Source organism: Erinaceus europaeus, chromosome 12, assembly GCF_950295315.1.
Source record: "Erinaceus europaeus chromosome 12, mEriEur2.1, whole genome shotgun sequence".
Lineage (NCBI taxonomy): Eukaryota > Metazoa > Chordata > Mammalia > Eulipotyphla > Erinaceidae > Erinaceus > Erinaceus europaeus.
The window spans coordinates 5,293,240-5,413,288 of NC_080173.1; the positions used below are offsets into that span (position 1 = coordinate 5,293,240).

Genomic DNA, 120,049 nt, shown 5'->3' on the forward strand with positions numbered 1-120,049 from the left:
GGCTGGTCTTTGGAGGCAATGGTGTCGCCCCCTCCCCCACTCCACAATTTAAAAAGACATGATTTAGGGTGCATTTTTCTGAATCTTTGAGAATGACCCAGATTTTAATCCCAGCGTGACCACCTAGGAGTTTATCATCATCATCATCATCATCATCATCATCATGGTTGATTGGATACAGACAGCCAGAAACTGAGAGGATAAGGGAGAGAGACACCCGCAGCCCTGTTCCACCACTCGCAAAACTTTCCCCCTGCAAGTGGGGACCGGGGGCTCGAACCCGGGTCTTTGTGCCCTGTGACAGGTGCGCTACCGCCCGGCCCCCCCCTCTCTGTCTCTTATCTGAACGGAGAAAATCCGGGAGCAGATACATAGTGCATGCCAAGAGGCCCAGCTCACCAAAAATAAAAGGCAGTCAAGTTAAAAAAAAAAAAAAAAAAAAAGAATGAATGAATGAATGAATGTACCTAGTATTTTCGTCATGGTAAGATATAAAAGAGAAGTTAGACCGGAAGAGGTACAGCTAACCCTGGAAGTTAAGTGGAGAGAAAGTGGATCGGGAGGACGCAGAGTGCAGAGTGCAGTTCACATTGGGGAAAGGCAGGTATTTTTTTTTGGCGGGGGGGGGGGGGGGGGATGCTTTCGTTTGTGGGAAAGGAGGGTGAAGACTGACAAGTTATCACACGAGTGAAAAACAGGTGGGGGCCGGGCGGTGGTGCACTTAGTATTAAGCGCAAGAATCCAGGTTCGAGTCCCCAGGTCCCCTCCACGTGCTGCAAGTCCGCTTGAAGCGTTGAAGCAGGTCTGCAGGTGTCTTTCTGTCTATCTCTCTCACTATCTCCCACTCCTTTCTCAATTTCTCTCTGTCCTATCGAGTAAAATGGGGGGGGGGAAAGGTCACCAGGAGCAGTGGGTTGGTAGTGCCAGCACTGAGCCCCAACGATAAACCTGGAGGCAAAAAAAAAAAAAAAAGAAAGAAAAAAGAGAGAGAGAAAAAAAAAAGAAAAGAAAAGAAAAGCAGGTCTCCTGATTTTAAATTACTGGGTTTCCTGCCAAGACAGCAACTTTCCACAGGTGCTTATTGCCTGAACTTGGTGAGCTGCGTTAGGGGTCACTGGATTATGTGGGCCTGTGTGCCCTCTTAGTCTGGAGTGATCCTAACGTGCTCAGCAGCTCCTGTTCTCTTGTGAAATGGATTTACTTTCCCCGACACTATTAGGAAGTTGCGTTTGAAGAACATTTCATACATAAAGGATGGCCAAATGGGATTTGAACCAGTCTCACAGTTAATAATAAATATTACATTGTTCCGAGAAGCCCTACAGCAGTAGAATTCTACTTTGTTGAAGTTGGTGTTTCTCCAATATCATGGCACAGAAAATCTGAATAACAAGCTATTAATATCTCTTCATTCCTCTTTTTTTTTTCCAGAGCACATTTTGGGAAATGCTGACATAAAGAAAATCATTTTTTAAAAGAAAGAAAGAAAGAAATCATTTACCCGAACACGGGACTGTTCAAAAGGTAGGCTCACTTCTCAAAAGATGTTTCAGAACCACTGTTTTTGGGAAAATCATCTGGCAGAATGTCAGTGAGGATAGTTTCAGTTCAATAAACACTCCATATGGCCCTTATTATTGAGGTGCTGTAAGTCACAGAACATTTGGAGAAGGAAGTGAACCTTCCTTGCCCTTCCTCCTACATATAATATGGGCAATAAATAGAATCTCAATACTATTTAAACAAATATCAACATAAAATTGTTTCTAAAACAATGGGGTGGGGGCCGGGCAGTGGCATACCAGGTTAAGTGCACATAGTACAAAACACAAGGACCCGTGTTTGAACCCCCAACTCCCCACCTGCAGGGGGTGGGGGGGGTCACTTCACAAGCGGTAAAGCAGGTCTGCAGGTGTCTTTCTCCCTCTCTATCTTCCCTCCCCTCTCAGTTTCTCTCTGTCATAGCCAATAAAATGGGAAAAATGACTGCCAGGAGCAGTGGATTTGTAGTGCCAGCAGCAGGCCCCAGCAATAACTCTGGAGGCAATAAATACATACATACATACACACACACATACATACATACATACATACATTCATAAATGGGGCTAATTACATGGAAAAGTATGAGTTGTTCCAAGTACTGACAGAAATTCCACAATTCAGGACCTCTTAATAAACCTAGGAAATTTATTCATGGATTCCTAGGAAGATCTCCTTTATGGCTAACTTTGCCTCCTGTAAATAGAATGTACAGTTAGCTTATGCATCTGAGTGTATTGTATAATGAACTGAGTGGCACTGACTGGAATTTTGTCTAAACATAATAGAATAAAATTTTGTATCATCAAGATTGCCTTGAGCACCATTCAAGATTGTTTCCTTACTAAAGTAACAGTAAGGGATCTTAAAGAGCTACTTTCATATGTTTGGTACAAACATCTGTCAAGGAGAGCATTAGATTGACTTGCTAGTATGTAACTTAACCTGCAGTTTTGTTTTTTTATCTTGAGTCATAAATAGCTTATTTTACTTTTATTTTTTATTGATTTATAAAATGGAAATATTGACAAGACTATAAGGATAAAAGGGGTACAGTTCCACAAAATTACCACCAGAACTCCATATCCCACCCCACCCCCCCTTGAAAGCTTTCCTGTTCTTTATCTCTCTGGGAATATGGACCCAGGGTCATTGTGGGATGCAGAAGGTGGGAGGTCTGGCTTTTGGAAATGCTTTTCCACTGACCATGGGTGTTGGCAGATGGATCCGTACTCCCAACCTGTCTCTCTCTTTCCCTAGTGGGGCTCCAGGACACATTGGTGGGGTCATCTGCCCAGGGAAGTCAGATTGGCGTCATGGTAGCATCTGGAACCTGGTGACTGAAAAAGCATTAAGATACAAAGCAGAACAAATTGTTACATAGTCGGGAACCTAAAGGAAATAATATTGCAGATGAAGATTTGGGGTCTCCATTTTGGAAAAAGCTAGTAGGTCTATTTTAGGTCTATTCCAAGGGGCCCATGACTTCACTAGTTTTTGCCTGAGTCTGACAGCTAACATGCAGGTGACTCAAGTTATTGTCTGGGGAGATGGTGTCATAGTTGGAAAAAGGACTAGAAAGCTGGATCATGGAAGAGTAGCTCCCAAATATAGGAAAAGCATATAAATAATATTAACTGTAAACCCCATCAGTTTGATCTGAGGCCCATATTCAGTGCAGGAGCCTGTGTGACCTCTGCATCCCTGTAAGTCTGGGCTCACATTCTGTGGTCACGGCTAGGAACATTCCAGGCTGCACTCATTTCAGGACCCATCATCCTCGGGTGATAGGTAAGAGTGTGTTGTCCAAGCTCCCTTAGGAGAATGAACAGTTCCTACTCTTGTTGGTCCACATTGAAGGCAAGGTCCTATAGGGGCCCACAAAGGGGTCCATTATGTTGTTCCTGATGGAGATGACCAGTGACAGTGGAGAGAGGGATCTGTTAGAGGTTTAGGCTCATCATGTCTGTGTGGAAATTGCAGGACTCCCTGACTAAGGCCCCAGGTGATGGGGTCACCTGGTAGAGTCATCATTAAAGTGTGCCGGTCTCTTGTCCTTATTCAGCTTTTGTAGTCCTTACTTTGTCTGACAAGGTTAGCTTTGGAGTGATTGAGGGACATGAAATAGGAAGTAGGTGAGGAGGGTATCTAGGTCTAAGTAGAAACTATTTCATTAGGTTTGTCACGGTTAAATCTGCAGTTTTAAGGAAGACCTGCATGAGAATGACAGTCACAATACCTTGGGTTGGTCTTTCTTCAGCGTACAAGTTTCTACTCTGTAGGACTAGAAATGATTTTTGGAACACAGAAGACAATACTATTGACCAAAGTCAAAACGGCCTAATCTATAAACCTACAATGTGAATTAACTTCTTTCTAGAGAAGGACATTATGATCAGCCAGCTGAATAAGTGTATTTGCCAGCAGGGTATACCTTTGCAAAGGAAGGGTTGTTTTCTTTTTTTTAATCTTTTTAAAAAATTTTTTTATTATTTATTTTTCCTTTTGTTGCCCTTGTTTTATTGTTGTTGTAGTTACTGTTGTTATTGATGTCGTTGTTGGATAGGACAGAGAGAAACGGAGAGAGGAGGGGAGACAGAGAGAGGAGAGAAAGACAGACACCTGCAGACCTGCTTCACCGCCTGTGAAGCGACTCCCCTGCAGGTGGGGAGCCGGGGCTCGAACCGGAATCCTTACGCCGGTTCTTGTGCTTTGCGCCACGTGCACTTAACCGGCTGCGCTATCGCCCGACTCCCTTTTTAAATCTTTTTTTTTTATTATTAGAGAGAGACAGCCAGAAATTGAGAAGGAAGGGGGAGATAGAGAAGAACAGAGATAGAGAGGCACCTTCAGCCCTGCTTCACCACTCATGAAGCTTTCCCCCTGCAGGTGGGAACCGGGGGCTCAAACCTGGGTCCTTGCACATTGTAACACGTTTACTCAACCTGGTGCACCACCACCGACCGGCACCTGCAAAGGAAGCTCTTCATTCAGTACAGTCTTATACTATGATGTATATTGGCCACACAGAGGATGAAATCACAAGATTGACAGCCCAATCCACAGAATCCCTATGCTTCAGACAGGGTCTCCCTCTCTCCCTTCCTCCAGCTAGAGTACAATGCAGTTGACTTCATTAAGCTTTTCTGTTAGTTGTGCCAAGGTCATCAATTTCTTTTTTTTTTTCCTTACAAGTTTTTCTTTATTTTTTAAATTTATTATTAGTATTTGCCTCCAGAGTTATTGCTGGGGCCCAGTGCCTGTACCACCCATGATGCACTGCTCCTGTCGACTACTTTTTCCCCCTTTTGTTGCCCTTGTTGTTTTATCATTGTGGTTATTGTTGTTGTTGTTGTTATTGATGTCGTTGTTGCCGGATAGGACGGAGAGAAATGGAGGGGAAGACAGAGAAGGGGAGAGAAAGACACCTGTAGACCTACTTCACCGCTTGTGAAGCAACCTCCCTGCAGGTGGGGAGCTGGGGGCTCGAACTGGGATCCTTATGCCGGTCCTTAAACTTCATGCCATGTGCAGTTAACCCGCTGCGCTACTGCCTGACCCCCATCAAGTTTCTATTTTTGGTTTTCTCCAATTCCCTTGGATCCTTTCCTCTGTGACACTGTACTTGAATTAAGATTCACTTGAATTGAGATTATATGTATGCCTAGTAACAGTTGGCATGTATGTACATGGATAATAATTTACCATGTTTGCAAAACAAGCAGCATGTGGGCTCAACAGAACCCTCTGTGGTAAGTAAATAACTCTGGGACCCCCAAAACCTAGAGGCTCCCCACCCATGTTCTGTTGGTATGCATGAGACCCCTTCTGTTTCATTGGTTTAATACCCCCTGCTTAACACTGTATTCTATTTACATAACCACTGTATTCTATTTACATAACCACTGTATTCTGTTTACATAACCACTACAGGGCATTGGTTCAATCCCCACTGGTTCATGATATGTTTTTGCTCCGCCCCCTCTCCTTGTCTCACACTGATTTTCACCAGTCACTTTTCTCTCCACCCTCTCTGCGTCGCATCCTGTTCCCACCCTACTGGGCCAGTATATTTATAAGGACAAGATTGTTGTTTGTAGTGGTTAGTTTAGCTTAGCTTGGTATAGATTGCGCTGCGTCCTGCATGAATAAAGAGATACTGCGTACAGCCCAGCCATGAGTCCCCGAGTCTCTGTTCACCGCTGCGAAGCTAGCCCGGCCTGCTGGAGCTCCCGAACAAAAACAACAATGTTCTACCCAGGATAGAGAAAATGGAGAAAGACGACATATCAGGAGGAGGAATAGCACCAAGAGATTAGCACCCGTCGAGAAATCTGGGCTCTAGACAATTTTCATACCAGGTAACGCCAATAGCCTGTAAGATTTTGAGTCAGCTCCAAGAGTTTGCCACGGAAGACTGCAACCCAGAGGTTTACAGCAAAGAGTAGACACTGGAGCTTCTCAAACTGCTTCAGTGCCTGCCCATTCTGCCTGAGTCTAGGACAGAGGAGCTGACATGGTGTTGGGAGGTGTAAGGAGAGGCAGGATATCGTGCATGTAGAGAGTCTGGGAGGAGAAGAGAGAGGGGAGCATCAGTGAGCTCCAACCATCACACTGAGCAAAGTCCACAGTGCTAGCCATGACCATCAAGATGCTCAGGTTGATTCTTGCCACACTAAACTGAAAGTATCGACCACTCCCGCCCAACTCCCTCCCCGCTTACCATACAGTGCAGTCCCCTTGGAAGTAAATGAAGACGGGGCTCACTTTCTGTTTCCTTCCATTCCTGGAGATACTGTATCTCCTTCTAGGGTCGTTGCTACAATTCTAGGCTGATTTCCTTTGCAAGCCCAACACCATCTGCTTTACAGACTGGTTTCTGCACAGATGAAGAAGCTGATGCTATTAGAAAAGACTCAGGTCACTGGGAGTCCAGCGGTAGCGCAGCGGATTAAGCGCACGCACGTGGCACAAAGCGCAAGGATCCCGGTTCGAGCCCCTGGCTCCCCACCTGCAGGGGAGTCGCTTCACAGGCAGTGAAGCAGGTCTGCAGGTGTCTGTCTTTCTCTCCCCCTCTCTGTCTTCCCCCTCCTCTCTCCATCTCTCTCTGTCCTATCCAACAATGACGACATCAATGGCTACAACAACAAGGGCAACAAAAGGGAATGAATAAATAAATAAATATTTATTTATTTATAAAAATAAATAATATAAAAAGAAAAGACTCAGGTCATTGACTGCATGTCCCAAGCCAGTGAACAGAAAACAGGAATTTCAGGGCTGTCCTGTTCATCTATTGGTAAACATTACAGCTAAGAAAGAAAGGAGATGAGTTTGAGAGGAGGGTTAAGGTAAAAGGCTCTCATGTATGAATACAGACAATTCCATCCCTTGGAAAAGGAAAGTTCAAAACAATGTTTTCTCTAGGTCAGGGGTTCCCAAAGGATGCCACTGTTATTCCAGTCTCCCCCCCCCCCCCAAGTTTTGTCTACATCAGGAATGGGGACTGCCCTGCCCACAGGTCCATATACAACCCATGAATCATTCGTCCTCGCCCTGTTAAGGCAGCCAAAGGCAATACTCAGCATTCAGTAACTCAACTCTTAAGAGTTTGCCTCATGGTAACAGTAAGTGCTGATTTTCAAGTCAATAATGTTATATTATAAATATGCAAATGCTCATTGGCTAGAAGAAGAAGAAGAAAGTTCCCTAACTATGGTCTGTTTCTTTCTCCTCTGAGCAAAGCCAGACACAGATTCATAGCAGGCTAGGAAATTGGCCATTCTCACCCCTTAATTTCCTAAGAGTCCAAATCGTCCATTTTGAATACAGTGGCCTTCACCTCATGGATCACCTGCCTCCACATCAGTTTTAAGTAACAGTGTCTGAAGTTTTAACTCTGAAGTCACCTTCTTCACCTCAGCTTGGATGGAGCTTAAAGGAATCATGTGACATGAGATCAGCCAGAAAGAGAAGGATGAAGGTGGGATGACCTCATTCATGGACAGAAGTTGAGAAAGAACAACAGAAGGGAAAAACACAAAGCAGGCCTGGAGTTGGTGTATTGCAGCAAAGTAAAGGACTGGGGGGGAGGGGGTGTTAGGGGGAGGGGAGTGAGTGCTCAGGTCCTGGAACATGATGGCAGAAGACCTAGAGGGGGTTGGAGTGTTATATGGAAAACTGAGAAATGTTACACATGGACCAACTACTGTATTTTACTTTCAACTGTAAACTATTAATCCCCCTAATAAGGAAAAAATAATAAAAATTCAATGTAAAAAAATAGTTTTAACTCAAGGGTGGGGGAGATAGCATAAAGGCCTGAGGTTCCAAGGGCCTGAGGTTCAGTCCTCCACACCACCATAAGCCAGAGCTGAGTAGTGCTCTGGTTTAAGAAAAGAAAGAAGGAAATGAAAGGAAAGAAAGAAAAAAGAAAAGAAAGAAAATTCACCTCAACCTTCTTTTTCTTCAGACCTAAGACTGATTCTCATCATCACCACCTCCTTTTCCTCGACCTCAGATTGGCTGAGTTCAGTGCGCCACGGCCCTGTCTCGCCACAAGCATCACCACTGCATGCACCTGACTGGGTATTTGATTTATCTGTTTACTAGGAATACGCATGAGTCAGTATTACCAGTGACATGACACGTGGGCGCACACACACACACACACTCACAGCCATGCTACTGACCAGACCACAGCTTTTGGCCACTCCAGACTCTCAGCTTCTCCACCAGTATTTCCTGACACCACAAACAAATGCTACAACAAAGAGGTTATTGTACCTGACCCCACTACAGTCCTAGCACTTCACTTCTTGGATATCGGAGGATTAAGACATGACAACAATCTAGACAGTCACTAAACGCAACAGAAAGCAGTGACTTTGTAGGAGACGGCACAACAGTGATGCAAAAAGACGTTCCTGTGTGAGGCTCCAAAACCCCAGGTTCAGTCCTGTGCAACACCATAAGCCAGAGACAGTCAGTGCTGCTGGGGAGGAGGGTTCTTCTCCTATTGTTACTCATCTTAAGATCTCAAGTAGTTTTCCTCTAAACCAAGGCCCAGGGTGGTCTCCCAGGATCAGGGGCAATACTGATCATATCCAAAATGATGTGCATTTCAATTCAAATCTACCACATTTCCTTCCTTACCATCGGCTAAGTCCCAACCACACTGCTGCTGACAGCCCCAAAGCCCCAATACCACATACCATGTGGGCTGTGTCCAACCTCCAAAAGATCTTTGATTGGAGTCAGGCAGTGGCACATATTACAGTGCCCAAGAACCCGCATTCACGACCCTGGGCCCCCACCTGCAGGGAAGGAAGCTTCACAAGCAGTGAAGCATTGTTATAATAAGTCCCTCTCCCGCTTCCCTCTCAATTTCTCTCTGTCTCTATCCAAAGGTAAATAGACCCTTGATGTATTGCTTTCTCAATAAGCATCAAGTTCACTCTAAGGTCTTCCAGAACCTCCCTTCTGATAGAGAATTGCCTGTTAATCCCGGTTTTGAACATCAGTGAGCAGGCAAAAAAAAAAAAAAAAAAAAGGGTATAATAACCTATCTCAGAATACTGGAAGAAGGGTGTGTTCCTATAAGTGCCAAGAAGCGATTGAGGAAGTGAGTCAGAATAACAAAGGAGGGGCCGGTCGGTAGCGAAGCGGGTTAAGCGCCCATGGTGCAAAGCATAAGGACCAGCAAGGATCCCGGTTTGAGCCCCCAGCTCCCCACCTGCAAGGGGGTCGCTTCACAAACGATGAAGCAGGTCTGCAGGTGTCTTTCTTCCTCTCTCCCTCCCCCTCCTCTCTTGATTTCTCTCTGACCTAGCTAGTAAAAATGGGGGAGAGGGGGAGATGGCTGCCAGGAGCAGTGGATCCATAGTGCTGGTCCCAAGCCCAGCAATAAACCTGGAGAGGGAAAAAAAAAGAGGGGGGGGGTCCAGGTTGTAGTGCACTGAGTTAAACTCACATAGTACAAGCACAAGGACCAGAGCAAAGATCCTGGTTGGAGCCCCCGGCTCCCCAACCTGCACGGAGGTCGCTTTGCAAGACGTGAAGCAGGTCTGCAGGTGTCTGTCTTTCTCCCTCTCTGTCTGCCCCTCCTCTCCATTTCTCTTGTCCTAGCCAACAACAACAAATGGAAAAAATGGCTGCCAAGACCAGTGGATTCTTAGTGCAGGCACTGAACCCCAGCGATAACCCTGGGGGCAAAAAAGCAAAACAAAACAGTGTATTTATGGAACAGCAGGGCACTGAAGTTCTACCCTACAGGGAACCTCTGGGGAAAAACAGAACATACCCCCTCAGAACACATCACCCAAGAGAAAAGAAAACTCCCTATTTATCTATATAATAATGCCCCTCTGTTGTCAACAGCAGACTGGTCATAGGAGTGGCCACTTCCTGGTCCTCTGGTCACACTCGTGCTGGAGAAAAGTCCCTGGGCAGAGAGATTCAGAAGCCGGAGGCAGAAATCCCTGAAATTGGGCAGCAGGCTGCGGGCATCCAGTATGTCTCCCTCCCTCCAACTTTGCCCCCGGCTGGCCAAGGCATTGGCAGGAGTCAGTGTGTTTAACTAGGTGCACCCTAAGGTACCTTGCAGCAGCCTGGGTCCTCAGCTTACATGCCCCATGCCTGGGCTGTCCTTGTTGGGTCACTTAGCTTTGAGAGCAGATCAATACCTATTGAGTCCAGTACTGCACTCTGGCCCAAAGAGAACTCACTGCTCAGCACACAGTGGCTGCTTAATGTCCACAGGCTGAGTGAGGGGACAGGGTGTAGAATTAGCTGGAGAGAGAAATCTGACACTTGGGCCTGCCCAGTGCCGCAGGCGATGGAAGGCAGGGAGCACTGCCTTTTGAACTACCTGTAGTTGGTGGTCACTGTGCAGAAAGACAGATAAGCTTTAACTCTCAAACACATCATTTCTGCTCCAGAGAGAGCAGCCTGTAAGAGCTGTGACGTTCAGATGTAGGTGTCTTGGTACTTTTTTTTTTTTTTTTTTTTTTGCATTAGGAGGACACAGTTATTTCTTTCTCCCATTCGCTCAGTAGGCCTCGTGGTGTCTTGGTACTTTTTGTGGCTCAGACTGGAGTGAGCCTAGAGGACCGGCTGCACTACAGCTCTTCGCTCTTGACTCTCCAAATCCGCCGCCATTTGGCAGAGTTGGAGCCTGCGCGCCCTCCTGGCCCAGGACCCAGGGCCCAGGGGCTGGGACCAGGCTCACCTTCTGCAGAAACGCCATCCTCGGCCTGTACTGCTGGCCTTGGTGTCGGATGGTCATCTCGGAGCCCGGCTGAACGCAGAGGCAGGACTCCCGCGGGAGACGACAGGCAGCCGGCCCGGCCCGGCCCGCACACGCCCAGGCGCCCGCAGCAGGAGGCGCCGGGTCGGGGCGCAGCAGCCGGGGCGCCCCTGCACTCGGGGCTCGGACACGCCCCCTGGGAGGCCCCGCCGGCCAATCAGCGGGCTGTGCTCGGGCTCATTAGCATCCGCTGCGCTTGCGCCCACGTGCCGCCGGGGGGCGGTGTGCGGCTGGGCGGGGCCCGCGGAGCCCCAGGTGAGACCCGCCTCTGCTGGAGGCCAGGTGGGCTGCGTGGGGGCGGAGACTCTGCAGTAGAGAGCGAGGCTTGGACCTAAACACTGGAGCCCGAGGAAGTGAAAACATACACTGGAAGCCAGGCGTTGGCACACCTGGTTTAGCGCACACACTACAGAGCACAAGGACCCAGGTTCAAGACCGTGGTCCCAGGGTGTCTCTCTCCCTACCTACCTCCCCTTCCCCTCTCAATTTCTCTCCGCCTCTATCCGATAATAAATAAAATAAAATAAAATAAAATAAAATAAAATAAAATAAAAGCCAGGCGGTGGCACGCCTGGTTGAGCACACACATTACAGTGCACAAGGACTCAGGCCTCTGGTCCCCACCTGCAGGAGGGAAAGCTTCAAAGTGGTGAAGCAGGGCTGCAGGTGTCTCTCTGTCTCATTCCCTCTCTGTCTCCCCCTCCCTTCTTAAATTCTCTTTGTCTCTATGCAATAATAAATTTAAAAATATATAAAAGTACAGTTGCCATGTTAAAAAATTCTTACACACACACACATACACACACACACACACACACACACACACACACACACACGAACAGGTTAGGGATACCTGACTAATCCATCCCTGTATCACTCGGTGGCCATTAGCTACTTATTGAAACTTTCTTTTTTGTTGTTTTTGTTTGTTTGTTTTTTGCCTCCAGGGTTATCGCTGGGGTGAGCTCAGTGCCTGCACTATGAATCCACTGCCCCTGGAGACCATCCTTTGTTCCATTATTGCTGTTGTTGCTATTATTGTTGCTGCTGGTGGTGGTGCATGTTGTTGAATAGGACAGAGAGAAATTGAGAGGGAGGAACAGAGAGGAGAAGAGAAAGATAGACACCTGAAGACCTGCTTCACTGATTGTGAAGTAACCCACCCCCCCCCTCGCAGGTGGGGAGCAGGGGGCTGAAACCAAGATCCTTACATTGGTCTTTGTGCTTTGTGGTGTGTGTGCCTAACCCCGTGCATCACTGCCCAGCCCCCTATTGAAACTTTCTTTAAAAAAAAAATATCTTTATTTATTTATTGGATAGAGACAGTCAGAAATCAAGAGGGAAGGAAGCGATAGAGATAGAGAGGGTGAGAGACAGAGAGACTCCTGAAGCCCTGCTTCACCACTTGTGAAGCTTTCCCCCTGCAGGTGGGGACTCGGGGCTTTGTAACACGTGCACTCAACCGGGTGCACCACCACCCAGCCAGTTGAAACTTCCTTAATGTCAGATCTCATCTAACTCTAGGAAAGTGAACAGATAAGAAATGGCACCCACCTGGTAGGAACTCTGAGGACGGAGTACATCACCAAGTCAGTTAACAGTGCAGTGTGGCTGGTGGTGAGAACTGCTTGTCTGTCAGGCAGGCTGGCTCTCAACACTGGAACTGGCATTTACTCAAGCTAGTTGTGGAACCCCCTAGGGCTTCATATCCCCAGCTGATCAGTGAGGATACTGCATCCCCGACGTGGTTGGAGAGATCTGTGTTTTGGTTTTTAAATTGCTGCATGTAGAAATCACTCAGTAATTGGCACATGCTGAGGGTCTGGTAAACCATAATTTCTTGGAACTGTTTCGAGCTATTAGTTGAGGGGTCTGAGAGCTCTGTAGAGCACAGACGATGATAGGCTCAGGTTACAAGATTGTCACCAGGAGCCGGGCGGTAGCGCAGCGGGTTAAGTGCAGGTGGCACAAAGCATAAGGACCAGCGTAAAGATCCCAGTTCGAGCCCCCGGCTCCCCACCTCTTTCTCTCCCTCTCTCTGTCTTCCCCTCCTCTCTCCATTTCTCTCTGTCCTATCCAACAACGGCATCAATAACAACAATAACTACAACAATAAAAAGGGCAACAAAAGGGAATAAATAAATAAATATTAAAAAAGAGAAGATTGGCACTGTACTGGAGCATCACAGTTCACGGAATAACACTGTGTTGTCGAGAGAGAACAACACAGTGTTTTTATTCTTGTATTCCTCTCAAAGGAATACAAGAATAAAAAAAAGCTACCGGGAGTCGGGCGGTAGCACAGTGGATTAAGCACACGTGGCACAAAGCGCAAGGACCAGAGTTAGGATCCCAGTTCGAGCCCCCTGGCTCGCCACCTGCAGAGGAGTCGCTTCACAGGCACTGAAGCAGGTCTGCAGGTGTCTATCTTTCTCTCCCCCTCTGTCTTCCCCTCCTCTCTCCATTTCTCTCTGTGCTATCCAACAACGATGACATCAACAATAATAATCACAACAATAAAAACAAGGGCAACAAAAGGGAATAAATAAATAATTTTTTTTTAAAAAAAAGCTGCCATGACAAAACATCATACACCAGTGTACATGTTATTTCCTCAGAATTATGAAGGCTAAAAGTCCAAGAACAAGGTATAGCAAAGTCTGGGTGGGGGGAGGTTGGCTTGGTTTGGTTTGGTTTGGTTTGGCTTGGTTTTTCAAAAGATGTTCCTCCCTGACTTTTACATAGTCACCTCCTCATTATACTTCCACAGGGTACGCACCCTGCTAACTCTGATAAGAACACTGGTCCTCCAAGCCCCTGAGGTAGATGTATAAAAGTATAAAAGGCCTACCCTTCTAACCTCAGTTCATCTTAATTACTCGTTAAAGGACTCTACTTCCATATAAGTCTCAATGGGATTAAGGCGTCAACATTTAAATTTAAGTGGGTACAATTCAGCCCATATCAGACACATTTATGAAGGACAATGAGAAACAGACTTTTGAGAGATTTTATTTTACAATGTTGATGGACGTAATTTTCTTGAGTCGCCCGCAAAAGCAACTTACTTGGAATAGTTTACATAAAACACACTTCATTATCTGTATGGAATTGTCTTTATGAAGAGTCTAATAAAATAAAGGAATTTTTTTTTTAAAGAATAAAAAAATGAAGCAGGTGGCAAGCCATGCACTGGTGGTCTGACAAATGGATAAGACCCTGGTTTGGTTATTTCATGCTACTTTAAAAACATAGTAAATAAATAAAACTATCTGTCTAGTACTTGGGCATATATATAGACTCACCTCAGAAAAATATAAGAACTACTGAAACAGTAAATGAAAGTGAGAATGGACTCTGAAAGCAGATTATTTGGGGTCATATCTCAATCCTGATACCACTTACCTAGCTGGATGACTTTGGGCAAGTGTCTTCATAACCCCTTTGTACTGTTTCTGTAGAATACGGATGGTGCTAGGGGTGCCCACCTCCTCTGGACTGATGGGAGTCATTATTGCTATCATTAGAATTGATATTGATCAGGAGGCCATCAACATAGCCTAGTCTGCTGGTTCAAGCTCACCCCCCACCCTACTGGGGAAAGCTTTGGTGTTGTAGTGTCTTTCTGAGAATTGAAGCACCAATAGTGACAAAAAAAAAAAAAGTCAGTGACTAGAAAGAGCATAACATTTGGAATGCAGTAACTAGGAGCTGAGGTGGCAGGTTAAACCTTCTCAGGATTCTCAGAACTAGGACCAGACTCATTCAAGGCAGCCAGAATGTGTCAGAACATAGTCAGAATCAGAAGAGTGAGCACTTGCCATCCAAGCTCTGTCACTCAGCAAATCACTCTCCCACTAATCTGGTTCCCAGCCCCATGGAAAGAGCCCAGTTCCAGCCAAACTGCCCAAACAGTTTAAAAGCAGTCTGTTTAAAAGCACTGGAATAACAGTTTCAGAAACCAAACTCAGAGGCTGGGTGACTCATAGGGAAATGACTTGGCAGAAAGCCCTGAGATGTAGTTTCCAAGCTCTGCTAGGTCACTGCCGTCTGACACAGGACAGCAGGGTAGTGGCACCTCTCATGCAGGTCTTCAAATGCCCTGTGTGTACGGGGCGGGGAGGGGGAATTTCAAAGTCACTATGTATATGTATATTAAAATATTTTACTGATTTTATTTCAATGAGAGAGAAATATACACAGAGAGAGCAGCTAGAGCACTGCTCAGCTCTGGCTTATGGTGGTGCTGGGGATTGAACCTGGGGCCTCAGAGCCTCAGGCATGAGAGTCTTTTGTATAATCACTATGCTATCTCCCCAACCCCATTTTATATTTTCACTACTATTTTGTTGCTGGGGCTTTATCACATAGAAAGAGAGAGACAAGAGACAGAAATAAGATAGGGACAGACACTACAACACCAAACCTTCTTTCTTTTTTTTTTAATTTTTTAAAAATATTTTTTATTTATTCCCTTTTTGTTGCCCTTGTTGTTTTTATTATTATAGTTATTATTGTTGCTGTTATTGATGTTGTTGTTGGATAGGACAGAGAGAAATGGAGAGAGGAGGGGAAGACAGAGAGGGGGAGAGAAAGACGGACACCTGCAGACCTGCTTCACTGCTTGTGAAGCGACTCCCCTGCAGGTGGGGAGCCAGGGGCTCGAACCGGGATCCTTATGCTGGTCCTTGCGCTTTGTGCCACATGTGCTTAACCCGCTGGGCTACCGCGGGACAAAGCTTCTTTCAGTGCAGTGGGAGCCAGGCTCGAACCCGGATGGTGTGCATGGCGAAACAGGCAGATACATTGCATTTTTTAAAGAATTTATTTAAATCTGTGAGGCTGGCAAAATAGCTCTCTTGAATAGTGCACTGCTTTGCTATTTTTCTTTTTTTAATTTATTTTAATTTTCTTTATTGGGGGAATTAATGTTTTACAGTCGACAGTAAATACAGTAGTTTGTAAGTGCATCACATTTCTCAGTTGCTTTGCCATTTTTCAACCCAAGTTCAAACCCAGCCCCCACAGGGCTAAAAGAAGCTTCCATACTGTGGTATCTTTCACACATACACATACTCTATCTAAATTTTTTTTTTTAATTGTTAAATTGGGCAGGGGTAGATAGCATAATGGTTATACAAAAAGACTCTTGTGCCTGAGGCTCCAAAGTCCCAGGTTCAATCTCCCGCACCACCATAAGCCAGAGCTGAGTAGTGCTCTGGTAAAAAAAAAAAAAAAAAAATTGTTAAATCTGTTATTGTTTTCTCCTTTTATTTTTCTTGATTTATCTGGCATGATGAGACGTATGTACATGTAATTATTTTAGAATTAGATCTTACCTGAAAGGTAGAAATACAGGATCATATAGCTATTGGATATTTGTGTTGCTGAATTAGCTAACAGATGTAAGACATTCAGTAAAGTAGAAAAACTTTAGACACAACAACAATAACTCATGAACTCTGAAAAATACAGCAATTATCAGAGGACAAGGAGAAGCGTGAGTAGAAGGGTCCTTTTGATAATATGATGACACTTGGACTTGAGTGGTGGGTGTGCTTAGGCTTATAAACTTATAGAGTATGAATCTGGACTCCCCGAACTGCGTAGTATTTTAAGCCAATGATAAGACAATAAAATCTGACAGAAAACAATGGGGAAAAAGGGAAGGGAAAACCCTTCGGTGTAAAGAAAGCACCAGTGTCACTTTGCAGCTGTTGTCTGCTTTTGAGAAGTCATGTAGATGCATATTAATCAAACGCTCCAAAAATAACATAATCAGACCTCCTCACTCTCTGGATGAAAGAGACATTGTGAGGTGGTGGAAAGACACTAAAACTAGGATTTAGGATGTAGATTCTGATTCCAAGACTGTAAGGGATGCGCCACGGGTCTTGTGGGGAAGGCGTGCCCACAACTCTAGCAGCCTCTGTCCCCACTGACAGTGCTGCAGACTCTGCTCTCCGCTCATATTTTTCACTTTAGTGAGCAGACTGGCTTATTTCCTGGGGATCTTGATCAAAAGCAGATTCTGACTCAGCATATCTTGGAAGGGCTGATAGACCGTATTTCTGTCAGTTTCCTGGTAGCTGCCCCTACTGATTTCAGTCTATGCAGTGAAGGTCTAGAAAGATCTGTTTCATCCTTTTCTGGAAAAAGATGACAGAGGACCTAGTGGGGATTGTACTGTTATGTGGAAAAATGAGAAATGTTATGCATGTACAAACTCTTGTATTTACTACCAACTGTAAAACATGAATCCTCCAACAAAGAAATTTAAAAAATAGATCCATAAAAAAATGAAAATATCTGTTTCACAGACTATCAATGAATGTAGCTTTTTAAAAAATGGGTAAAACAAACAAACAAACAAGCAAGCCTGTAATTCCTTTTATTTAAAATATTTAAAAAGGACTGTTCACTACAAGGTTTCCAAAAAGCCTAGAAACTTCCTAAAAGAATGATTTAGACAATTCAGAAGAAGAAATTTTACTAAAGACAAAGCTCTTTATTTTAGTAACTGATGCCACAGGAGCAGAAGGGCAGCCAGCTTTCCCCCTGCCCCTCTCCCAGATGAACAGATACAGTCTTTGACTGCTTGCCACACTTAACACCTCACTGAAAGAGAAAAAGAAAAAAAAAAAAAAGACCTTCACCCACAGTTTGCCTCCCAGTCCCACTCCAACCCAAGTCTCCTACTTAGGACCATGTGATTTGGCCCATGACTCCTTGGACCAGCCCCTCAGTCTAGAGATGGGCCAACAGCTCAGAACATCGGCAGATGTAAGTGAGGGAACAATCAGATGAGTGCTCTCAGAAAAAAGGCACTTCAAGCCAGCTGGTAGAGATGGCTGACTCTGAAAAGCACAGTGGAAGCCCAGCATGGACTCAAGACGGGTCAGCAGTGCCTCGCATTACAGACGCCCTGAGGGCTCTTTAAAATGCAAGCGGAGGCCACTGAGCACCACTGCTGGGCCTCTGAATCATCTTCAGGGAGTTCTCCAGGGAGGCGGGTTGCAGATTAGGCAGAAGGATTGAAACACAGGGTAAATTGTGTTTCAACAAAACATTTGCGAACCAGAGGGAAAGAAGTCAACTCTGCTTCCTCCCTTCCAAGCCCAAAGCAAAAAAAAAAAAAATGTGTTTCCTCTCGTTTGTTTTCTCCTTCAGTTCTCTTTTTCATAACCAGAGAACTCCTCAGCTCTGGCCTGTGGTGGTCCTGGGGAATGAACCGGAGACCCTAGAGCCCCAGGCATGAAAGACTTTTGTATAGCCATTATGCTGTCTCCCCAGCCCAAGCCCAAAGCAAGTTTATAGCCAGTTTCCTCTCTTGTTTCCTTTCTTTCTCTCTTCCTTCCCTTCCTTCTATCTTTCATTCTATTTTTTCTTTTTTCAAGTAATAGTAAGACTTTATTGCCACCATATCTTCATTCTTCCCAGTCTCCCCTTCTAACCACCCTGGTCGTGTGTGTGTGTGTGTGTGTGTGTGTGTGTGTGTGTGTGTGTGTGTGATTAATAATAGGTTACAAGAGGGAGTCGGGCAGTAGCGCAGGGGATTAAACACACGTGGTGCAAAGTGCCAAGGACCAGCATAAGGATCCTGGTTCGAGCCCCCAGCTCCCCACCTGCAGGGGAGTCGCTTCACAGGCGGTGAAGCAGGTCTGCAGGTGTCTGTCTTTCTCTCCCCCTCTCTGTCTTCCTCTCCTCTCTCCATTTCTCTCTGTCCTATCTAACAAGAACATCAATAACAACAATAATAACTGCAACAACAATAAAAAATAAAAAAACAACAAGGGCAACAGAAGGGAAACCAAATTAAAAAATTAAAAAAAAAAATAATAGGTTACAAGATTGTAAGAATTACACTGTATGGTTCCACATCACACCCACCACAGAAGTTCTAGATCCCCACCCCCCAGAGATCACCACTAGAGTTCTCACAAGTCTTAGAAACAGTTTGCATGCTTCTGGTTTTGTTTGTTTGTTTGTTTGTTTGTTTTCTGCAAGTCCATGTGTATCAGAGCTCTAGATTCCACATATGAGTGAAACAACAGTCCTATAGCTAGCTACCTTTCATCTCTTTGTTTATTTTGCTAAGCATCGTCACCCCACCCATTTTGTCCCGAAGGACACAACATCATCTCTTTTTATTTCAGACTAGTTTTCTATGGAATATATATCCCATAACTTCTTTATCCAGTCACCTGATGACGGGCATGGGGATGTTTCTACTCTGTGGCTATTGTGAAGAATGCAGCTATGAACACAGGGTGCATATGTCCCTTCTACTTAATGGAGTTTCTTTGTGGGGGGTTGTTTTGATTTTGTTTGTTTGTTCTTTATTGCCTTGGTGGTTATCGCTAGGACTCAGTGCTGGCACTATGAATCCATTGTTCCTGGTGACCAATCTTTTTTTTCCATTTTTTTGTCTTTCTTTCTTTTTTTTTTTTTTTTCTACTTGATCAGACAAGGAGAAATTGAGAGAGGAGAAAGATAGAGAGGGCAAGAGAAAGGTAGACACCTGCAGATCTGTTTGACTACTCTCAAAGCTTCCCTCCTGCAAGTCAGGAATAGGGGCTTGAACCCAGGTTCTTGTGCACAGTACTATTATGTGTGCTTAGGGAGGAGGGTAGACATAATGCTTACACAAAGAAGCTCTCATGCCTGAGGCTCCAAAGTCCCAGCTTCAATACCCTGCACCACCATCAGCCAGAGTTGAGCAGTGCTCTGGTAAAAACAATATTTTTTAAAATATGTGTTCTTGACTGGGTATACCACCTCCCAGCACCTTTTGAATAAGTGAGTGTCCTTTGGGTAAATGCTTAAGAGTGGAATTGCTAAATCATAAGGCGCTTCCATTTTTATTTGTTTAAGGACTCTCCAAACAGTCATCCAAAGGGGCTGTACCAGTCTGCATCCCCACCAGCAGTGTCGCACAGTTCCTTTTCTCCACAGCCTCTCCAGCACCTGGCATTTTCTGATTTGTTGATGTGAGTTATTGTATCAGGTGTGAGATGGGCTCTCAGTGGAGTCTGAATTTGCATTTCTCTGATAAGTGAGGTGAAGTGGAGCATCTCCTGGGAGCCATGTGCATCTCTTCTTTAGAAAGCTGTCTGTTGAGTTCTTCGGCCCACTTTTTAATTGGGTTATTTTTGCTTCTTTTGTAGATCTGTACCAATTGTATGTAGATGTTTGATATCAGTTGCTTGTCTGATGTGTGCTGTGAAAAACATCTTCTCCCACTTACTGGGTTGCCTGGTTATCCCTGTGTGTTTTGCTTTTGGTGTGTAGAAGCTTTGGGGTTTCGTGTAATCCCTTTCATTTACTCTTGTTTTCCTTCCCCATGCCCGGGGAAGGGGAGGAGGGGGGTTGAGTCTCCAAACACATTTCTGATGCGAAGATCCTGCAAAGTGTCACCGACATATTCTTCTAGAGGTATTTACAGCTTCTGGTCTAATATCCAGGCTTTTTCCTTTTTTTTTTTTTTTTTTATCCATTCTGATTTAATGTTGGTGTATGGTGTTAAGTGATGATATGGTGTCACTTCTTACATGTGGCTGTCCAGTTTTCCTAGCACTTCACCCTGTTCTTGACTCCATATTTCACCTGTTTCTCCTTGTCCTGATTTTTTAAGTCATAGCTCGCCATTTTATAGTATGAGTCTTCCAAATGCCTCTCTGACTCAACTGTGAGAGAGATGTAGAAACAAATAAACAGATCACATGAGAACCACCGTCATTCACTTCACATCTGGGTGATTATATTCACCCTTAAGCATCAGTGCAGGTGGGCACAGAAATGTTGCACATCACAGAATCTACGCCTGCGGCTCCAGACAGACTATGACCCACATAGTCAACGACTGCCACCTCTCCAGATTCAAAGGAGGTCTCGAAACTTTACATCAGGCTCAACCTGATGCTGTTGACTGGCTACGGAAGAAGGGCAAACGCTAGAAGAAGAACAGAATCTGCCCCGAGTAGCAGTCTATTATAAGCCATGTCAATTTGGATGACAACATTGATGGCACGTGGATTATATCTGCAAGCAAAGATTCGGAATAAAGGTATGACTAAGGCATCAGAAAATAGCTTCTGCATCCAAAAGCTCTTGCCTGCCTGAACTCACTCAAGTGTGCTTTCAAGAACTGATCTAATCCCTGCACTGAGTCAGCAACTCCGGGCTAAACATCAGTGTCTGACTTCTAGCTACTGCCAGAAGTCATTGTCAGAAGAGTCAAATAACAATTTTTCGAAGGAAGTTCGGTTTGATCCTGGACTGTTGTCAAGATACTGTCCAGTGGGTCTCTTTACTGCTGTGCCAGAGGAGAAGCATCAGAGTTGAGTTCTGAGAAGTCTTTGTTTTTTTTTTTCTTCTCTGACAACAAGGTTTCCCTTGCTGTGTATCAAATTTCCATCTTCACCCAGACTAGCAGGCCACTTGAAACCTGCTCCATTAGAACCACAGAGGTGAAAATGTAGGAGGCAGGTGGTAGGTATTTCAAACAGTAGAACATACATGTCACCACGCACCAGGACCTGGGTTCACTCTCTCCCTCTCTATACCTCTCACCTTTTTTTTTTTATTTGTTTTCATCATCTTTATTTGTTTATTGGATAGAGATGGTCAGAAATGTAGGGGGGAGGTAGAGAGACAGAGAGGCACCTGCAACGCTGTGTCACCACTTGCAAAGCAGGTAGGGACGGCTTAACCCTCGTCTTTGTGCTCTGCGACATGTGCACTCACCCTGGTGGGCCACCAGCCAGCCCATCAAATGGATTTTTTTCATAAATAATTGCAGCTCTACAACCCTACAGGATTGGTTTATGGAACAGTAAAACATACAGCAATGTATTCTCTCCTACCACAACCCTTTTATGCCCCAGGAGTCTGATTTGATCCCCCTGCCTGATGCTTTTTTGTTTCTGAGATCTCTCACCTTTTATCAAAACAACAGAAAAAAGGAAAAATGCCCCACCCCCAAATGGAGAACCAGGTAGTCAATGAGTTCCAAGATAAACCTTGTAACAAAAAAAAAAAAAAAGGAAAGGAAAGGAAAGGAAGATTTAATATCTAATCACCACCCTCACTCCCCCAAACTCTGCAACTCTATTTTCCTATTTGAGTTAATATATCATTGGTTTTATTGTCTGGATTTTTTCTTTTGGTAAGCCACAGCTCCTTGCTTTGGAATGACTTGGGATATAAGCCAATTTTATTTAAGTGATGAGTGGGAGATGCACAAGTTGTGATTTGCACAAGTTGGGAAAGAAAGGATAAAATGACCAATCCCAACCCTTTGCAAGGTTAGTGAGATGGTTAGTCAGATGGTTTCCGAAACATTCTTTTATTTTTTTTTAATTTCTTTATTGGGGAATTAATGTTTTATATTCAACAGTAAATATACTAGTTTGTACATAACATTTCTCAGTTTTCCACATAACAATACAACCCCCACTAGGTCCTCTGTCATCCTTTTTGGGCCTGTATTCTCCCCCTGCCCCCCCCCCCCAGAGTCTTTTACTTTGGTGCAATACACCAACTCCAGTTCAGGTTCTACTTGTGTTTTCTTTTCTGATCTTGTTTTTCAACTTCTACCTGAGAGTGAGATCAGCCCATATTCATCCTTCTGTTTCTGATTTATTTCACTTAACATGATTTCTTCAAGCTCCATCCAAAATGGGTTGAAAACAGTAAAGTTTTTTAATAGCTGAGTAGTATTCTATTGTGTATATAGACCGCAACTTGCTCAGCCACTCATCTGTTGTTGGACACCTGGGTTGCTTCCAGGTTTTGGCTATTACAAATTATGCTGCCAAGAACATATGTGTACACAAATCGTTCTGGATGGGTGTGTTGGGTTCCTTAGGATATATCCCCAGGAGAGGAATTGCAGGATCATAGGGTAGGTCCCTTTCTAACCTTCTGAGAGTTCTCCAGACTGTTCTCCACAGAGGTTGGACCAATTTACATTCCCACCAGCAGTGCAGGGGGGTTCCTTTGACCCCACACCCTCTCCAGCATTTGCTGCTGTTACCTTTTCTGATGTATGACATTCTCACAGGAGTGAAGTGGTATCTCATTGTTGTCTTGATTTGCATTTCTCTGACAATCAGAGACTTGGAGCATTTTTTCATGTGTTTCTCGGCCTTTTGGATCTCTTCTGTGGTGAATATTCTGTCCATGTCCTCCCCCCATTTTTGGATGGGGTTATTTGTTTTCTTGTTGTTGAGTTTGGCAAGCCCTTTATGTATTTTGGTTATTAGCCTCTTGTCTGATATATGACATGTAAAGATCTTCTCCCATTCTGTGAGGGGTCTCTTGGTTTGGATAGTGGTTTCTTTTGCTGTGAAGAAGCTTTTTAATTTGATGTAGTCTCATAGGTTTATGCTTGCTTTAGTCTTCTTTGTAATTGGATTCATTTCATTGAAGATGTCTTTAAAATTTATGCGTAAAAGAGTTCTGACAATATTTTCCTCTAAGTATCTGATAGTTTCTAGTCTAACATCCAAGTCCTTGATCCACTTGTAACTTACTTTTGTGTTTGGTGAAATATAGTGGTTCAGTTTCATTCTTCTGCATGTTTCAACCCATTTTTTTTCCAACACCATTTGTTGAAGAGACTCTGCTTTCCCATTTAATAGTCTGGGCACCTTTGTCAAAGATTGGATGTCCATAGGTGTGGGGGCTCACTTCTGGGCTCTCAATTCTATTCCACTGGTCAGTATGTCTATTCATGTTCCAGTACCAAGCACTTTTGATGACAATGGCCCTATAATACAGTTTGAGATCTGGGATTGTGATGCCTCTGGTTCTCTTCTTTTTTCTCAAGATTATTTTGGCAATTCTAGGTCTTTTCTGGTTCCAGATAAACATTCGTAGCATTTGTTCTATTCTCCTAAAAAAATGTGGTTGGGATCTTGATGGGGATAGCACTAAATTTGTAGATGGCTCTGGGTAGTATATTCATTTTAAGGATGTTAATTCTTCCAACCCATGAACATGGAATATCTTTCCACTTTTTGTGTCTTTTTCAATTTCCTTCATAATTTTCAGTATACAAGTCTTTAACTTCTTTGATTAGGTTTATTCCTAGATATTTTATTCTTTCTGTTGCTATAGTAAAAGGAATTGATTTCTGGATTTCATCTTCTTCTTCTCTTTTTTTAAAGATTTTATTTATTTATGAGAAAGATAGGAGGAGAGAAAAAGAACCAGACATCACTCTGGCACCTGTGCTGCCGGGGATAGAACTCAGGACAGAGTCTAAAGCTTTACCACTGTGTCATGTCCTGGACCACATATCTCATCTTCTTCTAACTTAGTGTTTGCATAGAGGGATGCCACTGACTTTTGAATGCTAATTTTGTAGCCTGACACCTTACTGTATTGCCTGATGATTTCCAAAAGCTTCTTGTGGGATTCTTTAGGTTCTTCTATGTATACCATCATGTAACCTACAAATAGGGAGAGTTTGACTTCTTCTCTTCCAATCTGTATCCCTTTAGTTCCTTGCTCCTGCCTGATTGCTCTGGCAAGAACTTCCAACACCATGTTGAATAGTAATGGTGATAGTGGGCAGCCCTGTCTAGCGCCTGATCTGAGGGGAAATGCTTCCAGTTTTTCACCATTGAGTATGATGTTGGCTGTAGGTTTGCTATATATAGACTCCACTATATCTTCAGAAATTTTCCATCTATTCCCATTTTTTGTAGTGTTTTGATCATAAAGGGATGTTGTATTTTGTCAAAGGCTTTCTCTGCATCTATTGATATGACCATGTGGTTTTTGGTCTTGCTTTTGTTGATGTGGTGGATCACGTTGATTGATTTACATATATTAAACCAACCTTGCATGCCGGGGATGAACCCCACTTGGTCATGATGAACAATCTTTTTAGTATACTGCTATATCCAGTTGGCTAGAATTTTGTTCAATATTTTAGCATCTATGTTCATCAGAGATATTGGTCTGTAGTTTTCTTTTTTGGTTGTATCCCTGTCTGCTTTTGGTATCAGAGTGATGTTGGCTTCATAGAAGCTGGCAGGGAGTATTCCAATGTCTTCAATCATCTGGAAGACTTTTAAAAGTAGAGGTACTAACTCTTCCTTGAAGGTTTTGTGGAATTCATTTGTAAAACCATCTGGTCCAGGACTTTTATTCTTGGGAAGGTTTTTGATAACTCTTTCAATGTCATTAGCTGTCACGGGCCTGTTCATGTTATCCACTTCCTCTTGACTTAATATTGGAAGCTCATGGGTATCTAGGATTCCCCCAGCATCGGTTTCCTGAGTCTTGGAGGAGGTGTAGTGATTTGTTTGTCTGGTAACTTTGGGAAGAACTACAGCCTTGGATCTTCTTGGGCACTGACATTCCTTCGGGTAGCATGTGCTCTGTTTACCCCACCCTAAGAAGTCCTGCCCTAGGTCAGGAGATAGTTTACCCAGTAGAGAACATACTTAATGTTCAAGGACCCAGGTTCGAACCCCTGGCCACCATATGGGAGTACCATGAATGACACCATGTAATGAATGTTACGTGAAGACTGGGGCAGTGCTCTGCTGTCTCTCCTTCTCTCTCCCTTTCCATCTTTATCTGAAGTTTTTAGAGGAATCCTCTGGGGTGGGACAGGATGTGGAGAACACATGAGGTTCTGAGTTTGATCCCTGGCATCACATAGCCAGAGTGATATCCCAGTAGTTCTCTCTCTCTTCCTCTCTCTCTCTCTCTCTCTCATGATATTAAATAAATTTTTAAAGAGTCCTCTGGAAGCAGTGGAATCCTACAGAACAAAACCCCAGTACAAAAATAAAAGAAGGGGTAGAGGGAAGGCAGATAACATAATGGCTATGCAAAGAGAGTCTGAAGCTCACTTCATCTTCACAATAGCCGGTGGGGACGCTACCAACAGGATGCTCGTTTTACAGATGGAGAAACTGAATCAAAGTGACTAAACAACTTGCCACGTGGCCAAGGCGGTGGCTCAGCAGATAGAGCACAGGACTAACACAGATGAGATCCCTGGCTCTGTCCTCAACACTGTAGAATTTTTTTAAATGATGTTTTATTATCTTTATTTTATTTATTGGCTAGAGACAACCAGAAATCAGGAGGGAAAGGGGAGATAGGGAGAGAGCCAGAGAGATACCTGCAGCCCTGCTTCACCACTCACAAACCTCCTCCCCCTGCAGGTGGGGACCAGGGCCTCAAACCCAGGTCTTGGGGTATTGTAACATGCGCTCAACCAGGTGCACCACCATCCGGGCCCCCACCCCCACCCCCCCAGCACGGTATGCATGAGAACAATGCTCTGCTTTTGTTTTTATGAAATAGATCAGACTCTTCAAGATAAGGAGTTTGCCCAGGTCAGGTAGCCTGAGTGGGTAAAAGGCAGAGCTAGGACTTCTTGAGTCCAGAGTGCAAACTCCAAGGGGCCCCAGGCTGCTGCTTCCACTGGTGACTCTGGAATCCTCTAGACCCTCTAGACTGTGGGGTCTCCAGGTAGCTCAAGCTCAGCCTTCCTGAAACCTTAGTCCCTGCTTCCAGCAGGCCCCATCTTTCCTGAGAAACAGATGCCAAAGTGAGGGTGTTGGTCCCGGTGAGACTTTCCCTGCAGTCCCCACCCTGCTGCTCTCTGTCCTTGGTTTACCTGGGAATGCGACTTCCGGATGTGCCCAAGGAAGGTGACTGGCTGAGCTGGGGGGGGGGGTGGAAGAGGAGGAGGGGGGTACAGAGGAAATGGAAACAGGAGCATCTGCAGAGACTTCATGTCACGTCTAGTAGTTTCACTTTCAGTATTCAGAGGAGTTGCAAATCTCTCCTCCTTCACGCTTGCTTCCTTTGCTCCTGTGCAAGCTGGTCTCATGACTGCTTCTGTCTCCTGGCTCCCTTCCCCCACTCTCCCTCCCAGAGATCATCTAGAACTCCCTAACCACCTCCCAGACGAAGTCCTTGACCTTCAGCCTGCTTTTCAAGGCTGATCTGGGCCTGATCTCTGGCCTCTAACAATTTCTACAAAACGATTTATTTTATTTATTTATTATTGGATAGAAATTGAGAAGGGAGGGGAAGATAGAGAGGGAAAGAGACAGAGAAACACCTGCAGCCCTACTTCACCACTCATGAAGCTTCCTAGGTGGGGACCAGGGGCTTGGACCCAGGTCCTTGTGCACCGTAGCCTGTGTGCTTAACCAGGTGCACCACCGCCTGGCCCCTACACCCTTTTCTTCAATCCACAAGCGCAATTTACTGGGTGCTCATGGAACCTACCAACGGTCTCTCCTCTGAATCACGTCCTCATCTGTGACAGTTGGTGCAGCCCCGAAGCCCCCCTCCCAGAACTTCTCCCTGTGCCCCATTCAGAGCTCCACTCCCTTCCTCTTCTGAGGTCCTGTTCTGTGCCTGCCTGTGGCTCACTGCTCCTGGGCTCCAGCTCCCACCCACAGGGGCACAGCCAGGAGCTGGGAAGACTTCCCCATACCCCAAGCAGAGCCTATACTGTACACTCTCTACCCCGTCATGTGTCCAGGACTTCCCTTCCTCCCAAACGTCCCTCTGCCCACCCAGAAGGTCCCCTGCAGACTCTTCCCTGGGCTGCCATCTCTTTAGCTGCCTTCCCCATTTCCACCTCTGCTTGGGTCCTCAGGTGGTTTCTCCAGCTTCCTCTTGTCACCCCCCCCCCCCGCCAGTTAGGCTGCAGATCCCACTCCTCTGAGAATCACACCACCCAACTTTGCCTCCTTCCACAGTGCCAGGCACAGGCCTCCAGGCTCCTCTGCTCCACTCAGTGTCTTTTTTTTTTTTTTAATCTTTATTTAATGGATAGAAACAGCCAGAAATCAAGAAGGAAGGGGATGATGGAAACAGAGAGAGACAGAGAAGACACCTATAATACGGTTTCACCACTCGCAAAGCTTTCTCCCTGCAGGTGGGGATCAGGGACTCGAACCCTGGCCCTTATGCACTATAACGTGTGCTCAGCCAGGTATGCCACCACCCAGCCTCTCAGTGTCTTGTCACGATTAGACTCCCCAAGTTTATGGGTCCCCATGTTCCCTGGTTTCTGCAGCTACTTCAGCCACTTGCACTCCCAAATCATACCCTGAACCAAGGTTCTTATGCAAGACACAGGTGTTACCCCAAGTCCTTCTAGTGTCACAGTTTAAGCTGTCATCACTAACTTGGGCTTCTGTGGGACACTGCCAATAATGGACTTGTGAGGCCATTGATGTGGACTGAATTATCCACCCCCCCCCCACCCAGAACACTATGTCCAAGTTGACAGCTGGTACTTTAAGAGGTGGCCTGACTTCACTGGTTTTGAGAGATAAACCGGTTAAACTGAGTCAAGGTGAACCCTAGTCCTGCTGATCAGGAGGTGATTCAGAGGAGAGTTGATGTCCTCACGAAAGGAGGAGAAGACAGGAAGAAAGCGAGGCTTTTATAAGCCAACGGGCAGGTGGTGCCCCAAACTAGGAGAAGCCCTGCCAACTCCTTGACTTAGGACTTCAAGTCTCCAGATCTAAGCCTGTACACTGCTCCTCTCTTCAGTTACCCAGTTTTGGTGCTCTGTTTTGGCAGGCCCAGAAAATTCCAGCAGCCAAAGTGGAGGGCCAAGCCCAAGAACTTGGACAGCTCCTTGCTGTGTCCCAGGGCCTGGGCCCCTGTTGGGAAGACTGAGTGAAGCCTGGTCATCCGTCACTGCTTGCAAGCTGTGCTTCCAACAGGCTCTGGTGACCCTGGAGTTCAGCACCATGTGGTCTGAGGCATCCCAGAGATGTGCCCTCACTACATGCAAATCCCCAGCAACCAGGATGGATAGGGGACTAAGCCCCAGGGGCTTCCAGCTGTGGGCTGAGTGTTCATCCTCAATCATCTGAGGCAGCTGGAATCCACAGAGAGTGTGGGGTCCAAAGGATAACAAATCCAGCATGGTTTTTCTGCACTTTACAAGATCACATACGTGGTCTCATGCCGTGGTCAAGATGACCGAGAGAAGCTTCTAGATGTTCTAGATGTGGGTTCTGTTGATCATTTCCCAAGGGTGACTCACAGCTCTGCCTGTGGGGAGAAGCAGGCTGGGACCCAAGAGCCTGTGCTTTCATTCCCTTTCTTCTGTCTTTCCAGGAAGCTACTGGAACAGGATGTAAAGGCGGCTCTTTCCAGCCAGCCTGCCATCCTGTTTCCAGATGCAAGAGGCTGAACAGGCCACCAGAACAACACTTGAGTGGCTGTGAACTCAGTGTTCCTTCTTGGAAACAGGAGCCCAGCAACTTCCATGGGAGTGCACATGCTTTGGGTTTGCTGTTGCCGTTGCTGTTTCTGTTTGTTTCTATATTCATTTCACCAGAGCACCGTTCAGATCTGGTTGATGGTGGTGAGGGAGATTGAACCTGGGGCCTCTGGGGCCTCTAGCATGAGAACCAGTTATAAAAACCATCCTGCTACCTTCTTGGACACCAGCAGCTACCACGCTGATCCTTATTAAGTCCTCCCTGTCCTGGTCTTTCAAGTTCTTTGGTTTCTGGTGATCCTGGGAATTGAACTTGGGATTTCGGAGCCTCAGAAGTGTTTTTCATAACAACTATGCTATTTCCCCAGCCCAGGGTGAGCATCTTAAGCAAGGAGTCACCACTCCTCAGAGTCCACACTCTTCCCCCCCGCCAGGATTTCACAATATACACTCCCAGCAGGCAGAACCTGAAATGGGCTGATGTTTACATGAAACTTGAGTCAGTCAGTGTCCTTTTAAAGGGAAGCAGATGCCAGAGGCTCTCTGGACATCTGACTGATGAATGGAAAGTTCTTTTAAAGTCCCCAGAGCCTACTGTGGGAGCTAAGACTCAGAAATGGGCAAGGTAAGAATATGGAAGATCGGGGTCCAGCGGTAGCACAGCGGGTTAAGCACACATGGCGGAAAGTACAAGGAACAGCATAAGGATCCCGGTTCGAGCCCCCGGCTCCCCACCTGCAGGGGAGTCACTTCACAGGCGGTGAAGCAGGTCTGCAGGTGTCTGTCTTTCTCTCCCCCTCTCTGTCTCCCCCTCCTCTCTCCATTGCTCTCTGTCCTATCCAACAACAACATCAATAATGACAATAATAATAACAATAACAACAAAAACAACAAGGGCAACAAAAGGGAAAATAAATAATGAAAAAAAATTAGAATATGGAAGATCAAAGACAAGTCCAAAGCACAATCCTAGCTCACATTTCTAGCAGCTTGACTGGGTAAAGGAGTCAGAGCAACACTCTTCATGGCTCTAGCTTAAAAAAAAGCAGGGGGGGGGGATTCGGCGGTTGTACACCAGGTTAAGCATAGAGAGTATAAAACACAGGGACCAGAGCAAGGATCCCAGTTCAAGCCCCCGGCTCCCCACCTGCAGGGGAGACACTTCACAGGCGGTGAAGCAGGTCTGCAGGTGTCTTTCTCTCTGCCTCTCTGTCTTCCTCTCCCCTCTCCATTTCTCTCTGTCCTATCCAACAACAATGACAACAATAATAGTAACAACAACACCAATAAACAACAAGGGCAACAAAAGGTTAAAAAAATGGACTTCAGGAGCAGTGGATTCGTGGTGCAGGCACCGAGCCTCAGCGATAACACTGGAGGAAAAAAAAGAAAAGAAAAGAAAAAAATATATATATATAATAATGTGAAAGCAACCTGGGAGGGAGCACAGAAGACAGGACACAGGACTCATAAGTGGGAGGGCTTGAGCCTGATCTGTGGTGTTGCATATGCATCCAAGTGGCGCTCTGCTATTGCTCTCTCACAAACAGTGTTAGACGCATTTATTTCTTCATGCAGTGCCATTTGGCCGAGCAGCTCTGCTCCTGTCTTTGCCACGTTGATACATGAAAAGTGCTGGCGACCCCACCAATGTGTCCTGGAGCCCTGCTTCCCCAAAGCCCCGCCCCACTAGGGAAAGAGAGAGGCAGGCTGGGAGTATGGATCCACCTGTCAGCACTCATGTTCAGCGGGGAAGCAATGACAGAAGCCAGACCTTCCACCTTCTGCATCCCATAATGACCTTGGGTCCATGCTCCCAGAGGAATTAAAAAATAGGGAAAGCTTCCAGAGGAGGGGAGGAGGACAGGGTACTCTGGTGGTGGGAATTGTATGGAATTGTACTCCTCTTATACTACAATCTCATTCATCATTATTAACCAATTTAAAAAAGTGCTGAATGGGGCCGGGTGGTGGCACACCTGGTTGAGTGCACATGTTACAATGCGCAAGGAGTTCCGGTCCCTACCTGCAGAAGGAAAGCTTTGCTAGTGGTGAAGCAGGGCTGCAGGTGTCTCTCTCCCTCTCTATAACCCCCTTCTCTCTTGACTTCTGGCTGTCTCTCTCCAATAAATAAATAAAAATAATGAAAAAAATTTAAGTGCTGAATGATTAAGAGTGACCCTAAAAAGTGTAACAGACCCCCTGATTTTTTTTCCTCTAGGGTTATCATTGTGGCTCAGTGCCTGCACTACAAACCCACTGCTTCTGGAGGCCACCCCCCCTTTTTTTTTTGCCCGTGTTATTGTTATTGTTGCTGGATAGGATAGAAAGAAATAGAGAGAGGAAGGAAAGACAGAGAGGGAGAGAGAAAGACATCTGAAGACTTGCTTCACCACTTGAGAAGGGACCCCTCTTCAGGTGGGGAGCCAGGGGCTCAAACAGTGGGTCCTTGTGCTTTGCACCATGTGCACTTAACCTGCTGCACTACTGCCCAGACCCCCCAGACCCTTATTATGCACAGATTCAGTCATGGAATCAAAGGCAAAAGACACAGTCACTAGAAGAAGAGTTTGATTGCACTGAAGAGCCAAAATTCCCACAAAACAGTACAGGGAGAAGTGGCTGGAGATCACAGACTTCAGATCCAGGCTGGGTTCTCATCCCAGCCATGCCACATCCAAGCTGTGTTCCCTGGATATATTACACATCTTTTTTTTTTCTTCTGTCACAATTCCCTTAAATGTAAAATGGGAATGATACTAATCAAAATCATGGCCCTTACTTTGTAGAGGCATTTCAGAGGAACGAATGGCACAGGAATCACTCACAACGGTCTTTGGGGCATTCGAGTGCTCATTGTCCTTGCTGCAGTTATTATTGTTGACTGTACAGATCAAGGAAGCGTTCCATAGAAAACAGCAAATGACCACAACAATGATAAAACAAGGGCAATAAAAGGGGGGAAAAAGGCCTCTAGGATCAGTGGGTTCGTGGTGCAGGCACTGAGCCCCAGCTATAACCCTGGAGGCAAAAAAAAAAAAGGGAGTCAGGCGGTAGCACAGCAGGTCTCGAAACTTTACATCAGGCTCAACCTGACACTGTTGACTGGCTACGGAAGAAGGGCAAACGCTAGAAGAAGCACAGCAGGTTGAGCGCACATGGTGCAAAGCACAAGGACCGGCATAAGGATTCCGGTTCAAGGCCCCCGGCTCCCCACCTGCAGGGGAGTCACTTCTCAGGTAGTGAAGCAGGTCTGTCTTTCTTTCCCCCTCTGTCTTCCCCTCCTCTCTCCATTTCTCTCTGTCCTGTCCAACACCATAACAGTGATAACTGTAACAATAAAGCAAAGGCAACAAAAGGGAATAACTAAATAAATAAATATTAAAAAAAGAAAAAGAAAAGAAAACAGCACACGAGCACTTCTCAGCAATGCTAGCTGACACTGTGAGCAGCAGAAGTAGCATCTCTCTTTATTTATAAGTTTACACTAGTCGTCCATGGCTGGGCAACACATTTTCCCCTAAGAGTGTGCAGCTTCATACAACAAGAAATATTTCTTGAGTCATGAGATTGCTTACCTGAGAGACTTCACACCTTACCATACTTGAAGTCCACACAGCAGCCAGCCTGGCACCACATGAGAGTACCACAGCCGTGGGCATGCCCCGTTGCTTTCTGTCTCTATTTCTCTATGTGAAATAAAAAGAATGAAAAACAAACAAACAAAAAAGACCCAAGAACAGTCTGACTGCACATGTGTGAACCCTTCCTCTTGTGGCAACAAAAAAGCAACTATTATGATCTCCACATAGTTCCTGTGGGTCAGGAATTTGGCTGCAATTTATTGATGCAAGGGTCTATGTCTGGAGAGGGTGCAGAGAAGCTGTTTCGGGGGCCAGGCGGTGGCGCACCAGATTAAGTGCACCGTAGTCTTAAAACGCAAAGACCAGCAGCACAAGGATCCTGGTTCAAGCTCCCGGTCCCCACCTGCGGGGGTTGGGGGGCTGGGGAAGTCAATTCACAAGTGGTGAAGCAGGTCTGCAGATGTCTTTCTCTCTCCCTCTCTATCTTCCCCTCCCCTCTCAATTTATCTCTGTGCTATCCAAAAAAAAAAATAATAATAATAATTTAAAAAATGGCCACAGGAGCAGTGGATTTGGAGTGCAGGCGCTGAGCCCCAGTGATAACCCTGGAAGGGGGCAGGCAGAGAGAGAGGAGCTATTGCTGGGGTCTTGACTAGGTTCTGCTTCCAAGATGGTTCACTCCTGTGGCTCTTAAGTGGATATTTCTTCCATGGGGCACCTGCTTAAGGCTGCTTAAACATGCTCACAGTATGGCAGCTCGCTATATCATTGCCGAGTAGTCCAAGAGAGTGAGGCAAAAGCTGCAAGGCCTGTCTGTCTGTCTGTCTATCTACCTATCTATCATCTATCTTTGTTGCCAGGGCTTCCCTTTTTCAAACAGAAAGAGAGAAACAAAAGCGGGGAGAGAGGCACCACAATTTCAAAACTCCCAATGTGCTGGGAACCATGCTCAAACCTAGGTTGCTAGCCAAGAACACACCCTCCCAGGTGAGTTACCTTGCCGGCCCACAATCTCTTTTACCGTGACACCCTCTGCTGTGATTAAGCTCTTGGTTATACAGCTCAACCCTGATCATCTAGGGAGAGGTTACACAGGGAGTGAATGCCTACCGAGAGTGGAGACAGACTCACAGAAGGCTGGCTGCCACAAACTCCAAATGGTGTGGTAGACTGAGTGCTGTCGGAGCTCAGATGAGGGGGAGAGAAAGGTTAGAGTGCTCAGGAAATGTCTGGGTTTTATTTTTAGCTACTCCTTGAGAGCTGCCCTTTGCCACTGCTAGTTGTTCACATTCTTTACTTCCATAACACAGAGGGAGAGAGGTCGATGATCTGATCACCAGAAGGGCAAAAGGAAAGCAGGAGAAAGGGTAAGGAAGAACTTAAGGGGAGTGGACAGAATGTGTCTGAGGAGTAATAAAGAGGAGGTTGCCTTCGGGAGGGACATGTTTAGGGACAGGTAAAAGAGGCAACTCAGGCCTGCAAAAATAATAATAATAATAATAAAATAAAATAGAAGAAAAGAAAAGGGAAAAGAAAAGGGGGGAAAAAATCTCTCCTCTAAGGAACATGTGCTTCAATACAAGTATGTCCTGCTGAGGTCAAGGCCACACCAGGAAGCAGACTTTAATAGCTTCCTTCTATCAGGGTAGGAAGCTCAAGTCGATAAGAAAGTTGGAACTAAGTATGCCCGTTGGAGGAGGGGCCTTCCAAAGGAAGCACTGGAGTGGGAGATAGTCCGTGTTTACACAGCAAGCCCGTCTGCAGTCTCTACAAGCTGCATCCTCAGACGTGCCCGCCCGAGGAAAGCCCAGGCCTGGTGGCCAGCCAGCACCCAGAGGAAGTGCCTGCCTGGACCCACCCCACCCAGGGGCTCCATGTGATCGTGATGTGAGAGCTGGGCAGGGCCACAACAGATAACCTCTTGACACACACACACACACAGAACTACCTGTTGCATTCCCCTGGCTATTCTAGTCAGCAGCAGGGACTGCCTCGTGGTGCTCCTATGACCTGACGTAGAGTACATCATTAACTTTCCTGCTCAACTAAACCAGTTGTGAATCATCTGAGGGTGCTCCTAACAAACCCCAAATGGTTGGCCGAGCCTAGAAATCTGTGCTACTCAGCGAGCTGGCGTGAGTCAGACTTCTCTGGCTATAGATCAGCACAGTGCCTTGGCCTTGGCCTTGGCACACGCACTATGCTGTTCACAGCTTCAGGTTCCCCATCTAGGAAATGGCCAGAAAGTAACAAGAGAGAAACCCCAGGGCACTGTGTAGTGTATAACGGGGACTAGCGGACCGTGACTGCTAACATTATTATTATTGTTAATTTAACTGATGTTTTTGTGTTGTTTTGTTTTGCCTCCAGGGTTATCACTGGGGCTCAGTGCCTGCCCTATGAGTCCACTATTTCTCTGGCCATTTTATTTATTTATTTATTGGATAGAACAGAGAGAAATTGAGAGGGGAGGGCAAGATAGAGAGGCAGAGAGAAAGACAGACACCAGCAGACCTGTTTATCACCGCTTGTGAAGTGACCCCCCCCAGACCACAGGTGAAGAGCAGGGGGCTAGAACCGGGACCCTTGCATGGGTCCTTGTGCTTGGTGCTATGTGCACCTCCGCCCAGCCCCCTAATTGAATTGTATCTATTATTTTACCAGAGCCCTGCTCAACTCGGGCTTATGGTGGTGCTACAGATTGAACCTGAGACCTCAGAGCCTCAAGCATGAAAGTCTTCTACAGAACCATTATGCTATCTCCCTGGCCTGGCATTTCTTATTTAATGCTCCTTACAAGTCATTTAAACATCATGCCCTAGCCTTGAATGCTTTCTTTTTCATTCTCCCTGTTCATCCTTCTTTCAAAACTCACCTGCTTTCAGGGAGGCCCCACACAGAGCTCCCCGGGGCAGGCTAAGGTACTCGTAACTCACAAGGCCCTGGGCACCCGTCCCTGCTGTTTATCAAGCACATGACTCTTAGCACAGGAACAGCCTTGCCCCCTTAAGCGCCCAGTAAGCTCGTTCCCCTTTGTTCATCCCAACATAACTCACAGTGTCCGCCCAAGCAGGCTCTCCCCACACGTCCAGACAGTGTAGCTTATTTTTTTTTATTTGTCCTATTAGTGACTTAATAATGATTGACAAGGTTGTGGTATAAGAAGGGTACAATTCCACACAGTTCCCACCACCAGAGTTCTGTGTCTCCATCCCCTCCGTTGGAAGCTTCCCTATTCTTTATCCCTCTAGGAATAAGGACCAAAGATCTTTATTGGGTGCAGAAGGTGGGAGTTCTGGCTTCTGTAATTGCTTCTACTCTGGACATGGGCATTGACAGGTCGATCCATACCCCCAACCCAGACTATGTAGTTTTAATCCATAGGTCAGTCCCTAACTGAGTGTCAAAAAGCCCAATGGAGGCTTGCATTTCATGGAGACCATCTGCACAGGGAGGCTGGAAATGACAGCAACTCGGGTCACCAGAGGACTGACTGGCGGCACCCAGGGGAGGGCAAAGCAGACCCTCCCCACTGTTGGCACAGCCAAACCTGAACTCATGGTGGAATTATTGCTTTTCCCAAGGGGGACGTTGGGGGTTTGAAAAGGCTGTCAGGAGCAGAGCCAAGACCTTTCCTCTGACTTCTGAAAAGTCTTGAACTCAGCACCTCGGGGGAATTCCCTGGAAGTAAGTGTCTTTCACAATCCTAAAGGCTGAGCAAAGTTCAGAGTTGCTGTGTGATTCAGAGGGTGGAGTGGGTATTATGAATTATACATTTTTAAACACACGTGGGTGTTATGAATTATACATTTTTAACACACACACACACACACACACACACACACACACACACACACACACACACACACACCTGCTCCCTTCAATGGTCTTAAGGAAGTTACATTCTGAGTAAATGTCTTGAAACTTTCAGGGTCAATTCAACCCAGTCTTTAAGCTGTAGAGACCCCAAGCCTGTCCTCTACACCACCACCCCCAATTCCTCCCCTCTCTGCCCCTTTTCCTTTTTTGTTTATTTATTCCCTTTTGTTGCCCTTTTTGTTTTTTTATTGTTGTTGCTGTTATTATTGTTGTTATTGATGTTGTTGTTGTTAGATAGGACAGAAAGAAATGGAGAGAGGAGGGGAAGACAGAGATGGGGAGAGAAAGACAGACACCTGCAGACCTGCTTCATCGCTTGTGGAGAGACGCCCCTGCAGGTGGGGAGCCAGCCGGGGCTCAAACTTTCAAACTGGGATCCTTACACCGGTCCTTGCGCTTCACGTCACCTGCGCTTAACCTGCTGCGCTACCACCTGACTCCCTCCTCTTTTTTTTTTTTTTTTTTTTTACAAGAGCACTGCTCAGCAATAGTTCATGGTAGTGCTGGGAATTGAACCTCAGTTGACCTCAGAGGCTCAGGCACGAAAGTCTTTTTGGCTGGTCTGGACAGTGGCACACCTGGTTATGTACACACATTTCTTTTCTTTTTTTACTAGAGCACTGTTCAGCTCTGGCTTATGGTGGTGTGGGGGATTGAACCTGGGACTTTGGAGCCTCAGGCATGAGAGTCTGTTTGCATAACCATTATGCTATCTACCCCCACCCATGCACACACATTTCTAAGCACAAGAACCCAGGTTCAAGCCCCTGGTCCCCCACCTGCAGTGAGGAAGCTTCCCGACTAGTGAAGCAGTGCTACAGGTGTCTCTCTGTATCTCCCCACCCTCCCTCTCAATTTTTCTGTGTCCTATCAAATTAAATAAATAAATGAAAGCATTTTTTTTAAAAGGGAAGGAGAGATAACATAATGATTATGCAAAGAAACTCAGGCCTGAGGCAGCAAAGGTAACGGACTCCGTCCACACACCACCATCACCACCACCATCACCACCACTACCGTCATAAACTAGAGCCGAGCAGTGTTCTTTTTGCATAACTATTATTCTATCTCCCCAGCCCTCTTCCCCTCTCCCCTGCCCTTTTTTTTTTTTTTTTGCCTTCACCCTAAAGGGCTTTTCTTAAAAACAAACAAAAAGATAGGAGTCAGGGGTCAGAAAGATAGCTCCCCAGGGAAAGTCCCTGCTTTGCCATGCTGAGATCCAGCTTGGAGCTCCTAGCATCCCACACGGAGGTGCAGCGGGCCAGAGAAAGCTTCAGTGCTGTGGTGTCTCTAACCTCTTTGCCTCTCCCTTTCTATCTGAGAAAGTTACTCTGCCCACGACTCTATATAATGTGTATATACATACACATATTTGGTTAACGAAAGGTTGCACGCTGTACTCTGGCATCTGCAGCATGGGGTGGGGGGAGGCGGCTGCAGGCGGTGCCCCTGTACTTGCAGTCCCACCAGTCCTGCATTCTCCCCACCACCCTCAGCGCTTTCTAAGTCCTGTGAAGCCCGACTTCGACATGTCTTGTCCACTCCCACACCAGTCAGGGGCTCTCCCCACACCTCTGAGTCACCACGGCCCCCTCCAAGCCGTTCTCCTGGGTTACTTTTTTCTCCTCTCTCCTTCCCCTCACGTGCACCAGATGGATTGAAAGCTGCACACGGGGAGTCCGGCGGTAGCACAGTGGGTTAAGCACACATGGCGCAAAGCTCAAGGACCGGCGTAAAGATCCTGGTTCGAGCCCCGGCTCCCCACCTGCAGGGGAGTCGCTTCACAGGCGGTGAAGCAGGTCTGCAGGTATCTATCTTTCTCTCCTCCTCTCTGTCTTCCCCTCCTCTCTCCATTTCTCTCTGTCCTATCCAACAACAAAGACATTAATAACATCGATAATAACTACAACAAAAACAACAAGGGCAACAAAAGGGAAAAATTTTTTTTAAATCCTTTAAAAAAGAAAAAAGAAGAAAGAAATCTGCACACATGGTCATCTACCTCCTGGCTCCAAATCACGCCCAGAGGTCTTGTTGACTGGTGGAATAAAATCTCACTATCATCCGCAGGAGTGCAAACTTGCCCCAAGCTGACTCCCCCACCACCACCACCACCACCACCACCACCACCACCACCACCACCACCACCACCACCACCACCACCACCACCACCAGAACCCTGCTTGGCTCTGGCTTATAGCAGTGCTAAGGGACTGAACCTGGGACCTGGGAGCCTCAGGCATGAGAGTCTCTTGCAGAATCATTACACTGTCTCTTCCATCCTCCACCCCAAGGTGATTCTTTCTAGCCTCAGTTGGTTGCTGTTTGCTCTTACTGTCAGCTCCTACATTAGCCCTAGCTCACTCAGGCTAGGTAAACCCATCCTCAGGCCCTTCCACCCATCTGGACTCTCCTCCTCATTCCTTAGCTTATAAAGAGTCATTCCCTTGCCCTCAGTGTGGATCAACAAGGGTAGGGAATGTTCCATTCTCCGAAGGGAGGCTGGACAACACACTCTACCTATCACCCGAGGATGATGGGTCCTGAAATGAGTGCAGCCTGGAATGTTCCTAGCCGTGACCACAGAATGCGAGCCCAGACCTACAGGGATGCAGAGGTCACACAGGCTCCTGCACTGAATATGGACCCCAGATCAAGCACATGGGGTTTACAGTTAACAATATTTATATGCTTTCCCCATATTTGGGAGCTACTCTCTTCCCTGATCCAGCTTTCTAGTCCTTTTTCCAACTATGACACCATCTCCTCAGACAATAACTTGGGTCACCTGCATGTTAGATGTCAAGCTCAGGCAAAAACTAGTAAAGTCATGGGCCCTTTGGAATAGACCTAAGATAGACCTGTGAGATTTTTCCAAAACAGAGACCCCAAATCTTCACCTGCAATATTCTACCCTTTAGGTTCAGGATTAGTCAGCAATGTGTTCTGCTTTGTATCTTACGTCTTTTTCAGTTACCAGGTTCCAGACACTATCATAATGCCAACCTGACTTTGCTGGGCAGACAACCCCACCAATATGTCCTGGAGCCCCACCTCCCCAGATCCCTGCCTGACTAGGGAAAGAGAGAGACAGGCTGGGAGTATGGATTCACCTGTTAATGCCCATGCTCATCAGGGAAGCAATTATAGAAGCCAGACCTCTCACCTTCTGCACCTCATAATGACCCCGGGTCCATAACTCCTAGAGGGATAAAGAATAGGAAAGCTGGGGGTCGGGCAGTGGTGCAGCGGGTTAAATGCACGTGGCACAAAACGCAAGGACCGGCGTAGGGATACTGATTTGAGCCCCCAGCTCCCCACCTGCAGGGGAGTCGCTTCACAGGTGGTGAAGCAGGTCTGCAGGTGTCTGTCTTTCTCTCTTCCTCTCTGTCTTCCCCTCCTCTCTCCATTTCTGTCATATCCAACAATGAACGACATCAACAACAATGATAATAACCACAACAAGGCTACAACAACAAGGGCAACAAAAGGGGGGGAAATGGCCTCCAGGAGCAGTGGATTCATGGTGCAGGCACCGAGCCCAGCAATAACCCTGGAGGAAAAAAAAAAAAAAGAATAGGAAAGCTATCAAGGGGGAGAGGAGATGGGATACAGTGTTCTGGTGGTGGGAACTGTGTGTTTGTACGCCTCTTATCCTGCGGTCTTGTCAATACTTCCATTTTATAAATAATTAATACATAAGTAAAAAATAAAACATTTAAAAAAGAGTCATTCAAGGCCTCTGTCTACAAGAGGAGGAAAGGAGGGATAAGACCAAGGGAGGAATATAAAGACTAGAGGAAGAAAGAGGGTGCTGGGAGAGAAGGCAGAGCCAGACAGAAAGGGAAGCATGGGAGAGAGAGGAGAAGGCTGCCGGAGAACTCAGACAGGGAGAAGTTTGTTTTCTGCCACCGCCGGCCAGATCAGAACAATGGCTAGCCCTTCTGGCATGGGCAGTAGAAAGGCCAACAAGAGAAGGGATTTGTCCAAAGGAACATTTTCCTAAGACAATGTCTTCACCCACAAGATGTTTCTAGGTGGGAGGCTTTCATAAACACTCCCTAGTTCCTGGCTACTGATAAAGTGCCCGCCACCATTATTGGTTCCTCGATTGACGGAGAAGAGAATATACTTAAGAATAAGACTATGAAAGAAAAAAAAAAAAAGAATAAGACTATGGGGAACCCAGAAGGTACACAGTGTGTTAAGCACATTCCTTGCAGGTATAAGGTCCCGGGCTTGATTCTGACACTGCGTATGACAGTCTCAGAGAATAAAATAAAAGGGGCTGGGTGGTGGCACAGCTGGTTGAGCGCACATGTTAGAATGCACCAAGGACCTGGGTTCAAGCCTCTGGTCCCCACCTGAAGAGGGAAAGCTTCACAAGAGGTGAAGTTGTGCCTAGGATAAAATAAGGATAAAAATTTTAATATTTTTAACTTTTTTTAAATTATCTTTATTTATTGGATAGAGACAGCCAGAAATTGAGAGGGAAGGGGGAGATAGAGAGGGAGAGAGCCAGAGGGACACCTGCAGCCTTGCTTCACCACTCATGAAGCTTGCCCCCTGCAGGTGGGGACTGGGGACTTGAACCTGGGTCCTTGTGCACTGTAACTTGTGAATTCAACCAGGTGCGCCACCACCCGGCCCCAAAGATAAAATAAAATTAAAAAGAGAGTAAAACCTACATTTTTAAAAGAAAATAAATTGAAAGCAAATTAATATGGGAAAGTATACCTTTGAGAACCCAAGACACAAAGAAAGACATTCCGTGAGAATCCATGGTGCTCTTCTCAACTCAAATATGACTGTGCTAGGATGGGTTAGATCTTGGTTCCTTGATGGTGAAAGAAATCAATTCAAATAGATCTAAAATAGACTTCCTAGCTCTTTCCAAAAGGGAGACCCCCCCAAATCTCATCTGCTTTATTCTTACCTTTAGGGTCCTGATTATTACAGTTTGTCCTGCTTTATATCTTGATGCTTTTCAGCCACCAAGTTGCAGATGCTACCATGATGCCAACCTGACTTCCCTGGGCAGACAATCTCACCAGTGAGTCCTGGAACCTCACCTGCCCAGAGCCCTGCTCCACTAGGGAAAGATAAACACAGGCTGGGTGTATGGATCCACCTGTCAATGTCCATGTCCTGCAGAGAAGCAATTACAGAAGCCAGACGTCCCTCCTTCTGTACCCCCAAAAGATCTTTGGCCCATGCACAGAGGGATAAAGAATAGGGAGGCTTCTAGTGGAGGGGATGGAGTGTGGAACTCTGGTGGTGGGAACTGTCTGGAATTGTACCCCTCTTATCCCACAATCTTGTCAATCATTATTAAATCAATAAAAAATATATATAATAAATCAGTCCAAGAAAATCCGTAAGCTGTGCCATTGTTAGAGAGAAAATCGCCCAAGGCGACAAGTGTTAATCTTTGAAAAACCTAGGCACGTAGCCCTCTCCTGCCTTCCTGAACGCAGGGACAGTTCCTAAATCACCGGACTGCTCTAGGAGCTGGAAGCCAGGCTTGAGTTCCTCCTTCTCTTGGAGCAGTTGTTGGTTTTTCTACTCCAGGGCATCTCAATTAGCCAAACCAATACCTCAGAGACTCAGCAGACTACTAGCTCATGGACACAACCGGCCCTGAGCTCCAGGTAAGGGAATCCCAGCCTGGGGACTGGGATTACAATGTGCAAGGAACAGGGTTCAAGCCCCAGGTCCCCACCTGCAGGAGGGAAGCTTTACAAGTGGTGAAACAGTGCTGCAGGTATCTCTCTTTCTCCTTTATAATCTCCACCCCTCCCCCTCTCAATTTCTCTCTGTCCCTATCCAAAATAAATCAATCAATTAAGATTTAAATAATAATAATAAGGTAAAAAGAGACACACAGAGAGAGAGAGAGAGAGAGAAGAAATCCCAGCCTGTACTTTCCCAGGTCCTGCTCTGGTTCACTCCTGGTTTTGTCCTTACTCCTGAGCAAGGCCAAGAGAATCACCCAGAGTATAAGGAGCCGCCTAGATTCAGCACAGGTAGCTGGATCCTAAAGGTCCTCAAGCAAGTCAACCCCACTTCCCGATTATGCATTTATCCTGAGTGGGGGCTGCGCCACTGTTGGGGTGTGCACCAAACATGGGCATGAGGGCTGAAGGATTCACATATATGTCCAATGAGGCATCTTTCTTGCCTATGACCTTGATAATAGAGATCCCAGTTTCTCAAGTAAACAAGTATAAACACGTTGGTGGGAGACGTCATGACATTCACCAAAAACCAGCCCTGTCATTTTACGTACCCCCCTCCCCCACCAAGACTCTGAGACTATCATATCCACTTGATGGATTCAAAGACAAAGTCCATGCCCTGATTTCACCACGCCAACATCTACACTTGAGTTTCTGCTTTCTGGCTGAGGTTGTTCTTAATGAATGAAAGACTCTCACTCCTCCTCAGAGATCAGATGTGAGGAGCCACCTAATATGCACAGTTTTCTCCTACAGTAGTAGATTCTTCAGCCAGAAGCAAGTTCTTTTGGGAGATACATTACCTGTTGTGAGTGAATTTGCAAAAAAAAAAAAAAAAGACAAGCTATGTTTAAATCATACAAGGAAGGACTGACTCAGGAAAGACACATCGAATGTTCGGACCAGAATGATGATGTTGTTAGACCTCTTAAAGGTTTTAAAAGAAGTTTGGAGGGAGTCGGGCAGTAGCGCAGTGGGTTAAGCTCACATGGCAAGAAGTGCAGTGACCGGCGTAAGGATCCCAGTTCGAATCCTCAGTTCCCCACCTGCAGGGGCTTCACTTCACAGGCAGCGAAGCAGGTCTGCAGGTGTCTATCTATCTCTCCTCCTCTCTGTCTTCCCCTCTTCTCTCCATTTCTCTCTATCCTAACGATGATGACATCAATAACAATAATAACTATAACAAAAATAAAAAACAACAAGAGAAACAAAAGGGAAAATAAATAAATAAATAAATATATATTTTTAAAAGTTAAAAAAAAGTTTGGGGGCCAGGTGGTGGCACACCAGGCTAAGCACACATGGTACGAAGCTCAGGGACCAGCACAAGGATCCCAGTTCGAGCCATGGGGTTCCCACTTGCAGGGGGTCACTTCACAAGCAGTGCAGCAGGTCTGCAGGTATCTGTCTTAAATAAATCATAAGACTTTTGGCTTGTCTTTTTTTTTTCAAATAGTCTTAAGATGGATCCTCTCAGTTATGGACAAAGACTTTCCTTTGTTCTATCAATTAAATAATTTTTTATTAGTATTTAATAATGATTAACAAGATTGTAAGATAACAGGTGTACAATTCCATACAGTTCTCAATCACCAGAGTTCCATGTCCCAGCCTCTCCACTGGAAGCTTCCTTGTTCTTTATCTCTCTGGGAGTCTGGACCAAATTCTTTATGGGGTGCAGAAGATGGGAGTTCTGGTTACTATAATTGCTTCTTCACTGAGCATGGGCATTGACAGATTCACCCAGCCCCCCCAGCCTGTTTCTATCTTTCCCTAGTAGGGTAGGGTTCGGGGGAGGGTAAAGTACCAAGACACATTGGTGAGGTCGTCTGCCCAGGGAAGTCAGGATGGCAGCATGATAGCTAGTGTCTGCAACTTGGTGGGGTCATGACAGCGTCTGCAACTTGGTGGCTGAAAGGCGGCAAGATATAAAACATGGTAAAGTGTGCACTCTACAGGGTGAATTATCTCCTCTACCCCCCCAAAAAAAAAAAAAACCCAATCTTTTGTGAACACATTTTACTCTGGTTAATAATAAATATATATATAATCTTTTTTTTTTAACCAGCACCAATCTAATAGAATCCATGTGATTTCAGTGGAAAAGTGGCATGCCTCCCCACATTTTTCCTATCACAGCTGTTTGTTAGCAAAGAAAGAGAAAGCAATCAGATATACAAAAGAGCTTCCCTGAACCTCCTCATGTGTGGGCCCAAAGTAGCCCTCCCACAGCCAGGAGAAAGCCAAAGAGTAAATAAAGACTGAAGCCCTAGATGGACCTACAGTGCCTTGCTCATCTTTGAGATTGTAGTTCTGCGATTTCAACTCGGTACTGCTCAGAACTGGAGTTTGGAGACACTTTGCACTGATGGAAGACTGGCTTCAGAGCCACTGTGCCACAGTCTGATACAAGCCACGTGGGCCGTTCCTCAGGGACGCTCCATGAGCCCTGAGGACTCACCAGGCCCCGGCACACTGGCTTTGCAGGCTGTAAGATGTGACTCATCAGCCAGCCAGCCAGCCAGCAAATGTAGTTCCTGGGAGCTACAGGTTCAAATCAGCAGATGCAGCATTCTGGGGGGAAGTATTTGACACCGGGTTGGGAACAGGGACTTCTAAGACTGAGGAAGAAACTGAGACTCTGCAAACTTCACTGGAGAAACAAAATTCACCTTAGAGATACCTCATCTCAGGGCTCAGGCAGTGGTTCGTTGTTCACACGCTGCCATGTGCAAGGGACCCAAGTTCAAATCCCCGTTCGCCACCTGCAGGGGGAAAGCTTCTTGAGTAGTGAGGTAGGGCTGCAGGTGTCTTTCTGTCTCTCTCCCAGTCTCCCCCTCCACTCTTGGCTTTTCTCCATCTCTATCCAAGGATATATATATATATCTCCTTCATCTCTTTCTCGAAAGGGACAACCCACTTAATGGCAAACAAAAAAAATATGACCCATTTCAAAAAACTATAAAGGAGAGTAAGAGGGTAGAACTAAGGAGGATGTTAGGAATTTCCCAGAAAGAATCTCAGATTTATAAGCGAAACTTCGTGTTTAGTGTTATATAAACAGATTGCCCATGAACAAGGTCAATGTAAGTAAGCAAGCAAGGTGTAAGTGTTCTTCTGAGGTGTGTGAGTGTGTGAGTGTGTGAGTGTGTGTGTGTGTGTGTGTGTGTGTGTGTGTGTGTGTGTGTGTCTTTAAGACAGTCGAGGCATCTGACTTCCTTTGGATAAGCTGAGCAAGGTCACAGCTGGTTAACAGCAGCTCACCGATCTTTCTCAGAGGCTGAGAAAAATACAGCCAGTAATTAAAGTCATGATTTTCATTAATAACAACAACAAAGAACCCCACCAACAATGCAACTCCACATGTCTCGTTCCATACAAAACTTTCCCTGTTAAGAGACTTATTCCACTAAGGGCACCATCAAATTTCATTACAAACTTGTCTTTCCTGGGGCTTACGTGTCATGTAAATATTACTGTAAGTTTATCTGCTCTTAGTTCTACATCAGCCTGCTGGCACATTTCTGCAAACGAGAAGCTGAGCTCAAAGTAGGGACTCTTCCCCGACCTGTTCCCCCTTAAACCAGAACTAACCTCCAGTAAACTTGGAGGCATCAGTCAGCCTGAAAGAAACTGGGAAAACATCAACTAACCAACAAATCAACTACCTACCACACTTGGCAGCGCCTACTGGGTCAGTACAATTAGATCAGCTACTTGTTTATCAAGCTCAAACGCCTTGCACCTGGGCATCGGCGTCTCTACCACGTTAACACTGGCCCATCAGAAAGAGCACTGGATTCAGAGTTGAGTGGGTGGGGCGTTTCTCTGGAAACGCCAGACTGAGTGAGGCTTTTGAATGAGTCACAAATCCTCCTTTCCCTCAGCTTCCCAGTGTTCCTACTTAGACCATTATGAAGAGAGAATGGGAGCAAGCAGGTCAAAGTGCTTTGGAGAGTTTAAAACATTAATTACACAAGTGTAAAAGGTTTGTATTATGGGAGGGTTAGGGGATTCCCTTCCTTTTTCTAGCCTGGACAGGAAGGTGTATAAAGTTTATGCCTATTTCATCTTTAAGAAGAGATCGGAATGCATCTCTTTTCTGTTGACACCAAGACAAAAGAGAGTTGTGTGATGCTGGCTGCGTTGCCATCCTTAATAGAAAATTAGACAAAGCTTTGCCATCAGGGAATGTGACTGACTGGTTGTTAAATAAATGTGTCTTTATGGCTGTTGTCCTGTTCTGAGTAGTCATCCTGGCAGGTGAAACATTTATTTAAATTATATTTCCTGTCATTCAAAACTTTTCTCCTGTCTTGGAATCGCTCCTACAGTTTCTGGCACATTATTATTTTTTTTTTTTTCTATCTCCCCCTTCCCTCTCGATTTCTCTCTCTCTGTCCAATAATAAATAAATAAATAATTTAAGAAACAAATCACTGAGCAAAGTCTATTTGGGTGGCACCGTATGCTTGTCAAGACCTTATGTTATTCATCGTGGCACATTATTTTTAATGTCTGAAGGCGACAGATTTTTATGGAGACTGATTTTATAAACGGTCCAAACTTTTTTTTTTTTTGGTCAATGAACTAACTCATTAAAAAAAAAAAAAGCTGTGACTTTTTAGTCACAGTTTAAGATAGGAAGCCTGTTTTTCTTCCAGTTCTAACAGAAGACTTAGAGATATTTCCATGCAATTAGTTTCAGAAATTAGCATGATTATTGGGAATGGCTGACCCATTCTTAAGGTGACTAGTTCGAGAAGAAAAGCTGTTTTGCAATTTATCTCTGCCTTTTTGGCTTACACCGGCACAAGGCTTTTCTTGCAAGGCTGTCTGCCACAACTTTGAATTTTCAGGAAAAAGAAAAAGAGCATTACAGCTAGTCAACTGTTGATTGGTTGTTTTTTAAATTTTTTATTTATTTATTTTCCCTTTTGTTGCCCTTGTTTTGTTGTTGTTGTTGTTGCTATTGATGTCGTCATTGTTGGATAGGACAGAGAGAAATGGAGAGAGGAGGGGAAGACAGAGAGGAGGAGAGAAAGACAGACACCTGCAGACCTGCTTCACCACCTGTGAAGCGATTCCCCTGCAGGTGTGGGGAGCCGGGGGCTCAAACCGGGATCCTTACGCTGGTGCTTGCACTTGGTACCAAGTGCCCTTAACACGGTGTGCTACCGCCCGACTCCCTGTTGATTGGTTGCTGTCACAGCTCCAAGGGGCATCTGAATGCCTCATTTACATATGGCTTAAGTTGGCTCGCAACAATACGCGTGTTTCCAATGAAGAACATCTGGGTCTATCGGAAAAATGGTGCTCAGCAGATTCAACTCCGACCAACACGCTCTGTATTATTTTAGGAAGTCGATTTTTTTTTCAAATATTTTTTGAAATTTATTTTTTCCCTTTTGTGGCCCTTGTTGTTTATCATTATTGTCGTTATTATTGTTGTTGTTATTGCTGTCGTTGTTGTTGGATAGGACAGAGAGAAATGGAGAGAGAAAGGGGAAGACGGGGGGGGGGGGCGGGGGGAGAGAAAGACAGACACCTGCAGACCTGCTTCACCGCCTGTGAAGCTACTCCCCTGCAGGTGGGGAGCCGGGGGCTCGAACTGGGATCCTTATGCCGGTCCTTGCGCTTCACTCCTCCTGTGCTTAACCACTCCCTTGTTTCTAAATAGAAGCAGTGGGGAAGAGAAAGAGTGAAAGAGATCACAGTATTGTAGCTTCCCTCACTGCGATGAGACCTGGGCTAGAACCTGGTTTGTGCACACTGCAAAGCAGCAAACTATGAAAATGAGCTATTTTTTGTTCAACAATTCATTTGGCTTTATATACTAACTCTCTTTTCAGCCACCAGATTCCAGATGCTAGCAGGATGCGACCAGACTTCCCTGGACAGACAACCCCACCAATGTGCCTTGGAGCTCCGCTTCCCCAGAGCCCTTCCCTCCCCACTAGGGAAAGAGAGAGACAGGCTGGGAGTATGGATCCACCTGTCAACGCCCATGTTCAGTGGGGAAACAATTACAGAAGCCAGACCTCCCTCCTTCTGCATCCCACAATGATCTTGGGTCCATACTCCCAGAGGGATAAAGAATAGGAAAGCTATCAGTGGAGGGGATGGGATACGGAGGTCTGGTGGTAGGAACTGTGCGAAGCTGTACCCCTCTTATCCTATGGTTTTGTCAATGTTTCCTTTTTATAAATAAAAAATGAAAAGAAAATGAGCTATTTCACTGGCACTTCTTGCTCCTCTGAATAGAGCTGTCAAAAGATGAAGTGTACATTTTTTGAATATGTTTTCCACTCCTTGGGGTATATATCTAGGAATGGAACTGTTGTGTCACACAGTAAGTCTTTGTTTAACTTTCCGAGATACAACCTAATGTTGAACTCACTCACACCCTTATGATGTCAAGGTGTCTCAGTTATCAGACAGAAGCAACTGGATAACCATAGCCAATCTCCAGGCTGGGTCCAGAAAGATCTCTCTTTCAGAAACATAGATTAGAGCAGCTAGGCTCCATCTGAGTCAAGGCTGCTTTAAAAGGTGTTTACAAGCAAGCCTTGGCGCCTCTTTTCCTCTTGCTCCACAAGTTGCAGCATGAACTCGCTAGGCAGGAACACCTCTCTGCCTCCTACGCATCCTTGGTTCCCCTTTAGGTTGTATAGACTTTTGAAGAAGAGGGGAAAAAAGAAAAAAAGTGACGTGCCTAGTTAATAAACGTCCCTCCTATCTTAGCAGAACATCTGGACGTCTGGACTTGAGGTAGAAAGCGTGCATAGGAACTCGTGCTACATCCCTGCCCTGGGCAGACAGCCCACCTCCTTCATGGTTAAGACACAGGGCTTCCCTTCCTCTAGTTGAGAGGATATTGAGAGCTGCCTCTAGACATTTGCCTTCAGGCCTCACCCAGTGATTCTGACCTTATTCATCCAGTAGATAACTGGAGTCTAAACCGCTTTGTATAGTGTAGACTGTCCACCCCGTGGGGTTGGCCAGGACAACGGGAGATGATCCTACCACAGGCAATGTCTATCGTAGCCAGTTGACTGAGCCATGAGACTCTTCAGACATTAACCCAACCCCACAGTGAACTGATTAGCACTGATTTTCAGATGTTAAGCTGCTCCTAACCTTCTCTGAGTGCTACCCTCTTACCTCAACTTCGTAACACATAGGTAGTTTCTGAGCTACTCAAGTCCAAATCAAGGAGCATTGTACCAGTACTATCAGAAACAGAAACAGGCTAAAATGTTTTTTTTTTTCCCATTTTTGTCATTAAAAAAAAAATCTCAATACTGAAAATGAAGAAGTTGTCTGCCTGGGTTCCTGCTACACAGATTCTCTGCCAACTCAGCTGTCCTTTGCCTCCTTAACAGCCTTTTCAGGTTTCCTATCCTGAATCAGTTAAAAGCAAAGAAGAAAAGAAAAAGAAGGAGAAGAGAAAAAAAAAAAAACACCCTCTTGACTGGTCACATCCTCTGTGCTCTGGCAGGAAACCTAACATTTGCCTGCTCCCCTCTGTCCTCGTTCTGTTTGCTTATCTGCTTCCTTGTAGGGAAGAGTCTCAGCAAAGTGTCCGGTGTAGGGGATTTTCACCATGACTTCACTTGTTTGTATCCACTGATTTCAGAACAGCTGAAGCTGAAATGCAGCTCAGATGGGAACTCTTATTCCTGAGACAAAAACAGCCCCTCTTGTCTACCTCTCAAATTAACATCAGCTCCAAAGAGAGAGTTTTTGCAGGGGGTTGAGAATGCCAAATGCATGCACCTGGGTGGCATGTTACATGCACACGTTACAGTGCACAAGGACCTGCAGGGGGGAAGCTTTGTGAGTGGGGAAGCAGTGTTGCAGGTGTCTCTTTGTCTCTCTTCCTGTCTTTCTCCCCTTCCCTCTCGATTTCTGTCTGCATCTATCCAATAAATAAAGACTGAGGGTGGGGATGCCAAAAGTTTGGAGGGTGGGGTTTGATGACCTCTGGTTACAGAGTTAGGTTTGGGAGAGCAGAAAGTCAAGGAAGCTGCCTTAAGAAAACATCCTAAAAAAATAAAATACACACACACACATATACTGGTGAGTAATACATGATTCCTGACGTAAAGAATCTCTCACTAAAAGGTGGTTATTAGTGTGGACAATAATGCAGTAGCCGTATCATCAGTAACTTTCTAGTCACTGCTGGAGGCTTCACATTGCAGGAAAAGGGTGATCAAATGGAGAAAAGACGAGCTGTTCCCAATAGCAGTGCTTGCTAACGTAATTGTTTGCTTCTGTGATGGATCTTTTTCTGGAACCGTAATTTGTGCAACTGTTATTTTGGAGAAAAAAAAAAATCTCAAGTGATACACTGCATTAGAAATAGTAAAAAAAAAAAATTAAATAATAAAAAAAGCATACTCAGACCCTTTTACAAGTCTCAGCCCGGCTGTTCTAAATGACTTTTAATCAAAGGCTTGTCCAAACAGACAGTCGGCGGCGGGCACAAACTCCGCGCAAGAGGGGCCGAGGAGACCAAACCAAAGGCCCAACGTCCCGGCCGCCCCGCCCCGCCCCGCCCCGCCCCGCACCCCGACCTCGCGACTCTGTTTCCCGCGAAAAGGGAAACAGAAAGTCCGCAGCCCGCCCCGGGCGCGCCGGGCGGGAGAGCTGGGCCCCGCCCACCCATCCCCACCACCACGTGACTCCGCCAGCCGCCCTCCCACTCCCCGCGCGCCCCCTCCGCGCGCACGCGCACGCGCGCGCCTCACCGGTCCGGAGCGGGACGCCGTGTGCGTGCGTGCGTGCGTGCGTGCGCGCCCCCGGAGAGTCGGCGGCGCGCGCGCTCCCCCGGGGCCACCGCCCTCTCGGGCCCGCCCTCCCGCCCTCCCTCGTCGCGTCCGGCCCGCCCTGCGCCGTCAGTCCGCTCGCTCCCTCCCTCCCTCCCCGGGCGCGCTCGGGCTCGGGCGGCCGTCGCAGCGCTGCCCGCCCGCCCTCCCTGGAGCCGCCGAGCCGGGGCCGCCGGCCGCCCGAGGAGGAGGAGGCGGAGGCGGAGGCCGCCCCGGGGGCCCGCCGAGGCGGCGGCGGCAAGATGGCGGACTTCCTGCCGTCGCGCTCGGTGCTGTCCGTGTGCTTCCCGGGCTGCGTGCTGACGAGCGGCGAGGCCGAGCAGCAGCGCAAGTCCCGGGAGATCGACAAGTGCCTGTCGCGGGAGAAGACGTACGTGAAGCGGCTCGTCAAGATCCTGCTGCTGGGCGCGGGCGAGAGCGGCAAGTCCACGTTCCTCAAGCAGATGCGCATCATCCACGGGCAGGACTTCGACCAGCGCGCGCGCGAGGAGTTCCGCCCCACCATCTACAGCAACGTGATCAAAGGTGCGGCCGCGCCGGCCTCCCCACCCCCCACCCCGGGGTGCTTGCGCTCGGTGCACCCCTGCTCCGGCCTCCCCACCCCCGCCGGGGTGCTTGGGCTGGGTGCACCCCTGCTCCGGCCTCCCCACCCCATCCCGGGGTGCTTGGGCTAAGTGCACCCCTGCTCCGGCCTCCCCACCCCATCCCGGGGTGCTTGGGCTAAGTGCACCCCTGCTCCGGCCTCCCCACCCCCGCCGGGGTGCTTGCACTGGGTGCACCCCTGCTCCGGCCTCCCCACCCCCACCCCGGGGTGCTTGGGCTAAGTGCACCCCTGCTCCGGCCTCCCCACCCCCACCCCGGGCTGCTTGGGCTGGGTGCACCCCTGCTCCGGCCTCCCCACCCCCACCCCGGGGTGCTTGCGCTGGGTGCACCCCTGCTCCGGCCTCCCCACCCCAGCCGGGGTGCTTGGGCTAAGTGCACCCCTGCTCCGGCCTCCCCACCCCCACCCCGGGGTGCTTGCACTGGGTGCACCCCTGCTCCGGCCTCCCCACCCCCGCCGGGGTGCTTGGGCTGGGTGCAGCCCTGCTCCGGCCTCCCCACCCCATCCCGGGGTGCTTGGGCTAAGTGCACCCCTGCTCCGGCCTCCCCACCCCCGCCGGGGTGCTTGGGCTAAGTGCACCCCTGCTCCGGCCTCCCCACCCCCACCCCGGGGTGCTTGCACTGGGTGCACCCCTGCTCCGGCCTCCCCACCCCCGCCGGGGTGCTTGGGCTGGGTGCACCCCTGCTCCGGCCTCCCCACCCCCATCCCGGGGTGCTTGGGCTGGGTGCACCCCTGCTCCGGCCTCCCCACCCCCGCCGGGGTGCTTGGGCTAAGTGCACCCCTGCTCCGGCCTCCCCACCCCCACCCCGGGGTGCTTGCACTGGGTGCACCCCTGCTCCGGCCTCCCCACCCCCGCCGGGGTGCTTGGGCTAAGTGCACCCCTGCTCCGGCCTCCCCACCCCCATCCCGGGGTGCTTGGGCTGGGTGCACCCCTGCTCCGGCCTCCCCACCCCCGCCGGGGTGCTTGGGCTAAGTGCACCCCTGCTCCGGCCTCCCCACCCCCACCCCGGGGTGCTTGCGCTCGGTGCACCCCTGGTTCGGGCCCACCCCCCACCCCGAGGTGCTTGACTGTCCGCCTGGCGGCCGGGTCCCCCGTCTTCACCCACGAGGCTCCGGCCTCCCCACCCCACCCCGGGTGCCGGGCTCGCTGCCGGCTCTGCGCAGACCCTCCGGCCTCAGCCGCTCAGGGCCGCGAAGTCCCCTTGACCTTCCTGCGCGCGAGCCGCGAAGCCCCTGCACCGCCCGTCCCCGCCCCCGACCCCCGTCCCCGCCCGGCGACCCCCGACCCCGACCCCGACCCCGTCCGGGGCTGCACCGAGACCCCCGCGACTCCCCGCTTTGGGCTGTCAGAGGCCAGCCGTGGGCAGGGAGGCAGGAGCAGGCCCCGGGCTGCAGGGACCCAGGACTTTGGAGCGAGCCCGGAGAGAGGGTCCGTGGGTGCGCCCAGCAGTAAGGGGAGACAGGGGCGGGCGGCGGGGCCTGGGCTGCGGGGCCTGGGCTGCGGGGCCTGGGCTGCGGGAGGGAGGAGACAGCCAAGACCAGGCCCCGCGCCGGCGAAGCTTTGGCCCAAGAGACTTGGCATTTCATTTAATGTTTTTGCCCCGGGCGAGGGGTGACAGCCCCTGGACCTTTCTGAGCCGGGTGTGTGTGTGTGTGTGTGTACACACTGCGTGTGTCTTTGTGTGTGTGTGTATATACACTGCTTGTGTGTGTGTATACACTGCTTGTGTGTGTGTGTACACTGCGTGTGTCTCTGTGTGTGTGTACACTGCGTGTGTGTGTACACTGCGTGTGTCTGTGTGTGTGTGTACACTGCGTGTGTGTGTACACTGCGTGTGTCTGTGTGTGTATACTGCTTGTGTGTGTGTATACACTGCTTGTGTGTGTGTACACTGCGTGTGTGTGTGTGTACACTGCGTGTGTCTGTGTGTGTATACTGCTTGTATGTGTGTATACACTGCTTGTGTGTGTGTGTACACTGCGTGTGTCTCTGTGTGTGTACACTGCGTGTGTCTGTGTGTGTATACTGCTTGTGTGTGTGTGTACACTGCTTGTGTCTTAACTGTGTGTGTGTACACTGCTTGTGCCTGTGTGTGTGTGTATACTGCTTGTGTCTGTGTGTACACTGCTTGTGTCTTTACTGTGTGTGTGTGTGTGTGTATACATTGCTTGTGTCTTTATACTGTGTGTGTACACTGCTTGTGTGTGTGTGTACACTGCGTGTGTCTTTACTGTGTGTGTATACATTGCTTGTGTCTTTACTGTGTGTGTGTGTGTATGTATGTGTGTGTGTGTGAGTATGTATGTGTGTGTGTGTATGTATGTGTGTGTGTGTGTGTGTACACTGCTTGTGTCTTTATTGTGCTGGCAGATGCAGACACTTAGGCTAAAGCAAAGGTGAACACCAGCGGTTCCTTTTTCCCCTCTCATGTGGCCTTCAGCAGGATGTTTGCCTGTAATCTCTATATGTCGCACCCCCCCATTTGTGTAATAATCGGGGCAAGGGGATGCCACCCTTTCTTGAGCTTATAATTGAACCGAGAATCCCGGGTCTCGAAGGCATGTGCATGAGCCCATGCAGGTTGAGTCACTGAGCTAGCTGAGCGGGCTCGGGCTGTAGACTGCTCCTCATTTGATCTGTGGTTTGTAAATTAAAGTTGACCTTTGTTTTTTTAAGTGAGAAAGTTACACGAGGTTTCATTCTGGTCTGCCGAAAGCTTGGAGGAGATGGTATTTGTTTGTCATTTGAGAATAATAAATGCTTTTTTTTTTTGTAGTACCAAAGATTTTTTTTTTTTTTTTACAAAAAAGGCATTTTGGCAAATTTGAGATACAGCTGGTGCTGTAGGTGCATCAAGACGGTTCTTCCATCTGGATGATAGCTATCTAGAAGTGTTGTTTTTTAAAGAGATTGCAGACCTATTCAGACTTAAAACCTGAGATACAGGGAGCCTGGCGATAGCGCAGTGGGTTAAGCGCAGGTGGCGCAAAGCGCAAGGATCAGCGTTCAGGATCCTGATTCCAGCCCCCGGCTCCCCACCTGCAGGGGAGTCGCTTCACAGGCAGTGAAGCAGGTCTGCGGGTGTCTGTCTTTCTCTCCCCCTCTCTGTCTTCCCCTCCTCTCTCCATTTCTCTCTGTCCTATCCAACGACAGCAATACTAACTACAACAACAATAAAAAGCAAGGGCAACAAAAGGGAAAATAAATAAATATAAAAAATAAAAAATATTTAAAAAGAAAATCTGAGATACAGCTGGGACTCTAGGTGTGTCAAGATGGCTCCATCTGGGTGATAACTATCTAGAAGTTGTTTTGTTTCTTAGAGATTTCAGATCTCTTCAAACTTTTAAAATGGGATTTTGGTTCAGGAAGTGCTCATAAACAACTAGTCCTTGTCACCTTTTTCTCCCAGGGTTTGAGCAGAGGCTCACTGCCTGGGGGCAGGGACGTTGTAGCAGAACTAGGAGAAACCGCCATCTCCGAGTTCCCTTGTAAAAACAGCAAGAATTGTTGTATTTACGCAATCTTAATGTTTAATAGAAAACTTAAGTTTTCGTGGAAGGCCACACCTCTAAGTCGCCGTCCTTAATGGAAGGCTAACCTTTGTCTCCCGTGTGGCTGGAAGCAAGGGGTTGTGCCAGTAACAGTCACTCCAGTGACCTGACTCCCTGAGTGTGGCCTGCCTGGTGGAGTGGCCAGGAGACGAACTCACTCACTCAACGGCTGATTCTTTTTTTTTGAGTTGGCATGATCAGAAAACTTCCAGCAAAAAAACCATTTGGTTTCTCAGTTACCCAAACCAGTGACTGTAATAGTCCTGTGACTAGTAAGATGGGACAAAGGTGACAGTTCTGTTGTAGCAGCACTGGCTTTCAGCTGGTCTCTGAGAGCTAAAAATCTGGCTTTACATTCTTTTCTTTTTTTGCAGTTGGTCCTCTCCCACTTAAGAAAGTCTAAGGTTATCCTGTGACGTAGACCGATTTGAAGTGTGACATAGAAGAAGTCCCCCAGGTTGAATGTGCTCCCAGGAGACCCGTCCCCGGGCTGAGCACAGGGCCACGGCGTCTAGGCCTTGGGCTTGTCCTGTAGCGCCTGGCATCTTGATGGCAGCTGTGGCGCAGCCTCGACCTCGAGCTCCGCAGCGTCATTTCTCATCCTTTCACTAGTTTGGGCTCTCTTGTGACTGACCACCTCCTACCTCAGATTGTTTTCTGACTTATTTATTTATTACTTATTGAGAGAAAAAACAAAAACCAAGTGGGCGGTAGGGAGGGAGACAGTGTGGTTAAACTTCCTACCCTGGGGCTTGAACCGTGGCCCTTGTGCATTGTAGCCTTTGTGTTCAACCAGGTGCGCCACTACCTGACCCCGTTAGATTTTTTTTTTTTTAAGACCTGAGAAGTTACGGGTGTTTTACAGTGTTTGCTGCCGCCTCCCCCCCCCCCCCTTTTTTTATTGAGGTGATGGGTCTGGAGTAGTTAAGTCAGAACACTGGGGCACACCCATGAGGCTGTCTAATGACCACTGTCACATTATTCTTTTTCTTTTTCATCAAAGGTATGAGAGTGCTGGTAGACGCTAGAGAGAAGCTTCATATTCCTTGGGGAGATCACTCAAACCAAGTCAACGGAGACAAGATGATGGCGTTTGACACCCGAGCGCCCATGGCAGCCCAGGGAATGGTGGAAACCCAAGTGTTCTTACAATATCTTCCCGCTATCAGAGCGCTGTGGGCAGACAGTGGGATACAGAATGCCTATGACCGGCGTCGAGAATTTCAACTGGTAAGAAATTATCTCTCTTAAAAATATTTAAAATTTTCATTTAGTGATGTTTATTAACATTTGGCGTTAAAAAAAAATCAACCTAGAATTTTAGTCTCAGAAATTTGAGTTTTGTTATATATCTAATAGGTGAACTTTTTACTACACAAGATAGAAGTGACATGAACTCCATAGATTTGGGGAAGTCATTATATTTCATAGGTCATTTTTCTTTTTGAAAGTAAGATTGTATGATTTTCTTAAGTATTTCTAATTTTGTTCTCTCTTGAAAATAATTTCCTTCCAGTAACTGCAGCAGTATTCAGTTCATGCTTCTAAAGAGTTGATTTTTTTTTTTACCCTTGGAAAAGTTCTGTAACTGAATGTAATTATTCAAATGTGCTTTTTTGGAAGGTCTCATTACATGATACAGATTATTTTTAAATATGTAGTAATCAGCAGTTATTGAGTTCTCTATATTTTTATTTTCTGTGTTTTTTAAAGACTTGTAAGCACAATTTATGCTCCTCCCCCCAACCCCCAAATCAGAGCACTGCTCAGCCCTGGCTTTGGATAGTGATGGAAATTGAGCCTGTAACCTCAGAGCCTTGGGCATGCAAGTCTTTGGCATAACTGTTATGCTGTCTCCCCAGCCCAAAATATTCTTTCTTAAAAACAGAATAGTTTTTTTTTTCCCCACATGGGAAGCACTTAGAACTTATTTTTCTATTTGTCTTCTACCACACACAACTTTGTAGTTACCATACAGCTCTGAAGACAAGGAAGGGATCCCACAAAGACATAAAAGCAATCAAAATGGCTTTTTTTTTTTTTAAGTCAGGTGTTTAGTGATTTAATTGTGAGAATTTATATTATTTTCTGGGTTTTATTTGCCAAAGACCAGAACAGTTTCAGGAGTGACAGCAATCGAGACTGTTGGCAGTTTGGAAGTAGTTCAGATCTGATGTGTTTCGCTATAATACTAAAATAAAGTGACAGCTACAAGTAAGACGGGCAAGAAAGTTGTTTGATGATGTCACCGGCATTGAAATGACCCACGTTATGGGTGCGGCTACAAAGTGCAGTTCACCCTGCAGCCCTTGTGTTACAGTGTGCACTCAGAGGTGCTCTTCTCATCTGGAGAGTCTGAATATGTGCTCACAGGAACTTCTTACAGGACTGCTGATTTCATCTCTGCTTGCTTCTTTTTTAAGTCTATTTTTAAATTAATTTTGTTTTTTATAGAGACAGAGATGGAGAGGAAGGGGTGGGGGAGATGGAGAGGGAGAGCCACCTGCAGCCCTGCTTCACCAACTGTGAAGCTTCCTAAGTGCAGGTGGGGACTGGAGGCTTGAACCTGGGTCCTCGACCAGGTGTGTCACCACCTGGCCCCTAATCTTTACTTTCTCTGAATTGTGACTCTGTGTCATAGTGCATGTGAAGGTGCACTGTGATATATGTATTGCCTTTGTCTGTGTATCCTGTCCTGTGGAGTAGTGAAAGGTAGACGCTTTGCCATATTAATACTGATGCTGAGTAGTTGACAGCACTGTGCGTCGACAACCATTAATGCGGAGTTGGGTGGTGGCGCAGTGGGTTAAGCACACATGGAGCGCAAGGACCAGCGTAAGGATCCTGATTCCAGCCCCCAGCTCCCCACCTGCAGGGAAGTCGCTTCACAGGCGGTGAAGCAGGTCTGCAGGTGTCTGTCTTTCTCTCCCCCTCTCTTGTCTTCCACCTCCTCTCTCCATTTCTCTGTGTCCTAACAACGATGACATCAATAACAACGACAATAACTATAACCAAAAAAAAAGGGCAACAAAAGGGAAAATAATAAATTAAAAGAAAATCATTAATGCCACTTGACAAGTAACCTCATGCAATTCCCAAGACTTAATGGTTAGTTTTTGTTCTTTGGTCAGTGTTTGGTATCTTATTTTCTGTATCTTGTTTGCATGTATACACACCCCTTCTCATTTCTCTCCCATTTTTAAGTGTTGCTTATTCTTCTTAATTCATTTTCTCAACTCACAGAAGTTTCTGCTGTATATTTTCTTTGTGCGTGTGTGCGCATATTGAATAGAGAGAGAAATTGAGAGGGAGCGGGGAGAGAGCTACCTCTAGCCCTGCTTCACCACTTGTGAAGCCTCTTCCCTGCAGATGGGATGGTGGCTTGAACCTGGGTCCTTGAGCACTGTGACGCATTTGCTGCACCAGGTGTGCAACCACCTGGCCCCTCTAAGTTTTCGTAGACTCAGTCACCATTCCAAATGAGGAGAGAAGCGTTCATCTGTAAGAGCACACAGCACATACTGAGCAAATGGTTAGTACGAGACGAACGTGGGGGTTTTCTGTGGGCTAGTTCCTAAGTCCGTTTAATGGAAGTTGTGCGTCACTGTTAGAGCTTGAATTTGGGTATTCTCATTTAACAGTCTCATCTCAAGCCTGTCGCTTTATTTATTATTATTGTTGTTGTTGTTATTATTATTTAGGATTGAATAAGATGATTCATGCTTATGTGTATCTGGATATGGTGTGGTAGAAGATTCTGTGTGCCAACAGACATTTCAATTTCTGCTCAGGGATTGGCTAAGCTGCATTTCCCAGACTCCTTTGCAGTCAGACCAATGTTGTTGATAAGATAGGATTCCTAGGTATCTCTTTGCCATTAAGAAAAAAAATAAATAAAAGACTGGGGGTGTAGCTCAGGGCTATAGTGCATGTTTTCTGTGTATGAGACTGTATTCCATCCCTACCATTAAAAAACCCCAATAGATTTTAAAAAAAAAAAAAAAACAAAACACTTCAGGATGAGGACCTGCATACTCTAGATTGGCGTCAGCTAATTCTTTAGGAACAAGGGTGAAGAGAGACAAGGTCCAGGAATCTTTTTTTCCCCCCTTGGTTAAAAAGTAGGGTACTGGGGAGTCGGGCTGTAGCGCAGCGGGTTAAGCGCAGGTGGCGCAAAGCACAAGGACCGGCATAAGGATCCCGGTTCGAACCCTGGCTCCCCACCTGCAGGGGAGTCGCTTCACAAATGGTGAAGCAGGTCTGCAGGTGTCTGTCTTTCTCTCCCCCTCTCTGTCTTCCCCCTCCTTTCTCGATTTCTCTCTATCCTATCCAACAACAATGACATCAATAATAACTACAATAATAAAACAAGGGCAACAAAAGGGAATGAATAAATTAATTAATTAAAAATAAATAAAGTAGGGTACTTGGTCTGGGGAGACGGCGTAACGGTTATGAAAGACTCTCTTCCGTGAGGCTCTGAGACTCCAGGTTCAAATGCCGACACCATTATAAGCCACAGCTGAGCAGTGCTCCCCTCTCTGTATCTCATTAAAATAAAATGAAATAAGATGTTTAAAAAAGAACGTATGTTACCAAGAAAAGAGAAGCCAGGAAAGATCTACTGTTAAACTCCTGGAGTACGGGAAGTTTTTCTTAATGTGTATATCCTCAGTGTTGTCAATAGTATATGATTCTATATATATATATATTCTACTGAAAGAGCACTAAAGAATATCGCTTAATCTTGGCTAGAAAAAGTAAATACCAGGGGAAATGGGTGGTGTTAACCAATACAACTAGCCTGACATCTTTCAGCCAACAGCTACCATGCTTAATGCAGACTGAAACAAAAAAGGGGCTGCGGGACAGTTTCAGCTGCTGGTGGTTTGATTTGGTTTTGCTTTGTGCTTCAAGTGCGTAATTGTCTTTTAACCAGTCTGCGGCACCTACGGGAGCGGGGTAGTGACAGCACAAGTTGCGTTTTTACTTGCTCATTTATTTGTTGGTGATGAATTTGGGTGCAGACATGAGCGTTTCTTTCCCAGGTTCCCAAAGGCAAACATTCCCTTTTCTGGTTAGTTTCATTCTGGGTAAACTCAAGGGGGGGAAAAATTGCAAGGTTCCTTTGATAGCTCAAGGTGACTTTTTAGTTCTTTTAAGGTAGCACATATGCAAGATAATATATCCTAAATAGTTGTCTTTTAAAAATTCTGTATTTCTGAACAGGCTCAATCCCCAGCAGCACCACCAGTCAGCCAGAGCTGAGGAGGGTTCTGGCAAGCAAAATAATAATAATAATAATAATAAATGAGTGTAATGTTGCCTTGGCTGTGCATTAGCTAGGCCACTGCACTAATAGGATACTGTCCTCGGGAAAATGTCTTACATGACCGAAGGTAGGGGATTTGGTAACTCAGATTACTTCGGCACATGGGAGTCTCTACAGATTGAGAGGGAGAAAGCAACTTCATAGAATTGGGTCTATAGGACAGGAAAGTGTGTGGGTCTGGGAGGAGCACTGGAGAGCTTCCGAGTCTCAGCACACACCTGAGCATGGTCAGCATTAATACTGACTTCCTTTAATAACCAGCCCTCTTTCCGAGTCTCAGCACACACCTGAGCATGGTCAGCGTTAATACTGACTTCCTTTAATAACCAGTCCTTTTTTTTTTTCCAATTCCTGGAAACAGAACTTACTTTCTTTGTTATCTGAGTACATTCCTTCAGACTTCATTTTTCTCAAGGAGATAGTTTATGCTGGCTGCTAGTTTGACTTTTACAAGCTGTGGGGTGGTTCATTCATTAAAAGAAGCTTCCCCCAGTCTGCTCCACGCCCTCGTCCGCCTGTGAGATAGAGCTGGGTGCTGAGTGAAGTAAGGATTTGAGTTTGGACTGAAGTCGGACTTGCTCTGCAGTTTTTAAAGTTGTTCACTTAGTCTAAAGATAATAAGGTAAAAACTTCAGCCTACATGGCATAAGGATGATATAAAATATTGCAAATGTTGGAATAGATATTGCAGATGTTAAAGAGATTTACAAGCTCAGAGGTTTGTGTGAACCTCTGCACTCGGGCTACTGGTGGGTGGGGTGGGCACTGGGCTTGGCGCTTCTTGTATGCAGGTGCTTGCTGTGTGCCACTGTTCAGCTATCTTCCAGGCCCAAGCAGATAAATGCAATTCATTTTATATTGAAAATGAAGAGGTTGCATGAGGCCCTGGGTCCCATTCCTGGCACACCATCACCACCACCCCCCAAAAAAAAAAACCCCAAAACCACAAATACGTCTTTGGCAGTTGCTTATGGCTTTACTACAGTGTCTCTGTATATATGGATGCATGCATCTGTAGCACATCTGTAGATGTATGCTGTTCACATCACTTTATGAATAGAAGTTTGAGTAGCCTGCCAGTGTCTGCGCTGTAGGAGCTGAAAGAGGGCGGCCAGGTACTGTGCTGCCTTCCTTATTGCCTCGCTGGGGAACAAAGCAAGTGGCGCAGTGATTTATGTGGCTCAAAAAATATTCACGAAACGACTAAGGGATGGGGGTCAGGCAGTGACACACCTGGTAAGTGCTCACATTACAGCGCTCAGGGACTCAGGCTCAAGCCCCCGGCCCCCATCTGCAGGGCAAAAGTTTCACAAGCGGTGAAGCAGGGCTGCAGGTGTCTCTGTCTCTCTCCCTCTCCATCTCCTCCTCCCACTTCAATTTCTCTCTGTCTCTACCGAATAATAAATAAATAAAAACAACTAAGGGATAAAACAAGGGAGTAACTTTGTTATGAAAATTAGGTCTTAGTTTTAAAATATTTTATTAGAGTGTGGTCCTAATACAGGAGAGAGATTTGTGATTGAATGTTGTCTGTTCATCTTCTACAAATAGGCAGCGGCCTAACCAAGTTTATTGTTTAGTTATATCAGCCCTGCAAGGAGGACACTTAATGAGCATGAAACAGGTCTGCAGGTGGCTTATCTTTCTCCCTGTCTCCCCCTCTCAATTTCTGTCTTTTCCAATAAAATAGGAGAAGAAGAAGAGAACCGCCTACAGCCGTGGGTTCCTAGTGCCGGCACCCAGCCCCAGTGTCAACCCTGGTGGCGTAAAAATAGTAACAACAACAATAATAATAAAGTGAGAAAGATTGTGGAGAGGTGTTTCAATATTTCAGACCCAGAGCTAGCGAGTGGTCAGCTGGAGTCCCAGTCTGCTCAGCACTCTACTGGCCAGTGACCCATTTCGTCAGCACTTGGGTATGACCCCTGCAAAGCATTCTTTCCCAGACTTTCCTGCCAACACCCCTACAAGGAAATAATTTATATTCCCTTATTAAGCTCTAACATTTCAGTTTAGCTCTAAGATTTTATTAAGAAGAGGTAACACTGTACTGGTGTTCACATTGTTTTCATTCTAAATATTCATTATACCCTTTTGTCATTCCTCTTTTTTAAAAAAACAGGGAGCTAGTAGTTTCTGTGCAATGTACATTGAAAAATGAGGGGCTGGGTGGTGGTGCACCTGGTTGAGTGCACATGTTAGAATGCACGAGGCCCTGGGCTGAAGCCCCCGGTCCCCTCCTGCGGGGGAAAGCTTTGCGAGTGGTGAAGCAGGGCTGCAGGTGTCTCTCTGTCTCTCCCTCTCTGTCCAATACATAAATAAATATAATAAAAATATCTTTTAATGAGTAAATGGCAACTAGTGATATGAGAAGCAGGCGTATGATTTTCTGGAAAGTGTCTTGCAGATTGCACAGGTCTGGTCTGCGATTACTGAAACTTGCTCTGGATTTGGAGAGGGAGCTGTCAGAATACTTTATTCTGCCTTATGAACTCCTTTGCGCTGTTACTTATGTCGCTGTCAGTTTTTCACACTGTTAAGAGTATTTCAGATTGCAGTTTGTTGCAATTTTTTGTTCCAGTTAAAAGTATCTTTTCTAAAAAAAAAAAAAAAGACGTCTTTCTGGAAGTTAACACTGAGTTTTATTTTCATGTGTGGAAGCACTTCATTTTTTTCCTAGTTACATAGTACAGGTCACATCTGTCTATATTATGAACAGAGTTTTTACTAGATGCCTTTTTCCGTGCAGACTTGTCCTGCCCACATTAATAGAGTATTATTCGGCTGAGCTGATAGGGATCAAGGAAATTGTTTTATGGACTGAACTCTCGTGGTTTCAACTCAAATAACTAATCTGTTGCAGTGATAGTTAGTTGTTCATCGTAATCTCCTATTTTGTCGAAATGAATACAAGAGATTTCAATCAATACACTGGGGGGTGCATTTTAAAATCTGAGCTATTTATAACAGCCACACAACACAACTAGTGTAGTAAACTACTGACTTGTGTCGGAAGGCCTGTACGCTGCTTGGTTTTACTGTGTAACTTTGTTCCAAACAAGTGAAGAAATACTAGTGTCCACATTTGTGTGTTTTGCACAGGGTAAAATTGATTTACAAGTGACTGACACTTAGTGGTGTGCTGTCGTGCTGTGGAATAAAGCAGAAGTTGGTGACCGACCAGCACATTGGTACCTTAACTCTTCTGTTCACATGTGAATTTGAGCAAGCCCCTCAGCCTCTCTGAACTTCCTTTTCTGTGACTATCAGGTGGAGATGACTATGTATTGATACAAGGACTAGATGAGATGTTACATGTAAAGCCTTTGGTATAGCGCCTGCCATGAATTAACCATATTAACATCAGCCGTTACTAGCCCTACCATGCCATAACTGTAAGTAGCTGTATTTACTGGAGTAGCGCTGGAGCCTTTGCAGGTGTGACTGAAATGCTCTCAGACCACTTTCTTCCTCAGAGAAAGAGAGACACGAGAGTAATTAGCATGTCAGCTGTGGTGCTGCAGCTGAGATCTGAGCCAGAAATATGCCAGAGCAGGTGCCTTATCCAGTCTGGGTTTGGGTCTTGATTGTCATTGTCATTAATTCTAGAGGCCAGGCAAGGGCTCACCTGGCTGACCACACGTGTTATAATGTGCAAGGACCCAGATTCAAGCCCCTGGTCCCCCCCCCCCACCTGCATGGGGAAAGAAAACGGTGCTGCAGGTACCCTCCCCTTCCCTCTCAGTGTCTTTCTCTACCCAGTAAATAAATAATAGAATAAAAAAATCTCGATTCAGAATACCATTTTACATTCTTGTTAGAACATATGCTGTCTCTAATAAGTGTAGCACGTCAGAAATTTGAGATTTTCATGGCCACATCTGTCCTTGCTACCTATTAATGTCATGTTGCTTTATTTTCAGATTAAAAATCTGTGATATAGTTCTTCATTTCTTCACAGTAACTTTCACACCTGGTTCAGGTGGGAATGGGATTTTCTGAACTTTCAACATTAAAAAGGAAAGAGATGGGGGCCAGGTGGTGCTGGTGGTGCACCCACGTCTGAGCCCTTCCCCCCATTTCTTTCTCTGTCCTGTCGAAAGAAAGAAAAACACCATTAAAAAAACAGAGAGACTCAAATACTTCAGTCCAGTGTCTATTTGAAAGTTAGGTGTGAGCTTGAATTCTCATACTGACTTAGACTAATTTTACCTTTACTTTTAATTATATTTATGGTATGTTTTCCACCTCCTTAAACAATATATAAAATTTCAGTTCATATAAAAATTGTTTTACGTGTCTTCCTGACAGTCATATAGAGATGCCATTTCTGAAATCTGTTTACATACTCGGGTGAAATAAAAGCATTTTGTATATGATAGAGCCGTATCTATAACTCCTTGTATGAATCTGAAAGTGAGTTTAAAAGAGCATGGCGCCTAAGGAATCAGATGTGCTCAAAATAAAAAATCCCTCAGAAATATTAGCTCATTACATAGCTGTCCAGTGGTACAACTAACTTTCCCGGGATTATTAGTTTGTTTGGAGAATGTGTTGCTGAAAAACTTTGGAAGTATAGACCAAACGAGCTGAGTGCTTCTCGCCTGCTGGAGAACTGAACTGGGCGTGTGGTGCCTTCCTGGCGCTGTGCCCGCCCGGCCGTCCAGGGAGTGCCCCTTCTTCAGTCCTCATGCTTCTCTGGCTCTGTAGCAACTCCTCCCTGCAGAGATGGTGTGAGATCTCACGTTCAAGGAGGGTATGTGGGCTTCTTTTCCCAGGTTTCAAAAAGAAGCCGCCTTTTCCTCTTAGACAGACTAAGAGTGAGGCCGGCAGCCAGAGAAGGAAGAAGACGCGGCTTGGCTGCTCCCTTGTGAGCTGGCTCCAGGCTCCGGCTGTGTGCGCAGCAAAGTGGCACTGTCCAAGGAGCTACTTTGCCAGCCCATAAAAGAAATTCTTACGGCCGTAAAATGCAGAAGTAGTTTCTGAGATTTCATGTTACTTCGTGTGACTTTATTGAGCTTCAGCTGTTCTTTAAAATAAAATCCAAGATAGCAGCCTGACAAAATTCCTACTTTTCCTCATGGAACGTAGAGTGAAATTTAAATTTGCAGTCCTAGGAAAAACTTGTTAATTTTACAGATTTGGGCATTTAAAACAGTGATAGAATGCCAGTCTAAGCCTTATGAAAATATTGGATTTGGAGGGACATACACATCCCCACGTTCACAGCCACATTATTGATACTAGCCAAAACGTGGAAGCAAGCTAACGGCCCACCGACAGATGGCTGACTAAGGAAGTCATGGCACATACCCAGTGGATGGAGAGCTAGGTAATTTAAAAAGACAACATTGCGTCCTCTGGGACAACGGAAGTGGAAATGAAAGCAAGTTCCTGGATGCTTTCACTCATGTGGAATATAGAGAAGTAAAACACGCGAACGTGGAGAAAGTAAGTGAGCAGTCTCCCAGTGCTCACGGGAGGCGGCAAGATGGCTAAAGCACTGGGCTCTGACATGAGGCTCCGAGTCCAGGACCGGTATGGTACGCGTCTGACTGTTCTGGGATGTTTGTTTTGTTTCTTTCCCCTCTGTCCTCTCTTCTCTCATTATACTTAAATCTTTAACTTCGAAAGAGTCCAGGGGTCGGGCGGTAGCACAGCGGGTTAAGCACACATGGTGCAAAGCGCAAGGGCCGGTGTAAGGATCCCGGATCGAGCCCCCGGCTCCCCACCTGCAGGGGAGTTGCTTCACAGGTGGTGAAGCAAGTCTGCGGGTGTCTGTCTCTGTCTTCCCCTCCTCTCTCCATTTCTCTCTGTCCTATCCAACAATAGCAATGGCAACAATAACAATAAGGACAACAGCAGAGGCAACAAAATGGGAAAACTGTCCTCCAGGAGCAGTGGATTGGTAGTGCAGGCACCGAGCCCCAGTGATAATCTTGGAGGCAACCAAAAAAAAAAAGAAAGAGTCCATTGGGAGTGGAGCCCTGCAGTAACCCTGATGGAAAACAGTGTTAGCTTACAGATAAAACTGCTACTTTCTCCTTACCCCAGATACAGAAAGTGCAAGTTCTTTGGGTCAGAGCAATTAGATTAGCAAGTACTAGTCAGACTTTTCTTTTTTTTTTTTTAATTTTTTTATTGGGGGGTTAATGTTTTACATTCGACAGTAAATACAATAGTTTGTACATGCATAACATTCCCCAGTTTTCCACATAACAACACAACCCCCACTAGGTCCTCTGTCATCCTTTTTGGACCTGTATTCTCCCAGAGTCTTTTACTTTGGTGCAATACACCAACTCCAGTTCAGGTTCTACTTGTGTTTTTTCTTCTGATCTTGTTTTTCAACTTCGGCCTGAGAGTGAGATCATCCCAGATTCATCCTCCTGTCTCTGACTTACTTCACTCAACATGATTTCTTCCAGACTTTTCTTTTTTAATTTTCTCTTGCCCTAAACTTTTCTCTTTTAGCTGTTCTGAAAAGTTAAGGAATAACTGGAGTAAAAGCCCTCCTCCCCCAATATCCTAGTTACTTCCCCCCCCCCCCGATATTTCTCTCTCTCTTTTTTTTTTAAGATATATTTATTTTATGAGAGAGATCAAAGCAATGCTTCAGCGTAGGTGGTGCCAGGAATCCAAGTCTTGCATTCAAATATGCACACCCTCTACTCTACCCACTGTGCTATTTCCCTCACTGCAAACAGTCATTTTTGTGTAAGCAGGAAGTACCTTCCTACAAGAAGTCATATAATTATCACCTTTTGTCGTGTGATTTTCACTTGGGCTTCATCATGCAAAGTGTGGTTGTATTCACTTATTAAGAAAGAGAAAACCACAGAAGCTAGGTGAGTGAGCAACTACGCTAGGTTTCCTGAGCTTGTCACAGTTGTTGTGAGAGCAGGTCACACTTACTGCTTGACCAGGTCTGTCTGTTACATAATGCCTAGCAAGTGAGATTTATATGGTTATATTTTGCCGTGTGTGTACTTTATCAAAAATAAGATGGTCTATCAGTACAATTCTGTTGATTTTCAGACACTCAGATAATTAAAAACTATTCACAAAGTGACAAGCACTATTTTTCCTAGTTGAAATATTTGGTTGTCAGAAAAATCGTGATACATTTTTGTATAGAAAAACAGGAAAAAAAACATCATGACTTTTCCAACAACCCAATAATCTTGGGGGGGGCATGTGATATCAGCCTGCTTAGTTTAAATATTACCATATAAGATATTTGCAATTTTTAACTTAGCAACTAGTCAGCTTTGCAGCAGAACTGTCTTTTAGTTAATGGCTATAACTTTAAAAATTTCAAATTGTTAGCATAAGTGATAATGTGTTCAACTCTGGACCAAGTCAAGGAGAATCACTTAGACTTGCTGAGTATTTTCTTGGCTTTACAAATCATGTTATCAGTTGTTGCAAACAATTTATATATAGGTTGTTGCAACCTGCAAGGATTTGGCACATAGAGCATTTGAAGTCCAGGGATCACATTGCATATGCTGGAGTAGTGCCTTGGCATCTCTCATTAAATACATATATTTAAAGGATACTAAAAAAACTTTAATGTTAAACATGTTTTACAATTTAGTAAGAAGCCCAGTTTCCAGCTTGCTGTGTAACATTTTACACATTTGAGTTAAACAGGAAGATAACCTGTCTTTTGGGGAAGAAAATATTACATATGATTATTATATATATATTAATTTTAATGATTGTTATATTTTTGAATGTTATACCATATCAACATTATTTTTAAAGATTATCCATTTTTATTACTGTGATAATCTGAATTTTTCTCCTGCTTAAATGTGAAAAGTGACGAACAAATATTAAAAGCCCTAAGATCAGGACAGCCCTAGCTGTTCAATTTCAGGAGATGTGTTGTGTTCTTCAACGAATTTGGTAACTGTTTCCGTAGCCATTTAAAACTTTATCATTGGAGAGAGGGGAGGGGAAGGAGGAGGAGAGACACCTGCAGCACCGTTCCACCTCTTGGGAAACTTTCGCCACACAGGTGGGGACTGGGGGCTTGAACCTGAGTCCTCATGCATGGTCGCTCATGCGCTCTGCCAGGTCGGGGGGTGGGGGGTGGAGCAGCCATGTTACACCACGCCATAGGACTCCTAGGAATGAGGCAGGCTTGTTGTGTTGTGCTGTGTTTTGTAGGCTGGGCATTGGCTAGAGAACTAAATACAGTAAGCGCTGTGCTCGTTGACTGGGAGAGCCTGTGCTGAACTGGCCAATAGGGAACAGAAGGAGAGTAAGGGGACGGCCTCAGGAGTCCTGCGTGGGCTCAGACTCCTCCACCAGAGAGTGTCGGCCCGGTGACGAGAGGGGAGAGTCCGGAGACAGGGAGCCTCACTGTGCAGAGTCTAAGGTGGGAACTGGAGGAAGGGAGGGGAGCAAGCAGTCAGGATGCCAGGCGGTCCGAGTTTGCAGTGTCTGAACACCTGGAGTTCCCTGTCGGGGAGACCTCCGGGGCTCGAGTAACGGGTATGCGGCGAGAGCCGGGCAAACATTAATGGGACTCAGGTTTTTGTCTGTCTTAACAGCCTGGTGAATGGCGATGGTTTTGTTGAAATGCACAGTATTCAAGGAAGAGATCTGAGATTTGCGTTAATGACTTTGGTTTGAGTATATGAAGTTGAGATCTCTGTGAGACATACAGATGGAATCCGGTAGACTGTTTGACCCCTGAATCTGAAATCCAGAACAGAACTTTGACAGGAATTAGAGATTTAGGAGTAATTTGTGTTCAGATGGAATTTGAAATCTGTAGAATGAATGCAGAGGGAGTCGGGCTGTAGTGCAGCAGGTTAAGTGCAGGTGGCGCAAAGCGCAAGGACCGGCGTAAGGATCCTGGTTCGAACCCTGGCTCCCCACCTGCAGGGGAGTCGCTTCCCAGGCGGTGAAGCAGGTCTGCAGGTATCTGTCTTTCTCTCACCCTCTCTGTCTTCCCCTCCTCTCTCCATTTCTCCTTGTCCTATCCAACAATAATAACTACAACAACAATAAAAACAAGGGCAAGAAAAAGGAAATAAATAAATATTTAAAAAAAAAAAATGAATGAATGAATGCAATTACTCAAGGAGAAGTGTAAACAAATGCTAGGACTCAGGATCAAGTCTCAGGAGACCCCCCCCAAGCCCTCTGAAGCTGTTCAGAGGACATGCCAACAGACAGGTGCAGGGAAGTTTCGGAGCACGTCATGCTGTGGAAACCAGGATGCTTCCCAGAAGTAAATGTTCAGTGGTGTCCCGGGAAGCTCTAGTCAGGTGAAGGCCACGATTTCCTTTATGTTGGCAGTAATGCAGAGATCAGGCTGACTTCTCACTGCCCGTTTCTAGTACTTTCCCGCCTGGCTTAGCGGCCGGGGTTTATAGGGTTTGTGAGGACGTTGTGTTTGTGGTAGCCAATGTCTTTGAACATCACTCTCAGAAGAGTTAATGTCAGTTAATAATGTTAATCTGTGAGGTCAGTAAACAGAGCTTTTCACTTGCTGCTTGATTCCATACGCAATTATGTATATACATACGTATATATCTTTCTTTCCTCACACCCCCCCCCCCCATTTAGTGAGGGTAATAGCTTCATACATGACACTCATTCTCTGTCCCTTCAGCAGCCTTGTTGTGAATAACTGCCCACACTCTATTCTGGGCTTGGTAGGTAGGCCCTGCGGATTCGCTCTGCGTATCTGGCTGCTTTAGTGGGAACTCCAGATCTAGCGGGGGCTGACAGGTTGCAGATGATGATGAGTGCTGTAGTAGCCGCCGTTGGGTCCTTTGCTGTCAAGAATAAGCAGAATCATTAAGACAGTGGCATAAAAGTGGCCTGAGAGCTTGCTGTAGGTGTACTGAATTTTGCTTATAGAAGCCACGTTCATAGAGGCGAGGGTCCCAGCCGAGCCATGATGGGACCTTGAATTCCAGGGCCGTGTCTGACACTGCTGTGCTGTCCTTACTCCCCTGCATCGGGGTGAATTGGGAACAGGAACTGATACGCCACTACAAGCTTTTCAGCGACGCTCACTAGTATTTGGAAATATTTGCAGATCATCCTGCTTTGCTATCTGACGTGGTGGTGGGGAAGGGAGGGTAGTTAGTGCTTGTGTGGGAGTTGTCCAGCTTGTCTGCCAGCAAGAGTCTTGGGGATCATCTGTTGAACTCCAGACAGTGAAGGCACCTGGGTTCCCTTCTCACTGCCCTGTTGGCTTGGGAATTAGCTAATGCTGACTGTCACAATGACTGCTGATGGTTGTAAGTGCGGCGTCTGAGCTGGGGGTTCAGAATGCATCTAGCGCATATCCTAAAGCAGAGCCACACCATCTTCTTTTTCATGGTTAGCAGAAAACTGCTTGGCTCTTGCTAATGACAGTGTCAGGGATTGAACTTGGAACCTCTGGGAGCTCGGGCGTGAAAGTCTGTTGTGCTATTGAGGGGACTGTCTCCCTGGTATTTGTGTCTGAGTAGTTCCACCAGACTCTTTACTTTTTTAACTGCAGATAGAGAGACAGAAGGGGTGGGTAGAAGAAGGGGTGACACCCCAGCACATTGCTTCATTTCCCCTGTGAAAGTGGACTTGCGGCCAGTGTGTGCTGTCACTTCTTTCTGAAAGGCTCTGGTCTGGCAAAGCTAAACATTTAGTGTTGTTGAGGTTGTACACGGTTTTCTATTTTTTAAAAATGTATTTTAACTTGGGAATTTTTCTAGACTCAAAACTCACGTGACTGCAGGTCTAAGAGCCCAAGCTCAGAGCACCCAGCCCTACCTGTAGGGGAGGCTTTGCAAGTGCTGAAGCAGTGTTGCAGGTCTCTTTCTGTTTCTCTCCCTCTCTGTCTGCCCTTCTCTTCAAATTTCTGGCTCTCTCTATCCAATAAATATAGTTTCTTTAAAAAGTTAAAAAAGGAAACTCTAGAAAAAAGTGAATCTTAAAAAAAAAAAAAAAGTCCTTTTGCATAACGGTTATACTGTCTTCCCAGCCCTATCTATATTTGCTCCTTGACTTTGTTTCTCAGTGCCAGAGATCAAAACCCAGGCTTCATACGTGTGAAATGCATTTACCACTGACCTCTACCTCTGTCCCATGGCATTTGATTCTTACTAAGGACCTTCTATAAAGACATGCTAAATGGAAAAGGTTTTATTCAGTTTATTTTCAGAACGCTGTTTACCAGTTCTGGATTTAGATCTGGCTTCACTGAGACACTTGCAGGGCTGTAACAGCCACCGTCCACAAACGTCGGTGGTGAGCTTCGGGAGGAGTTTCTCGGCCGTGGGGCTCAAGACTCGGGCGCATGAGGCTTGCTGCCTGGCACTGCACGTGCCACGGTCGAGCTGTACTTTGGTGTCGCTCGTGACCTTCTTGTTTGTTAGCTTTAAAGTCAAGTTAATGAATTTCCCCTGGACTAGATTTCTCCAAGCATATTCTTCGTGCATCCTGTCTACTGAGTGGTCAGCAGACGCTCTGACCTGCCTTTGGTTGGGAACTGTAGACTGAACACTGTAGATTGAAAGGTACAGTCACAGATGCACAGGGACCTGGTGGCACTGACAGCACAGCTCACAGCTGCCGTCAGCTGAAGGGTTCTTGGCATCTTTTTGTGTGACTAATGGGAGAATTATCTGTAGGCGGAAAAGAGCCGAGGAAATCCAGTAGAATCAGAGCTGTAATTTAGCGTGCAAGCGTCCTGTTTTCTGCTACCCTGATGTATTAATCTGAAAAACCTAGACTTTAATTGCAGATGATTATGTGTATCTGTAAATCTTTCTCTGTAAAATCATTTTCTCTCATTCCTCATCTTTTTTCCTCTTGAAATATTTCAGACTTGCAAATAGGATGACTTCATATGCATCTGAAGTGTGTAAAACGACAGGGGATCGGGCGGTAGCGTAGCGGGTTAAGCGCACGTGGAGCAAAGTTCAGGGACCAGCATAAGCATAAGGATCCCGGTTCGGGCCCCTGGCTCCCCACCTACAGGGGAGTCACTTCACAGGCGGTGAAACAGGTCTGCAGGTGTCTGTCTTTCTCTCCCCATCTCTGTCTTCCCCGCCTCTCTCCATTTCTCTCTGCCCTGGCCGACAACAATGACATCAATAACAATAATAATAACCACAACAATGATAAAACAACAAGGGCAACAAAAGGGAAAAAAATAGCCTCCAGGAGCAGTGGATTCATAGTGCAGGCACTGAGCCCCAGCAATAACCCTGGAGGAAAAAAAAAAAAACCAACTACTTTATCACATTAAACGCATCCAGTATAGATATAAACATAGATGCTATAATTTACTAGTATTTTAGGAAGTGATTTGCTGTTTATAACACTCAACAAGAATTTGACTATATATAAAGAGAAACTGGATATTGGAGTCATTCTGTCATTGGCAAAATCACATTATTTCAAAAGAAAAATTCCTCACTGCTAATCATCTTGGTAGTGCATATTTTCAGTTAATCTTAATATTTTCTACACTACTGTGTTTATTTGAAAGAGAATGGGGGAGAGACCCCTAGACCAGAGCTGGTCAGCTATGGTGTAAGATGTTGCTGGGCATTGAACCTGCAGCCTCTGGGACCTCACACATACAAATTCTGTGCTGTAACAATCTTGGCTCTCTTGACCACCCCAAATGATGCCACTTTAAATTTGCTTACTACTTCTACTTTTTCTCACAGTGAAGTCTCTGCAGTTTACAGATACATATAATCACCTGCAATTAAAGGCTAGATTTTTCAGACTAGTACACCAGTTTAGTAGAAAACAGAATCCTTACACCTGAAGTTACAGTTCTGATTCTGTTGGATTTCATTGGCTCTTTTCAGCCCACAGGCAATTTTCAGCCGCAAGCCACACGAGAAGATGTGCTACGCACTCTGAATTTTAACTTGATATGCAGAGTTTAGATGTTGGGAGCAAATGAACCTGGAGGTTTTGAGTTCTGGTTGCCAGAATAGAATAGTCCTCATGCTTTTCCTCATTTGTTTCATTTAGCAGCTCACAGCCGAGGTGCTAGGTTCTTACTTTATTTATTTACTCCTCCAACAGGGCCTATGCCCTGCAGCAGCCTTCTGTTCTCAAAAGACATCTTTTTCTTTTTAACCTCAGATGGGGGTGCGATTGGGGCAAACAGGTGAGCATGACAGCACCCTCCACTGCTCATGGAGCTTCCCTGATGCTGTTTGAACCTGGGTCCTTGCGCACGACCAAGTCTGTGCTGTCAGGCAGACTATCCCCAGGGTGTGTGTGTGTGTGTGTGTGTGTGTGTGTGTGTGGTGATGTAATGCTGATTTACAAAATTAGGAGGTGACTGCTGCACTTATTTCAGGAGCAGTTTTACTTGAGTGACAGAGTAGACCGACCCAGCCTCCCTTTGGAGAGTGGGGCAGTCCCTGCCATTGGTAGTTCATAGTGAGTGTGTGGTCCGGTGAAGCCCATGAGGGGCTTATGCTGACATTTCTGTTGGAAGTAACCAGTGATGATGGAGAGAGGAGTCTGTTCGGTGTCTAGGGAATCAGGATTCCCTGCTAGGGCCCTAGGTGATAGGGTGGTAGGTTAATTCTTCAGTCACCAATCGGCAGACTTGCTGATTCCTTGACAACTGGGCAGTAAATGGCATTTTTTTTTTCACTAACAAGAACCTCTCAGATACTTAAGTACTATATTCTAAATCCTGCCTTTTTTATGCCTTAGCTGTATAGAAGACACTGAGTAATCTGGCACTTGTTTAGTGACAACAGATAGTCAGACATCTCCCTACGATTATGTATTTGTTAATGGATATGATTTTCTTTTAAAAACAGATAGTTTTTGGGAGTCAGGCAGTAGTGCAGCGAGTTAAGCAAGCGTACGTGGTGCGAAGCGCAAGGGCTGGTGTAAGGATCCCGGATCGAGCCCCCGGCTCCCCACCTGCAGGGGAGTTGCTTCACAGGTGGTGAAGCAGGTCTGCAGGTGTCTGTCTTTCTCTCCCCCTCTCTGTCTTCCCTTCCTCTCTCCATTTCTCTCTGTCCTATCCAACAATGACAACATCAATAACAATAATTACAACAATAAAACAAGGGCAACAAAGGGGAAAATAAATAAAAATTTTTTTAAATAACAGTTTTCACTTGTTTTATCCTAATTAGATACTGAGGGAAGGAAGGAATGTTGCTCCGCTCTGGTTTATGGTGGTATGGGGAACTGAACTTGGGATTTTGGAGTTTCAGGCATGAAACTCTTTTTGCATAACCGTTATGCTGTCTTCCCCAGCCTGGGAGTTATTCTCCATGTTATGTCCTCACTTTTTCTGTTATCTTCAAACTCAGAGCTGCCGATCCATTTTGTCATTGAAAGCACAAACCCTCCTTAAAATTAAAACTATTATTTTAAAATTTGTATTTAAGATCGAGAACTTCATGGGAAGAGAGAAGTTACGAGAAACCAGAGAGCAGTCCTGCACAGGCTGCTACGGATTGGTCAGGCATGCAGGTCCTCTGCCAACTGGGCTGCTTCTTCCCATCACAAGTGCTGTTTATAGCATGTGAATTTCATGCGTGAAGAGCATACAGACTCTTCCCAGGCTAGGTACAAAATGTCAGTCAATACAAAATCTACTTCCTAAAATGAATAGAATTTTATAGTCAAAGGGATACTAGAAATTACTAATTTCCTCTTCATCTTACCATCTCATGTTTTGTGCTTTAGTTCATCTAAGTTCACGGCTTTCCTTAACTTTCTCCACAGTAAAACTTCACCTTGTGCTTAGAACGTAGGTCCACTGGCTACTTTGACATTTGAAACCTCAATATCAACAGGGCAAAGACACATAGGTTTCCCCCAGTGCTGTGCTTTTTCTTACTTCCCAAGATGACTGCAGTAATGTAGAAAGTTATTCTGAACAAAGCAGACAGTGAACGAATGACATCAAAGAGCTCAAATTTTCAACGTTTCAAGTCTGAAGTATCTTTTCTCTTGAGTTTTATTTAAAATTCTCTTTGCGTACATAGATTGAGGAAGTATGTGCACTTCAAGTCATAATTAACCAAAAAGTGAGTCTTAAGCCCATAGATTTTTCCTGGTACATGAAAGTATTTACTTCTGTGTTAGTCAGGGAACACTGTGCAGTACAACCTGAATAATGAGTCAAAGCAAAAGCCAATTTCAGGCTCGTGGACACATACCAGCCAAAGAAAAGAGAACTTGAACTTAAAGCAGTTGTACTGTTTCCCAGGGCAGAACTCTTGTAAAAGCACTAAGCTGAGGACCTCTCTCACTTTACAGACACTTAAATTGAGGCCCCCAGATATCCTCTAGTGTTAAAGAAAGGACTAGAATTCACAGGCTAGTGTGAGTGTGTCGTGTGCTCTCCCCACGCTGTGGGGTGGTTGCACTTCTCTGGGTGTGCTTCATACAGATGACCTCTCCCCACTGCACCAGGGCTGTCACAGTGGGTGAGGGGATTTCAAGTCTTCTGTTGGGATGTTGGAAAACCCTTGATGCATTTTTGCATAGAAAAGTATATATCATGACTCTGCAGACAACCCAGTAGTTGATGAGGGTGAAGTAGCCACAGCTGACTTCAGGACCCATCAGATGCGCTTTCAGGAGCTGACCTGTTGTATGAATCTTAGATAACCAGAAGACTGAGCACTTCTGAAGCTGCTAGGAGGAAATTTTAAGGGAAAGAAGGAGAAGACTGCCGAATGCCAAGCACTGAGCTAAATAAAAAGTTTGCATAAGAGCATAAAGTACAAACGGAAACGATCAGAACTTCTTGGGCTTATTACTAAGATAGAGATGCTCTTTTTTTCCATGTCCTTCATGGTTCATTTACAAACAATACACATTGTTTATTTCTTAATTTAGAAAGATTGCGATTTTTTAAAAAGATAAATTCTTTAAGCTACTGTGAGAAATTTCCCCCAAAAGTACCTAATTCAGTCTTTTTTTTTAAAATGTTTTATTTATTTATTAATAAGAAACACAGAAGGAGAGAGAGAGCCAGACATTACTCTGGTACATGTGTTGCTGGGGAGTGAACTCAGGACCTCATGCTTGAGAGTCCGATGCTTTATCCACTGCGCCACCGCCCGGACCACTCCTTTTTTTTCTTTATTGGGGGGTTAATGGTTTATAGTTGACAGTAAAATCCAGTAGTTGGTCGATGTGTCACATTTCTCAGCTTTCCACGTGGAACTCTAACCCCCCACCCAGGGAGTATTCATCTTTTTAGAGCACACCTGCTCTCACATTTATATGTGTATTTGAGTATAATTTCCTGTGTGTGTGTGTGTGTGTGTGTGTGTGTGTGTGTGTGTGTGTGTGTGTGTGTGTGTCGGGAGGGGGGCATTTGAGTGTGAGTGTGTATTTAAAATCATGTTTCAGAGTAGCTTAATTTGAGGCATAGTTAACGTACATATTAAAAGGTTACTAAGCTATTTTCTTTCCCTCCCTTTTTCCCTCCTTCCATTTTTTCTATGGGAGACATCTCATGCTGAGTCCCACTCCCACATACGTGGTGCTGTGGGTCAAGCTCAGTCCTCATGCGCGCAAGTCCTGACCCGCTTGCTGAGCCACCTCCCTGACCACTGTAAAGCTGTTCTTACCTCCCTCTGTCAGGTTTTGGCTTTTCTTTTTTAACTAACGCAGACAGTAGTCTTGTGATCATATCAGTAGTATGACAGGATATGATACATTAGCACATTTTTGTTGGTTTTATTTTCAGTGATTTTTTTTTTCTTTAATAAGACCAAAGTACCTCTCAGTTACATGCAGTGATAGGGGCTGAGATCTGACTTACAAAGCATATTCTCTGCCTGTTGACCACCTCTCTGGCTGTCAAAGTGTCATCTTTCTTTCTTTATCCTTTTTTTTTTTTTTTGGCCACCAGGGTTATCACAAGGTCTTTTTATCTTTTTATTTGATAGGACAGAGAAGTTGAGCTCCAGACTTGCTTGACCATTCATGAAGCACCCCCACGCACACACTTTTCAGATGGGGATTGAGGGCTCGAACCTGGGTCCTTGTGCATAGTAATGTGTGTACTCAGCTGGGTGTGCCACCACACAGCCCCCAGAATGTATTTCCGTAGGTAGAGTGATTCAGAGTATAGGGAACCTTATTTAGGACTTAACTATTAGAGACATGTTCAAGTGTATTAACATTGTATTATCAATACATATCTTGACTTCATAAAAGTTTCAAGTACATAAGGGACTTTACAGATCGTACTGACACAACTTCCTTCACTAGATACTGGAATTTAGGATAGCACAATGGTTATGCAAAAAGCCTTTCAAGCTTAAGACTGTGAGGTTCCAGATTCAATACCCAGCACCACTTAACAGGAACTTAACAACAGGTAACAACAACTTAACAACAGGAACACATGCTTGTTTCTGTAGCTATAATGAGGTTGCAAATTCCTTGTAAAGAAAGGCATCTAGTAATTTGAATATAAAGATGTAAGGTCCCCTCTTAGGGAAGTGAGCTGAATCAGGAAGTTTCGGTGAAAAGAATTTATTTATTAGTTGATTTGTAATAGCAAGAGAAGATCAAATAGGGGTGATTTCTCCCCTTTTTGAAAAGAGACTATAATAACTTAACAGTCAGAAACATTACCTTTTTATATTTAGACAGCTAAAACCAGGACATTGATAGTGCATTTTCACAGTCTCACGTCCTTGAGTCCAGATGTGATAATGGAGTTCAGAATGTTTGGGATTCCAGAAAGGCAGTGCTATGCTACTTTTGTTATGTGATATCCAAATTTTTCATTAAGTAGGATAAAAGCTTAACACCCTCACTTTTAATCAAGATAGAATTTACAGCCACATGAATGTTGATCAGCTTATAAAAAGGTGGGTAAGGAGTTACAGCTTTTACTTTGTAATCATCTGTTCGTTTAACATTTTAGTGGGATAAATAAAATATTCTGTAGCAATTATATAAAGATTGCACTGGGGGTGGGTGGTGGCTCACCTGGTTGAGCACACACACACAGTGCTCAAGGACCTGAGTTCAAGCCCCTTGTGCTCACCTGCAGGGGGAGACTTGAGTGGTGGAGCAGTGCTGCAGGTGTCTCTCCTCCCTGTTCCTCCTCAGAGTCTCTGTCTCTGCGAGATAAATAGAAAATATTATTTACAAATAATAATTTGGCTCCTGAGGAGAACGTATTTCTTTTGTGTCATTTTGATTATGCTGAATGAATTCCTTAGAATAAGAGAGAAATTGGGGCCGGGTGGTGGCGCACCCGGTTGAGCACACATATTACAGTGCGCAAGGACCCGGCTTTGAGTCCTCGGTCCCCACTTGCAGGGGGAAAGCTCTGTGAGTGGTGAAGCAGGGCTGCAGGTGTCTCTCTGTCTCTCTCCCTCTCTATCTCCGCTCCCCTCCTGATTTCTGGCTGTCTCTATCCAATAAATAAAGATTTAAAAAAAAAGAATGAGAGAAATCATTAAACATTTTACAAATGTACGCGTAACTTTCTAAAGAGTGTGTAGCCTGTGGAGATAGTGTAGTAGAGGGCACACACCAGAGTTGGAGGCCCGAGGCCCCAGAGGTTGCAAGTTCAATCCCTGGTATCACCATGAGCCAGAGGTGACCAATTCTTTGCGCTCTCTCTCTCTCTCTCTCTCTCTCTCTCTCTCTCTCACACACACACACACACACACACACACACACACACACACACACACACACGCAAACTCTGACCCTTAAAAATAATGTTGTTTCTATCCTAAACTCAATCTGTCAAACTGTAGATGCCAATGACTGATGTGTGGCTGCCAAAATTTAGGTGATTTCTGGGACCAAACTGTTGTACCAAACTATATATATTCCTTTATATATTTGAAGATTTTTTTGAGGCTCCCAAAGAGTTTCTGTTTGTGTGATTTATAACCACCAGTATATATATTATAGTAGAAAGTAAAACTGAGAAATTCTATTTTAGTGCACAGAACAGAAGACGAGACATCCTGCGCTTCAACTACTGTTGTTATTTTGGTTCAAGTAAATGAAGAAAGCTTGTCCTGAACAGAGAGACCTACTTTATTTTTTAGATTAACGTTAGTGATGTCCAGGAATGAGTGCAGGATCTCATACATGCACGATAGCCTCGATCCACTGCCACAGCCCGGCCTTCTGCCTGCTCCTGATTCTTCAGCATTAGGCGCTGAACATCATCTGCACCATAGTGGGAAACTCACAGCAGCAGGTGGATAAAAGCTTTTCTCTACTCCGATTTTCACTGGAAAGCTCAAATTTTATCCATGGCAACAGATGCTCTCCTATTTCCCTTGACAGCGTGGACTAAGTTTATTTTCCAAAGTATATCAAATGTCCAAATTGGAGTCTCTTAAGTGAAAATGATGTTCTGGGCTGGGGAAATAACATAATAGTTATTGGAAAGACTTCTGCTTTCAGCGCTGAGGCCCCAGGTTCAACCCCAGCACCACCAGAAACCAGAGCTGAGCAGTACTTTGGTGTATCTCTCTCTCTCTCTCTCTCTCTCTCTCTCCCTCCCCCTCTCTCCTCCCCCCCTCCCACCTTGTGCACTTTCCTCTCTGGATCTCTTTTTCATTTACATACACACATACACATCCTCCCACTAAAAAAACAAAAGGTGCTGTCCAGAGGTGGCGCAGTGGATAAAGCATCAGACTCTCAAGCATGAGGTCCTAGGTTCAGTCCCCAGCAGCACATGTACCAGTGTGATGTCTGGCTCTTTCTCTCTCCTGCTATGTTTCTTATAAACAAACAAACAAATAAATAAATAAAATCTTGAAGGAAAAAAAAAAGATGTTCTATGAAAGTGACAACCACTTCTGCTCACAGAACAACCACAAGTGCTTCACCATGAGACACACAGTGAGTGTGGCCAGTGCCCATCAGGCATTGACAGCCTTCCCACTGCTGTTTGAACCATCAGTGCAGATGCCAACATAGTGAAGTGACGTGGCATTGGGGATAGTTGTTTTCAAAAAAAGCAACAGAGAAACAGACCACAGCACTAAGACTGCCTCAGGTGCCCTGGGGCCAACGGCTCCAAGCTGGGCTGCAGGATGGAGTGACTTACACACACCTTCCCCCTGAGCTATGCCACCACTCCGTTTATATATATTGTAAGAGTTCAGATTTTTAAAAAGTTTGAATCCTATTTTTTCCATTTAATTGTACATACAGTCTAATGGTCATAATGATTCTTAGTATTTATATGCTAAAAGGTTAATAAGTAAAATCACTTCACATCAGGCAGTTAAATATGTCCGTTTTTTAAATAAAGTTTTAATATTTAAAAACTAAACATTGCATTAAACAGTTTAGTAAGCATGGCTTTTGTGTACTCTAGAACTGTCCTTGGTAATGTCAGAAGAAATGCCAAAGAAAAGAGATGAAAATTTATGGGAGAGAACCAGAGCATCATTCTGAAACATGCAATGCCAAGGGCTGAACTCGGCATTTCGTGCTTCGGAGTCCAACACTTCATCCACTGTGCCACCTGCCAGGTCACCAGATCAGACATTTTAAAGAGCCCTACTACTCAGTGCTACTCTCTACCGCTGACCGTTAAAAGAGCTTATCAACACTGAAACCTAACAAGCTGAGGGCAGAGGACAGTGTTCTGCAGATGCTTCTTTAAGAAAGTGGTGTGCAAGCTCTGAGGTTCTACACTGTGGTGACCAGTGCTCGGTGTTTTTAGGGACCCCAGGGCAAGGAGGCTCTCTTTAAAAGCACACTACACATTCCGTCTAAACTGCGCCCTCAGGGACTGGTGGGAGTGGGGCACAGTGATGGGAGGAAGCCAAGCAGGACAGTGGACAGTGAGGAGCTGAGATACAGAGCCCTTCTTCCCCCCCACATTCCTCCTCTTAGCTGTCTGCCGTCTGGTCAGCCGTGGACTTTTAGGGATGTGTTCGCATGCAGTTTTGATGCTGAGAATTGCCCGCAGCTCTGAGAGGAGTAGACCTCAGTGAGAGTGAGCCAGCAGAGACCCATCGGAACCACCCAGAGTGTTTGTCCGGACACTTGCCCGCCGGTGTCTTACACAGTATTCTCACCTCATTGCTGTTTTGCTCCTGTCTTTGAAGATAATCACAATTGTATAAACTTAACAAAGAAAAATGTGACGAGAGGAATCCTCCTTCGGTTTTAATTGTAAATCTGTTTATCTGAAAAGCAGCTCCCATCTTTTAATTACTATCTTCCCTCCAGCTGCAGAGTCATGTCAGAAAACATACTGTAATCTTCTGCGAGTGTCACGTGGGGTGTCGCCTATGTCAGACCTGCAGTGCTTTGTGAATGAGGCAGGTATCTCATGTTTCCGGAGGGGTCAGCTGTTGAGTCTGGAACTGGTGACTAAACAGAATGTGTTTGGATTGATTGTCCAGCCAGACTGTTTAATGTAAACTGCTGTGATAAGATTTTCCATTTTCAGGCCCTAATAATTATATATTTCTTCTTGTTTCTAGGGTGAATCTGTAAAATATTTCCTGGATAACTTGGATAAACTTGGAGAACCAGTAAGTTTTAAACCCAGTGTTTCTGTTTGTTGCTGTTTGAAAGCAACAGTCAAGATGTCTGTGTTAGAATGGAATGTAGTGTTAAGCTACCCACATCTTTCTCTTTCCTGGGGCAACATTCTGACTCTTCCTTCTTCATTCCAGAGTAATTGGTAGCCAAGGATATCAAATGATTTCTTTAATGAATGGACATTTTTATTTTTCAACTGAGGTTTTTTGGTTGTTTTTTTTTTTTGCCTCCAGGGTTATTGCTGGGGCTCAGTGCCTGCACCATGAATCCACTGCTCCTGGAGGCTGTTCCCCGCCCCCCCTTTATTGCCCTTGTTAAGGTTGTTGTGGTTATTATTATTGTTATTGATGTCATTGTTGTTGGACAGGACAGAGAGAAATGGAGAGAGGAGGGGAAGACAGACATCTGCAGACCTGCTTCACCACTTGCGAAGCCACCCCCCTTGCAGGTGGAGAGCCAGGGGCTCAAACCGGGATCCTTCTGCCGGTCCTTGTGCTTCGTGCCATGTGCACTTAACCCACTGCTCTACCACCCAACCCCCTCAACTGAGTTTTTTCTCTCACTCTTTTCATATCTCTTCCAGTTCCCAGAGAAATGCTGTCTGCGCTATTTCATGAAAATAGCACTGTCTCAAGAATGAGGTTTATTTATGTTTGAAAATGAGATTGCAGCTTACCTGGTACTCATTGTTCTGTTTTGAAGGCCTTTTTTTTTTTTTCCTCCTATGTTGGGGATAATATTTCACAGCCAACGTAAATACAATAGTTTGTACATGCATAACTCTTTCCAGTTTTCCACATAACAGTACAGCCCCCACTAGGTCCTCTGCCATCACTTGCCCTTCCTTCCTTCCTTCCTTCCTTCCTTCCTTCCTTCCTTCCTTCCTTCCTTCCTGACATATGTATTTATTGGAAAGAAAGGGAGAGAGAACCAGTACATCTTCAGTGTCAGGGACTGGCTTCAGAGCCTTATGCTGAGTCCAAGGCTTTACCCATTATGCCACCCACGCCCCAGTGCTGCTGTTTTGCTTTTAATCAGTAGAAATAGAAAAAAAAATGCAGTGGGTTGATGGATTATGACACTTTCCGTTTTGGGAGCCCTTTGTGTTATTACCACATAGGAGGGCTGGATTCTGGAAGCCTGCTGAAGAAAGTCCGTAATGTAGCCCAAGGAGTCAGTCACCCTGGAGAAGAGGGCCGGCCCGTCAGGTCCCTGTAGCCAGCTCAGTAGGTTGCTTAAGAGCCAGCAACTCTGAGCCGCCCCGGGATGGGCTCCACTCCCTGCTCAGCGTGGACGCCAGCTGCGGCTCATTCTCCACACTGGAGCCTTGCCGGGTCCCCGGAAGGATCTTTGCTGCTTGGGAGCGCTGGCGAGCCTGGCGTCATTCGTCACCAACTAGATCTGACATGACTTCCTTCCCTCCTCTTTAAGCACACTTTACATGGAGGCGTGGGTTTAGAGCTTCATGAGGCTTACAGCTGAAAACACAGAGCGTTGGTTGAGTGCACATGTTACAGTGCGCAAGGACCCAGTTCAAGCCCCCAGCCCCCACTTGGCAGGGGCAAGCTTTAGGAGTGGTGAAGCAGGGCTGCAGATGTCGTTGGCTCTCCAGCCTCTATCTCTCCCTTCCTAAAAATGAAGAATTAAAAAAAATTTTTTTTTAAGTAGGAAAGTAGCATGCCACTGTATCTAGGACATGGGGGGAGGTGCCTTCTTTGTGCTCATTAACTTTTCACTCGCATCTTGCTCGTTTGGGTTCTGCACTTGGGCCGGTATTTGTCTTGACTCTTACCCAGTGGAACTCTGTGTTCCTGTTTCATTGTCACTTTTTTACCTAATCAATGTTTTAAACGGCAAGGACTGGAAGTCAGCTCGCCCCTCTAGAGCACGTGCCTAGCTCCACAGCTGGTGGGGGCAGTGGCGCCTGCCTCCTGGCTCTGTCTGCTGCTCTCATTTTCTCCTTCTCTGAAACGTAGACAATGGCCAAGTCCGGCCTGGGAGGAACTGAACTGGGGGGGGCGGGGGGGGATCAGCAACTCAGAGAACTGAAGCTCTCGTCAAGTCACTGTATCACCTCCTGGGCCACAACTCTTTGTTCCTTTGATTCTTGTTTTGAAGGAGCTGTTTCTAGACAGATGAAACCAACACACTTAAAATAAGCAGAGAGGACAATTAAATGTTGGTGATACTAGTTCACAGAATGGAAAGATATAGTTCGGCTGGTGGTGAGGACTGAATCTAGGACCTTGAGGCCTCACAATGAAAGTCTTTCTGCACAATATTACTGTCTCATGGCACAGAGATTTCTCTTTAAAAGTACAATTTAGTGGGGGGGCAGGGTTTGTATAATCACAAGCTGTCCAACCATCATCATACTTTTTTTCTTTTTAAGGGTTTTATTGAGGAAATGCTGGTGGAGGGGATTACTGTCATAGCGGTAGTGTCACTTCTTCCCAGGGTAGACGTCTGCACTCCTCACCCACCAATGAAATGCCGTCTCCCTCCATCATAGGGCACTGGATCCCCAAGAGCTTTGAGATCCCTCCACCCACCTTGCCACCTGCTGAATAGAGCCACTTTGTACGTGCTTCTCCTGTCCTTTCTCCCTTTTTATAGTAGCAGTGGTATGGTGGCAAAAAAAAAAAAAAAAAAAAAAACAGCGACTGGTGACTCAGACTGTGCCAGGCTTTGTTTCTAAACATATCTCCCCTTGAACTCTCTTCATCCTCAGTTCCTCTGTGAGTGGTGATCTCTCTGCTTTACAAACCTGGGACTCAAGATGCAGGAGAGGCTGAGTCACTAGCTCGAGGTTCAGTGACACAGAATGTGGACGGCTGGCCCTAGAGGTCAGCCCTGACCACAGCTCCTCAGCCAGGCACTGAGCCACGTGATCACAGTATCTTACGTTTTGTACTTCATATGAATTAACTTCTAGCTTCTGAAAAGTTTCTAAGTAAAACTGTTTCTAATTGAGGCAGTGATGAAGAGTTTTTCTTTTTAGGGGACTTGGTAAAGAAAAGCTACCCAGGGCTAGTATGCTTTGGAGGCAGCTGGCACACGTAAGCACTGTAAATTGGCACCACCTTTCCGGAAAAATCTGGGTATGAAGTGTCCAGGGTCAGTAAAGTGGGTCAGTAAAATGTTCATAACTGTTGACCTCATGATCCTATGTTTAGTTTTAGAAAAACTGGGGGGGGGGGGGCAGGCGATGGTGCACCACCAGGTGAAACACACACGGCACAAAGCACGAGGACAGGCGCCAGAACCCCTGTTCGAGTCCCCACTTCCCCTCTCTATGAGAATTTTAATTACAGCATTTCTGTTAAAGCAAAGGGGGGGGTGCTTATGTAATTTTTAGCGTAATCTATTTGTGCTTTGTACTCTTAAAAATGAAATCCATCTGCATCAGCATGTGGCATTGCTGATGATAAAATACAAAGCAAACAAGTGGGCGTGGGTTGAAAATTGTGTGGATATCTGATTAGAAAGAAAGTAAAAGGTCCAAAAACACAGCTAGATGTTGACATGCGAATTCTGGCACAGTTGAGTCCAGACTTAAGCAACATAGCAGGGCTGTGGTTACAGATGAACTGAGTGAGATCTGTGAACATTGGCACAACTGAGTCCAGACTTAAGCGACATAGCAGGGCTGTGGTTACAGATGAACTAAGATCTGCCTGCGTTTTCTGCTCTTGATCCCTTGCACCATTCGAGCAGATGAAAACTTAAGAAATTTCAAAATCATATGGCCTTTGGGAAAGGTTTTAGCTGGGACATTTGTGACAGTCAACATTGTTTTAAAATCTTGCTCTGACTTTTAAAGATGCTTCAACTCTTAACTGTAAGCATCCCGCCCTCTTATGTTCATTTCCTGTAAAACTGCACTGGTGCTCTTATGATGCCCGGCTAACCAAAAGAGCCTGTCGCTGGGCATAAGGGGCAGAACAACCCGCGCCTGGTCTGCTCAGAGCCTTCCATTGGCTCGTCAGCTCTTTGCTGAAACTCCCCCTCTGACTGTTGTAGGCCAGGCACTCCACAGGCAGAGGGTCTACCCGTTAGAATAAGTGACTGTCAGTAAAGACGAGAGGTGGAGAGAGACAGGCTGGGAGTATGGATCGATCTGCCAATGCCCATGTTCAGCAGAGAAGCAGTTGCAGAAGCCAGACCTTCCACCTCCTGCATCCCATAATGACCCTGGCTCCATACTCCCAGAGGGTTAAAGACTAGGAAAGCTTCCAACGGTGGGGATGAACTCTGGCGGTGGGAACTGTATGGAATTGTACCCCTCTTATCCTATGGGCTTGTCAGTGTTTGCATTTTATAAACAAATTTTTTAAAAATGAATATAGAAAGAAGAGAGATGAAACACAACTATCTGCCCTAGAGAAAAATCAGAAGTGACCCAAAGTAAATCCAGTAAACCCAGCAGAGGGAGTGTTGTCCATGCTCGCCAGCTGAGCAGCAGGAGTGCAGTGCAGGGCCTGGCGGGATGCTCAGTGATGGGGTTCAGCGTGGGCTGGAGGGGACACAGAGTCCTGACCTGAACTGAACTGGGAGTGGAGTGATCCCCATAAGCTTACACTTGAGACCTCTGTGCTTTTGACAGTAAGCGGTGGGTGGCGTGCAGGAGCAGTCGGTTCCTGCTGGAACTGGGGGTGGGGGGAGCTGGTTAGGAGGAATCGTACAGGTGGTCACAGCAGCGGGCAGGGAATGAGGACACTTGGTAAGTGGGACTTGAACTTTTGCATAGTGTTGCGGGAGTGAAAAAGAGCAAGTGTGCTTTCAGAACTTGGCAGCTGTCCTTGTCTATGCCTACTTTATTATGTCTTGGCATCTAGCTTCAGTGCTTTCGTAGTACTATCAGGGGATATGAAAGATCTCTTTGCATATTTAGTTACTAGACAAGTTAACAATGCAGCTAAAATTCTAATTACGGATCGCAAAATATGAGACGATTTTTTTTCCTTTTCCAGGAATATGTTCCATCACAACAAGACATTCTACTTGCTAGAAGACCTACCAAAGGCATTCATGAGTACAACTTTGAAATTAAAAATGTTCCCTTCAAAATGGTTGATGTAGGTGGTCAGAGGTCAGAAAGAAAACGTTGGTTTGAATGCTTCGACAGTGTGACATCAATCCTTTTCCTCGTTTCCTCAAGTGAATTTGACCAGGTGCTCATGGAAGATCGACTGACCAATCGCCTTACAGAGTCTCTGAACATTTTTGAAACAATTGTTAATAACCGGGTTTTCAGCAATGTCTCCATAATTCTCTTCTTAAACAAGACAGATTTGCTTGAGGAGAAAGTAGAAATTGTGAGCATCAGAGACTATTTCTTAGAATTTGAAGGAGATCCCCACTGCTTAAGAGACGTCCAAAAATTCCTGGTGGAGTGTTTCCGTAACAAACGCCGGGACCAGCAGCAGAAGCCCCTGTACCACCACTTCACCACTGCCATCAACACAGAGAACATCCGCCTCGTGTTCCGCGACGTGAAGGACACCATCCTTCACGACAACCTCAAGCAGCTCATGCTCCAGTGATGCACAGAAGACTTGCTGCTCTCATGCCTTCTGTCCTTTTGACTGTTTTCTGTTTGTTTTGTTTTGTTAAATAGCAGTTTACAGCAGGAATTCGGAAAACCATGATTCTGTGCTTAACTTCTTGGAAATCTTAGTCCTCCTTCCGCAGACTTAGGTTTGTGTCTGAAAGCTGCTGAGTGGCGCCCCGCCAGGTTCTCCTCTAGTGCAGGCTCTGGACTGGTTCACTCTGGCTTCCGTTTGAGTGGAGTTGCCATTTCCTGCCAGACCTCAGACTAGCTATCTCCCAGGCTTTAAATTCTCCTACTCTTCACACTGAATCCTCTTGTAGTGCCAAGTATCGAAGGTCTCCTTCCTATTTGTAGGTGTGAAATTTAGAATATTCCATTTTAAACAAGGTCTTCTGAGTGTCCCACACACGGCAGCAACACTTGGGCCTAGCTTTACCTGGTGACCTGTTTGAAAGGGCTATGGGGGGGGGGGGAGAAGAAAAATTAATCTCCGGAATGCTATTCTGTAGGTTCATACAAATTTTGCCTTTGTGTTTTTGCAAATTGCTTGTGTGCACAGCAGCTGTTTTGATCTTAAGTTTCTGTGGTTTCTAGGGGTGATGTTCTTAGTGTTTTAAAGTTTACATAAGGGCTTCTGGTGTGATCCTGATTCAGGTTCACAAATGGTACGGGGAAGCAAAAGACAAGCAGATGCCATACCTCGTGTTTTGGCCAAAAGTAATGAATTAAGTGTAGTTTGCTATTTTCATATTTACTGACCCTGTCGTTAAAGTGTGCCATCTGGGAAGCATCCAGTGTCCAGCAGTGCGTAAGCGCGGCAGGTAGCTCGGTGTTCTGAATAGACAAGCCCTTTCCAGAATGCTGTGTGGCCCCTGAGACTGCTAAGTCTGGTCCCGGATGACCGGGGTCCCTGCTGTAAGAAAACATTGCCTTCCTTTGCTCTCCTGCCATTCCCATCAACTCCAGACCTTGGCATTTATGAGTTGTTGTTTTGTTTTTTTTTAACTCAGAACATGCTGAGGGCAATATTTTCCTGCCAAACTATTCAAAAGAAACATTATTTGAGGTCCCTACTTACCCTTGGTTTGTCTGAAAGATACCGTGCATTCAAGTTGGTGAGATTGTGAACGGTCAGCTTTGTTGAGGTACACTTTGAATGCTCTAAGAATACCTCTTAAGGACAAGTAGTGAAATTTGGTTTTGGTTCTGTTTTAGTCCGCACCAGAACATCATTATATTTGGTCTCCTCAGCCACCTTCCAATTGAAACATACCCATGGAGTAGGTCTGTGATTTAAAAAGTGTCCAGAGTGAGTGAGTTCATCGGCATGACTGGTTAACAGTATCAGAAATACAGCCTGATGGGTCACACGTATGTAGCGTCAGACTCAGACCAAAGACGCCATGGACAAGGCTGGTGACAGTTTGGAAATTCTGGCAGCTTTTCTCCTTTTCCTGAAAATTGTGACTGAGACTGTGATATCCGCCACTTGGCTGACTGTGTTCTCAGGTATATTACCGGTTAGGAAGTCCTTGAAATGTCTGTCAAATTTTTGGATCACTCAGCAGTTCCAAGACAAGAACTGCTCTAAGCCTTGCCGTCTGGTAGTAAGAGTAGAACTCTGAGTGAGCTAACCAGGGATTGCTCTTAACTGACCTGACTTCTCTCGTATTTAAGTTCTGCCACCATCATAGTCATAGTAACATCTGTGCTTTCGTGCCATGTTAAGGACATGTAGGCCCACATCATCATGTTTGTGGTATAGTTCAGGCATGTTTGATTAATGCTACAACTAGTGCTTCTTGCCAAAAAAAAAAAAAAAAAGGTATTGTTTAAATTCACAGTTAGAATAATCCCAGTGCTGATGAATATCTGAGTACATGCACATTTATGTTTGGACTTTTGGGTGGAGTTTCCTTGTAAATTAAGCAGATAGTTTCACTGGATGACGAAAACATTCTTTAACTCCAGTGTAGAAGGCGGGAACTTAGTTTTATTGAGGTTATTTAAGATCCATATGCACCACCAAGACACACTAAAAAGTACAGACATGGTATTATTTGGGGCATTTGTGGTTTTGTTTCATGGTGTGTGTGTGTGTGTGTGTGTGTGTGTGTGTGTGTGTGTGTGTGTGATGTTTCAAAACTAATATTCTCTTAAAATTTTGAGTAAATTTTGAGATAGTGCATTACTTACATTAAACAGCAGGCTTACTTAAGACACTCATTGAAGCTGTTAGTTTCGATGTGAAGGCCTTAATCCACCTGTTCCCATACTGTATTTTTGAACCATTTGAAGGCCTTTGTCCTTAAGTCATGAAGAGCAGATCCTTTTGAAATGCCGCTCTATGAAGGGGAAGATAAAGCCAGGTGATGAGAACAGAAAGGGTGCTCATAATTTAACTTTCCTGATTTCCCCCCAGTTTCTAAAAGCTGTGATTTAAATTTAAAATTATTTGATGTGTTTTATTTTCTACACCTCTGTGGTGATTATTTGAAATTTAGAATGTGCCTAATTTTCTCTTTAAGTTTTGTTCTTGAATCTGAAATGTCACAAGTTTAATAGTTAAGAAACATCACAAGTGTCTTAATTACCTTTGAAGAAATTCATAGCACACAGAGTTGCCTTATAAATTAAAAACAACACAATTCTGGACCTTTGTTTTTACAGCAAGCTTTTTGGGTCAGGTATTTATAGATCTAAATAACAGAGTCTAAATATCATTTCTGTTAGCCTGAATTGTTTCTGTCTGCCACATACTGTATGAAGTTGAAGTCTCCGTTATCTAGAAAGGACACTCGATAGCTACAGAGCGACAACCAAAGAAGGCACAGCAGGGACTCAGACAGATCTTTCATTTTCTGAGACAAGTTACGTTGGTGCACAGTTCATAGTAACCGAACATCCTCTGGTTGACCTCTAGCAAATTTGTTCTGTTGGTGGCAGTGGTTGGCTTAAAGTAGAAGGGGATTAAAAGTACCTTAATGCTTAAATGATCGGCAATATTGATTGGATTCAGTAGAAAATCAGATGTCTTATGGTTTTTGTGTTGTGTGTTTTTTTTTTTTTTTTCAATAAGGGGCAATGCATAAATCTTAACATCCAGATCCAGATACTTGTATTCATACTTTAAAATGCAAGTTCAGCATTATCAGTGCAGCACATCTGGAATGCCTTATTTATACAAAGAATAAAGTTGCCCGTTTCTATTCTGTTCTGAAACTAAAGCCACTGAGAAAACTTCAAATTGGTGCTTTCATTTTTATGATACCATCTAGTCAAAAGTCCAAACTAAGACGGCTGAATCAAGATTCTCACCATTGCAGTTTGTAGCAATGTCGTTTCTGTAAATGCAATGAGAAGGCTAAGTGCCAGTGTTAACTCATCATTGTTTGAGTCCATGAAATCATGCCTGTTATGCGCAGTCCAGCCTTTGTAACAAAGTCCCTAATAAATCTAGAGAAAGTCACTCTGTTACCTTTTCATTTCTTTTTAGAGAAAACAGATTGGCGAGTGTCGTCTTCTTCAGTTGAAAGTCTGACCCACTGCCGGGTCACATTCCCTCTCACCTGCCATTCCCACCATTGAAGTCCAGTATTCCGAGAAGATCTGTCTGTCTTTACGTTGTGCTGCCTGACTGAATGTCCTGTCTGTCTGTTTTGTTTGATGATAGGCTACAGGCTGGCTTCTCTAGCTCATAAACATGAGGGAGGGAGGGACTCTAGGCAAGTGGATATGTGTATCTCCGCCTTCTGCATAAAGGAGGGAACGCAGAGCAGACCCATTTTTCCATGGTACGAGATGAGGGTTTAATAAGTGTAGTAGAGGTTGAAATGTAAATCTAAAGCAAACATTTTTAGAGAGTTGAACTTTATGGCTTTTTCAAGAACCATCAGTCAAATTGACAAAAGCCTTGGGCTAGTGACTAAAGTATTTGAAGTACTGTGCTGCCCGCTGGCATTCTTGTGTCTGGATTTGGATATACAGTTAGTGTTTTAAAAAATTGTTCTTGGGGCAATCCTTGCTTAATGATGTGATATTTTTCAAATGCCAGAGTTTATATATGGAACAAAAAAAAGTGTTAATGATAGAGTAGTGTTTTCTGGCTTTGATAGGTGGCTCAACTTTTACAAATTTGCAGTTGATGATAGGTGATGAAAATCTCCCACTGTACATAAAATTTTACCAGTGAATACTGTGCTAGAAACATGCTACTTACTTGCTGTGAATTAAGAAAGCTTGTTAACATGTCTCAACATAGGGAGTGGTAACATACATTCGTCTCCGTCATGCCAAAGGGGAGATGTGAGCAGGGGTTACTTAGCCTTGATTTACCTCTTACTTGAAAGCAGAATCATCAAGTGTTTTAAATGGCTTTTCTATGCTAATCTAAGGTGGTGAAGCTTTGTTATCACAAGAAGCCTTATATAAAATATATTTTGTAACAAGCTCATAGATGCTGTACCTAACAAAACATGGTCTTTAATGATTCTGTATAAAAGTATTTGTTGCTTAAGCTTTTTTTATACTTTATATGTAACTCCAGGGAACCGAGCACATTAGCTATTGCTGTAAATTTCTCTGCCAGTGCTTTAGTTCAGGATTGGCAATAAATTATTTCTAAAGGAGGTGGAAAAATGGTTTGAGTTTTAACAAATGAGTTGCTAGCCCATTAAGTCTTTACCTGTGTACATATTTTGCAAAATGTTTGCTTTCTATTAATATGTGCTTTGTAAAAAATTATTGATGTTTAATAAACATTTATAAATGATTCATTACTGTTACTTAAATTAGCAATTTGATAAATCTGACCTAAAACAGACTGTTGAGTTTGAAAACACAGTTTAAAAAAGAAAGCAGAGGTACAGATAGTGACTCAAAGCAAGGAATGTCATGTTTTTAAAGGTCTTGAGCTATTTTTTGCCTTAGTACTGCTAGTTTATAAACTTTCTTTTTGAAATAGGGAATTATGGGCCTCACCCAAGGAAGTTCAGGCGCTTCCTATGTTCTGGTGTGTTAAAGAAAACCGCTTACTATTTTCCTGCACTGCTCCTAAAGTTATTAAAAATTCATTAGAATATTTTGGGACTCGTGGTTTGTCCAGCTTACGGAATAATTCTGTTATTTTTTAATTTCTATTTATTGCTGCCAGAGTTATCAGCAGGGCTCAGTGCCAGCACTCCACATCCCAATGACAATTTTTTTCCTTTTTATTTACTTTTCTCTTTTTTTTTTCTTCCTCTCTATTTTTTTATTAACACAGAGAAGTTGAGAGGAGAGAGGAGGAGAAGAGACACTGCAGACCTGCTTCCCTGGTGGTGAAGTGCTTCCCCTGCAGATGGGCAGCAGGGACTCGAACCCAGGTCTTTGCGCACGGCAGTGTGTGCATTCAGCCAGGCCCACCACCACCCGGCCTCCCCTTCTGTCATTTCTGCTGTGACTGAAATGGTGTTTTAAAAATAAACCAGCCTGTCACCGTTTGGGTTCCAGTAAACCTCAGATTATGATTCACAGAAAAGTCGCAGCGGTGACGTTTGCTTACACTCTGCCCTCTCACATAGTTCCCCCAGTTAGTGCCTAGTCGAGATCAGTGAGCCAGTAATGGCATTCTGTTATGAACTAAAGCCCATGATTTAATCGCGTGTCCTGAGTTTCCTCGATACTCGGTTCTTTTCATTTTATTTTATTTTATTAATTAATTTATTTTTGCCTCCCAGGTTATTTCTGGGGCTTGGTGCCTGCACCATGAATTCACTGCTCCTGGAGGCCATTCCCCCCCTTTTTGTTGCCCTTGTTGTTTTATTGTTGTGGTGGTTATTGTTGTTATTGTTGGGTAGTACAGAGAAAAATGTAGAGAGGAGGGGGAAAGATAGACGCCTGCAGGCCTGCTTCACCGCCTGTGAAGAGACTCCCCTGCAGGTGGGGAGCCGGGGGCTCGAACCGGGATCCTTACGCCAGTCCTTGCACTTCATGCCACATGCGCTTAACCCGCTGCACCACCACCCAATCCCCCAACACTCCTTTCTATTCCAGAGACCATCTGGTTGTGTCTGCTTTGGCTCCTCTTGGTGTTATGTCAGTATTTTTCATGTTTTCCTTTTGTTTGGTGACCTTGGCAGTTCTGAAGAGGAGGAATGTGAGGCAGGTATTTCATGGATTATCTCTGCATAAATTGTTGGAACCTATCTGGTGCTTTTGAAATTTCACTAGATTGGGTATTCTGGAGACCACAAGAATAAAAAATACCATTCTTGGGGGCCAGGTGGTGGCACACCCAGTTAAACACACATAGTAGAAAGCACAAGTTCGAGCCCCGGCTCCCCCCCTGTGGGGGGGGGTCACTTCACAAGCAGTGAAGCAGGTCTGTAGGTGTCTGTCTTTCTCACTCTAGCTCCCAGCTTCTCTGTCCTGTCCAATAAAATGGGGGAAATGGCCCCCAGGAGCAGTGGGTTTGCAGTGCCGGCACCAAGCCCCAGTGATAACCCTGGAGGCAAAAGGAAAAATAAAATAAAACCATTTGTCATCTGGTCATACCGGGAATACCTAGGCCACAAGTCCAGCTGAACTAGAAGTTGTTAAGATACCTTTCAGGATGCTTATACCATTTCATAACTGTCATTTATTGAAAGCTAAGCCCTGAGTAAATATTCAGAGGCAATGACTACACTCAGACTGGTTGGGAAAGCTCTTAACAATGGAATAAAATCACTAATTTGAGTCATAAGCACAAAGAAAAATGTCATGGGACATGTACTCTATGGAATACTGCTCCGCAGGAGTTTAACACAGCGGGTTAAGCGCAGGTGGTGCAAAGCGCAAGGACCGGCTTAAGGATCCCTGTTCGAGCCTCTGGCTCCCCACCTACAAGAGGTCACTTCACAGGCGGTGAAGCAGGTCTGCAGGTGTCTGTCTTTCTCTCCTCCTCTCTGTCTTCCCCTCCTCTCTCCATTTCTCTCTGTCCTATCCAACAACGATGACAACAACAACTACAACAACAATATAACAACAAGGGCAACGCAAGAGAAAAAAAATAAGGAAACAACAATGACATCAATAACAACAACAATAAAACATCAAGGGTCGCAGGGACCGGCGTAAGGATCCTGAACCCCCCGGCTCCCCACCTGCAGGGGAGTCGCTTCACGGGCGGTGAAGCAGGTCTGCAGGTGTCTATCTTTCTCTCCCTTCTCTCTCTGTCTTCCCCTCCTCTCTCCATTTCTCTCTGTCCTATCCAACAACAAAGCAACGTCAACAATGGCAATAATAACCGCAACGAGGCTGCAACAACTAGGGCAACAAAAAGGGGAAAAAATGGCCTCCAGGAGCGGTGGATTCATGGTGCAGGCACTGAGCCCAGCAATAACCCTGGAGGGAAAAAAAAAAAAAAAAAACATCAAGGGCAACAAAAAGGAATAAATAAATAAAATTTAAAAATATATTTAAAAAAAAACTATATTGTGTCCTTTGGGACTAAGTGGCTGAGACTAGCAGTGACTCTAAATTAGTGAAGTAGACATGGAAATGAAAGACAGCTACCTGGGTGATCTCACTTATTAGTGAATCGGGACACATGAACTGGAAAAAAAAAAAAACACGGACTCTACCCATATCTATGACCTTGGGAGAACTATGGTGCTTACCCTGGATAAGGGGGGGAGGAAACAGAACTTTAGTGATAGGACTATTTGGAATTATACCCTATTGTAATCTTATAAATCACTAGTAAAAGTCTTTAAAAATACGAGGTCAAAGAATAACCCCATCTACACTTGAGCTTTTCAGTTAAAAAATGAAATCTCAAGAAGTCTTTATTTCAGAGCTCTTTCTTAAGCTATTGTTGGAACAAAAAGATACTCATCTTTAGCATAGGAAACAGCTGAAACTCAGACTGCTGTCTGTTAAGTGATTCAATACCATCTTGGGTAGATGGCACAGTTATATACCATTGGCATTGGGTGCTCTCCAAACGGCCCGGTCCACAGTGTGGCTTGGTTTCTAGAGAAGGACAGAAGACTAAAAAGTTTGTAGGTTAAACCAGAGATTTGTTTCGGTGACAAGAAATTGGCAAATCCTGAAAACACTAATGATTTGGGCAGTATTTTGAAACACATACTATACCGTTTCCCTCAAAAGTAGTGGGGTCCTTAAACTGTAACATAGTGGCTGAAGTAAAAGGTGTCTGAAAAATGTGGCTACATTTAGCAAGTGACCCTGTTTCAAGTCCAGGAAGACAAAAGTCTCAAACAAGTGTTTGATACAAAACTATTCAGGGCATCTGTGTTAAACTCTTTTGGCCACCACTAGAATACTGAGAGAAGCTGTGCCCGGAATTAGTATTTCTACTGAACAGAGGAGTGTATTGGTTTTTCTCTCTGCCTGGAAAGTTCCTACCTGATAGGAAAGTATAAGCAACAAGCCGGGGTTTTTTTTTTTTTTTTTGAGTTTTTTTAATATATATATTTATTTTCCCTTTTGTTGCCCTTGTGTGTTTGTTTGTTTTTTATTAGTCTTGTCGTCGTTGTTGGATAGGACAGGAGAAATGGAAAGAGAAGGGGAAGACGGGGAGAGAAAGACAGACACCTGCAGACCTGCTTCACCACCTGTGAAGTGAATCCCCTGCAGGTGGGGAGCCAGAGGCTCGAACTGGGTTCCTTAAGCCGGCCCTTGCACTTTGCATCACATGCGCTTAACCACTGTGCTACCGCCCTGCCCGACTCCCTGGCCTTTTAACTTTTTAACCTTGGAGACTCAGGCATGGGATTCTTCTGCATCAGCTTGTTGATTTCTGGTTCTTTCTCTCTCGAACCACACTTTTTTTTTTTTTTTTTTTTTTTTTTTACCAGAGCTCTGCCCAGCTCTGGCTTATGGTGGTGTGGAGGATTGAACCTGTGACTTTGGAGCCTCAGGCATGACAGTCTGTTTGCATAACCATTATGCTATCTACCCCGTCCCTTAATGGCCTTTTAACTTTTTTTGTTGCCCTTGTCATTTTTTGTTGTTGTTTGTTTTTTTGTTTATTGTTGATGTCATTGTTGGATAGGACAGAAAGAAATAGAGAGAGGAGGGGAAGACAGAGGGGGAGAGAAAGACAGACACCTGCAGACCTGCTTCACTGCCTGTGAAGTGACCCCCTCTGCAGGTGGGGAACTGGGGGCTCGAACTGGGATCCTTATGCCGGTCCTTGTGCTTTGCACTACATGCGCGTAACTGCTGCGTTACCGCCCCGCCCGACTCCCTGGCCGTTTAACTTTTAGCCCCATCCCCTTGTACGTGGCCAGTGAGACTGTAAAGCAGTAAGTACAGCTTTTCGGGAAAACCAGTTTGGCAATTCCATCCAATTAGTGTTAGCAATAGGGTGACAATCTCACGACAGACCCAAGAGAAGTGAAGACATGGAGCACAGACAGGCCAAAAGCAGTAACAGTCTGTCCAGCAACCAGTGCAGAGGGAGCAGACACAGAGGCATGTCACTCAGCAGCATAGTGACTTCGGTACTCACATGGGTCACAGCAAAGATGGACCTGGAAAATATGCTCAGTGATGGCTGGCTGGTGGCACACTTCTCTGAGTGCATGTCTTACAGTGCGCAAGGACCCAGGTTCAAGCCCCTGGTCCCCACCTGCAGTGGGAAAGCTTCACACAAGTGGTGAAGCAGGGCTGCAAGTGCTTCTCTGTCTCTCTCCTTATCTTCCCACTCTCCTATTTCTCTCTGTTTGTATCCAAATAAATAAAATATTAAGAAAACATGCTAAGTGACTCGAGGCCAGACATAGGGGTTTGTGTGTATTCCCTCCCTCTCCCTCTGCCTCTCCCTCCCTCTTTCCCTCTCCCTCTCTCCCTCTCACCCTGGTGCGCTCTCCCCCCCCCCTCTCTCTCTCTCTCTCTCTCTCCCTCTCTCTCTCAAATTGCCATCAGGGTTCTCACTGGGGCTCAGTGCTGGCACTAAGAATCCACCACTCCCAGCATCAATTTCTTTCCTTTTATTTATCTTTTTTTCTATTAGATAGGACAGAGAAGTATAAAGCCTGTCTGTGCTTGCTTTCAAACAGTACATTACTTAACTTTTTATCTCAGTTCTCACTGATTTCCCAGTCTGGTTTCTAGAATAGATTAAACTTCTGGAAATCAGAAATTGTTGCCTCTGTCTCATTTAAGACTAGTAGCTTTCTGGGACACCTCTATGTGCTCAAAAAAAAAAAAAAAAAAGAATTGTACTGAATTTATTAAGTATCCTTATGTACTAGATACCTTTGGTGACAAGAAAATGACATATGTATGGAATTCAATTGAACATGCTCACAGTCTATGGGAGAGAGAATACAGACATATAAATAGTTAGAGCAGGATATACAGTAACAAATAGCATCTAAGACTAGATTAAGTGCTAAGGAACTTCAGAGAAAGGCAATTACTTCTCATCTAGATGAAAGCAGAGGGGCCAGGCAGTGGTGCACCTGTTTAAGCACACACATTACAGTGCGCAAGGATACAGGTTCAAGCCTCTGGTCCCCACCTGCAGGGAGAAAGCTTCACAAATGGTGAAGCAGAGCTGCAGGTGTCTCTCTGTCTCTCTCCCTTTCTGTCTCCCCCTCTTTCTCTGTCTCTATCCGGTAATAAATAACTAATAAAACAAGATGTTTTATTATTCATGGAGTCACGAAGCCTCATTATAGGGACTCCCTGAGGGATTGTACTTTCTCGCTAAACTGTGTGGTCCATTGCCTTAATGGCTTTTTTTTTTTAAGAATTTATTTATTTATGAGAAAGATAGGAGAGAAAAAGAGAGAAAGAGAGAGAGAGAGAGAAAGAACCAGACATCACTCTGGTACATGTGCTTCTGGGTACTGAACTCAGGACCTCATGCTTGAGAGTCTAGTGCCTTAGCCACTGCTCCACCTCTCAGACCACACTATTTTTTTTTTTTTTTTTTTACCAGAGCACTGATCAGCTCTGGCTTTTGGTGGTGTGGGGGATTGAACCTGTGACTTCGGAGCCTCAGGCATGACAGTCTGTTTGCATAACCATTATGCTATCTACCCCAACCCCTTAATGGCCTTTTAAATAATAGAAGCTACCCAAATTGCCAATTCCATCAGAGGACACAACTCATTACATATTTTTCCCAACCAGACTTCCACTGCTAAATACTGACTTTTCTCCAGAATTACTGTGCCACCTTTTGTAAGGCTGTTTAAGGAATAACTGACGACGGAACATGTCTCACTGTTAAGTAAGAACATGAGTTTGGGGGGTCGGGTGGCAACACAGCAGGTTAAGCGCACGTGGCGCAAAGCACAAGGACCAGCATAAGGATCCCAGTTCGAGCCCCCGGTTCCCCACCTGCAGGGGAGTCGCTTCACAGGCGGTGAAGCAGGTCTGCAGGTGTCTATCTTTTTCTTCCCCTCTCTGTCTTCCCCTCCTCTCTCCGTTTCTCTCTGTCCTATCCAACAACGAACGACATTGACAACAATAACCACAACAAAGCTACAACAAGGGCAACAAAAGGGGAAAAAAATGGCCTCCAGGAGCAGTGGATTCATGGTGCAGGCACCGAGCCCAGCAATAACCCTGGAGGCAGAGAAAAAAAAGAACGTGAGGACCTTTTTTTTTTTTTTTTACTTACTGGGCTGTGTGGCTTTTTGTTGTGGTTGTTGTTGTTGTTATATGGTGCTGGGGTTCAAACCCAAGGCATGAGCACTTAAACATCTCCCTTGCCCAAAAATAGTGGTTGTGGCGTTTTTAAATTGACTTTGTATTCAAGAAGATACTAAATATTCCTCAATGGGTGAGGTGTGCGTGTGTGTGTGTGTGTGTGTGTGTGTGTGTGTGTGTGTGTGTGTGTGTTGTTTTGTTAGTAGCAACTGGGCCTCACCAAGTTTTACCACTACTGGGTATCTTTCTCTCTTTCTTTCTTTCTCTCTTTCTTTCTTTCTTTCTTTCTTTCTTTCTTTCTTTCTTTCTTTCTAAAGAATTTATTTATTTATTCATGAGAAAGACAGGAGGAGAGAAAGAACCAGACATCACTCTGGTACATGTGCTGCCGGGGATCAAACTCAGGACCTCATAGTTGAGAATTCAATGCTTTATCCACTGCACCACCTCCTGGACCACACTACTGACAACTTTCCACTGAGATACAGAGACTGTGAAAGAAGAAAGCCCACGGAAACTGGAAATCCCTCGTCGCTTGGCCTAACACTCCCATGGCAAAGCAGTGTCTAACCTAGTGAGCTAGCTCTCCTGCCCCAGGTGAAACTAACATTCACTTTTCAAACGCATCTCAGTCAACCAAGGTTGGCACAGAGAAAATAAAGTTCCAGACTTCTTGGCTCCAACCCCATCTCAAGTGTGAAAACCCAGAACCTGAGGTGGTGTCCTTTATTTTTATTTATTTATTTATTCCCTTTTGTTGCCCTTGTTGTTTTATTGTTCTAGTTATTGATGTTGTCGTTGTTGGATAGGACAGAGAGGAATGGAGAGAGGAGGGGAAGACAGAGAGGGGGGAGAGAAAGACAGACACCAGCAGACCAGAGATCCTTATGCTGGTCCTTGCGCTTTGCACCACGTGCGCTTAACCTGCTGTGCTACCACCCTAACTCCATTCTTTACCCCTCTAACGGTATGAACCAAAATAATAATAATAACTTATTATAATAATTATTATTATTCTCCTTTTTGATATTTAATTTTTCATATTTATTTATTCCCTTTTGTTGTCCTTGTTGCTTTATTGTTGTTGTTATTGATGTCATTGTTGGATAGGACAGAGAGAAATGGAGAGGAGGGGAAGACAGAGAAAGACAGACACCTGCAGACCCACTTCACCGCCTGTGAAGCGACTCCCCTGCAGGTTGAACCTGGGTCCTTAAGCCAGTCCTTGCGCTTTGTGCCACCTGCACTTCACCCACTGCGCTACCGCCAGAGCCCCTTAACATTTACTTATTTTTGGCTGTAACCTTTGGAAAGTTGTTCCCAGCTTGACACCTCATCTTCCTCCTTTGGGAGTGAGGGCGGTCACAGTTCTTGTCCCAGGTCTCCTCCAAGGAGTAAGAGAAAACACACACTTAGCTAGGGACCCAAGTGAGGGGAATATGGTTGTGAACTGAATCCTCGATTTAGTGGATGGTCAGTGTATTCGTTTTCCCAAGACTGTGTAGCAAAATACTGAAGACTCTTAAGACAGGCACTAGGCAACCTTGATCTCAACAGTTCCAGATGTCTGAAAGCAACAGGCCTGGGTTGTTCTCTCTCGGGCGGCTCCAGGGAGAATCATCTCCTTGCCTTTTCCAGTTTCTGGGAGTGGCCGACATCCCTTGGCTTGTGGCTACATTGCACCCCAGCTCTGCTCCATCATCATGTCACCTCGTCTGCAGCTGTGTTGAGTGACCATATCTCTCCCTCTCATAAAGGTATGTGTGATGACATTAGGTTTCACCCAAATAATCCAGAATAATTTCACCATCTCAAAACCTTAATTTAATCACTTAATCACATCTGCAAGCCACCAACACCACCTTTTTTTTTTTTTTTCCTTCACAGAAGGTACCATTCACAAGGTCCAGGGATTAGGATGTTGGGGGCAGGGGACACAGAAGGGACATTCCAGTCCACTTCTTTTGTGCCTGCCTTTTTCCATTTGCGCAAAGATGTGCTTCTGCCCCTCCAGACTTCCCTAAGAACAAACACGTCATATTTCCCCCTGCTCAGCTCTCCAGTCGGACTTCCTTTTTCTGCCAAAAGCCGAATCATTTTCCCCACCGGCCTCCTCATCAGAACTGTCTTTAACCCTTCCAGCTCCTTCCCTTCCCTCACACCACCTACCCACTTTTTGCATTTGTCACTGACTCTTAGCACCGCCGACTTTCTGAGCAGAGAGGACACTGAGGGGCCCGGATCTAGACTTTCTAGTACAGTGTGTATTGGCCTGTGAATGAGGACCTAGCTTCAAGCCCCCAAGCTGCAGAGGGGAGCATCAGGCAAAGGAGAAATTCACCAGTGGCAGAATTGTGACGCGGTGTCTCTCTTATTTCTGTCTCTCCCTGCCTCTCTTTTTTCTTTTCTTTTTTTTAAAATTTTTACCAGTGATTTAATGCTGATTTACAAAATTATAAAAGGGATATAATTCCCACCACCAGAGTCCTGTGCCCCCATTCCCTCCACTGGAAACTACAGTGGTTCTCCCAAGGCCGCAGATATGGGTATGTTTTTTGTATATTTTCCCACTTTTTTCTTTTTCTTTCTTTTTTCCCTTTTTCTTTTTTTTTTTAATTTTTTAAATATTTTATTTATTTATTTTCCCTTTTGTTGCCCTTGCTGTTTTATTGCTATAGTTATTATTATTTTTGTTGTTGTTGTTGTTGGATAGGACAGAGAGAAATGGAGAGAGGAGGGCAAGACAGAGAGGAGGAGAGAAAGACAGACACCTGCAGACCTGCTTCACCGCCTGGGAAGCGACTCCCCTGCAGGTGGGGAGCCGGGGGCTCAAACCGGGATCCTTACGCCGGTCCTTGCGCTTTGCACCACGTGAGCTTAACCTGTTGCGCTACCGCCCGACTCCCCCCCTTTTTTTTTCTTTCTCCAGGTTTATCTCTGGGGGGCTCAGTGCTGGCACTATGAATCCACTTCTCCTGGCAGCCATTTTCATTTGATAAGACAGAGAGAAATTGAGAGGGGAGGGAGACACCTGCAGACCTACCTCACCACTCGTGAAGCATCCCCACTGCAGATGGAGAACAGGGGCTCGAACCTGGGTCCTTGTGCAGGCCCTTCTGCAAGGCCTATGTGTGGCGTCACTGAAGGCACCAACACCCAGGCCCTGCCCATCTTTCTATGGTCCTGCTTCTCTTCCTTTCTAAGTCTAGCCCACGCCTGTTACTACTTCTGAATGTCTTTTTTTTTCCCCTCTTCTCTTTCCAGATCCTGATGAAGTTGGAGTTTTGAGCCCTCTATTCATCTTCCCCCAACATCTCTCCCCCTCTGGGATTATGGACCAAAATTTGTCCTGGGTGCAGAAGGTGGGAGTTCTAGTTTCTGTAGTTGCTTCTCTGCTGGGCATGGATGTTGGCAGGTGGATCCACACCCCCAACCTGTTTCTGTCTTTCCCTAGTGGGGCAGGGCTCTGGGGAGGTGAAGTTCTGGGACACGTCGGTGAGGTGGTCTGCCCAGGGCAGTCAGGATGGCGTCATGGTAGCATCTGCAGCTTGGTGACTGATCACTCTGTCTTTCTGACTTTCTGTCTGGAAAAGAGAGACTGAGTGAGGTTCTAGCAGAAACAGTGAGATAGCATAAATGTGAAGTCCCTGCAAAGTCCTTGTGGCAAAGCAAATACATTACACATACAAATATTGTAAGTATTTTTATTTAATTTACAAGTGTAATAATGACCGTGATTTTATTAGTAAAAGAAATCTTTGTCTTTGGGGTTGTTGGCTGGCTGGAAGGGTGGCAGTTAGGGCCACTTCTCCTTTTATAGATGAGAAAACTGAAATCTCACCAGAATATTCACTTTATGCTCTATTAAAGGTCACATAATAAGGGAAGATCAGGCTTGACAGCCTGAGACTATCATTTGCTTCTTTAAAAATAGGGAAATAAATGTACTTTTTTTTTTTCTTCAGAAATTCATTTCCTGGCCAGCTTCTCTGGACCAAATCTCATTGGCAGAGAGAGATAGCTATCTTTGCATCCTTGGACCACCCTCAGCTAGACATTCAGAGCTTTGCTTCACCCCAGAAAGGAGTTAACTAATGGCTTCTTGCTTATGGATACAACTTACTCCTGATGTGATCAGACCTATCAATTTTATTTTATTTTATTTTATTGTTACCAGGGTTATCGCTCAGGTTCAGTGCCTAGAGGACAAGCTCACTGTTCCCAGTAGCTGTGTTTTCATTTTTTCTTTTTAACAAGATAGGAGAAATGGGAAGGGGGAAATAGGAAGAGAAAAGCCTGCAGCCCTGATTCACCACTGGTGAAGCCTCCTCCTTTTCAAGTGGAAGAACCTTGTGCCTGGGTGCTTGTGCGTGGTGATGTGTGCTCTCAAACAACCAGGTGTGCCACTACCCAGCACTTAGATCCATGTCTCCTTTTTAAATGATATTTTATTTATTTTATGATTGGATAGAGACAGAGAGAGATTGTAAGGGGGGAGGAGGTAGAGAGGGCAAGAGACAGAGAGACACCTGCAGCCCTGCTTCACTATTTTTTTTTAATTATTTTATTTATTCTCATTTGTTGCCCTTGTTTTATTGTTGTAGTTATTATTGTTGATGTCGTTGTTGTTGGATAGGACAGAGAGAAATGGAGAGAGGAGGGGAAGACAGAGAGGGGGAGAGAAAGACAGACACCTGCAGACCTGCTTCACCGCCTGTGAAGTGACTCCCCTGCAGGTGGGGAGCCGGGGGCTTGAACCGGGATCCTTACGGCCGGTCCTTGTGCTTTGTGCGCTTAACCCGCTGCGCTACCGCCCGACTCCCCCCCTGCTTCACTATTTATGAAGATTTCCCCTGTGGGTGGGGAACCAGGGGCTTGAAACCTGGGTGCTTGCTCGCTGTAATGTGTGCACTTACACTTAACCAGTGCGCCACCATCTGCCCCCCTTTTTTTATTTTAATGAGAGAGAGAGAGAGAGAGAGAGATAGAAAGAGAAACACCAGCTCAGCTCTGGCTTATGGTGGTGCTGGGGATTGAACTTGGGGCTCTAGAGCCTCAAGCATATAAGTCTTTTTTTTTTTTTTAAGGCATATAAGTCTTTTGCACAATCACTGTGCTGTGTACCCAGATCCATGCCTGACATTCTCTAAGAAATTATAATAACTCTCTGGAACCTCAGGCAGGCATGAGGGTCTTTTGCATAACCATTATGCTGTTTCCCCAGGCTCAGATCCATTTTTTCTTTTTCTTTCTTTGCTTTCTTTCTTAACCTCCAGAAGCCTGCCTGTGCCCTCTGTCACCTCTGTTTCCAGTCCCTCTCTCTCATTTGGCCTCCAGGGTTATCGTTGGGGCCTGGTGCCAGCACTATGAATCCACTGCTCCTATAACTATTTTTCTTTCTTTTTAAATTTTTTATTTTATTTTTTTATATTTATTTATTCCCTTTTGTTGCCCTTGTTTTTTATTGTTGTAGTTATTATTGTTATTGATGTCGTCATTGTTAGGACAGAGAGAAATGGAGAGAGGAGGGGAAGACAGAGAGGGGGAGAGAAAGACAGACACCTGCAGACCTGCTTCACCGCCTGTGAAGCGACTCCCCTGCAGGAGGGGTGCCAGGGACTCGAACCAGGACCCTTACTCTGGTCCTTGTGCTTTGTGCCACCTGCTTTTAACCCACCCGACTCCCTCCTGGTAACCATTTTTCTTATTTATTGGATAGGACAGAGAAATTGAGAGGGAAGGGGGAGATAGGGAGGGAGAGAGACACTGCTTCATGCTTGTGAAGTGAAGCTTCTCCCCTGCAGGTGGAGAGCTGAGCAGGGAGAGTGGGGTGAGGGGAGGGAGACACTGGAACCGGGATCCTTGCACAGGTCCTTTGCACTTCATGCAATGTGCACGAATGTAACCCGATGGACCACCGCCCAGCCCCCTCACGTCCATTTCTTTTTTTAAAAAAGAAATTAAAAATGTTTTTTATTATCTTTATTTTATTTACTGCATAGAGACAGCCAGAAATCAAGAGAGAAGGAAGTGATAGAGAGGGAGAGAGACAGACACCTGCAGCCCTGCTTCACCACTTGCAAATCTTTCCCCCTGCAGGTGGGGACTGGGGGCTCGAACCTGGGTTTGTGCATTGTAACATGTGCGCTCAACCAGGTGCGCCACCTCAGGTTCATTTCTTACAGGACAAGTTAGCCATCCGCCTCCTATTCCAAGATTATCTTTGGGAACATTTAAGTATTTGAAGATAATGCGCGCACACGCGCACGCAGACACACATGCACGCGAGCATTAGTGACTCTGGGTCCAGTTTTTGGATTTTGCTTGCATTTTCGTTTGATCTAGTCTGCTTTCCGCAGCCCGATCCCCTTCTTTGTCCCTCGCATGTCTCTGGTCAGAGGCTTAGAGACAATCAGCAGCTTCTCCTCAGTCTCGGTGTCGTTATCTCTTCTGCTCAAGACCTTCCTTCTGCCCTGATGTGGTGACCTGCATCGTGCCTGGTCATAGTTTTTACGGTGCATCACAAGCGCCAGCCCTGCTGAGTGGCATCACATTTGCAAGGAGCTAAGCTAAGCTAAGCCACCTTGCTTGACTTAGCTCCTTGCAAATGTGACGGCCCGCCTGTCCTCTGATCTTGGGATCTTTCAGCATGCTTTGTGTGCCTGTGTCCTTCTGTCCTGTGCAGGGCGGCCTGGATGGTTTATCAGGCTCAAAGCTCCCCAAGCACAGGGCTGGGTATGGGGAGATAGTTACTATTGGTGCAGACTGGGCCCCCTCCTTTTTATATTATTATTATTAGTTTATTTGTTTACCTTAGCAGAGCACTGCTCAGCTCTGGTTTATGATGGTGCAGGGGATTGAACCTAGGACTTTGGAACCTCAGGCATGAGAATCGTTTTGCATAATCATTATGCTGTCTACCTCCCTCCCACCCATTAATTTATTTATTATTGGATAGAGACTGAGAGAAATCAGGAGGGGAGAAGGAGATAGAGAGCGGGAGAAACAGAGAGATACCTGCAGCCCTGCTTCACCACTCGTGAAGTGCAGTTAACCAGGTGCACCACCGCCTGGCCCCCAGACTGCGCCCTTGCACATACTGAAATACGCACACACTGAAATACCCTGTTCACTTTTCTACAGCCGTGGATGGGCTGAGTAACCATTTGGTCACCGCTATCACCACCGTTACCAAGCATTCAGGAATAGGAAAATGAAATGTCCCTTAAAGATGAGGTGACTAGACTCAGCAAATAAGAATGTAAATGCTTAGTTAGTGGGACTGGGCAGCGGCATGCCTGATCTCCCCCACGTTACTGTGCATAAGGACCCAGGTTCAAGCCCCCAGTCCCCATCTGCAGGAGGGAAGCTTTGCAAGTAGTGAAGCAGGGCTGCGGGTGTCTCTGTCTCTCTCCTTCTATCTCCTTCCTCTCTCAATTTCCCTCTGTCCTATCAAATAAATAAGTTAATAAAAGTAAATAAATAAAAATAAAATCAGAAACAAAATGCTCAGTTAACTAGTCTTTCCCATAAACAATGAATAACCTTTACAATTTAAAACCCCTGGGACTGGAGAAATAACATAATGGTTATGCAAAATGAATTTCCTGCTTCAGGTACCACAGATCCCAGACTCAGTCCCCAGCACCACCATGAGTCAGCAGAGCAGTTCTCTCTCTCTCTCTCTCTTTCTGTGTGTGTGTGTCTGTATTTTTCTCTCTGTGTCTCTCATTAAAATAAACAAATAAAATATTTAAAACCGGTGATGAAAAAAATATTTGTGGCTTATCTGAAATGTAAATGTAACAGGATCCTTTGATTGTATCTGGCAATCCCACATGGAAAGTTATAACACAGGTGGGGGTAGACAGCATAATGGTTATGCAAAGAGACTCTCGTGCCTGAGGCCCCTAAATCTCAGGTTCAGTCCCCTGTACCACCGTATGCTAAGAGCTGAGCAGTGCTCTGGTAAAAGAAAAAAGGAAAAAAAAAAAAAAAAGTCACAGCATGAGGAGTCTGGCAGTAGCACAGCGGGTTAAATGCACATGGCGCTAAGTGCAAGGACCGGCCTAAGGATCCTGGTTCGAGCCCCTGGCTCCCCACCTGCAGGGGAGTCACTTCACAGGTGGTGAAGCAGGTCTGCAGGTGTCTTTCTCTCCCCCTCTCTGTCTTCCCCTCCTCTCTCCATTTCTCTCTGTCCTATCCAACAACAACGACATCAATAACAACAATAAAACAACAAGGGCAACAAAAGGGAATAAATAAATATTAAAATAATACATTTAAAAAAAAAGAAAGTCACAGTACAAAAGTTCAGACACATGGTTCAGGACACAGAACTGTATAGTAGCCTTAGAAGTGAGAATGGCTCCTTGGGCCAGAGTGGGTCGTGGCTGGGGAACGTGAGAAAAGCATATTGACAAAAGCACTGAAGCCTCTTGTGTAACTCGGCATGAGAATGTGCCATCAGGAAAAGGGGGCTGGCCAGTGAGGAGAAAATGTGAGGTCACGGAGGCAAACTCTGGTCATTCGTTCCCCGACTGTCCAGGAAATGCCAACGTCCAGGACCAAAACAACCCTGATCAGTCGTGGAGGCTCGTCACGTAGGCCTGGGAGGGCCGGGTGCAGCTGGTGCGAGACCCTGAAACGCCCCGCATGTCACAGGAGGACTCGGCGGAGGACCCACCCCCTCCCCTCCCCTCCCCTCCCCTCCCCTCCCCTCCCCTCCCCTCCCCTCCCCTCCCCTCCCCTCCCCCTCCCCTCCCCTCCCCTCCCCTCCCCTCCCCTCCCCTCCCCTCCCCTCCCCTCCCCTCCCCTCCCCTCCCCTCCCCTCCCCTCCCCTCCCCTCCCCTCCCCTCCCCCTCCCCTCCCCTCCCCTCCCCTCCCCCTCCCCCTCCCCTCCCCTCCCCTCCCCTCCCCCTCCCCTCCCCTCCCCTCCCCTCCCCTCCCCCTCCCCCTCCCCTCCCCTCCCCTCCCCTCCCCTCCCCCTCCCCCTCCCCTCCCCTCCCCTCCCCTCCCCTCCCCCTCCCCCTCCCCTCCCCTCCCCTCCCCCCTCCCCTCCCCCTCCCCTCCCCTCCCCTCCCCTCCCCCTCCCCTCCCCCTCCCCCTCCCCTCCCCTCCCCTCCCCTCCCCTCCCCCTCCCCTCCCCTCCCCTCCCCCTCCCCTCCCCTCCCCTCCCCTCCCCTCCCCTCCCCTCCCCGCGGGCCGCCTCGGAGAGCAGGTGCTGACCTGAGAAGTGTGTTCAGTCTGCTGAAGGAGACAGCTACACGGCATTGTTGTTGTTTTTTTCTTTTGCCTCCAGGGTTATTGCTGGGGTTCAGTGCCTGCACCATGAACCCACTGCTCCTGGAGGCCATTTTTCCTCCCCTATTGTTGCCCTTGTTGTGGTTATAATCATTGTTGTTGATGTCCTTCGTTGTTGGACAGGACAGAGAGAAATGGAGAGAGGAGGGGAAGACAGAGAGGGGGAGAGAAAGACAGACACCTGCAGACCTGCTTCACGGCCTGTGAGGCGACTCCCCTGCAGGTGGGGGGCCGGGGGCTCGAACCGGGATCCTTACGCCGGTCCTTGTGCTTTGCGCCACCTGCGCTTAACCCACTGCGCTACCGCCCCCCCCCCCCCCCCTCCATGGCATTGTTTTTATCCCCTCCTGCATCCCTTCCTCTGTGAACTTCGGTAATAAGCAGAAGGGAAACAATGATCCTTCTGGGGTACGACCAGGTGTCACCCAACTCAGCAAGTTCTGTTTCAGGGGCGGGCGGGGGCACACACATCACCCTGAGCAAGGACCCAGGTTCAAGCCTCCTCTGCCCACCTGCAGGGGCAGACGCTTCACGATGGGTAAAACAGGTCTACAGGTGTCTCTATCTCTCCTCCCCAGGTGTCTCCCTCAACTTCTCTCTGTCTTGTCAAATAGAAAAGGGGGGGTGGGAAAAAAACCCAAAAAACAGCTGTCGGAAGTGGCGGATTCTGTAGTGGTGCTGGCACCAAGCCCCAGTGATAACCCTGGTAGCAAAAAAAAAAAAAGAAAGAAAGAAAGAAAAAGGATAAGAAGGAAAGAAAGAAAAGAGAGAGAAAGGAAGGAAAGAAAGAAGGAAGGAAGGAAGGAAGGAAGGAAGTCCTGTTTCATTTCCATAAGCTTACTAGGTCCTTATTATAGCAGGGTGGCAAAAACAAGACTTATTCTATTATTATTTTAATAATAATAATAATATTTATCAAAGCACTGCTAAATGCTAGGGATTGAACCTGCAATCCCACATGGGATGACACCTAAGACCTTTGGTGTGTCATGCATGAAAGGCTTTTGGCATAACCATTATGCTTCTCTGCAGCCCAGCAAGACATATTTATTAAGTGCTTACTGCAACGCATGCAGTTCTTATAGCAACCTTGTGCCAGGTGTCAGAGATAAATAAATAAGACTTGCAGTGCTTCAGTGACCTGTGTCCCAGTCACAAGACCCAGGAAGTAGCTGTGGAGCAAATATCTTCCTTACACACACACACACACACACTTCTATATAAATAGGTTCAAGTTATGTTTACTCTCTGAAACCTTAAAGAAAAAAAAAAGTCAACAAGGTAAAGACCCCTTGCTACTCTGCCTTTTTTTTTTTTTTTTTTTTAATTCCAGAGCTCTGTTCAGCTCTGGCTTATGGAGGAGCTGGGGACAGAACCTGAGACCTGAGCCTCAGGCATGAAAGACTTCTTTTGTAACCATTATGCTATCTCCACATGACATGGATCTTTAAATGTGAACAAATACTTGAACAACTCAAGGTGAGAAATAACTCAAGATTCCAGATAAGAAATCAAAGACTGTGGTCCAGGAGGCAGCGCAGTGGCTAAAGCACGAGACTCTCAAGCATGAGGTTCTGAGTTCAGTCCCCGGCAGCACATGGACCAGAGTGATGTCTGGTTCTCTCTCTCTCTGTGTCTCTCTCTCCTAGCTTTCTCATTAATAAATAAATAAAATCTTTTTTTTTAAAATAAAAGACTAAAGAGCTAGGGAGATAGCATAATAGTTAAGCAAAAAAGACTCATACTTAAGGCACCACAGGTCCTAGGTTCAAATCCCTAGCACCACCATAAACCAGAGCAGAGTAATGAATGCTCTGGTAAAGAGAACAGAGAGAGAGCGAGGGGGTGGGGGGAGAACAAAAGAAAGAAACAAATCAAGCAGTATGGAGAAAGAATTCCCTGAAAGGAATGTCATTACAGGCTCTCATCCATCCTTAGGGCCATCCATCAAAGCCTAATCAGTTTTGAAGTCACACCACAGCCCACCATATTAAGTAGAATGTCAACTTTGTTTGTGAATTTATGGCCAGGAAGCGAAAGGAAAAGTCTCAAACATGGGAGGAGGTGCGGGGAGGTAACAGAGAAGGGATCCTGGGCAGTTATTCTTATCTGTTTTAGAAGCTGGTTACTACAGGCCTGGGATGGGGTGCTGGGGGAGAAGATGCCTGTCAGTCACGGCTGTCTAACTGCTAACCCATCCATCACTCCAGACCACTCTCAAGGGAGCTCCCGCGGGCCGGCCGCAGAGTCAAGCCACCGGGTGACTCAGGTCACCGGGCTATTTTGTCAGCGAGTGATTCCATAATTAGAACTTACGACCAGCATGCCTAACCACGAGGACATATCGCAAGCACTTGTCTTAGAGGTTGGTTTCTCAGCCAGGGTGTCAAACTGTTGAAATGTCAGGGATTTGCATGTCCGCCTTTGGGGTTTTGCTGCCCTGTCCTGTGCTCAGCCTCTCCTGGTAATCAACAGTGACTTGGGAGGAGCTTTTACAAGCTTCAGTCAACCTTCTCAGTGACCCGGTGGTGGAGTGAGGTGTGTGTGTGTGTGTGTGGGGGGGCTTCTGCTTGTCCCATTCTATGGAGAAAGGCACTGAGGGCGGTTAAGGGTCTGGTCTGAGGAGGGCCATCAAGGCGCAGTTCAGCTTGAACCCGAGCTCACGGACCATAGAGTCCGCGGTCTCTACCCCACAGTGGCCAGGTCTGAGCCTCCGAGTATCAGGAGGGAGGTGGGTGGGTGGTTTATTACTCGGGATTCTTGCCTTCCCCCGCCCCCCAAACAAGCCACGGTGGTTAACCTGGTGTCTCGTTTCCTCAAACTCCCCCATCCTCACCCCTGCCTGCTTGGCGCCTCTGAACAGCCCAGAGAGAACAGAAAGACTCCCCGAGAGTCAGGGAGGACAGCTGCAGGAGGAGGGGTGCTCTCTGCTGCCAGATGTCTGGGGCCAGCCTAAGTTTGCAACTTTAGTACAAGCTGTCCCTTCAGTCTGAAAGAGTCACTTCAATATATTGCCGCCCATCTTTCCAAGATGGAGATGAAGTTGTCACTTTAAAATGTCACTGCTGAGAAAGGAAACACAAGTTAACAAGCTTTAAAATTTGTTTTTGGTTAAGCACACGTGGCACAAAGTGCAAGGACCGGTGTAAGGATTCAGGTTGGCGCCCCCGGCTCCCCACCTGCAGGGGAGTCGCTTCACAGGCGGTGAAGCGGGTCTGCAGGTGTCTGTCTTTCTCTCCCCTTCTCTGTCTTCCCTCCTCTCTCCATTTCTCTCTGTCCTATCCAACGACAACAACAACAATAACAACTACAACATCAATAAAATAAGGGCAACAAAAGGGGAAATAAGTATTTTTTTAAAATTTGCTTTTATAATTACTTGAAAAAGTACGTGTGTCACGAGGGTTGATAGCATAATGGTTATGCAAAGAGACTCTCATGCATGAGGCTCTAAAGTCCCAGGTTCTATCCCTCATACCACTATAAGCCAGGGCTGAGCAGTGCTCTGGTGAAAAAAAAAAAGTACATGTGTCTTCTGTATGAAACATGTGTATTTATATATTTTGTATTCACAAACTGTACATGTCAAATATTTAGGTTTGTATGTACAATGTAAAATACCAAAAATGGTACCACAAAGGTAACTTTTGTACCTCATTTTCACTCAATATACCAATATACAAGGGATACAGTTTCTATCAATAAGTGTGTGTCTACACAAAATTTTCCTTCAAAATTAATAGTTTAAAACATATGAAATAGTACATGCTCATTTTAAAAATGTCAAGGGTACTAAAAAAACATAATTAATAGTACACCAAGGCCTCTTTCTAGAGAGAGAGGGTGTGTGTGTGTGTGTGTGTGTGTGTGTGTTTTAGAGACCACAGCACCAAGACTTTCAGTGTGTTGGGGTCCAGGTTTCCTATAATTCTGGCAAACAAACTTACGCACGCACACACACACCTCTACCCACATTATTATAGAAGGCGCACGTTACATACAGCGCTTTGAAATCCTTTTACAAACTTAGCAACACCTTTCTGTGCTCATAAATACAGCAAGCGTGAGATGAACCATTTCTTATTGTGAGATTATAACTTTATTTAACTGAAATGTGAATGATAAGCATTCAGATTTGGATTTCCATTATAACAAATGATACCATGGTGAACATTCTTTTTTTCTTTTTTTTTTTATTATCTTTATTTATTGGATAGACACAGCCAGAAATCGAGAGGAAAGGGGGAAAGAGAAGAAGAGAGACAGAGAGACAGCTGCAGCCCTGCTTCACTGCTCTTGAAGTTTTCCCCTGCAGGTGGGGACTGGGGACTCGAACCTGCATCCTTACACATTGTAACATGTGCGCTCAACCAGGTGCACCACCACCCAGCCCTGGTGAACATTCTTATGCATAGAATAATCTCTTTAAAGTAAGAAAGAAATCGATTCAAAAAAGTCATACTGTACAGTTTTAGAGGTCTGAGATGATAACAATTCTGTTAAAAATTGTCCCACATGCCCCCATAAGACCTTGCCCTCAACTTGGATCAACAATGGTAGAAAATGTTCCATCCTCTGGAGGGAGGCCAGACAACATACTCTATGCTACACCTGAGGAAGATAGGTCCAAAAAATTGGTGGGACAGCTTGAAGCGTTCCTACTCGTGACTACAGAATGTGAGCTCAGTCTACAGGGATGCAGAGGTCACACAGGCTCCTAAGCTGAATATGGGCCCCAGATCACATCAAATCGATGGTGTTCACAGTCAACAATATTTATACACCTTCCCCATATTTGGGAGCTACTCTCTTCCCTGATCCAGCTTTCTGGTCCTTTTTCCAGCCATGACATCATCTCCCCAGACAATAACTTGGATCCACCTGCATATCAGATTTCAGGCTCAGGGGAAAAAAAAAAACTAGTATAGCCACAGGCCCTTTGTAAAAAAACTTAAATAGGGAGTCGGGCGGTAGTGCAGCGGGTTAAGCATAAGGTGGTGCAAAGCACAAGGTCAGCATAAGGATCCCGGTTCGAGCCCCCGGCTCCCCACCTTCAGGGGAGTCGCTTCACAAGTGGTGAAGCAGGTCTGCAGGTGTCTGTCTGTCTTTCTCTCCCACTCTCTGTCTTCCCCTCTTCTCTCCATTTCTCTCTGTCCTATCTAACAACGACAACATCAATTGCAATAATAACTACAACAACAGTGAAAAACAAGGACAACAAAAGAGAAAATAAATAAATAAAAAATATTAAAAAAAAAGAAATAAAACTTAAATAGGACTACTAGCTATCTACAAAACGGAGACCCCCAGCTCTTGCTGCACTATTCCAGTCTTTAGGTTCATGATTAGTCAACAATTTGTTTGGCTTTATATGTTAACTCTCTTTTCAGCCACCAGGTTCCAGATGCTGCCACGATGCTAACTGGACTTCCCTGGGCAGACAACCCCACCAATGTGTCCTGGAGCTCCGCTTCCCCAGAGCCCCGCCCCACTAGGGAAAGACAGAGACAGGCTGGGAGTATGGATCGACCTGTCAATGCCCATGTTCAGCGGGGAAGCAATTACAGAAGCCAGACCTTCCACCTTCTGTATCCCATAATGACCCTGGGTCCATACTCCCAGAGGGATAGAGAATAGGAAAGCTATCAGAGGAGGGGATGGGATACAGAATTCTGGTGGTGGGAATTATGTGGAGTTGTACCCCTCTTATCCTATGGTTTTGTCTGTTTCCTTTTTATAATACATTTTTTAAATTAATTTTAAAAATGCCCCACACACATCTAAACGTTCAACCCATGTTCTCATGGGCTATTTCTGGGCAGAAGGACGAGGACTAATTCTCTCCTGTTCCCTACTCTTCTGTCTTACCATTTTCCTACTTAGGTCTTTACATTGTTTCATTGTCTCAAGTAGAAATGCATTTCTCCATCAAACAAGAAATTCCTGCCTTTAACCACTTAGGTGGCGCAAAGCACAAGGACCGGCGTAAGGATCCAGGTTCAAGCCCCAGCTCCCCACCTGCAGGGGAGTTGCTTCACAGGCGGTGAAGTAGGTCTGCAGGTGTCTATCTTTCTCTCCCCCTCTGTCTTCCTCTCCTCTTTCCATTTCTCTCTGTCCTATCCAACAACGACAGCAATAACAACAATGATAACTATAACAACAATAAAAAAAGGGCAACAAAAAGGAAATAAATAATTTTTTAAAAATAAGGAGAAAAGAGAAAAAGAAAGAAAGGAGGAAGGGAGGACAGAAGAAAAGAGGAAGGAAAAATACATCAGAGCACTCCTCAGCTTTGGCTTACGGTGGTCCTGGCGACTGAACCTGGAACCTTAGAACTTCAGGCAAGAAAGTCTTTTGCACGACCATTAAGCTATCTCCCCAGCAGTGACCACTATCATTCATCTCCTGTCCTCTCCTTTCATTCTGTGTCTGACTTGATACCAGCAGGGCCCCTAGAGTGCCCTGGGGAGTTGCCGACTGACTTGAAGAATGAGCCAGAAGCAAGGTGCCCATGGCTCATGGTCCTGGAGCAGTCCCATCACGGCGCCCTAACACAGAATGAGCCAGAAGCAAGGTGCCCATGGCTCATGGTCCTGGAGCAGTCCCATCACGGCGCCCTAACACAGCCGGGGCAGCATCCTGCTGTGGGCTAAGTGGTTCCCTGTGTGAGAGAAAGTCTAGAGAGAGACCTAGGCCCAAGGAGGCCTAGTCACACGGGAAGCTCTGAACCTGCCTCTGTCTCTCTCCCCCAGAGAAGCTGGCTGCTTCTGAGTGGCACTTGTTCCCTGCCCCCGAAAGTGACAGAGGATGTCTTTACTATTTCCATAGTGGTGACTGATCGAGTGGGCTGTTTTATGTTTAGTTAGTGCCGAGACACTTCCTCTTTCATTTGTGTCTCATGTGGGCTTTGCCCTCCTCCCCCCAGCCCCCAGCCTTTTCTTACAGACATAAAAAAAAAAAGGAAACGTGAATGAAAAACTGAAAATTTCAGTGGTGGCGACAGCAAGGGATATGATGTTGTCATCCCTAAGCGGGGCTGGGCAGTCTGGGCATCAGGGCCGCCCCCGCATGTCACCAAGGTCACTTGACCTGGCCTTCCTTCCTCCCCTCAAGCTGTCTCTCTTAGCACCCACCCAAGTTGTCCTAAATTGCAGGAGACCCTTGGGACCCCAACTCCCATTTTCTTCACAGAGCTACATACTTATGGTGAAAACTAAAATCTGTTTTTGCTCATTTCACTGAGATTAGTGTATACATTTTCAAGACAGATATAGACACACATTCGTGCATATAAATATGTACATACACACACACACACACACACCAGGTGTGGTAGCTTTTGGAAACTGCTAGAGGCACAGAAAATAACCCCTGACAAGACATCAAAGCACTGCAGAAGAGGCCACAGCACCGGAGGCCTTGGTGACGGCTTCGCAAATGGTGGCGTGATTGATGATAAGCATCTATTTGCTCCAGTGAGCTGGAGGGCTGTAACAGTTTGTTTGTTCCAGGAAATGGTAACTGAAGTCGCAAATCATAAATAATGAAAGCTAGAAAAATCCTCTTTTAACCTAATGGGCTCAAACTTTCCTCGCTTCTCATTTCAGCTAATGGCCCTGCCTTCTCCCTCAGCACTGCCGGCCAGGCCCATCACAGGCAGAGCAAACCTCAGATTACAAGCAGGACAGCCCAAAATACCATTTATAAGCTGATGTTTGAAGTGGAGAGTATGTGCTTGCTGGGAATCATCTTTCCTGGGGTAGCAGGGCACTCTGCTCTCCTGCAGGCCTCTGGTGGGCCCCCACTGCACCTGAACTCAGTGTCTTCGGGGAACGGTGTGAGGGGGAGACCAAGCAGCTTTCCTCTCCCCCAATTCTAACCCTGCTTCTGGGAACAACAGCAAAGCAGGTGAACTTGCTTTTCCATTTTCCGGTCTCCCCTGTGGCATCCAGGCCCCTGGGTTCTGATCCCCTGGATCACAACACCCTCCTTCAATCTGTCTTACCTGCTTTGGACTGTTCTCCTGAAAAATGGAACTCTGTGACCTCAATCTACCTACCTGTTTCCACTTTCTGGCCAGTCAAGATTTCAGGGCAGCTGAAATTAGCTAAGGGCTAGAGGTATAGCAAACCAAACAGATGTGAGGTGGAAAAAAAAAAGTTTTCTTAACTGCTTTTCAGATACCAAGTTGCAGATGCTACCATCCTGAACTCCCTGGGCAGATGACCTCAACAATGTGTCCAGGAACTTCTCCCCAAAGCCCTGCTCCACTAGGGAAAGATAGAAACAGGCTGGGGGTGTGAGTCACCTGCCAACACCCAGGTCCAGTGGAGAAGCAATTAGAGAAGCCAGACCTTCCACCTTCTGCTCCCCATAAAGAATTTTGGTCCATACTCCCAGAGGGAGAGAAATGTTAAGGGAAGATGACTAGAGAGCTCTGAAACCGAATTCCATCAGGATCAGAGAGAGACGAGGAAAACAAAGGTAAGACACATGGAAGCAGTAATAGGTGTAGGTGTGACTTAGAAAGGAAGAGAAGGCAGGACTATAGAAAAGATAGGCAAAAAATAATCACTGGTAAAACATTAAAATATTCTTATTTATATTTTGAGAGAGAGAAACAGACAGACAGACAGTCCAGGGCACCGTTCAGCCCTGGCATGTAACAGTGCTAGGCCTTCAGTCCGGAGCCTCAGAGAGCCTTTGGTATGTAAGTGCTGCGTTCTCACAAAGCTGCCTTCCCAGCCCTTGAAATCATCATCTTCTTCTTCTTCTTCTTCTTCTTCTTCTTCTTCTTCTTCTTCTTCTTCTTCTTCTTCTTCTTCTTCTTCTTCTTCTTCTTCTTCTTCTTCTTCTTTTTTTTTCTCCCTATCATCACTGAGACTTCACCACTCTGGGACATTTTTTTTTTTTCAGAAATAAACAGAGACAGAGAGGGGATAAAGAAAAAGACCTCAGCTCCTCTCACCAGAGTAGTAAGAACCAGGCTCACATATGGGTCATGCTCTTGACCAATCAGGAACACTATTCAAGTGAGCTCTCTTGCTGGGCCCCTGGGAGTCACCTTAGTATAGTCTCCTAAAACAGGTCGGTCATGAGACTCGAGCATCACCAGGAACCATAAGGGATAAAGATGAAAATAAGGTGTTAAGAATTAAGCCTTATTTTCGACTTTATTCCTTGTGATTCCTGGTGATGCTCGAGTCTCATAGCCGACCTAGAGGGAATGCTTGATGAGCAGTGAAGTTTGTTTCTCTGTCTCCCCATCCTCTCTCAATTTCTCTCTGTCCTAGCCAAAAATAAATAAATAAATAAACAAAAAAGGAAAATAAATGGCCACCAGAAGCAGTGGATTTGTGGTGCCGGCACTGTTCTCCAGCAACTGGAAGAAAAAGAAAAAAAAAAAAAAACTATGAAAAACTATATGCCACCCAGCTAGAGAACCTGGAAGAAATGGACAATTTCCTAGATACCTACCAACTTCCAAAACTAAGTAAAGAGGAAGTAGATAACATGAACAGGCCCGTCACAGCTAATGAAATTGAAACAGTTATCAAAAATTATCCCAAAAATAAAAGTCCTGGACTAGATGGTTTTACAAATGAATTCTACAAAACCTTCAAAGAAGAACTAATACCTTTACTTTTAAAAGTCTTCCAGAAGATTGAAGACACTGGAATACTCCCTTCCAGCTTCTATGAAGCCAACATCACCCTGATACCAAAAGCAGACAGGGACACAACCAAAAAAGAAAACTACAGACCAATATCTCTGATGAACATAGAGGCGAAAATATTGAACAAAATTCTAGCCAACCGGATACAGCAGTATATCAAAAAGACTGTTCATCATGACCAAGTGGGGTTTATCCCAGGCATGCAAGGTTGGTTTAATATACGTAAATCAATCAATGTGATCCACCACATCAACAAAAGCAAGACCAAAATCCACATGGTCATATCAGTAGATGCAGAGAAAGCCTTGACAAAATACAACATCCCTTCATGATCAAAACACTGCAAAAAATGGGAATAGATGGAAAATTTCTGAAGATATAGTGGAGTCTATATATAGCAAACTAACAGCCAACATCATACTCAATGGTAAAAAACTGGAAGCATTTCCCCTCAGATCAGGTGCTAGACAGGGCTGCCCACTATCACCATTACTATTCAACATAGTGTTGGAAGTTCTTGCCAGAGCAATCAGGCAGAAGCAAGGAATTAAAGGCATACAGATTGGAAGAGAGGAAGTCAAACTCTCCCTATTTGCAGATGACATGATAGTATACATGGAAAAATCTAAGGAAACCAGCAAGAAGCTTTTGGAAATCATCAGGCAATACAGTAAGGTGTCAGGCTACAAAATTAACATTCTAAAGTCAGTGGCATTCCTCTATGCAAACACTAAGTTAGAAGAAGATGAAATCCAGAAATCAATTCCTTTTACTATAGCAACAAAAACAATAAAATATCTAGAAGTAAACCTAACCAAAGAAGTGAAAGACTTGTATACTGAAAATTATGAGTCACTACTCAAGGAAACTGAAAAAGACACAAAGAAGTGGAAAGATATTCCATGTTCATGGGTTGGAAAAATTAACATCATCAAAATGAATATACTATCCAGAGCCATCTACAGATTTAATGCTATCCCCATCAAGATCCCAAGCACATTTTTTAGGAGAATAGAACAAATGCTACAAATATTTATCTAGAACCAGAAAAGACCTAGAATTGCCAAAACAATCTTGAGAAAAAAAGTAGAGAACCAGAGGTATCACACTCCCAGATCTCAAATTGTATTATAGGGACATTGTCATCAAAACTGGTTGGTACTGGAACATGAATAGACACAGTGACCAGTGGAATACAATTGAGAGCCCAGAAGTAAGCCCCCACACCTATGGACATCCAATCTTTGACAAAGGTGCCCAGACTATTAAATGGGGAAAGTAGGCTCTCTTCAACAAATGGTGTTGGAAAAAATGGGTTGAAACATGCAGAAGAATGAAACTGAACCACTTTATTTCACCAAATACAAAAGTAAATTCCAAGTGGATCAAGAACTTGGATGTTAAACCACAAACTATCAGATACTTAGAGGAAAATATTGGCAAAACTCTTTTCTGCATAAATTTTAAAGACATCTTCAATGAAACGAATCCAATTACAAAGACGACTAAGACAAGCATAAAACTATGGGACTACATCAAATTAAAAAGCTTTTGCACAGCTAAAGAAACTACTACCCAAACCAAGAGACCCCTCACAGAATGGGAGATCTTTACATGCCAAACATCAGACAAGGGGCTAATAATCAGAATATATAAAGAACTTGCAAATCTCAACAAGATAACAAATAACCCAACCCAAAAATGGGGGGAGGACATGGACAGAATATTCACCACA

General features: G+C 45.5%; 1 protein-coding gene and 2 long non-coding RNA genes across 3 annotated transcripts in view; all 3 read left to right on the plus strand.

The window, feature by feature from the left end:
• LOC132541815 (uncharacterized) overlaps window positions 1-7,626 on the plus strand; it is a 7,726-nt gene extending 100 nt beyond the window's left edge. The window contains exons 1-3 of the long non-coding RNA XR_009552896.1: window positions 1-304; window positions 1,432-1,524; window positions 7,375-7,626. The exon at window positions 1-304 is cut by the window's left edge and continues 100 nt beyond it. This is a non-coding gene — a long non-coding RNA (uncharacterized LOC132541815). The remainder of the gene's footprint in view (window positions 305-1,431; window positions 1,525-7,374) is intronic.
• A 43,557-nt stretch (window positions 7,627-51,183) lies between these two features.
• Window positions 51,184-92,454, plus strand: GNA13 (G protein subunit alpha 13). The gene is made up of 4 exons (XM_007524333.3): window positions 51,184-51,641; window positions 56,276-56,502; window positions 82,069-82,119; window positions 87,103-92,454. Exons 1-4 carry the CDS (start codon window positions 51,359-51,361, stop codon window positions 87,673-87,675), a joined length of 1,134 nt encoding a protein of 377 aa, XP_007524395.1. The 5' UTR covers window positions 51,184-51,358; the 3' UTR covers window positions 87,676-92,454.
• Window positions 92,455-102,245: 9,791 nt separating this feature from the next.
• On the plus strand, window positions 102,246-111,127 carry LOC132541818 (uncharacterized). Its single transcript, XR_009552900.1, has 2 exons — window positions 102,246-102,697; window positions 110,757-111,127. It is a non-coding gene; the product is annotated as an uncharacterized LOC132541818 (long non-coding RNA).
• Window positions 111,128-120,049: the final 8,922 nt, after the last annotated feature.

Bases quoted from the DNA above. Each gene is read 5' to 3' on its own strand.
- GNA13 (XM_007524333.3), top strand. From the start codon at position 51,359: ATGGCGGACTTCCTGCCGTCGCGCTCGGTGCTGTCCGTGTGCTTCCCG. The intron at 51,642-56,275 runs GTGCGGCCGCGC...TTTTCATCAAAG, and splicing joins CTACAGCAACGTGATCAAAG to GTATGAGAGTGCTGGTAGAC. The intron at 82,120-87,102 runs GTAAGTTTTAAA...TTCCTTTTCCAG, and splicing joins TGGATAAACTTGGAGAACCA to GAATATGTTCCATCACAACA.